General features: G+C 46.8%; 3 protein-coding genes across 4 annotated transcripts; 1 reads left to right on the top strand and 2 right to left on the bottom strand.

The window, feature by feature from the left end:
• Positions 1 to 3,015: 3,015 nt before the first annotated feature.
• TXNDC16 (thioredoxin domain containing 16) lies at positions 3,016 to 65,020 on the bottom strand. Of its 2 annotated transcripts, none has more exons than XM_054971062.1 (20): positions 64,932 to 65,020; positions 58,101 to 58,304; positions 55,515 to 55,594; positions 53,939 to 54,012; positions 52,134 to 52,208; positions 50,506 to 50,627; positions 49,659 to 49,749; positions 47,502 to 47,658; positions 45,350 to 45,516; positions 41,136 to 41,196; positions 36,133 to 36,274; positions 30,857 to 31,003; positions 29,419 to 29,478; positions 21,677 to 21,845; positions 17,904 to 18,031; positions 15,254 to 15,338; positions 13,276 to 13,414; positions 12,048 to 12,208; positions 10,452 to 10,645; positions 3,016 to 4,715 (listed from the first exon to the last, which is right to left on the bottom strand). In XM_054971062.1, exons 2-20 carry the CDS (start codon positions 58,264 to 58,266, stop codon positions 4,426 to 4,428), a joined length of 2,508 nt encoding a protein of 835 aa, XP_054827037.1. In that variant the 5' UTR covers positions 58,267 to 58,304; positions 64,932 to 65,020; the 3' UTR covers positions 3,016 to 4,425. The 2 variants fall into 2 exon arrangements, with proteins under 2 accessions (XP_054827037.1, XP_054827038.1); XM_054971063.1 differs by lacking the exon at positions 64,932 to 65,020 and adding an exon at positions 64,292 to 64,440.
• Positions 65,021 to 65,864: 844 nt separating this feature from the next.
• GPR137C (G protein-coupled receptor 137C) lies at positions 65,865 to 85,595 on the top strand. Its single transcript, XM_054971940.1, has 7 exons — positions 65,865 to 66,212; positions 76,023 to 76,066; positions 78,782 to 79,010; positions 80,075 to 80,224; positions 81,269 to 81,394; positions 83,365 to 83,489; positions 85,117 to 85,595. Exons 1-7 carry the CDS (start codon positions 65,865 to 65,867, stop codon positions 85,286 to 85,288), a joined length of 1,194 nt encoding a protein of 397 aa, XP_054827915.1. The 3' UTR covers positions 85,289 to 85,595.
• A 7,212-nt stretch (positions 85,596 to 92,807) lies between these two features.
• On the bottom strand, positions 92,808 to 119,213 carry ERO1A (endoplasmic reticulum oxidoreductase 1 alpha). Its single transcript, XM_054972797.1, has 16 exons — positions 119,088 to 119,213; positions 113,348 to 113,467; positions 112,151 to 112,234; positions 110,966 to 111,004; positions 109,998 to 110,074; positions 108,844 to 108,917; positions 105,404 to 105,524; positions 103,447 to 103,493; positions 102,612 to 102,623; positions 102,337 to 102,363; positions 101,763 to 101,855; positions 100,815 to 101,061; positions 99,513 to 99,582; positions 97,361 to 97,447; positions 95,168 to 95,301; positions 92,808 to 93,343 (listed from the first exon to the last, which is right to left on the bottom strand). The coding sequence occupies exons 1-16, from the start codon at positions 119,202 to 119,204 to the stop codon at positions 93,283 to 93,285; spliced, it is 1,410 nt and encodes a 469-aa protein (XP_054828772.1). The 5' UTR covers positions 119,205 to 119,213; the 3' UTR covers positions 92,808 to 93,282.
• Between the last annotated feature and the right edge of the window lie 1,740 nt (positions 119,214 to 120,953).

Below are 120,953 nucleotides of genomic sequence, written 5' to 3' on the forward strand. Positions count from 1 at the left end.
TGAATGCAGGTATACGCATGAGAGACACATGGACTCTTGTCACGGCTGGCACCAGAGGAGGGCAAAGGTGAGCAAGATTCCTTCAGCGTCCCACTGACTGAGGCACAAACTGAGGATATGAGATCACACTTCTGTCCAGAATCTAGTCACAGAAATTTGCTTTTTTGTGTGTGAGAGGCTCATAACGACAACATTCGATTTATATACCGCCCTTCAGGACAACTTAACACCCAGTTAGAGTGCTTTACAAAGTATGCCATTATTATCCCCACAACAAACACCCTGTGAGGTGGGTGGGGCTGAGAGAGCTCTGAGAGAGCTGAGACTGACCCAAGGTCACCCAGCTGGCTTCAAGCAGAGGAGTGGGGAATCAAACCTGGCTCTCCAGATTAGAGTCCTGCTGCTCTTAACTACTACACCAAACTGCCTGTCAGACATGGATTGGGGTTGCAGTGTGTGTAGGAGGGCAAGTCTTCCACCCTGCATCATTTTTCTCACTGAAATCCCCCCCAGCTGTTTTTAGTAGGGTTAAGTGTGTGTGTTGTGTGCCGTCAAGTCTCCTCTGACCTATGGCGCGCCTTTGAATGACCTCCAAAATGTCCTATGATTAACAGACGTGCTGAGATCCTGCAAACTGGAGGACGTGGCTTCCTTTATTGAGTCCAGCCATCTCGTTTTAGGTCTTCCTCTTTTCCTACTGCCTTCCACTTTTCCTAGCATTATTGACCTTTCCAGATAATTTTGACATCTCAAGATGGGACCAGAGTCATCCCAATATGCTACTAAGGCTAAATTTAGCCAGGGAGGCATTTGCAATGAGGGAAATGGCATGGAAGGGAAGAGTAAAATCCCTCCTCCTCCAGTGCCATGGTTCCAACCCGTACCATGACCGCCCCCCCCCCAGCTGCTTCCTGGGGGCAAAGCACACATTCCATCAAGGATTGCCATGACTTCCATCATGGAGTGTCATGACTTCCATCATGGATTGCCATGACTTCCATCAAGGAGTGTCATGACTTCCATCAAGGAGTGTCATGACTTCCATCATGGATTGCCATGACTTCCATCAAGGAGTGTCATGACTTCCATCAAGGAGTGTCCTGACTTCCATCATGGATTGCCATGACTTCCATCAAGGAGTGTCATGACTTCCATCAAGGAGTGTCATGACTTCCATCAAGGAGTGTCATGACTTCCATCATGGATTGCCATGACTTCCATCATGGAGTGTCATGACTTCCATCATGGACTGCCATGACTTCCATCAAGGAGTGTCATGACTTCCATCATGGATTGCCATGACTTCCATCAAGGAGTGTCATGACTTCCATCATGGACTGCCATGACTTCCATCAAGGAGTGTGGTCTTCACAGCTGCCAAGAGTACAGGAAGGGTGGCCCGGGGGGAGGGGTCATCCATTTCCAAACATTCCAGTATCATGGGTTCAACATCTGTGAGGATGCACAGAGTTCCTTTTGAGGCGAAGCCAACTGTTCCTTGTAGAGCATCTTTTGTTTTAGAGAATAACTCCCTTGTCGTTCCTGAGACAGTGAATGGAAGGGCCACAGCTTATAGGAGAAGCACTCGCTTCGCTCAGGTTGTAAGAAGACAAGAGCAGCTGGGCTGGAACCAACCAACGGTCCGTCTATTCTAGCATCGTTTCCACCAATAGTGCATCACATGCCCCAGGGAAGCCCACCAACAGGGCTTGCCAATGACATTTCTCCTGCTGCTTGCCAGCATTGGACAGTCAGATGTCCTATTCGGCTTTCATGGCTAATCACCAACAACAGACCTCTCCTCCATAAACCTGCCCAATTCCTTTTAAAATCATCTGGTCATCACATCTTACGGCAGTGCGTTCCACAAAGCTGCTCATTGTGTCAAGTAGTGCTTCTTTGCATTTGTCTTGAATCTGCTGTCATTCCATTTCATAGAATACCAGACCTGAAGAGCTAAGGTGCAAGTGACGCCAGATGCATGTTTTTTAATGTGTCAGGGATGCAATTTTACCTGGGAACTGTAATTGAAAACAGTGTTATGTCCCTACCGCAGGGAGGTAAAGGAAGGGAAGAGCTTTTCAAAGACAGTATTCAAAGACAGAGCCGTGTGACATGGCAGGGGAAGAGGAACTTTGTGATTGTTTTCTTGCAGTCTCAACAGAGAGATGAACTGCCAGCAATTCCCCTCTCCTGCCTCTTCGCCCTAGGAACAGGGCCCTGTATTTCTCTCTCCACTGAGACTGCAAGAAAACAGTTTTAAAGTTTCTCTCCCACAGCTCTGTCTTTGAAAAGCTCTTCCCCTCCCCTCTCTCCCCGCGCTAGGGATATAACGTTGTTTTCAACTACAGTTCCCAGGTAACAATGCATCTTCAACACATTAAAAAAACATGTATCTGGAGTCACCTGAGGCTTAGCTTTAAGTTCAAGTATTACGGGAAAGCGGAAAATTTCTATCCGCTTCCTCTGTACCACGCATAATTTTATAAATCTCAGTGACGTCCAGGCTTTTCCCCCTAAGCTAAAAAGCCGGAGATACTTTAGCCTTACCTCTTAGAGCAGGTGCTCCATCCCGCAACAATTTGGGTTGACCTTTTCTACTCTTCAGCACTGAGGGACAGCCGCAGGTGAGAGGGCGGACAGTCAACTGACTAAAGGGAAAATGGACCGTCCCTGCTGTGGACCACGTCGCAGCTGCTGTGGCTAGGGAGGCCATCTACCCCCTAGCCCAGCATCAGTCACCTCCACACACCTCTCGGGAAGGGGCAGGTTCCCACCGCATGCTTCGTTCATATGTACATACAAGGACTACAGGTCAGGATTTCTGTTGTCATCAAATTCTGTCAACAGCAAGACAGTAACACGCTGGTCAGCTCTGCAGTGTCCCAGTGAGCTCACTACCCTGACCTCTCTTCTCAAGACTGCAAAGCAGCGATGCCTCAAAATGTGGACCAATTATGCCATGAGTTCCGGAACACATCGAGAAACGTACCCGTTTCCTTTTTCAGTCTTTTTTTAATGAAGTGCTTCGAGACAAAAAAGAAATTACACCTGGAATAACAGAGTTGCACCTACCTGTAACTGTTGTTCATCAAGTGTGCTTCTGTGGAGGCACACATGGGAACTGTGCATGCGCCGGCCGGCCTGTGCATGCGCAGTTCCCATGTGGGACTGCAAAGAAAACACGACGATGAAGTGAAGGTGCCAGGTTGTGCACCACTGCCGAATCATTACTCAATACATAACTGGAGCTACTTACAAGTTAAGAACATAAGAACTTAAGAAGAGCCCTGGAGGATCAGACTGGTGGACCCTATAGTCCTGAATCCTGTCTGACACTGAAGTCAACCAGTGGTCCTGGAAGATCAACAAACAGGGACCAGGGCCAAGCCTTTCCTTTCATGTTGCTTCCTGGCACTAGGTTTCAGAGGTTTACTGCACTTGTTTTCAGTTGGCCTACTCAAGTGCAGTGTGAGACCCCTGCACAGACCGTCATCTTTGCCAACTGGAAGTGGACATAATCTGCTTTGCACGCGCCAAATCTCTATGCGTGACAATCTCCCTGTAGGATCTGTTCTTTTTACTAGGTGTAAGTGCATTCCCTGTAGGAAAAGCGCAAACATCATGCAAAGTCTCTATGGTTCTGTAAAATTATAAAAAGCTTCATTTGCTTTCATTAATTGTCCACAGAAGCTAAAACTGAAACAAGGCCCAATTCAAACAGTACATTATTATTATTATTTCAGTTTATAAACTGCCCATCCTCAGGGGCTCTGGGCTGTGAACGACTGCTATAATCAATAAAAACAAGAAAACAGTAATTCTAAAATCAACACCCAATAAACAATAATAAAATAAATTAACTAAATACATTAAGTTGCAATGGTGGGGAGAACCCCCATCCCACCCCAAAGGTGGGAGGCCGACATGGCACCGCCCCATTCAACCACTGAACGCCTGGCGGAACAGCTCTGTCTTACAGGCCCGGCGGAACAATAATATGTCCTGCTGGACCCGGGTCTCCATTGACAGAGCGTTCCACCAGGCTGGGGCCAGGACTGAAAAGGCCCTGGCCCTGGTTGAAGCGAGGCAGGCTTCCTTAGGGCCGGGGGCCACCAGTAAACATTTATCCGCTGATCGAAGCGGTCTCCGTGGAACATACTCCGAGATTCTCCTGCACAGGGTTGTTCCCAGAAAATGTCTTCCGAAACATCTCCAGGATCATTTCCCTCAAATCAGCCCTCCCATCCCTGGTGGCTGACCTGCATGAAGCGGAGTTCCCACTTGTTGACCGGCATCAGTGCAAGCACACCCTTGGGTCCAGAAGAGGCAGCCAGGAAGGGAAGCGCTTACAACTCCCTCCTAGGGAGTGACAGCCACCTCCTGCCTCCAGACCCACCCACTGCCCTGGGGTTATCAGCCCAATCACAACTCTGTGTGGCGCTTCGCCTGCTTCTCCCTCGCTGCCAGGCGTGGAGCCGTCCCTCGCAGGTCCCCTCCTGTCGGCAGCTCCTTTTCCAGGTCGGCCACTTTGGAGTCCTCCACTGGGTCCTCTCTCACCTCTGATGCCGCCTTTTCTCCAGAGAGGGCCACCTCCTCTTCCCGATTGCTGCTCTGCCAGCTGTAAATGGTAAATTCTGGCAGCGGGGGCGCCATCCGGCTCAGAAAGTCGTAGGCAGGAAGGCGAGGCTTCCAGTCTTCATTGGACAAGGTCGCTGGGGGAAAAAAAAAGGATATGTTGGCATGTTAGGGGTCGGTTCGCAGCTGGGGCTATACCATCTCGTTAGGATCAACTGCTCTGAACGGCTGGATAAGCAGGCGATAAATCTCTGGGATAAACAAACGGTAAGATTCCCCAGAAGTTTCTCTAGCCAGCTTTTTGGTCCGCAGTTCCAAAGCAGAAGTCAATGGTTCAGAAGCATTTCCATAGACAGGGGCTGATTCCACAGACGTTGGATAATGCACTTTCACTGCACTTTATCAATCGTTTGAGCTGGATTTTTTGTTCCGCACACACAAAAATCCATTCCAAATGATCTGTAAAGAGGACTGGAAGTGCATTATCCAACGTGTGCGGAATCAGCCCTGGTTTTTCTCTGCGCAGTGTGACCTTCATGCTTCCTCCTCTCCCACTGCATGAGAGGGCAGGCGAGAGTGTCAGGCTCCACAGGAGGCAATCCTTCCGTCGGTGGAAACACTTGGGTGGATCCAAGCCTATGCTATTAAGCTAAATCTGCAATATATTTATGTATTGCATTTGCACCACCCCTCGAAAAACCCCTTCCCCTTTACACGTAACCACAAATCTTTAGGATCGACCAAGAATGCTCTCTTCAGTATAGCGTCTCTACTTTGCAAAGACTCAGGTGGCAAAGGGAGAGACTTTCTTAGCAGTTTGTTCCCCGTTCAGCTTTGGAATTCTCTTCCCCTGGAAACTCGGCAAAGACAGAGCATATTCCAAAAGCTCTACAAGGCCTTTTGAGTCAAATTGGCCATCTGCAGCTACAGATAAGGAGGGTAAATGCAGAAGGGTAAAGACAGTGGAAGGCTCCTTTACAGGAAGAAAGCACTGCCTTTCATTATACAGACCTACGCAATCCAACTGATCAGGGCTTTTTTCCAGGGGGAACGCAGTGGAACAGAGTTCCGGCACCTCTTAAAAATGGTCACATGGCTGGTGGCCCCGCCCCCTGATCTCCAGACAGAGGGAAGTTGAGATTGCCCTCTGCGCTGCCGAGCAGCGTGGAGTGCAATCTAAACTCCCCTCTGTCCGGAGATCAGGGGGCGGGGCCACTGGCCATGTGACCATTTTCACTGAGGGCAATTTAAACTTTAAAAAACTCCCCCCTTGTTCCAACTGACCCAAAGTGAAGTTATTGTGCAGTCCTGAGTTTCCACCACCTCTTTTCCCAGAAAAAAAGCCCTGCCACTGATTATATTACTTCTGTATTTACTGCCTATCAATCTAATACATAATCATAACCTGGAGAGCCTAGGTGAGCCTGATCTTGTCAGATCTCAGAAGCTAAGCAGGGTCGGCCTTGGTTAGGAATTGGATGGGAGGCCTCCAACCAAGACCAGGGCTGCAGAGGCAGGCAATGGCAAAACCACCTCTGTTAGTCTCTGGCCTTGAAAACCACACCAGGAGTTGCCATAAGTCAGCTATGACTTGATGGCAATCTCCACCAGGGGCAATCTATATATCCCACCCAAAAGCATGCAATGAAGCTCTTGTCAGAGTGTCAGTTTGCTAGTCAGTTCTCAAGACAGAGCTACGCCATGTTCTTGTGTTATAATCTGTAGTTCGATGTATTGTCGAAGGCTTTCACGGCCGGAGAACGATGGTTGTTGTGGGTTTTCCAGGCTGTATTGCCGTGGTCTTGGCATTGTAGTTCCTGACGTTTCGCCAGCAGCTGAGGCTGCTGACCTACACCTACATCTTTTCCACACTGTGACACTGAGAGATCTCTGTCTTTTGGTGCTACACCTCTGAAGATGCTTCCACAGCTGCTGGCTAAATGTCAGGAACTACAATGCCAAGACCACGGCAATACAGCCCGGAAAACCCACAACAACCAATCTGTAGTTGTTTAGTTCTCTCCCTCCAGGCCCAGGTGCTGCCCATGGGAGCAAAGAATTCTTATAACCCCGTTCCGGCCGACCTTGATGTCCTCGCCTTCCCAGGCCTTCTAGACAGGACTAAGGGGGGAGGCTGGGAAGGGGTGTTTGAAGTGTTTCTTTCATGTTGTGTGTCATTCTCAACAAAGCTTTCGTTCAGCCAAGGCCTTTCTAATCCCTGGAATATGGACTCTTGTATCCTGAGCATTGTCTTTCAATAAACCTTTTGGAATCAAGACACTTTGTGCTTCTTGCAGAAGGGGGGAGACGAACTCTAGATAACTGGGATTCCACAGTCTGACAGCTCTTGACTTTTTTTAAAAAAGCAAAAAGCCTCCTGAGGTGAGCAGTGTGCGCGTGAGGTGGGGTGGGGTTCATAAGTCAGCCGCTCTTAACCACTACACCAAACTGGCTCCCACTCTAGCCTCTATGCCACGCTAGCTCTCATATTTATTGTCATCAGCATGATGGGAACATATCCCAGAATGCAACGGTACCCGTGTTATCACACTGCCGGGAAGGGTCAACTGGACTCAATTTGCGGCAGGATGGAGGAGTGGACAGAAAGCCCTGAGAGGGCTCTGCGGTTAGAACATTATTTCTCTGAAGGTCTCCTGCTGGCTCCAGTTTCACAACAAAATGCTATTTGGTACTCCATTTGTGAACCCTGAGAACACAGGCATCTTATGGCATTAGTGGGTCAAAGAAAGCTTTAAGGAAAATGTTCGCATTTAGGAAGAGAAAGTGGATGATGGTCTGGCTCCCTCTGTCGGCCGCATCACGCAGAGATCGTTTCTGCACCTTTCCCTTTAGCTTTTGCTCCGAAGCAAACACTGTGCTATGCCTAGGCGTAGTGGGCAAATTCCAGATGGAGGGACACATGTGGGTCTCTACCCACTTTCACGGGTTCTGGGTTCGACCAGCCCAGGAAACAGGAAGCCATGCCAAAATAGAATAACCAACAAAAAAGGAGGGGCCACCCCCGTTGTTGGGATCGAGACAATAAGAACTGTATGCCCAAGTAAGTGACAAACTGCTTTATAGTGAGTTTGATGATTTTTAGAAGACAGTTTGGTGGTTTATGGGTATCTTTATTTTCAGACGCACACAGCTGGGAGTAAAATAATATTGAGACTGACGCCCCTGATGAGGCGTTATCGAAATCTGAGCTTCAGCCGGCCCCAGATTGGGCGTGTCTCTTGCTTCCGAGTGAGCGACTTGCAGTGAAGTGGAATATACATGGACACTTTAACCCCTTGCTGCTTCGCGTTCAGAGAAGACATCATTTATGTTGGTGCAGTTTGTGATATTTAAGAAGACACGAGTTGGACACTGGTTAACTTATATTTACTTTGCAGGTTCATTCTATGTATACTCTTATTGAATATGTACAAATTAATTTTCATGTTATGAATTTTGCATGTTGAGTTACAAGTAAACAATTACTGTATAAAGTAAGCTTTTGCATTCTGTGCTAGTAGTCTTAACAACCCCCGTGGGTTTCCCTTTATATTGTCAGGAAACAGGAAGGGCTGCATGTCCAACCAGAAGCCCTCAAAGCAGGTGGAGAGGGAGAGGAGTTCCCAGATCTCATTGGGTGGGTCACAATGTTTCTTAATGGCACTTCAGCAGTTTTAAGTTGGGGGGGCATCAACCCACCATTTGGGTGGGCCGTAATGCTCCTCACAAGTTGTTAAGCACCTTGAGGACCAGAGAGAAAGCTCTGGCAGCCCGACGGGACTCCCAGGGCACTCATTTGCCGACCTCTCTTCCGTACTAACTTGAAGAGACTAACATTATTCCCAGGGCTCATTTTGAGGGGGAACGCGCAGGAACGCAGTTCCGGCAGTTCCTCAAAGAGGTCACATGTCAGGTGGCCCCGCCTACCTGACTCTCAGCCATTTTGGGCCCGTTTCAGCCTGGATTGGGGCCGAAACGGCCCAGATCAGGCCTCTGACGGGGCGGTGGCTCACTCTCCCACTCAGCAGCGGCCCGATCCTGACCATTTTGGGCCCCTTTTTGGCCATTTTCAGACCCTTTTTGTCATTTTGGGCCAAATTTCGGCCCTGAATGGCCAGGATTGGGTTCAAAACAGCCAGGATAGGGGATGTCAGGGGGTGTGGCATATGCAAATCAGTTATGCTAATGACACACTCCTGATGATGTCAAGGGGCATGGTATATGCTAATGAGTTCCTCCAGCACTTTTTCTACAAAATGACCCCTGATTATTCCTTCCACTGGGCAGCGTTCTGTTAATTGGTGATCAATCATTTTAAAAAGACATCAAAAGGGCCTTTTTGCCCAAAGTACTTGATGTCAAAACATGTAAAATTCTTAGCTGGCCATTTTTTGGGACAAATTTCAGCTGCAACAGTCTGTTTCAGCAACTCCTCCCCCAAAGTCTCCTGGTAACACAAAGACTTACAGATTTGTTGTGGCTGAAGGTTTTGTGGACACTTAATGTGCTCTGTTAGTCTCTTGCCATGAAAACCCCACCAGGGGTCGCCATAAGTCAGCTATGACTTAGGGGTACTCTCAGCTGCCAATCTCAAACAGCCAAGTGGTTAACTATTGGGGAAACAGTGACGGAGGCATGAACCGGAGACCAGCTACATATCCTGCAGCCAACAAATGTTCAGCCCCCACCCGCCCAGGCATTGCAAAGCATCTATAATCAGCCACAGAGAAGGACTACTATTCCTTTTGTCTTGGAAGAATCCCCTTATCTGCTTTGCAATAAGTAAAATGAAGCTGTGACTATTAAATAATCATCATTTGTAATGATGAAATGATATTTCATCACTAAGTTTTCCCCATCCATTACCCCACCCTCTTTAAAGTCACTCTTTAGGGTCTTGAGGACTAGAAATTTGCTTTTTTAATGAGAAAGAGGCTACTGTACACAAGCTTTCTACTTCATACAGTACACAAGCTTCAAGACCAACTTCATACAGTACCTTGGACTGCTTTTCTTCATTTAGGGGCATTGCCCCGTTTCTGTAAGCAATAATACCTTTGTAATACCTTGATTTTTTCTCCTGAGCAATTTTTTTATTATAGGATCTTTCAGCTGCATATCTGTGCCTAGATCCAAAGAACTGTGATATGAATTACATGAGCAGCTTGTGGGGTGGCGGGGAGAGATGTTTTCCTAGGAATAGCAAACCCTCCCTCTTCTGTGGCCTAAAAGCAGCTGCTTCGGAAATTGCAAGAGGACTCAAAAGCACTTTGTGCCATGGTATGCACCTGCTATTTAGAGGGAGGGAGTCAAAAACTCTACAGGGCAAACGCACAAGAGCCAAGAGGAAAGGCAAACAAACAAACAAATGAGCTGCCTGGATTCTGGCCATGGAGTGAAAACGCTCAACTTGAATGTGATTTCTTGTAAAAGGAACCACGTTCTCAGTAAACTGCCCACATAAGAAGTCTGGGTGAAGGACCAGATGCAATTTAGAAAAACTTTGTACTCCAATACAAACCAAGCATCCTGCTAAAAGTAAGAACGTAGCCTGCAAAAGCCAAAGTTCTGAGACTCCATGGTACGGTTGCTCTTGAGGAGGCTCTCTGTGCCTGGCCAGGTCGACTTTGAGCCAAGCTACAAGTGACGAATGACACTTGAACAGCAAGTGAACAGACACGTGTGAACGGCAAGTGAACAGACTACGTGATCAAGTGGAGCGCAAGTGAACAGGGAGGAATACACGCGGGTCTGTTCACTTGCCATTCAAGTGTCATTCCTCACTTGTAGTTTGGCTCTTTGAACTATCCTGAATTGGAGGACACGCAGAACAAGAGAACGCCTTGGCTTGCAGTCCGCACAGGCATACTCACTGCTCGGAACTTCCAGGCCGGATTCCAGCTTCTCAATCCAAGCAAGGACGTTTGTTTCGGTGATGGACTGGCCCGAAGGAAACGCAAACACCTGGCCCCCCGAATGGGGGTCGACCCAGACGAGGAGAGGCAAGGGAGGGAGAGGCGTTCCGAAATAGGCCTTCAGGATCCCTCTGCCCACAGGGGTGTTCTTGCTGCGTAAAGAAGATCGGCAGAGCCAGAAGCAATTTCTAACCCATAGGGGCACTTAGTGGCATTAAACATACACAGATTTAGTTCCCCTTCCCCATGTCAAATGCACCCTGATTCTCAGCAGGAAAAATTTTGTTTCATTTGAGGCAGCAGCAGTTTAAAAAATTAAAAACAGGTACAGTGTTTGTGCTGGGTTCCCAAAATACTGTGTTCTAAGGGGAGCTAAAATTAGGGTGGCGACATCTTTACAGCTTTCATCTGGGATGTTTATTATTCATGAAAAGGGTTACCTGTAGTGTATGACAGCAAGAGACGAGAGATTGCAAGAGACAGCGAGAGGCAGGGTGTCATGGGCCAGTCTGGGCTCACTGAGAGTGAGGACTCCTCAGGAGGAGAGGAGCTCCGTGTAGCCAGCCCAGCCAGTGATCAGGAAGAACAACTGCTGGCTAATCAGAGTCCGCAGCCAGCAGCTGAGCCCGCTCCAACACCACCGACACCCTCCAGCTCCAACACCACCAGTGAAGCCCAGCCACCAGTTGCCCAAAGTCCTCAGTCAGCAGCTGAGTCAGGGGCACCACTGCCCTCCAGCTCCAACAACACTGGTGAAGCACAGCCAAGGATGCCCAAACCTCCAGCCTCACCCAGAGAACGCCGCAGACAAAAGCAGCGGGTGGAGCTGCAGGAGAGGCGGCAAAGTGCACACCTCCTGGCCAGACACCAGCTGCTTGTTGAAAGCAATGAGGCGTGAGCACAGGATAGTTCCCAAGCAGCTGGCTGACAGCCCAGCCTGTCTATAAAGCCCAGCCACAGAAGACCAGGAGGCATGGAAGCAACATGTCAAAGTCCTGCTCTGACCCTGACCACTCTGCTGAATCTTGCCTTGCTGTGTGACCCCTGGACTGCGCCTTGACCTTGCTTCTGGATCGCCCTGGCTCTGACTGGTAACTGATCTATGGATGGACCTCCTGACTTGGCTTTTGTATTCTGGACTTTGGACTCACTCTTGACTTTGGACTTGTGCTCTGACCACAGACCGGACTTGGACAACTCTGCTTGGGCTGTCCTAGCCCACAACACAGAGACTCCTCCAGTACAGCATTAATATGAAGGTACACTGCATGTGTCCTGTCCTACATAGCCCAAGCAAGTCCAATCTCATCAGATCTAAGAAGCCCAGCAGGGCCAGCCTTGATTGGAAATTGGATGGGAGACCTTCAAGGAAGTCCAAGGTCACTATGCAGAGGCAGGCAATGGCAAACCACCTCTGTTAGTCCCTTGTTTTGAAAGCCACACCATAAGCTGGCTACAACCTGAGGACACTTCCCACCACCACCACCACGCTGCCTGGATAAGTTTGGCATTGTTCCTCAATCCGAAGGCTGTCGGGGCCCACCGCATGCTTACAGGTTCAGCCAACAGGCAAGGAAGGCTTCGTGGTTCTCCTCTCTGGCCAAAAGCCTCATTTCTCCTTCCTCCGTTTGGCTCAGAGCACCCCTGCTGAACAAGATGAGCAGCGGCTTCCGCAACTGGAAGTACTCCGGGAGATTCCCCACCGTGATTTCCGGCTGCAACGGGAGAATGTAAAAACACAGAAGTGGGGACATCAGCTCTTAATCCAGAGGAAGTGTCACGTTTTTAATGTATCTCATGTCTGATCCCGTGTGGCTTTTTTCAGGCTGCAGTGACAGAAGACAGACCCATGCAATTTCTATCAACCACTGAAAGGGTCACAAGCTCTTTCCAAAGCTATACAACATGTGGCACAGAGTGGTAAGCGGCAGTACTGCAGCGCAAGCTCTGCTCACGACCTGAGTTCGATCCCGGCGGAAGCTGGGTTCAGGTAGCCGGCTCAAGGTTGACTCAGAGCCAAGCTACAAGTGACATTTTTCACGTGAAGAACACTTGATCGTTTTTGCAAGTTTTCCTGGGAACTGAAGTCCCAGGAATTAGAATTGCTGCTTGAAGAGCCAGAGAAAGCCAGCGGCAGCAGCAGCTTTTGCAAATCGTTCCTCCAGTCACAGGCCTGCTCTCAACGATCAATGGGGGCGGGCAGCTGCAACTTTCTCCCTGGGTGTCCTGCTCTGCTTCACTGACATGTCGGCTTTCTCCAGAGCAGCTCCCCGGGAGCAAGAAGCCCAGGGAGAAAGTTGCAGCTGCCCGCCCCCAAAGATCGTTGAGAGCAGGCCTGTGACCGGAGGAACGATTTGCAAAAGCTGCTGCTGCCGCCGGCTTTCTCTGGCTCTTCAGGCAGCGATTCTAACAGAGAGGGGAAGGACATATGGACTTCAGTTCCCAGGAAAACTTGTGAAAACAATCAAGTGTTCTTCACGTGAAAAAAGTCACTTGTAGTTTGGCTCTCAGCCTTCCATCCTTCTGAGGTCAGTAAAATGAGTACCCAATTTCTTGGGAGTAAAGTGTAGATGACTGGGGAAGGCAATGGGAAACCACCCCATAAAAAGTCTGCCAAGAAAACATCGTGATGCGACGTCCCCACCATGGGACAGTAATGACTCGGTGCTTGCACAGGGGACTGCCTTTACCTTTTTACCTACAACATGTGACACCCCAGCTGAAAGAAATGCAACTGGCAAACTTTTAGAGCAGAAAGAGCAGAAGCAGAAATTGCACTCACAAACGGGTCAAGTAATGCATGCTGGATGAGCTCAGCCATATCCTGTGCACTTTGTTTTGAGATTTGGATGAAGCTCCTTTTTGTGTTTTCTGGTCCAGCTAGCAGCAGCGCTGGAAGAGGCACCTTGTATTTACGGGCACTGGGGAAAAAAAGGGGAGATGCATTTCAAAAACCCATTAAAATACAGAAATGGCACACAGAACCCCTTGAAATCAGAGATAGACGGGGTCTGGTGACTTAATCAGACCAGCGCTGTTCCACGAAGTCACAAAACTTAAACTACCCCAAGGCCGAATTCACGCAGGCCAGTTAAAGCGATTTCAGACCCTTTTCTGCTCTTGATGTAGGTGTGTGAAAAGCGGATCTAAACGCTGGTTCTGGTTTTCTGAACTGACTGATGTGGCCACACTGGATCAATGATTTATGAAGACTGGGATGTGATTGCATTTTAACCTTCCGGCACTTCACAACGCAGGTGTGATTTCCGTCCAAATGTCTTGTGTTGCAGCAGCCCAAGACGCTCTGCCTCCCCCTTGTGATGGCTGCAAAGCGCTCTGTTTTCTCCTTCCACCCCATCTCCAGGCGCAATCATGCTCTGCTCTAACATGCTCGCATCTTTTCGCACGATTAACGCCGAAGCTGGCGGGGCCCTGGAAGCTAACCATTTGAAGACCAGAAAGTGCGGGGTGCAAATGAGCTTGGTATCACGGCAGGACATCTCCTCACTTGGAGACAAGCAAAGCTGGTTTGGTGCAGCGGGTGAGGTGGTGGGGGCCTGGGTCACAGGTTCGAATCCTGGATCAGATGTGTAAAGCGCATAGCCTGGCTAGAAAGAAGTGGCTTCTCTCTTTAGGGCATGCTTCCAGGCAAGGAAGGGGAAAGGTACAGTTTTTGAATTTAGTGCTAAAATAGGGCTAGAAGAAACCACTGGCTGTACAGCAAGGGAGCGTCTCTAAGCTGGAAGGGATTGTGAGACGAGAATTCAAGTTTTGGGAGAAAGTTCCTCTGGATTCTCCAGAATAAATGCGTGAGCTCAGAGAGTCAATGCAGAAGGAAAACCATCTTGTGGAAAAATCTCAGGTTGTTGTGAGACGAGGGGAGGATGGGGGGAGAGAGAGAGAGAGACCGGGAAGAGAGAGAGACATGGGGAAGAGAGCAAGAGCCAAACTACAAGTGACAAATGACACAGGTTGGACACTTGTCAGCTTCCCTCAAGTTTTGATGGGAAATGTAGGCATCCTGGTCTTGCAGCTTGGCTCTCCAACGGCTGTCCAACGGACTTTTCAACTGTCACTTGTCCAACATTCCGCCAAGCTGCCTACATTTCCCATCAAAACTTGAGGGAAGCTGACAAGTGTCCAACGTGTGTCAGGCGTCACTTGTAGTTTGGGCCCAAGAGAGATAGGGGAAGAGTGGAGCAGGAAGTGTTAGGCTTGGACTGGCACAATTCAACTTCCAATCTCTGCTTAGCCATGAAGCCTATCAGGCAACCAGCGCCCACCTCAAAGGGTTGTTTTGAGGGTAAAATGAGACATCTCTGCACACTGCTCTGAGCTCCTTAGAAGGGTGGAGGTCTGTGTTCCTGTGAGGGTCTCACCACACGAGACAAAAGACACTCGAATTACACGGGTAATTCAAGTGCATTTTATAATTCAAGTGTATTTGAATGTAATCTGAGTGTAACTCAAGCGTATTTCATCTGGTGTGGTTTGACCCCGAGACTGAACTCACGTGGGGCCGCCCTTCAGAAAAGGGCTGTCAAGCAGACACCTCCTTGAGAGTAAAGGTGAAACTGAATGTAGGCACTGTTGGCACGTGATCCCAATGGGTAATTTCAGACAGGTGGATCCTGTTGGGGAATCTGCCTTCAAATCCCAAGCTTCCTGGTCAGGCACAGCTGTCCACGGCCACGTCCCACAAACCAGCCCAAGCAAGATTCCCAACCACCACGCTCAACACAAGGACGCAGCCGACTTACAGAACTGCGGCATCTTCTCCGCTGTAGATTGCTGTCGTCACATATCCGTTCAGGGCCGCTCCGGCTTCAAGGAAAGCTTCTTTGGCTGTCAAAACACGTGATCCACCTCAGAAAGTTACCCAATAAATACGCCAAATAACAGCAACGTGCTCTGCCAGAAGCAGAGAGCGTGTACAAGCTACAAGACCTGGTGAAGGGAGTCAAAGCCCTTCAAGGCTTCGAACTGTTCTATGGCGTAGTGGCTGGATTGTTGAACGAGGAGTAGGGAACCCCGGGTTCAAATTCCCCACTCAACGATGATGCTCACATGTTGACTTTGTGCCAGTTGCTTTCTCTCAGCCTGACCTACCTTGCAGGGTTGTGAGGATAACATGGGGAAGGAGTCAGCTAGGCATCGATAGTTTTAATTGTTGGCTGCAGGGAGGGAGGCGTCGTATTTTTTAATCCCCCACACTTAAAAAAAACCTCCCAATGTTTTTAAAGCATCTCAGAAAGATTTCGTTCTCCACGATGTAATACCCTGCAGGCAGACAGGGTTTTTTTACAGAAGGGGGAGCATTCAGAAACATACTGTCTGGCGCGGCCCAGGCTTCTTCCAAGTTTGGTCTAGTGGTCAAGAGCGGCAGGACTCTAATCCGGAGAGCCAGGTTTTATTCCCCACTCCTCCACTTGAAGCCAGCTGGGCGACCTTGGGCCAGTCACAGCTCTCTCAGAGCTCTCTCAGCCCCACCTACCTCACAGGGTGATTATCACGAGGATAATAACAACACACTTTGTAAACCACTCTGAGTCTGGCATTAAGTTGTCCAGAACGGCGGTATATAAACTGAATGTCGTTGTCATCACCGTTATTATCTGCAATTTTTTTCTGAGGGGCTTATGCCTTACAAAGGATTAGGAAAAAATGCCTCCTAATTTATTCAATTTCTCACAATGAACAGCAGGATTTGAGTCCAACGGCACCTTAGAGACCACCAGGATTTTCAGAGTGCAAGCTTTCAAGAGGCAGAGCTCCCTTCTTCAGACACGAGCAGGAATGGAGATTCCTGGATCTCCTCATCACACCCCACCCACCTTTGGCTGGGATAAAAAGGCTCAGGGATCTCCACGATCCATTCACAGTTTGCCAGAGTGTCTGATGCATGGCGGGCATTGACAAGGGAGGCTTCTACCCGGGCAAAGCGCCTACGTGCTTTGGGGCAGGAAAGTGCTTTTGCCTCACCAGCCTCACATTTAAATTAGGCCACACCCAATCAGTTCTACAGAAATTGCTTCATCTGTGATTTGTCCAATCTCATATTTTCAGAGCAAAAAATAAAATAAAAGGCCATCCATTTATCAATTTCGGAGTCTCAGATCAGTGTAATTGCATTCCCCTTCCCTCTCCCCCCCCAGCCTTTTGCAGCCCTTCTCCCCACCTCTATGACAGCAGCCAGCCCCCTCCAGCAAAAGGGTCCAAGGCCCAGCCTTCCAAATGGATCTGTAATGGAGTTCTGCAGTTCATTATCGAACAAGACGAGATTGGCTTCTTCCTGGCAGAAGCTAATCTGATATTGCTTCTCTCTGTAGCAGAAAGACAACCAGGCCTGGAACTATAGCCACACCCCTCCTCACAGGCATGTTAAAAGCCAATAGCAAAAAAGCTGGGCATCAACCTCTACTGTGCAGGGCTTGGACTGCAGTTCTCTTTACCCTGGTTGTGCCTAGCTAGCCTTTCTGGGCTAGATCAATGTCTTTCTGGCCTCTGGAAAGTTTACAATCAATGCACGAAAGACATGGCCAGACTAGTGCCCAGAAACAGCCTGCTCCAGGACAAACCAAAAAGAACCAACAACAGAACACTGCTGGTTGTCACCTATAGTTCCCAGCTCAAACCTATTCAATGTAACATCAACGATTTAAAGCCCATCCTGGAAAACGATGCCTCCCTCTCACAAGCCCTGGGTGGAAGACCTCTCCTTGCCTACAGACTGCCCCCCAACCTCAAACCACTTATCACCACCAACCATGAACCGGCTCACCAACACAGGGACCAGACCCTGCAACAGACCCAGATGCCAGCTCTGCCCCTATATCTACCCAGAAAATACGATTACAGGACCCAATGGCATCAACTACACAATCTCTGGCTCTTCCAGCTGCTCATCCTCCAATGTGATATATGCCCTCGTGGGCCAACAATGCCCCTCTGCTCTGCACACAGGACAAACCAGCCAACCTCTGTGCAAAAGAATAAATGGACACAAATCTGACATCAAAAATGGCAATATCCAGAAACCAGGAGAACACTTCAATCTACTAGGACACTCCATCAAGGCCTTAAAAGTCACCATAGTTCAACAGAAATGTTTCAAAAGCAGAATCCAACAGCAAGCTACTGAATTGCAATTCATATGTAAATTTGACTCAGTCAGACTTGGATTGAATAGAAACATCTGCCATTCAGAGGTACACTGCAACTGAACATGGGCGTTCCGTTTAGTTATCATAAGCTGGTTTCCAGGAATCTGTCTAATTCTCTTTCAAAACCCTCTCCAAAATGGAAATAACTGATCAGGGCTGTTGTGAAAGCAAAGAGTTTATACACTGCTACCTGCAGTTAACCCATCTTTGTGAAGCCTGTCAAAGCCGAACCAAACATAGGCCTTACCATCGTGCCTGCTGGAGTCGAATAATCCCAGAATGGAGACACCAGGAGACGGAGATGGGGCTTTGCCAGTTAAATATTCTTCCACTTCTCCAGGGGTTGTCAGTCTCACCGGGCCGGGGGTCCTGCTTCTGAAGACACAAACAGAACCAGAGGCTGGACGCTTTGGGTCTAATAACCAGGCATCCTTTGAACAGGCAGTCCAGTCCTCAGCATTAAAGGACTTTTAGGCCCCATTTCATAAAATCTGACCGCACACAAAACAAGTAAACACGTAAGACAGACCTTGCTCCAGTGTCGAATTCCTTCCTCTGAGATATCCTGCAGGGCAGATAGGTCTCTGGTAGGTGACGAAGGGTCACCGGGCAAAGTATAAACCTTTTCTTGTTTTGGTTATTCCAATTAGATAATTCCATTCCTTTTGTCAGGCTATGGATGACAGGATATGGCAGACAGATCTCTGGGCCATTGCGGCAAGACACAGCTTCTTGGTTAAATGGGTTTTGTATTGTCGAAGGCTTTCACGGCCGGAGAACGATGGTTGTTGTGGGTTTTCCGGGCTGTATTGCCGTGGTCTTGGGTAATGGGTTAATGGGTAAATGGGTTTTATTCAGAAATCAGATCATTTCCATATACATGTCCCTAGGACTACTCAGAAGCAAGGTAAGCATCTAAGCAGCAAGAGTGAAAGTTGACAGGAATGACATCATGTGAGAGAGACTTCTCTTTTAACGTTCAAGTCTGCTCTCCCCGCCCCCCCTCCCAATCATAAACAAGGTTTTGGCGCTCTCCTTGTGTGAGAACGTTCCACATATTTGTAATATCAAGTTGAGTCACTAGGAAGCAAGACATAGCAAAGTTGGAGAGGGAGTAGCATACAAGGTCAAAAACACTGGAAACCGTTGCAGTTCATTAGATAAACACCTGTGAGAGAAATAGTTATGACATTGGTAAAATGACATCGAGTTACAGCAGGATACATTTGTTCAGAACAGCAGGATCATTAAAATTGGCATGGGAGGGGCTCAGACATGACACCTTTCCCCAAGAGGGTATCAGATAAATGGCTCCAGCTTCTCAAATGTTTGTATAATTCATTTTGTCACTCAAGTTTGTCAGATGTCACGTTCTCTGGAAAATGCGTCATTCTGACAGGGTTTTATCCTAACCTTTGATCTTTTATTCTGTAAACCGTTAGCCATTATCCTGTAAACAAACAGCATTGAGAGTATATAACATTCTCTGATCCGACTGGTCTTCACACGTATGTGCCTAAAGAGAGGTGATACGTGTCATGGGTTTATGGCGGTAATCAATAAACCCGTATTTCTTATAAGAACACTGCTTTGGTATCTTGATTCTGTGTTAAATGATTGGCTGAAAGAGGGGTATGAATTGAAACGCCGAGTACTTTAAATTAAATCCCCTTTCACTCAGCACAGCTGTACGTTTCCAAACCTGAAGACTTCAACGGATTTAGAAAGGTGTAGCTCTACTTAAGTTGGCACTGTTCAAATACACACTACGCCATGCTGGGCAGCGTGCTGGGTGAACATGGGCACACCCCCTCCCTGGCAAAACACAACTTGTCCGAATCCCAGACTGTGGTTTGTTCTCATTCTTCCAAAGGCAAAGTTAAAACTAAGTTTGGAATTCGGTCTTGGAGGGGAAAGCGCAAACCATAGTTTAGGATTCGAACATCGCAAGGAGCTACGATTGGATTTTCACTGGTTTTAAATCTTTGCAAATTTGCATTTATGTACCCTATTACATTGTTGTTTGAAATCTCTCTAAAATCAACTGTACGGACTCATGCCGTGTAATCTGCCTTGAGTCTCCAGGAGAAAGGGGGACGATAAATAATGTAAATATATAACAGTGAAATCTTGAACAGAGTTACTCTAGTCTAAGCCCATGGGCTTAGACTGGAGTAACTCTGCTTAGAATTTCACTGTAAAATATGATTTGCCAGAAAACGGAACATTTTAAAAGGGAAAATGGAACGGAAGGGAGTGTGCGCTCGCTCTAGAATGTGTCCAGATGTGTTCCTCTCTGAATCATGCCTGTGTGTTAGCCACAAGTGTAACAAGAGCAAATGCATTTGGCCGTATGAAACACAGCAATGCTCTTAAAGTCAACTTTTCCGTCTTGTGCTTTAAGTTAGAAGCTGCCCCGTGTGGCAAATGAAGGGGAGGAAAGGGCAAAGAGCAAGGCAACCAGAGATAGTCTGATGTAGTGGTTAGACTGTTTGACTAGGATCTGGGAGACCTGGGTTCGAATCCCCACTCTGCTAGGGAAGCTTGCTGGGTCCCAGATAGGGAAAAGGGGAAAATCCCCTTTCAGTGAACTTCATAGAATCATAGAGTTGGAAGGGGCCATACAGACCATCTAGTCCAACCCCCTGCCCAGTGCACGATCAGCCGAAAGCATCCCTGACAAGTATTCATCCAGCCTCTTCTTGAAAACTGCCAGTGAAGGGGAGCTCACCACCTCCCTAGGCAGCTGATTCCACTTTTGAACTACTCTGACCGTGAAAAAGTTTTTCCTAAGATCCAGCCGGTACCTTTGTGCCTGTAGTTTTAGCCCATTGCTTCGGGTCCTACCCTCTGCTGCCAACTGGAACAGCTCCTTGCCCTCCTCCAAATGACAGCCTTTCAAATATTTAAAGAGAGCAATCATGTCCCCCCTCAACCTCCTCTTCTCCAAACTAAACATTCCCAAGGCCCTCAGCCTTTCCTCGTAGGCCAGTCACACACACTCAGCCTAACCTACCCCACAGGGCTGTTGTGAGGATAAAATGAAGGAATGATGCAACTTGCATTGGGACTGGTGGATTATGAATTAAGTAATTGATTAAATAATCAATTAATTAATTAATTAAGTAATGAAATGAATTTCAGTGGGATGAAACATCCAGCTGACTTCTGCATGCAATTCTGCATGAACATAACATGGTATTGGAAGAAAACCGAATCAGTTTCCATTTCTCAAAAGCATGCTACTAGTTCTTATGACTGTGGTGATAGGCTTAAAAACGTGTGGGCAACACCTAATAAAGTCAGAAGTGAAAATGAAGCGAGGCGGGGGATGGGGCGGCAGAGCCCTGCATGACCCCCCCTCCCCCGAACAGGAAAAGCAAGGCTCAAGATTGCACGATAGCCAAAGTTTTCTTAACTCAAAAGATTCTTGATTTTTACTTCGGGGTGCCATGATGCACACTGCTGAGTTTTAACATTTTTATCCAGCACAGATTTATTTATTTATATCATTGATAGTCCGCTTTTCTCACTGAGACTCAAGGCAGATTACACAGGGTGAGATTAGCACAGTCAATATCAAGGACCTGCCACAGGGTAAACAAACACAAATTTACACAGATGTAGCATTAGCAAGAACCCAATACAGATCTGGCTTCTCTCTGGAGTCATGAGAACTAAATGTGACAGGTGACGTTCTGGTTTCCATGGGTCCACTGTTGCCATTTTAAACTATTTTTTAAATGCTGAGAGGGTGAACTTGTGGCTACTATGAGTTTACTGACACATTTAGTTTGCCTCCTAGAAACTTGGGCTAGCTTGTAATTTTAAATGAAAGCCAAGATTCTGAGGGAGGCAAATTCTGATATGAAACAATTCGCACATGAAACATACCCTGTGTATGCCCACAGGCTCATGCGTTCACATGTACAGCGTCGCACAGAATGGCCACCCAGGACTTCATTCCCTCCATCCCTCGCTCCGTATTCATGGCCGCAGTACATCATCTCAGACACTTACAGCTTAATGAACCTCACCACCTCTTCTGTCCCCCACATCCCAGAGTAGGTCAGCGATCTGCCTCCCTTTTCATACGTCTTGATGGTGGGAAATTGGGTGACATTTTGTCGGCTGCAGAGGTGCGGCCAATCCCAGCAGTCGACCCTTGCCAGCGAAATCCCAGGAGTCCCTGTAAAAACAAAACGCCTCCGTAAGAAGTAGTCCAGAAGTGGAAGCCGTGCCTCTCTGCATATGCGGGAGATTTTTGAGCAACGTCTTTATATTTTTAATTATGCATGCTCAAGTTCACGCGTGCTGCTTTCCAGAAGTCAAGTCATCATGTCCACACAGTTCAGGGACGCATGCGCCAACATGGGAAAGGCAAAGCCTTTAGCTTTGCAGTTATTTATTCTAAAAATCTTAACCCACCACTATGCCAAAAGTCCCCCAGTAGTTAGCATATCAGATTAGGGTCTGTCCTTGTCTTGGGCCCGTCATGCTTGCTTAGCCTAATCTACTTCACGGGTTTGTTGTAAGGATAAAATGCAGGGTAAGATATATGCAGCTCTGGGCTCCTTGGAGGAAGGAAAAGATAAAAACAGGATGGAGAGACAGACAAATCAGCCAGGATTCAGGCGTGTGACTGAAAGTACAAGCGCTGCTTTCCAGGTTGCAAGAACGAGTTCTTAATGAAATAATAACTGATACTGTGGACTAGACCCATGCCACCGAGGAAGTCTGTTGTTGGACAAAATCTGTGAGATCTAATAGCCGGCCCCCGTTTGGGCTTGGAAGATTTTGCCGCCGTCCACTGGAACATCTTTGAACAGTATTAAAGAGATAGCATTTAAGAATTGGATACAGGACTTTCTACTTTTATAAAGGACTTACCTGCTGGATAACTTTTGGACACTCTTGGAATTGTCACACATTGGGGTGAACTGTGTGTTGTTCATTCCTTGTTGAATGTACTGATATTGTATGCTTGTACTATGATATACTGTATATGAACGGTTCTAGAAAATTAGCACTTGGGCACTGTAACTTTGATAAACGATTCTCTTTGTTAACATTGTTGGGTAGTGCAATTACATTCCTCCTGGTAAGGTTTTCCTTTCTTGTTGCACAGGAGCCAAAAAACTAGCAAGCCCGGTGAGACGTATGATTCCCTCTCCTTGACTTTATACCAACAGCTTCCCTCCCACCCCCTGCAAACTCCAATTATTTCAACCATCAGCATTCAGATTTTACCATTCAGAGAGGTTTCATCAAATCGTGCTTCCTGGTGATATCTGAACACAGTTTGAGTTTTTGCCCTGTGCTTCATCAGTGTTTGACCAGGGACTTCACTATAATCTTAAAACTCCCTTCATCATTGGTTACTCTTAGTGCTTTAACATATTTGTATTTTTGTTTCACGTTTTAACTGTGAACTTTGAATACAAGATCAAAATAAATGAATTGGGGTCAAATCCGGTATTAGGATTCCATTAACCTCTACTGGAAATGCCGAGTCTACTGAAATGCTGACTTGGTTCTGGTCTTCACCATTTGGAGCCAGAAGTCCATTGTTTGAGTAAAGTGCTAGATTCTAGCCAGGATTATTGCAAGGCAGAGAAAAATCTAAAGAAACACAGATTTCTTAAATGCTGTAAGAAAACTCATTTAAAAAGTGTCAGGGGCGCTTACCAATCACCCCAAAGCCCTTCCGTTCGCTGAACAGAACACCAGAAGGTGGGAGCTGGTTCACTCGTTTTACTGATGGACTTAACACCGAAGTTCATCTTTTTTGTTTCTTTATTAAAGAAAAGCTGAAAGTCTAGGGCTTATCCCAGGAGGGATCAAGACCCTCCAAACCACCCAGTGGCTAGTTCCAGAAGCATTTTTGTCACACATTGCTACGTAAATTACTTATGCTTTGTTTCAGAAAGGCTTCGTCTCTGTGTTTGGCTTTATACTTGTTTTTCAAAATTTCTGCTACCCTACTCTATTTTATCTCTTTCACTGAACATCCAAACTATGGTTCATTATTGCACTTTGCTCAGTGAATGTCCCAGCTGTTGATTATACTTTACTTTCACTTGCATTGTGTAATTCACATGTTAGTCAAGTGTAGGGAGATGCAATGTTAGCTGGGAAGCGTAGTTTAAAAAAGAGCTGGCAGAGATTGTTTCTCTGAGGGTTTGTTAATTTCATCTTCACTTCCCCAAAGGCTCTGTCAATTTCACCTCTCCAATCTAAAACTGTGTGGGATCGCAAACAGAGGGCAGCGAGGAATGGAAATGGGCTGGTGCTGCCTTCCAGAGCCAGGCTCGGACCTGGAGAGGTTCTAACGTGCTGAAGTTTCCCCTTCTGGCATTTCGCAGCCCCTTCACACAGCTCCAGTGTATAGCAAAGCCTTTGCCCTGCCGCCACCTCTGTCTTTTTAAACTACCCTTCCTGGCTAACATGGTGTCTCCCGATACGTGTTCTTCATGTGTCAGGTGTATCCTGTAAAGAGCCTCTCATTGAGAAAGGCGGACTATAAACAACAACAACAACAACAACAACAACAACAACAACAACAACAACAACAACAACAACAACAACAACAACAACAACAACAACAACAACAACAAGGGAATTCCATACAGCCTGCTCTGGGCATCCAAGGACCATGGCTTCTGTTCACTGTTTTCTGTTCTAAAATACAAGAAGCTACTCCCTCCCGTGATGGGCTGCTAGCCTGCAGGGTTTCTGCCTTCTGTCAAACTAACAAAATGCTTGGGGAGAAAGTAAACTTCCACACAGTGGTGTCAGAGTGTGCCAGGAAAGCAGGGGCTGAAGAGGGAGTTCCCAGAACCACCAGCATGAAAACACCAATAGGAATATGTTTAGGCTATCATTTAACAAAGAGCAGCCTTCATGTAATCCAAGTGTTCTGTAGTGCTTCAAACAGCAGGCCTTCAGTGCCGTTCCAACCCGACGGTATTTGAGTCAGAGATGCAGCCGGCTGGCATTGAGATTTCTCCAAGGCACCAGTGATGTCTGGAAACCGGCGCAGCAGAATCCTTAAGGTGGTCCCCAGATCAAATCCCTATTCTAGTTGGGCTTAGGCCTCAGTCTCTTCCCATCTGTGAAATGGGTACAACAGCAGCAGTGTATCTTATGGCCAAACCAGATGTTTAGTCTTCAAGAGGTTTTTTTTTTTTAAAAAAATTCAACTATGCAAAGGTCTAATCTACACTGGGGAGTGTAAGGGGAGGCTTACAATCTCACTCCCCGCCCTCTCAATCCAGACTAGGCCCCCAAACACAACACAGAATTCCCATCACACAACTGGTTTGGCCCTTACAAAGGCGACTGAAATGACGTTTGAACACTTAACACATGACGGAATCAAGGGTGTAGTGGAAAATTTCAGTGGGCTCGCATACAGGACGGGATGTTGGTGGAAAGAATAGAAGTGGATTGGGTCTGGGCCAAGCAGCCAGATCAGAATTCAGTAACAGAAACTGGAGAGTCCTGACAGAGCAAGTTAAGATCAGAATTCAGGGCAGGGCTGGAGTGTAGTTTCCAGCTCACATGACTTGTCAGGAAAGGGGTGGAGCCTGGTAGGATGAGGCGGAGCCTAGTGTATGCATGTGCGGCACCGTATGATTCAGGTGAAGAGCCTATGATTATTAGGGCCTTAATAAATGAACTAATTAGAGGTAATAGGGCTGTATTGTAGGGAAGTAATTAAAGAAATGCATCAATAAAGATATAAGGACTGTAGACTATCGTTTGGGGCACTGTCTGCTACTGTTGCTTATGATGTTGTGTTCAATTGCTTATGTTTTGTTTCAACATTGTTTCAGCTCTGTATCAGATCTCTGTTTCTTTTCAAATTGTTCTGTGATCTGTACCCTGGTGGTGGTGGAAAGTGCCATCAAGTCACAGTTGATTGGTAGTGACCCCTGCTGCAGTTTTCATGGCAAGAGACTAACAGAAGTGGTTTGCCTCTGGCATAGCAACCCTGGTCTTCTTTGGAGGTCTCCCGTCCAATTACTAACCAAGGCCGACCCTGCTTAGCTTCTGAGATCTGATGAGATCAGGCTCACCGGGTCTGCTGCAGGTCAGGATAATCTATACCCTACTGTATTGTTTATTGAATGTCACAGCTGATTTGTATCAAAAATAATATATATTAAAAGTGCTTATGAAATATATATATAATAATTTATATTAAATGTGCTTATGAAAGACTCGAGTGGTAAGAAGCGCCTTCAAGGAGGCATTTCTCTCTCATCCCCTCCTTGTAGGAAAGCCTCTTCTAAGAGTCTCTCTACATGAGACATCTTACGCGGGATGCTCAAGTGTAGGGAGTTGCAATGTTAGCCAGGAAGCATAGTTTAAAAAGATAGAGCTGGCGGAGATCGCTCCTGAGAGGGTTTATTAATTTCATCTTTGCCTCCCCCAAAGGAGAGGTAAAACTAAGAGTCTTCTGGGAGGTGAAGACGAAATTAACATGTGTGGGGCGGAGGAAACTGATGAAAAAATGGCTTGAGTACAGCAAGCCAAAAAGCGGAGGCCAAATTTGAACGAGAACACTTAAATCTCAAGGATATTATGCTGGAAGCTACACCAAAGTGGCTCTCTTGCAGCCTGACACCACACCGTGCCAAGCCTTCCTAAGCTCACCGAGATCAATGTAGGATTATTAGTGAAATCCTAAGTAGAGTTACTCCAGTCTAAGCTCAATGATTTCAATGGATTTAGATTGGATTAACTCTGTTTAGGATTTCACGGTTAGACAGGCAGACTGCAAATAACGTAAATAAATGAATAGGATTGGGCAGTTTGTTTTAGGAGGAAAGTGCTACGGTCCTTTGCAAGAGAAGTGCAGAAACGTGGGGACAGAAGCTGGAGGGGGGTCATGTATTTCCAGTTAGCGGGAACGATCCCTTAAGGCGGGGTGGGTGAACGTTTCAGCCCGAGGGCCAAAAGTGAATCTCTGCCTGCTTCTGAGAGCTGCATCCAGTCCAGGCACGTGGCCCTTCTCCGACTGCTGACGCTCTTAATGGCACTTGAGTTTCTGGACAATTTATCAGGGGCATCAGCTATTAGCAGGCCAATGCTCCCAGAGCCTTATCAAGCAACTGGAAGGTTGGACGACTTGTCCAGCTCTGCCTTAAGGGCTCGTGGATCATTTTCAACAACCCAGACGGAGGAAGCAGAAAGAGCTAAGCGCTGAGCGGCTGCCATCTGGTGGCCAAAGGCTTTCCTCCACCCCCACCCCCAACAGAACAGAGAGCCTGCAACCCTGCGAGGGAGTACCGGGACGCTGAGTGGAAAATACAGCCCTTTGAGACCCCACCCATCATTAAATACAGCATCTCTAATTGATTTGCACTTCCCATTGGGACTCCAGCAGGAAACATGCATCTGACAAAGAGAGCTGTGGTTCTCAAAAGCTTATGCTACAATAAATTTGGTTAGTCTTAAAGGTGCGACTGGACTCTTTACTCTTTTGCAACATGAAACAGGCGATGCAGGCTTGTTTCCCCACCATCTTCTCTTCATTCATCCCTTAGCCTGTTTCCCCGCCACTGCCTGAGCTTCCTTCTTTGCCATCCTGACTGTACCCTATTAAAATTCCAGACCTCTTTCCCTATCACCACTTCTCACCCCCTGGCGCACCTCGCTAATGACAACACGCAAGCCCCTCTGGGCAGACAATGGGTCATTTCTATGTTCTGTACAGCACCTAGCACTTGGTTGATGGAGTTCAATAGCTGCCCTTTCACCTGGGGCCTTTCAAAGGACTCTGTCATCTATGCAAGGAGGGCCAGTAATAATGGTGGTTGCATTGTCCATCGGGAAGGCATAGAGAAGCCTGCCTCAAGCTATCCAGTGAGCTCATGTTTGGGGAGAGACTTGAACCTAGGGCTTCCCGGCTCAGCTGTGAGTTTAATTTAGTGCACTTTCTAATCTAGCCCTTCTTCCACAGAGCTCAGAGCAGAGTCAATGGTCCCCCCTTCCTCATTCTATCCCCACAACCATATGAGGTAGGCAAGGTTGAAAGAGAGGGACTGACCTAAAGTCATCAAGCGAATTTCTATGACAGTGGGAGATTTGAACCTAGATTTCCCAGATCCTAGCCTGGCACTCTAACCACTATACCATACTGGTCTATTGGGCTACTGCATTACACCAGATCTCGCTATAAATGCTGTAGCGGGCTTGCATCACAAGCAAACAGCTCAGATTGAGGCAGAGCGAAATGCACAAAACATGCGCCGGTCCCTCCAGGCTGCTCCTAGGTCAATTCTCCCCTTGCATGGTGGAGGGGCACATCTCTCTTGCACCACGTGCAGAATGTAGTGCCTGTCTGGTGGACACTCCATGCACAAACCCACCTCTGTGGAAACCCAGTTCATCACATTACTCTTCCTCTTAAAAATGGGGAAAGGGGAGAGATCACACAGTTCTGTGCACATTGGTGCTTTTTCCCCTGCGCTGCGGGTCTGGTAGTAGGAAGAGAAGTGTCCCCATTTCTCCACTACACAACTCGAAGGCCAGTGTGAAAACAGGGCCATTGTATGAGAAAGAGGAGGGATGGAGGCAGATGGGTGGGTGTGCAATTCCCAGCAAGGCATCTGCCACTGATCCATTAAAAGGATGCCTGCTTATCAAAGCCTGCTTGCCTCTCCATCTAATAACCCCAACTTTCTCTTTCCCCTCCAGCTATTCATTATTTATGTCATGCTCAAGGAAGCCAGAAGGTGAACAAGGCAGGGTCTGCGCCCAAAGGCCCCGTCATTTCGAAAGGACAGATCTTTTACGCTCCAAAGGACGGATCCATTAAGCCTCATCCTGATCACCCCCTGTGCTCTTGTGCTGCTGCCCCAAGGGGACAGCTGAGATAGCCACAGAGGGTCAGAAGGCAGGAAAGGTGAGATAGCCTCCCGACAAAAACATCACAAGGTTGAAAGGGCAAGCAAAAAAAGGCCGGTGTCAAGTACTTGGTCTGCAATTAGATCCAGAGGAGTTCGCCGTATCAGTCTGTAGTTGCAAAATGTGCTCTTCGTCAGATGCATCTGTAGCATAAGCTTTCAAGAACCACAGCTCTCTTCATCAGATGCATCTGTAGCATAAGCTTTCGGGAACCATAGCTCTCTTCATCAAATGCATCTGCAGCATAAGCTTTCAAGAACCACCACAGCTCTCTTTGTCGTGATGCATCTGTAGTATAAGCTTTTGAGAACCGCAGCTCTCTTCGTCGTGATGCATCTGTAGCATAAGCTTTCGAGAACCACAGCTCTCTTCGTCATGCATCTGACGAAGAGAGCTGTGGTTCTTGAAAGCTTATGCTACAATAAAGTTCGCTAGTCTTAAAGGTGCTACTCAGCTCTTTACTATTTTGGTCTGCAATTTTATCCGTGATGGCTTGCGGCCACTGATTACAGGGGGGGTCCAACAAGGCCATTTATTACGGAGGGGGGGCACTCTTTGCTCATTCAGGGCTTGAAACTAAGGAAGGCCTGCAGCCAGAATTGACTCCTTTATCCCCTCCGTTGTCCAATGAGCACGCAAGCAGTGGCTTACACTTGACAGGCTATGCGCCAATGAAATCTATCCCATTTTTGTCCCGCCTTTCCTGCAAGGATTGTATGCATTTTGCCGCTCCATTATATCTTCACAACAACCTTGTGAGGGAGGTCAAGCTGAGAGAACGACCGGCCCAAGCCTGCTCTGAAACCACCACACCACAGCAGTGTTCCCTTCATTCACAGCCATACCTTCCAAACGAGCAGCCACTTCTACATACGACTGCATCACGACCAAGGAGACGGCTTCCCCTAAAACAAGGGGGGGAAAAACCAGAGGATCAGCCATTACTATGGAGCAGTTTAGGCGTTGATCTGCAGTGCTGTAGCAGACTAAAATCCTGCTATTCTGGAGCTGCCTCCATCCCACAAGTCTCTGCAAACCAAAGCCAAATTTGCTAGCTGTATAAATTATTTAGATTTGAACGACTATGCGTGTTTTGCATAACCAATCCTGCTAGCCACAGAGAAGAGGAAAAGCGCCACCCTGTGGCACAAAAAGCACCCTTCTGCCCTTACCCAGATTCTTCAGAGCAAAAAGAGGAGGCAGACAAGTGCTTCTTTCGGTGATTGTATCGAATGTTAAAATACGGGTGCCCAGATTTCAAAGGAGCCATGAGTAGAACAGAAAGCAGTTTTAAAGACATTTTTTTCAGTACAGTAAAGTGCAGATTAATTTGCAATTGGTCATGACATACATCTGATCTCTGCAGTTCTTTCAATTGGCTACTTAGTTCTCTAACTAGTCTCGCGATCAATGTAACCTTTTCATTCTCCTTATTTGGTCACTACCTACTGCTGACTCTGAATTTCTCAGACTTATTGCTGACTTCCAAACTTTAAAAGAGTCCAGTAGCACCTTTAAGACTAACCAACTTTACTGTAGCATAAGCTTTTGAGAATCACAGTTCTCTTCGTCAGATGCGTGGATTGCTCCACGCATCTGACAAAGAGAACTGTGATTGTCGAAAGCTTATGCTACAGTAAGGTTGGTTAGTCTTAAAGGTGCTACTGGACTCTTCGATTTTGCTACTACAGACTAACACGGCTAACTCCTCTGGATCTATTTCCAAACTTTAGAACCCAGAGTTATAGATATAGGGAGTGACTGTGCTCTTCTTGTATCTATTTCTCCCTTCTCATGAGACAATAGCCTAAAGAATGTGTGGCCTTATCTAAGTTCCCTGGGCAACTGAGAAAAGAGAAACATTTTTGGCCTGTTATGTTGTTCTGAAGCAACTTTCAGCAAAGATGGAACAGAGAAAGAGAAAAAAAGGAGGCGGTTGTATGCACTATTAATTCATTCTAAGAATATGTATATGAAAGTATGAAAGATTATAAACCCTTATAATAAAAGGAATATTAAAAATCTTAACTCTACAACCCCATGGCTATTAGAAAGTCAACATAGCTGGCCCTCTCCATCTTCTGAGATGCATGCCCAAGCAACTTCGCTTTCTTATGGAATAGAAGCTTAAGGGTTTTTTTAAAAAAAAAGAAAACCAAGATTTTCAGGAACTCAACTTCCACACAATTCCATGCTTCGACAGGAAGCAACATACCACCGCTTGTATGCAGCCCTGAATTCTGAACAGCAGCCCTACAGGCAGACAGCTATTTATTCACTCACAGCTGGCATAGAACAGAACCACCACGGAGCCGGAGTTGGCCAGAGCGGGGCCGAAGGATTCTTCCGTCAGCGTCTGGATGTGTTGCAGGGGGAGCTCGTGCTTCCTGTCCCTGATGATGGATTCCACCACCTCGTCGTCTTGGATCTCTGCAAGGGAAGCAAATACATTGCGAATCCCAGCGGAGCAGTACATTTTGTGCAAGGGGAATGAGGGGGGGGCCAGGGACAGCAGACGGCACACGCGGCTCCCTCACCTATTGCAGATAGTTTCAGGCAGGCAGCCATGCTGGTCTGCAGCAGAGCAGCAGGAACTGAGTCCAGTGGCACCTTAAGAGACCAACCGGATTTTCAGGACATGAACTTTAAAGAACCAAAGCTCCCTTCTTTAGAGAGTTTCAGGCGGGTAGCCATGCCGGTCTGCAGCAGAACTGGAAGATTTGAGTCCAGTGGCACCTTAGAGACCAACAAGGTTTTCAGGGTAGAAGCTTTCATGAGTCAAATCTCCCTGCCCTAAAGTGCTACGGGACCCAAAACCTGCTATTGCAAGAAGGAACCCTGTTCCTTATTGCTAGGTGAGGCCCTCAGCCACAGAAGGAAGCTTCATTCTAGGGGATGAGACAGGCAAAGGGGATGAGGAGGGGGAGCTAAGCCCAGGGGCAATTCGTTCCCAGCATGCACACACTGATGAAACAAAAGCCAATTTTGCCCGAAAGCAGTAAGAGCACAAAGGCAGAAAGTGTGCTAAGGAGCCAAACGACGTGAATTAAACTGTATAATGTTGCACTCATTTCTGCAAGCCTGGATGTATCAGGAAGGGAAACTTTTCAGAAGTCAGGGGATATATTTTTTTTAACTTTCAGTCAAATTTTCAATGGCTAACATGGTGGTGGAAAGTGCTGTCAAGTCGCAGCCAACTTACGGCGACTAGGAAACTTATGGTCTCCAAGACAAAGGGACATTCAGAGGTGGTTTGCCATTGCCTGCCTCAATGTACCAACCGTGGACTTTCTTGATGTCTCCCGTACAAATACTAACCAAGGATGACCCTGCTTACTTCCCGAGAGCTGACAAGATCAGGCTAGTCTAACTAACATAGAAAAGTTAAAAAGGAGTTTGGGGAGGCTGGTAATTTCCATGAACGTAACATGCAAGGTTTATGTGAAAATGCTGAACTTAGGGCCAAACTACAAGTGACGAATGACACAGGTTGGACACTTGTCAGCTTCCCTCAAGTTTTGATGGGAAATGTAGGCAGCTTGGCGGAATGTTGGACAAGTGACAGTTGAAAAGTCCATTGGACTTATGGCAAGATGATAAAGTTCCACAGATTAGAAAAGAACTCATCAGTAGTCTACTTGTAGCAGCAAAAACAGTAATAACAATAAAATGGAATGCTGAGGCCATTATATAGACCAATGGCTTAGTAAGGTGTGGGACCCAATGATTATGGAAAAAATTACAGAAAGAATTCAACAATCATCAGGAAAAGAAAAGCCGACAGAATTTTACAGTAAGTAGAAGCCGTTTCTTGACTATATTACAACAAGCAGGGCTTTTTTCAGCTGGAACGTGGTGGAACGGAGTTCTGGAACCTTGTGAAAATGGTCACATGGCCGGTGGCCCCGCCCCCTGGTCTCCAGACAGAGGGGAGTTGAGATTGCCCTCCGTGCCACTGAGGGCAATCTAAACTCCCCTCTGTCTGGAGATCAGGGGGCGGGGCCAACGGCCATGTGACCATTTTCTCCGAGGGCAACCCACTGACTTCCACCACCTCTTTTCCCAGAAAAAACGCCCTGACAACAAGCAACATACAATCTACGAACACAATCTACCAGTCAGTAATAGAAATATAAGCAACTGAAGAACAACAAAACTTTCATGGATCTATATGGGAAAAACCATTTAAAGAAAAAGAAAATTTAAATTTTAATAGTAAACTAGTAAATAAGTTATTGTTACGTGAATGTAGAAGTAAGACTTGAACTGGACTATGTACTTGATAAACCTTTAATTTAAAAAAAGAAGTCCACTGGACAGCAGTCAGGGAGCCAAGCTGCAAGACCAGGACGCCTACATTTCCCATCAAAACTTGAGGGAAGCTGACAAGTGTCCAACCAGTGTCAGGCGTCACTTGTAGCTTGGCCCTCAGATAAAGTGACTGTCACAATGAGGATTCTAGGACAGCCCCATAACCGACGGGAAGACAACTGATGCAGGGCTGTCAATCTGGTAGGAACAGGAGCTCTATGTCAGTCCTTGGCCGGTAGATCCCCAAGTCCCTCACAGCAAGCAATCAGGAGCATTGGTCGAAGTAACTTTTATCAGTGATCTATACAGTCCATGTGATCCATACAGATGTACTGGCAGAAGTCGCAATACAAGCAAGTCGTGACCGCCTAACGAAAGAAAGACTTAGAAACAAGTATTACAGAAGTATTCCTCTTATTGCTATTGTGATAACAATTGCCACTCGATAAATATTATAATATACAGTCTTCCATTCAATGTATAATAATACTGCACACAGTCCTCCTCCACCAGTGTGCATAAACACAATGTTAGTATCACCCAAGAACACTTCCATATATCTTGCTCTGTAAAGCTAATTAAAGCATACACCGTTTCTTAACTTAGTTAATTGTCCACAGGGTCGTGAGAAGATTATAGGTCCAGTAACACGCAGGTTGGAAGGACCATCTGACGGGCTGACCGTTTATGCACTATTTATTGAGTGGCAACTGTTATCACAATAGCAATAAGAGGAAAACTTCTGTAATACTTGTTTCTAAGTCTTTATTTCGTTAGGCGGTCACGACTTGCTTGTACTGTTACTGTTTTTGTGGTTCTCCGTGTCTGTTACGTATTGGCAGAAGTGGGTATTCGAAAAAGGCAGTGCTAATTACAGGGAACTTTCCCGCCCTTGGGACCATTAACATTCTGGCGCAAAACCCCCAAAGAGTTACATGGGAACTGATTAGTTTAGACTAGACACATTACAGGATGAAATCATTCCAGTCTCTGAGAAAAGATACATTGCGAGTTGGTCGCAGCTTGCATTCAAGGACGCTTGCTGTGGAAGTTAAAGTAAATACCTTCAACAGATATGAGACAACCCCTCCACCCGGCTGAGTACATTTTAGTTCAGCATTTACACACACTCAGATGATCAGTATACCCAGGGCTCATTTTGAGGGGGAACGCGCAGGAACGCAGTTCCTCAAAGAGGTCACATGTCAGGTGGCCTCGCCTGACTCTTGGCCATTTTGGGCCCGTTTCAGCCTGGATTGGGGCCGAAACAGCCCGGATCGGGCCTCTGATGGGTGTGGTGGATCACTCTCCCACTCAGCAGTGGCCCGATCCTGACCATTTTGGGCCCTTTTCCGGCCCCTTTCAGCCCCCCTTTTGCCATTTTGGTCCCAATTTCGGCCCTGAATGGCCAAGATTGGGTCCAAAACAGCCAGGATAGGTGATGTCAGGGGGTGTGGCATATGCAAATCAGTTATGTTAATGACACACTGCTGGTGATGTCAAGGGGTGTGGCATATGCTAATAAGTTATGCTAATGAGTTCCTCCAGCTCTTTTTCTACAAAATGACCCCTGAGTATACCATACAATACAGAAGACACACACTAATGGTGGAAGGGGCGTTTAACTACCCTTTCCAGGAACGGGGCCAGGCTCCCAGGTGGTGGGATTTGTCCCTGCCTCCTTTCTACTGGCCTCCAAGGAAGGAGGCAGCTTCCTTGGCAAGACTCAGCAGTAAGAGGGGGCTGCTGAGGGAAGCAGGGAAGAACAAAAAAGGGGACAAAAAACAACAACCCTGCGGAGGAATGGTAACCAAAGAGGTTGGAAGAAAAAATACCCCGAAGAATTAAGTATAACTGAAGATGTAATATAAATAATTAAAACAGCAGTATATAATTTAATTCAAAAAATAAAAGTGTAGCAGTTTGATTAAACACATCAATAGTGCAGTTCAACATATAAGTATCATACCCTTGTATATCTACATAATAAAATCACACTTACACAGGTATATTATTACATTTCAACTCCATATGTACAGAACTAGACACGTTTCGGCCCAAGGTTCTTTGTCAGCAGTATATATATTTCTCATTACAGGGTTTGGAGGTTTTTCATTCATAGGATCACCATAGGTTAGCAGCAACTTGATGACACAACACACACACACACACCTCATACACAGCACTCCATCAATATAGCTAATAAATCAAAAATACATGAACCAGCACAAAATAGACACAAAGATGTAATATAAAAGCCAGTTTGGTGTAGTGGTTAAGAGCAGCAAGACTCTAATCTGGAGAGCCAGGTTTGATTCCCCACTCCTCCGCCTGAAGCCAGCTGGGTGGCCCTGGGTCAGTCACAGCTCTCTCAGAGCTCTCTCAGCCCCACCCACCTCACAGGGTGTTTTGTTGTGGGGATAATAATGACATACTTTGTAAACCGCTTTGAGTGGGCATTAAGTTGTCCTGAAGGCCAGTATATAAATCAAATGTTGTTGTTGTTGTTGTTATTAAATACATTAAATAAACATGTATTTTTCTATATAAAAGGGAAACCATGTTGTTGTTTTTATTATTAAAACAGCGCAGAGTAAATTCACTCAAATCCTCCCACAGAATAGCTTAAGAGGCAACACGGGCAATGTACCCAGATTAAAGTTGTTCTCTTTGCCCACAGATCTTAAGCCAGCTCAGAAGTACACAAATCAAAAACGGGAGTGCTGAGCTACGACCAGAAATTTCTCACTGGCTTAAAAAGATCTATGGGCAAAGGAAAAACTTTAATGTGTGATTTTACTATGCAGATATACATGAGTATGGTACTTAAAAGATGTTGAACTGATGCACTTTTATTTGTTGAATTAAATTCTATACCGGAAGCAGGGAAGAACCTGCCAGGGAAGAGCCCTGTTATGCTTGCACATGGCAGAGTTTCAGACCAGGACAGGAGGCATGGCCTTAGAGTGACTCCCACACAACCGGGGGCCCACATGGCCATCCTTAAAGGTCAGCTAGACTGACCTCATCAAAGGATGCAACACAACCATCTCCTGTTTCAAGCTACATCAGGGAATAAGGCCTGAAGTCCTCCCTCACAAATACCTAGCCCACTTTTTAAGACCCATAGGCCAGTGAGGGAATACTCCCTTTTCTATAGATCTTCAAAATCTGAAAGAGAAGCCATGAACAGTATGATATTTCATGGGCTGCACGAGTGCGTGTGTGAGCACACGTGCTAAGGTTACCTTGCTCGTAGCTTTCACCATCTTCCTTTTCCTCCTCCTCCTCCTCCTCCTCTTCTGGGATAGGTTCACCCTGTTTAACATTTTCCACCAGAGCTAGGATGTCATCTGTGTCTTTCAAGACCAGGTACTTCACGGGCACGCCCTGTAGAAATGAAGGAGGCCTGCCTGAGTTTCTGCAAACGTGGATTTCAGAGCGGGGTTCAGGTTTTTAACTGGTTAGCCCTTCAGCAGAGTCACAGACTAGAAAGGTTATCTTAGTATATAGTACATTTTTACTACACCCCTCCTCCAAGAAGCTGCAGAAAGCGCTCATCAGCAAACCCCAACACGAGGCCTATGGGTGCCAGGTTGCCTAGCGATATCTTTCCCGGTGCCCATTTTCCTCTCCCCCAAAGCCAAGAACCAATCCTGGCTTTCCACTGAGGGAGGGGCAGAAGAGCTCAGGGCTCACTTTGTGGCTTTAGGGAGCAGCCACACCAAAACAGCGGCTCCCATCAGAGGAGGATGCTTAACTTGGAACATTTGGAGTTTATTTTATGGGTACTGCGTAAGGAATCTATTGAGGGTACAAGAATCCAGATGCATATTTGCACATTTTTTTAGACATAGGAGTAGTACAACGAATAACGGATCGTGGAAAAAGACAATGTCAAAACATGGGGTGGTCTTGTTTTACACATTTATACAAGGAATATATTATACATTATATTTACTTTGTGATACTATGCTTATTAAAGCGTGTTTCTTAGCGATTTTAAAGAGTGGATATCCTTATGCTAATTTTTCCTCAACTTTTTTTAGGGGGGGGGGCGGCTTTTTTAGTTTGAGAGGATTACAGTTCATCCCCTTCTTTTTCGTCCCTTTCTTCCCCACACTGTTTCCCCCAAAAAACCAAAGGTACAACACGTTTGGGGACTCTTGGTGTGTACGTACACACACACATTCCCTCCCTCATTACTCTCACAGCAACCTTGTGAGGTAGCTTAAGTTAAGAGAAACAGTGACTGACTCAAAGTCTCCCAGTGAGTTTTATAGCAGTGAGGAGATTTGAACTCAGATCTCCAGCTGACACTCTCACCACTACACCGCAATGTCTCCCTGTAAAGTAAAGGAGGGGCAAGACTCCTGCTGTAATTTTTCTCCCCTCTCTGGCAAAGGGATACTGTAATGTCTACTAGACAGCCAAAGTTAAGCAAGAAGCCCTCCGTGAGCCACTTTTGCAGGATTATCTTAGTAACTTCCCAGTGATATCCAACCAAGAATTACTCCAGTGTAGGCCTATTGAAATCAATGGCCTTCAACTGTAGTACCTCTACATGGGATTGCACTTTTAGACTCCCAAGTTTCTCTCCTTTGATTCTCACAGTTGCTGGCATAAGCTCCTTTGCTATCTGATGGTAAAAATATCTGACAAACCGCCTAGGCAGATGGCCATTGCTCCCTGTGAGTAGAAGCCCCCAGCTGCTGGGGAACCCCAAGTTCTTCCCTAGCCCCTCTGGTTCTCCTGACTAGTTCCTGCAGTCCAAAGGAAGAAATGTGGATCACCTCCTGTCCTTGTGTAATGCTCAGCAATGCTCAAGTCATGGGAAAGTCCACTAGCTTGCGCCCATCCAGGGCTTTTTTTCTGGGAAAAGAGGTGGTGGAACTCAGTGGTGGAACTCAGGACCGCGCAATGACGTCACTTTGGGTCAGCTGGAACAAGGGGGCCTTAGAGCGACTCTGCAAATGAGCGACTCCGGCACCATTTTCAAGAGGTGCCGGAACTCCATTCCACCGTGTTCCCGCTGAAAAAAAGCCCTGGAAGCGGCCATGACAGATAATGACAATAGCCAGAAGGATCGATGGAGAAGGTGGTGGTTTCTGAGGGATTGCCTTTAGAAGGGAAATTACTTTACCTGCTGCCTCCTCAAAAGGAGTTCCCAAGATTTAAACCTGAATCATCCAAAAATCTAAAACTTCCACATACCTTTGCAAAATCTGCTTTGTTTATGGTGAGCACGGGGAACATTGTGCTGCACAAAGCTTACCCACACTGGGATTCCAGACGTGCTGGGATTTTAGCACGTGTCCTCCATCCAGTCATGAAAGAGTTAAATTGTTGTTCTGTCTGTTTAGTTAGTCAGCGAGTTTGCCTAGAACCACTTAGCTATCCAGTTAAAGTTCCCGCCACAGAAAGGGGAGTCTTTATATTTAATGAAGAGATCTAGGACAGGGGTGGGCAAATTGCGGCCCGCGGGCCACATGCGGCCCACTACAGAGTTTTTTGTGGCCCGCCAAGACAGTCAGAAAAATCCGCCTTGAACCGAGATTTCCTTCCCGTGCGCGATATGAAATTAGGACAATAAATAAATTGAATAAAACTACCACTATTTTATTTAATTTATATTTATTGATTTTTATGATACAATTTATACCTTTTCTGAAATGCAAAGTTAACTAATGAATGCAATCATTTTAAAAGGTGCAGCCCTCTGCTAACCTCCGCTCCCACAAAGTGGCCCCTGAGCCAAAACAATTGCCCACCCCTGATCTAGGATCACTGATCGGGCAACTAGCTTTATTAATTTCTAATGTAAACCAGAGGTTTTATTGCTCTTTGTTCAGTCTTAGTTTTTAGTACAGGTCTGAGAGCCAAGCTACAAGAGACGAATTACACAAGGAGGAGCACATGAAGGGAGTTGCAATGTTAGCTGGGAAGCTGAGTTTTAAAAGAGATTTGAAGGCTTTGTCAATTTCCCCTCTCTACAGAGCCAGGGAGGGTTTGTTAATTTCCTCTTTGCCTCTCTGAAGGCTCTGTCAGTTTCTCCTCCCCTTCTAATCGGTGAAGAGGAATGTATTGTGTTCTACCTTGACAATCAAGATGTAGGAGTCAGTCTTTATTTTCTCACCAAATGTACCCTTTTGTCCTAATAGGGCGCATATTACACCAACACTGTGCGAGCTGCATTGGTTGCCAGTGGAATACCGGATCAGGTTCAAGGTTCTGGTATTGACCTATAAGGCCTTGTGCGGACTGGGGCCAGCGTACTTGAGGGACCGTCTCTCCCCGTATATTCCCCGGAAGACCCTCCGATCAGGAGAAAAGAAATTGTTATCAGACCCTGGCTCCAAGGAGGCCCACCTGGCCTCGACTAGAGCCAGAGCTTTCTCAGTCCTGGCTCCAACCTGGTGGAACGCTCTGTCTACTGAGACCTGGGCCCAGCAGGATTTACTATCTTTCCACCGGGCCTGTAAGGCCGAGTTGTTCCGCCAGGCTCATGGCTGAGGTTGGGCATCCGCTGGCCGGAGGATGCACCATCTACCCCCCTCCCCGTGAAAGTTGCCCACCACTGTTTGTTTTTCAGCTGTTGTTACTGTGCTGCTATATCTAGTTGTATTACTGTATTGTTTGTTAACAGCTGTATTGCTGCCGCCAGGCAAAAGAGTGCTGCTATTTTTATATGATGTTTTAATGTTTTAATATGGAACGTTTTAAAATGATTTTAAGGTTGTTATCCACCCTGAGCCCGCTTGCGGGGAGGGCGGAATACAAATACGATATAAATAAATAAATAAACATGTAGTATTTTTCTAGAGCTAAAACACTGGAGTCTGTCTTCTTACAATCTACTGCGCATTAATTAACCCCTGCTAATCAAGTCCAACAAGATGCAACAGCCACTCCCATCCAAACATGATGGGTTCAGTGTATTGTCGAAGGCTTTCACGGCCGGAGAACGATGGCGGTTGTGGGTTTTCCGGGCTGTATCGCCGTGGTCTTGGCATTGTAGTTCCTGACGTTTCGCCAGCAGCTGTGACTGGCATCTTCAGAGGTGTAGCACCGAAAGACAGAGATCTCTCAGTGTCACAGTGTGGAAAAGATGTTGGCAGGTAATTTATATCTACTCAGGAAGGTGGGTTTGGGCTGAGTCATCCTGTAAGAGTTTCCCAGGGTGTGGAATGCTAGTGGCGGGAGGCTTCACTGTATCCTGAGGAGGTTCTTTTGCATATGGATTGGTACTTGATGTGCTAATCTTCTCTGCAGGGCTATTGTCGGGTGTGGAGTGTTTTGTTAGCCTGGTGTTTTTCAGAACTGGAAACCATGCTCTGTTCATCATCAGATGGGAAAGCTTATGAAAAAGCATAACCTCCAAGCAGTATTCAGACCCACCCGAAAAATACAACAGATGCTACGATCAGCAAAAGACAGTAGAGACCCCCTCACCTCTGCAGGAGTATACCGTATACCCTGCAGCTGTGGACAAGTTTACATCGGGACCACAAAGCGTAGCATCCAGACAAGAATAAAAGAACATGAAAGACACTGCAGACTTGGACAACCTGAAAAATCAGCAGTGGCTGAACATAGCCTAACTCAAACAGGGCACAGTATCTTATTCCAGGACACCAAAATACTGGACAACACTTCCAACTACTTTGTCAGACTGCACAGGGAAGCCATTGAAATTCACAAGCATAAGGAAAACTTCAACAGGAAAGAAGAAACCTTAAGAATGAACAGAGCATGGTTTCCAGTTCTGAAAAACACCAGGCTAACAAAACACTCCACACCCGACAATAGCCCTGCAGAGAAGATTAGCACATCAAGCACCAATCCATATGCAAAAGAACCTCCTCAGGATACAGTGAAGCCTCCCGCCATTAGCATTCCACACCCTGGGAAACTCTTACAGGATGACTCAGCTCAACCCCACCCCTCCTGAGTAGATACAAATGACCTGCCAACATCTTTTCCACACTGTGACACTGAGAGATCTCTGTCTTTTGGTGCTACACCTCTGAAGATGCCAGCCACAGCTGCTGGCGAAACGTCAGGAACTACAATGCCAAGACCACGGCAATACAGCCCGGAAAACCCCCAACAACCATTATGGGTTCAACTTGTTACTGAGGGGCAGTAGAATGACAAGTTTATCAGATGTGAATGAGGCACCAAGAAGCCCAGGACGCTGGAACGGTTAAATCAAAAGTTTTAACAGTCTTAAAGAGCAATACTCACTAACCTCAGCTGCTGTCTTGATAGCCACGTTATATCGGAGGAGGAAGTCCAGACCAGCAGTACCCCTTTCAAGATATAAATTGGATGTTAGACTGTGAAGCGCACGATGTGCACAACCACCCCTTGTCCCCAGTCACTGTGTCTGTGCTACACAGCTTCAAGAAGGGCCTTCACACAACCGAATGCTCCTGCTCTGAAAAAATTTAATTTGCTACCCGGAAAAAAAAAGGCATGCTGAGTGAAAAAGTGCTGTTTACTTATTTAGGTTTACAGGCCACCTCTCCAGAGACTTGCTTGAGGCAGCTAACAAAGTAAAGAAAAACAATAAAAGTGTAAGAAATAAAATCATAAAAACCAACAAAAAAATTAAAAACAAGGCATAAATTGTTGCCAACCCCCCCCAAGCGTCACAAACATCAAGCAGTAATCATAAACCAGCAGTTGTGTAATTTTTTTTAAAAAACAGCTATAAAAAGATAAGATAAAGCTCCAACTAAAAGCCTAGGTAAAAAGGTAAGGACAATAAGGTAAGGAGTCAGGCGAGCTTCAAAAGGATAGGAATGAAAGGCAGTGTTGTGTAGTGGTCAGTGTCAGATTAGGCTCTAGGAGCCTCAGATTTGAATCCCTGCTCTGCTACGGAAGCTCAACAGAGTGGCCTTAGGCCAGTCACACACTCTCAGCCTAACCCACCTCAAAGGGTTGTTGTGAGGATAAAATAGAGGAGAGAACAAGCACTTTGCGCCCCACTGGAGAGAAAGGCAGAGTATAAATGAAGTAAGTAATAATAATAAAATAATAGCTGCAAAGGCCAGGTGGGACTACTTAAAAAGCTCCATCTCTAGTTACCACCCAATTCACATCTGCAGGAGGGGACACTGAGAGCAGGGCTTGGGAGGGAGATCTTAACTGGTGAGCTGGACAATAGGGAAGGAGGCAGTCCTTTAAAGTACCCTGGCCCCAAGTGTTTTAGGGCCTTGAAAGTTTAGAGGACTGGCCAGAGCTGCCATATCAGCCAATGATAGAAGGTGGAGACCTAAATCTGCAACAATAGGCCATAATCCAGCTGTGCCCCCCTCCAAGCTACGAAGCTGCTCTTTCAGGGGGAGTGCAACCCCCTCCTCCAACCTCCAGAACAGACTTCTCAGTCCTTGAGTGGCTTTATCAATAACCCGCAGCACTTCAGTCTTGTCTAGATTGAGCTTCAGTTTATTGGTCCTCTTCCATCCCATCTCCTTTTATAGCCAACCTTTGCCACTTGAACCCCCCCCCCCACGTGCAGTCTGAAGTGGTATGCTCTAGATAGGACTATCACCCAGGACTATCTAATTCACAGCTGGGATTAAGCTAGTTATAAAGGTATAAAGTGGGGTTTTAGCATTGCTTTAATCAGGCCCAGTAACCGGACGGGAGAAGACCGTTGTTATGAAGACGAAGGCTCCTCTCTTGCCTAGAATGCACAGATGCGGTCCTGGCGAGTTGGTTTCAGCTTCATAGAACATTCTTCTTCTTAACCTGGTGAGCGGATGGTTGACAAGCCACAAACGAGGCACCCTGCTGAAAATAGGCAGATCTGAATTTGCTCAGTGCCTGGATAGGGGACCTTTAGGAAATCCCCCAGATAGACCACTGTGAAATTTCAAGATGGAAGCTGGGATATAAATGCAATTAGTAAATCAAAGAATAAGTGATGTTTCATTTGCCAATCCGAGCCTTCAGGTCTATGGCAAACTGCCCTACACTTCCACAGGCCTGAAATTGACCTCCTTTGACGTTCCTGATGACGCCAAGAAGCACTTCTATTTTATGCTCCCTGTCCCATCAGGTCTTGGAAGCTAAGCAGGGTCAGCCCTGATTAGTACCTGTATGGGAGACCACCAAGGAAGTCCAGGGATGCTACGCAGAGGAGAACAATGGCAAAGCACCTCTGAAGGTCTCTTGCTTTGAAAACCTCTTGAGGAGCCGCCATTCGTCTTGCCGTTAACTGGGCTGTGACACTTTAGACACTCACCTGGAAGATGGTATCAGAGCACCACCTGGTGGCACCTGTCATAATACACCAATCCTTCAGCTAAGATCCAAATTCACAGGGCCAAGCTATCCGATATACCCAGTATGTGTTGGGAGTGGGACACAGGTGTGCAACCAAACACAGTCAGGCATATATCAGGGAGGTAAAAGGTAAAGGTAGTCCCCTGTGCAAGCACCGAGTCATTACTGACCCATGGGGGGACGTCACATCACGATGTTTTCTTGGCAGACTTTTTACGGGGTGGTTTGCCATGGCCTTCCCCAGTCATCTACATTTTACCCCCAGGAAACTGGGGACTCATTTTACTGACCTCGGAAGGATGGAAGGTTGAGTCAACCTTGAGCTTCCGCCAGGATCGAACTCAGGTCGTGAGCAGAGCTTGGGCTGCAGTACTGCGGCTTACCACTCTGCGCCACCTTAAAAAGAGGTCATTTGCTTGCAGCTGCAAGGGAAGAGAAGGAACTTTGGATTTCCTTCTTCCCTGGATCTTGCTAGTGACCAAGTGCTTTTTAAAGCGAGTTTCCCCGATGCACGTTTTATAGCAAATCTAACTGCACACCCATGACCTGACACACGTTGTGCATATTGTGTAGTTATGCCCTAAGAAACAGCGTATTTTCTGCAGAAGTAGCAGTCAAGCACAGAAGTTAGTAATGGATCAAGGATCCGGCATTTTGCTTTGGATTTTAAAACAAATTTCCTCAGGCATAAAGGCAAGAGAGAGCCTTCTAGTTTTATTGTAGCATAAGCTTTCGAGAATCACAGTTCTCTTCGTCAGATGATTTTGCTACTACAGATTAACATGGCTAACTCCTCTCCTTCTAGTTTTGTGGCCAATGGCAGCAGGAGATTAAACAATATCCCCCAGCGCCTGTTTGTCGGTTCCCCAGGGTTAATAGGAAGCAGGCTAAGTTATAAAGCAAAAATATTAATATCTTTGCACAACTGAGATATTTTTCATAGAGCATATTTTCTCCCATGGGAAGGGGAGGGGGAAGAAATGACCACTTCTTATTGTTTCTCAAGAATGGGGTTGATGGAAATTTTGTTTTTAGATCAATTAACAAACCTTCTCACTAAGTATTGTCATAAGATATTCATTCCCTGTGTCCCTTCCCAATTTTAATTGATTCAATTTGCTGGCAGACAGCAGGTTTCCCAGATATGGTGAGATTAGGGGGACTGAAAATGTTAAGAAAAATGGTACAACGATCCCATTATCTATTCTATTTTTATCCATCCCCTTCCTCCAAGGAGCTCTGAGTGGCATACATGGGCCGTCGTCACACGGCCCCTTATTTCGTCAGTTTTGGGCTAGAAATCGTTTCCTCTGTTATCGTTATCAGAACTGATTCTCCCGTCTTTTGACAACAGCTTGCACTTCCAGTTGGTCACATTAACAGGGAAAAGCACAATTTGACGGGCAGTCAAAGTGCCTCTGGAAACGGGGCCAAAAAATCCCGCCCCCCCCCTTAAAAATTTTTTTCGCATATTTGCGCTACATTGCACTTCTGTTATATCAATGTTGTGCTGGGCCAACATATATATAAAAAAGGGAGGCAGCGAAGCAGAGAATCCACAGATACTTGGCACTAAAATTTTAGAGGAAATGTCAGTGTACTGAATCGGTGTAAACTGCTTCAGTTGTTCTTGCATGGCAGAATATCGCAATAGCGCTATAAGGCTTACCTTTAAAAAAAATTAATTTGAGGCTTAATTGTGGGTCACGCTTGGGCTTGTGGGAGTGTGGGGCGGGAGAATCAGCGTTAGGTGGGACAGGTGATCGGGGAAGTGAGCACTTTGGCGTTGCAAAGCGTTCAGAGTCAATCCAGGGCATTCACATGGAAGCGGATGAGGATGACATAAAGAGTCACAAAGCATGATTTGGGGAGAATGGCGAAATCGCAACAGAACCGGAATAAGGTGAGCATTCAGTGGGAGATAGTGCTAGTTTGGTGCGAAATTTATGGCCATGTGACGACGGCCATGTTCCCGTTCCCTATCTTAACAGGACAACAATCCTGTGAGGTAGGTTAGGTTGACAGCACATCTCTGCCATTCAACGAGCCTCATAGCTGCATGGGAATTCGAACCCAAGTCCCCCCACCCCGTTTCTCATCTGACACTATGACCACAGCACCGTATCACATTCCCTCCCTTCTCTGCCCATGGTTAATCATACCCCTTACCTTGACAAAAGGACCACCCCAGCTTTCCCCAACAACCTCCAGGCCACAAATTCAGCCGTTCTCCTATCTGCTTCGAGAGTTTCTTTCTGCGTGAGAATGAAGATCAGAGGAAGGCCGAGCTGGAGGTGAGCGGTCGAAACCTTCTCTGGATCCGCCATTATCTCCATCTGGACAAGAGAGAGAGTTTCAATGCACGCCCCCTTTACCTGGTTAAAACCAAAACACGATCACCAGCACATGGAATCGTGTTGGGTTTTATTGAGGCAACAAGCAACTGTGGACAAGGATATTTCTGGAAAGCCAGCCCTGGGCCTGTACGTGGTCACCATGTAGTTCCAGGCCCCTGAAAAGACGTGTTGTGGCTTGCAGTAAAGATTCACCACATGCCCACACCACCCTGAACTCCGTGGGATACACTCATAAGGCATCAAGGTCCCAATTTGTCCGGCTCATTTTACGGAAACGTGGCGAAATCTTTCAAGAGCGGCAATTGGACAGTTATGTCCAACCACAATAACATGTCCCATCAACATATGAAGCTGCCTTTTGCTGAATCAGATCTTTGGTCCAATAAATGCAGTACTGTCTACTCTGACCGGCAGCAGCTCCCCCGGGTCTCGGGGGGGGGGGTCTTTTCCCTCACCCACTACCTTTTATCTGGAGGTATCACGGACTGAACCTGGGACCTTCCACATACAAAACAGATGTTCTACCATCCAGCCATGGCCTCTTCTCCAGGGATTTGTGGAAACACCTTAAAAAGAAAGATTTAACTCCAAATTGAAATTAGTTACTATAGGGAGACAGGATTCCCAGTTCCCAGCTCAGCCCCCAACACTGACCAAGATCTCTCTCCTTTGTGGCAAGTGGCGGGGGGGGGGGGGGAGAGAATGAGGGGGTGGGAATCCAGCAGGGCAAGAGAGTCAGTATAATGTCACAGGTAGAATGTTCCAGAACTAGGTCTGAAAACCTGGCTTCAAATCCCCAAGATTTACCGGCCACTCAGTCTAATCTACCTCACTGGGTTGCTGTGAGGCTGGAATGGGGAGCCCAAAGATTCTTCCTTGTGCTCCTAAAATACAGGAGTTCTCCGGTTCAATCTCCAGTACCTGCAGTTAAAAAGATCTGGCAGTAGGTAATGGGAAAGGCCTCCCCTGAGATCCTGGAGAGCCGTTTACCAGTCTGTGTAGACAATTCTGACCTTGATGGACCAATGGCCTGATCCGTTACAAGGCAGCTTCCGCCAGGCGTATGGTTGACGCTGGTTGGGCCTCCCCGCCGGCCGACTAGAGGAAAACATTCCCCCCTACTAGAAGCATCTGCCACCCAGCCTGTTAAGTAACATTTAATAACAACATTCGATTTATATACCACCCTTCAGGATGACTTAACACCCACTCAGAGTGGTTTTCAAAGTATGTCATTATTATCCCCACAACAAAACACTCCGTGAAGTCGGTGGGGCTGAGAGAGCTCTGAGAGCTGTGACTGATCCAAGGTCACCCAGCTGGCTTCAAGCGGAGGAGTGGGGAATCAAACCCGGCTCTCCAGATTAGAGTCCTGCGCTCTTAACCACTACACCAAACTGACACCAAATACTTTTGGAGATGGTTGGGTGGTGGTTTTTTGGAGAAGTCTGCTGTTGTACGTTTTAAATATTTATGTGGTTTTATTGGTTTTAAAGCTGTATGTATTTTAAATTACTATAACGATTGTAATCCGCCCTGAGCCTGCTGATGCAGGGAGGGCGGAATATAAATTGAATTAAATAAATAAATAGATGAGGAAAGGTGGGACAAAAATGTAACATAAAGAAGAGATGGGGAACCTGATTCATTCGCAAACACAGGATTCCTTTACTGTAAAAAAAAAACCCTGGCATTGCAATCCTAAAGAGAGTTACTGCAGTCTGAGCCCATTGATTTCAATGGGCTCAGACTGGAGTAGCTCTTCCTAGGATTACACGGTCAGTTAACCAGACTTGGGGTGCCGTCATGTGATCCAGCCAGATTGGGGCAGGCCCTCCCCCCTTCCCAATCCTTCCTAAACCCGAACCGTTTTCTAATTCCTGCTCTGATATGCCACAAAGAGAACATGACAGTGTGAGTGAGGGATGGAGGAGGGGGGCAGTCGCTGCTGCCACCAGCCGTACCACAAGAGGCTCCCCCATAAGTTTCAGGAACTTGTGGACATTCAGCGTGGTCAGCGGCTGCTCCATCAGAGTCCTTCGGCACGGCTGGGCCGGATCTGCGGCCATCTTGCAGTGGCAGAAAAAGAGTTTTGAGGCCGGCACTTCGGACTCTTCATCCCTGCAGGAGGAAAATGCAACTTTGGATGCGGAATTTAAGTTGGCTGCTTCCCACCATCACGACGCAGGAAACCTCTACAGGAGGCAGAGAAATCCTCGACACATGCCCAGGAACGCAGGCCAGTCGCTGCACACAGCGTTCATTTCGGACTTGTGTGTGCTGTGATGCTTGCCCAGGGAAGCTCCTCCTACCAAAGGTTCGCTTCCTTACTTTGGCAGCTGAAAGGGTCTTGGCATGGGAGCCCAGGAGGCTCGCCGGCATTTCCTTCCTAGCTTGGCTGAAGGAACCTGAAGCAACAAGGGCTGGGATTTCTCCCAGCTGGCCGGCACAGCAAAATATTCTCTTCCTGTATCAGAATCCACCCCTGCCTCCTGATCACATGATGCTTCTTCAGGTCAGCTGACCGTGGGGCACCCAGGCTCTCGCTCTGGAGACAGGCAGGTGATTCCATTAAAAGCAGGGCTGGATCTAGGGTTGCTGGCACCCAGGGCAACCCAAGTTTGGCTCCCAGCACTGCGTGATGACATCACTTCTGTGACGCCATCATGCAGGGGCGGAGTGTGCTGCTAGCAGAGCGGCGACAGCACGGGCAGCTGGGAGGCCGCCCGTGCCACTCGCCTGCCCCGCCGAGGGGGCAGCTGGCTTGCCACACGCTCCCTGTCCTGCGGGGAAGGCGAATGGCGTGGGCGGCTGCTCAGCCGCCTGTGCTGCCGCCAGCGCGCTCCCAGTGACTGGCAGCTGCACCCGGCGCCCCGTCTTTGGCGCAGCCAGTGGCAGACTACCCCTCCTGCCCCCCCCCCATCAATCCGGCCCTGATTAAAAGGCAAATAATCAGTTTATGTCTGACAAACAACGTCAGACTAGGTTCTGAGACACCCAGGTTCAAATCCCCGCTCTGCTATGGAAGCTTACTGGGTGAACTCAGGCCAATCACACACTCTCGGTTTAACCTACCTCACAGGGATGTTGTGAGGATAAAATAGAAACAAGCAGAACAATATATGCTGCTGCTGGTCCCAACTGGAAAGAAAGGTGGGGTACAAATGATAAAAATCTGGGTTGAACCACTGACTGTATGAACACAGTTGTTCAAAGATCTATCTCCACTGCTAACACTCGTGAGTTTTAGAACCAAAAGCAGCTCAGAACTTTAAAGTTTTCTAGAAATAGTTCCACTTGAGATCAGCTGCTGCAGGCCAACTCCCTGGGCAGCTATCGCTACCATTCCAGTGGGGACGCCATGCTAAGCTACTGCAGCAAAAAGGAACAGGAATCTTGAGGCTAGCATGTTTTTATTCTAACCTAAACTTTCACAAACCAGCCGGTCCAGAAATACTCATGCTAGGATAAAAGCATGCTCATCTTTAAGACTCCTGTTTCTCTTTGCACGGTATTTCCTAGGTGCACCCAGGGCTTTTTTTTCAGCTGGAACGCGGTGGAATGGAGTTCCGGAACCTCTTGAAAATGGTCACATGGCTGGTGGCCCCGCCCCCCTGGTCTCCAGACAGAGGGGAGTTTAGATTGCCCTTTGTGCCACGGAGGGCAATTTAAACTCCCCTCTGTCTGGAGATCGGGAGGCAGGGCCACCAGCCATGTGACCATTTCCTCCGAGGGCAACCCACTGAGTTCCACCACCTCTTTTCCCAGAAAAAAAGCCCTGGGCGCACCACTGGTGTGGCAGCAGCCAATTCTCTTTCAGACACCGAATGGTGGGCACCAAGAGTGGAAATAAGAAAAAGGTGCAGACTCCCAAACATATGATTGCCTGATAAGACTCTGCCTGAGCCTCACATTTGAGAGCTGGAAGCGGGTGGTAGGAGACTACTCACCTGGTCTCCAGTTGGTACTCACCATGGGCGAACATGCGAGTGATCAGCTGCAAGCCGAAGACAGATACCTTGAGACATGGGAGCTGAAGGGCCATGTGCAATGGGATTGGAAACAAGCACACAGCAAGACTTGAAACACCCAAGGCCTCCTTCCCATTGTGGAATACCTACCGGATGCTCTTCAGAAGCTTCACTTCGGTTGTTAAGGCAAACCGGAGCAGCGAACCATAGACAAAGGCTGCCTCCATCAACACTCTGTGCTCTGGAGACAAGAGAGAGAAAACGGGTCATTCCGGAGCTCAATCCTTACCTCACAAAATCTGGTCAGGTGAACAACAATGGCCCAAATGTTCAGGAACGATTTAATATATGCTTGCATTGCATCGATCATATAATTGCTATTCCCATCTGGACTTCATTTCATGTTTTTACCCTCACAGCCTCCCCCTACAACCAAAACAAAGCGACTTTTCTCGATGTGTTCTCCAGCCCAAAGCAAATCCCAAAGAGAAAAGCTGAGGCCCTTGCAGGCAAACCAGGCCCTTTCCAAGCTGGGAGAAAGCTCTAAGACAGGAGTCTCCAATCTTTTTCACCATGCTGATGGTTCTGGAAGTCTGACAGACTGGTGGCTGTAGTCACAAAATGGCTGCCGCAGGAGGCAGAGCCAGGCACAAGATGGCTGCCGCAGGAGGCAGAGACAGGCACAAGATGGCTGCCCCAGCTTATCTTTAGTCACAAAGTGAAGATATTTGTACTGCGGTGACAGCCGCTGCCAAAGCAAAGCCAATCAGATCACCAATGGCCAATCAGAAGCCTTACTGGGCAAAAACCCCACCTGGCCACACCCTGGGGCTTCAAAAACATTTGAGAGTGCCAAGAAAGGTGTTGGCGGGCACCCCGGTGCCCACAAGCACCATGTTGGAGAACCCTGCTCTAAAACAGCCATATCTGAAAAATTCAGAGAGACGCTTAGCCGTGTTGCCCTCTGCTGCCTAGTTTAGAGGCTGAACGGATTTACCTGCAGTCCCAACAGCTTGGACGTAGGCGAACACGAGGTCCGACTGACCCCGAAGGCCATCTTCCAGATTCTGAAGGTCCTCCAACGTGGCGACGTATTTCACTTCATTAAAGAGGAGGGCACTGGGCAGGAGACAGGGAAAGAGTGGTGGATGAAGATTCTGCCAAGCAAAGCTGCATCTCCTGCCACAGGAAAAGGCCTGTTTGTGTTTTGGAGGGTGGGACACACATCTAACCACCCCCAGTCAGTGTCCAGCTGAAAATGAGCCAATGCCACTGTAGAGGTTGGCGTGTCAGTATGGGAGAGACCTGGGTTCAAGTCTCTCCCCAGCTGTTTTGTTCAATGGGCCTGCTGCTGCTCTCTGTCAGACTGACCTACCTCACAGGGTTGTTGTAAGGATGAAAGGGAGAAGGCGAAAGCAGTGTGTGCTGCCTTGTGCTCACAGGAGGAAGGGAGGGATAAAAATGTAATAAATAATCATGTGTGGCTCACTTTTGGCACTGAACAATCATTACAAAACATCTGCCAAAGGACATTTTTATCCCATCTTTCCTTCTAAAAGCTCAGAGAACACACAAGGCTCTCCCTCCTCATTTGATCCCCACAATAACACTGTGAGGTAGGTAAGGGTGACTGGTCCAAAGTAACTCCATGAATTCTGTGGCTGACTGGAGATTTGAACCCAGGGCCTCAGATCTGAGTCCAACACTTTAACCACTATACCTCACTGACTCTATGCAGGCTTGCAGTGGGCCTGTACTTTAATTCAAACTCACAATGGGCCAGATGTGCCCCACCGCTAAGAAACAGCGGACAGAAATCTGTCAAAAGACCAGCCGTGGATCCCTCTCCCACTTTTAACTTTAACGCCAGTTTGGTGTAGTGGTTAAGAGCGGCAGAACTCTAATCTAGAGAACTGGGTTTGATTCCCCGCTCCTCCGCGTGAAGCCAGCTGGGTGACCTTGGGTCAGTCACAGTTCTCTGGAGCTCTCTCAGCCCCACCCACCTCACAGGGTGTTTTGTTGCGGGGATAATAATGGCATACTTTGTAAACCGCTCTGAGTGGGCATTAAGTTGTCCTGAAGGGCGGTATATAAATCAAATGTTGTTGTTGTTGTTATAAACAAATTTTATTTCAGTTTATAAACTCAAAATACAGTAATATAATCACTATATCATACATTCACTTTCTTCTACTTTTACATTTATCTACATAAACTATACATATACATTTTAACATAAACCTAAACTAACATCAGTCAATTCATTCATTTATATGGACTGATTTTCCACTTCTATTTCAATATTTCTATTCTATCTTCTTCCCCAATAATGATTTTGTTATAGAACCAGCCACAGATCCCTGAGCATCGGCACGTCCCACTAGGACACATGAAAAGACCTGAGATGCATAAGGACTCATGCGCCAAGACTGCTGTGTCGGCCTGAGCATTAATGCGGGCCTCAGCTTTTTCTTCCTCCCGCCCCAGCCTGTGCCCCTCCAGCTTCTGCCACCTTCTCCCTTCTTGCCTCAGACCAGGCTGCTCCACAGAGGTCGCGTAGGACCGTCCCTGGCAGCCCACTGACCACAGCCACCATGCAAATCAAGAGATGTCAAGTTGACTCACAACAGGACATTTGCTACGATGGCATCCACGCTGAACAAGGCGTCTGTTGGGAGCTCACGAAGCAGCACGTGGCCCCTGGAGAAGGAGAGGAAAGCAAGGCAACAACTTCTGAAAGGACTCTGAACAGAGCAAAAGTTTATTTAAATAAATCCTCAACTATATTAACTAAAATACAAAGCTATAAAATTATACATAGGTGGTACCTAACACCCCAAAAAATCTCCTTAATTTATACTTCAGCATCGCCCTCTTGTTGGAAGAAATGCAATAATGAGGGTAATTTTGCTCACTGTTGGTGGGAATGTCCCTTGATATCTCGATTTTGGTCAGAAATACTAAATATTATTAAGGAAATAACAGGGTACAGCGTCCCTATGTCGCCAAAAGTAATCTTCTTGGGACTGTGGGCTCAGACATCAATCCCAAATGTTAGAAGAGACCTTATCAACTCTCTCCTGGTGGCAGCTAGGAGTGCAATAGCAACCCAATGGAAAGACCAATCTCCACCTACTACAGAACTTTGGTTTACAAAAATCTGGAACCATTTGATAATGGAAAAAATAACTGCCAATCTACATCAGACTGAATATCAATCTTCGGGATCAAACTTATGGGAAAAATGGATCCCATTTTACGAATTCATAGAAGCAAGAGATCTGCAACCTCCCTCTTCACACCACTCATTGTTAATGTATTAAAGTTGAAGCACTGTGTTAATATTTGTAAATGCAATGTATTATATTGGTTTGTTGTTTGATTATTGTTACAGTTCTAAAATTGAATAAAAATATTTTTTAAAAATGAAAAAAAAGTTTATTTTATTTTTCTTTATTTATACCCCTGCCTTTATCCCCAAAGGGGATCAAAAGCAGATTGGCAACGGCCCCTACATGTGTGTTCTCTGTTGCGGCTCCCACCTTGTAGAGCGGCCTGCCTGACGGGGTCAGGGAGGCCCCGATGCCTCCATCGTTTCACAAAACGGGCAAAACAGAAATGTTTAGTGCGGCATTTTTCTAAAGAATTGAGAGCAGCAACGTGGCTCAGGAGGTCGCTTCTATAAGGAAATAGAATTGTAGCCTATTGCAACGCTTATTTTACTGCACTGTCTTCTACCTTTGTAACCCACTGTCTGCATTGTGGTATGTCATGCCTTAGGGAGGATTTTCTTTTAGTTTATCGGCATTATATTCCAGTTCTGTAATTCTAGTCCTCCTACATTGTTTCCTGGATGTTATTCGCTGATTGCATTTTTAAAAATATGTCACCTTAACACTCTTAAAGGTTATGATAATTAGTTATATTAAGTAAAAAGCATTGTTATTGTTAAGAAAAGATAATGATAAGGTGGAGTAATAATGAAATAATGAGCTTTTTATTTTATTTTAAATAAGGAGTAGAAATAGGTTTGAACTTTGTATGTGTTTAATCGGAAAAATATACACTAAACAGGCTTAATTATTATTCTAATTATTATTCTAATATCTATAAAGGTTATGATTTTTGTGCTCTGTATTTTAATAATCCTTGTAGCACAGAGCTTTATATTTGTCTTGCTTGTCTTCTTTCCCTTTCTGTTTTCCCTTTTTGTTTTAATAAAACAAAATATATTTACAAAAAAAATATTTTCTAAGTTGCTTTGAGTCTTAAGGAGAAAAGAGAGCTCTCAATGAAGAAAATAAATGCAAAAAATTAAATAAAAATCCTTGTTCTCCTATGCTTATTGATTGTCCAGTCTCAAAACATTTCCTTCTAAATCCAATCAGACAACTGTAATTTAGGTATCCGCAATCAAATAATATACTTACTTGAACAGGTATGCTTTCCGCATTGAACCGTCCTCTCTACAGTATCCTAAAGTTTCTCCCTGATGACAAGTAACCTGTAAAGAAGAAAAAATATCCTAATGCTGTTTTGAGACAATGTATGTGAAACTCTCTGAACTTTTCAAAATACTATGAAAATGCTTTACATTATCATCCTCTCGAAGAACCAATGTGTGACAGCCAATTTAGGTGTGCCTAATAAACTGATGTCGTCCTTATGCAGTATCATCTTGAGTTTCAGCCATTTCAAATGTAGTTATAATGCTTGTAATACCAGACAGTTGTCACCAGATGTCACTATAGTTCATTCAGGGGCTGTCAGGTGAAGCCACACATGTTCTGCTGCCTGCAGGGCGTAATGTGCTGGATGAAGGCCCATAAACCTAAGCTCAATCCAGAAATGCTGATTGATGACAATAAAGCCTGTGCCGTATTAGTTACACCCAGGTAGGACTGCCACAGTGTATTCTGCATGGAGCTGCCTGCACTAGTTTTTAAAAAAATCTTCCCTGGCAGCTGGTTTACTTCTGGGCACCAAAGTCCTGGTTATTACTTATAAACCGTCCTTTTTTTCTGGGAAAAGAGGTGGTGGAACTCAGGACTGCACAATGACATCACTTTGGGTCAGATGGAACAAGGGGGGGGGTTTAAAGTTTAAATCGCCTTTGGTGAAAATGGTCACATGGCACCAGCAGTGCGGAGGGCAATCTAAACTCCCCTCTGTCTCGAGATCAGGGGGCGGGACCACCGGCCACGTGACCATTTTCAAGAGGAGATGGAACTCCGTTCCACCGCGTTCCAGCTGAAAAAAAGCCCCGCTTATAAAGCACTTCATGGTCTGGCTCCAAGGTGCAGCCTCATCCTGTACCAGTCTGCCCGCCATCTGTGACCGTAATCTGAGGCCCAAACTGCGTGCTCCGTCTAGCAAAGGCTAGGTGAGCAGGCACCAGAGTTTGTGCTGTAGAACTCCCTGCTCACCCAGCTCTAAATCTGGAGTCCTTTAGATGACAGGCAAACACAGTTTGATTCCCACAGACCTCTCCGATAACTTCCACTGTCACATAAAGTGTTTTTAGCTGTTGTACTTTTATGCCACTGATGCTGATTTAATTGCTATGAGCCACACATTTTGTGATCTTGTTTTCGCTACTGTCCTTATTTATGTGTGACACTATATTGCCTCGTAGATGGGGTATAAATGTTTTAAATAAATCGCTTGAAAATGCTTTCACTTAAAAACAAAATCACCATTATCATAGCAGAACAACAGTTGGGTCTAGCTCGCTCTCGGTGCTTTGCATTTTTCAACATCTAGCTCTCATTACTTCGACTGCAACCCTCCCACCCCACGTACTTCCCTCCAAAGCAAACACTGCTTACTTGAAGCAACAGAGACCTTTCATCCTATTTGCAGAAGTCCATGGTAAACTTTGGGCTAAACTGAAGTGTGTCAAGGCATACGGCTACTGTGCTGAGGGCTTTTTACTGGTTCAGATCAGTGGAAATGAAGAGACTTCCCGAGCTGTTTATAAGACAAGACAATGTCACTTTGAATTACCTTCAAGACTGAAATTCCATAATCTCGAAGGGCTTCTACAGAGTTTTCCAGCTGTTCGACGAACACATCCGCAGAAGAAGCTAGAATACAAAAAAGAACTTGTTTTGCTTTACGGTCACAATTTTAAATTATTGTTGTTATTGTTATTATTCAAATTACACACGAGACAATCAATAAAAAATAAAGCTTGTGTTTCCCTTTGCCTGCCCTGCAGGACAGGGGGTGCATGGCAAGCCGGCCGCCCCCTGTCCCGTGGGGCAGGTGAAAGGCAGTGTGGGGGGCTGCGAGGCTGCCTGCGCTGCTGCCCGCGCGCTCCGGCAGCTGGCAGCTGCTCCCGGCGCCCCCTCCCTGGCGGTGCCGGGGGCAGACTACCCCCCTGCCCCCCTCGATCCGGCCCTGGTTCCAAGGCAAGGTAAGTAGTGCAAAAACAGCCCCTATCTACTCAGAAAGGTAGGTTTGGGCTGAGTCATCCTGTAAGAGTTTCCCACGGTGTGGAATGCTAATGGGGGGAAGTGTCACTGTATCCTGAGGAGGTTCTTTTGCATATGGATTGGTGGTTGATATGCTAATCTCATCTGCAGGGCTATTGTAAGATGTAGAATATTTTGATAGTCTAGTGTTTTTCAGGACTGGAAACCATGCTCTGTTCATTCTTCTTTTTTTTTTAGCAACTTTTATTAATTACAGAACGGAAACAATAACAATAAACATTAAATAGCAAATACATGGAGTAATATAGTGGTTATACAAGATGGCAGGTTTCGAAGAAAAACATTTAAAACACTTGTTTACTGTAATTTGTAGTTCACACACCACAAAGAAAAATTCACAATATATTGGTATAGATAGTTTAGTGTGTAGTGCTAGACTTTCAATATATCTTGATAAAGATGGTTGGGAGGAAGTGTTTCGGTTTTGTCGATAAAATCTAAGAAAGACCACCATTTTTCATAATAGTTAGACGTAGAGGGATTAGCCGATAAATTGTCTGTTATTTTATCTATAATGAGCTGGTCCCACACTCTGGAGTACCAGTGATTCAAGGATGGTGGAGACTGCTTTTTCCAAAAATATGCTATTGATGATTTTGCTATAGCAAGTAGGTTATTAATTAAATCTCGATGAGCTGTTGGCACGTTTACCCCTTGCCATAGATTTTAAAAAATTAGTTGAGGCACTAAGGGTATGTCGTAGTTTGTTATCTCTATTCATTCTTAAACTCTCTTCTTTCCTGTTGAAATTGTGCCTATGCTTATGCATTTCAATGGCTTCCCTGTGCAATCTGACAAAGTAGTTGGATGTGTTGTCCAATCTAGCAACTGTTATATTTTTTTAAAGAAAAGAAAAAGCCTCCCTTCCTTCTCTGAAGGTGCAGGGGGAAATGCCTGTAAAGGAACAGAGCAAGAAAAGTACAGAAAAATCCACCGCTGGGAAGCCCCGTTGCTGCTATAATGAATTGGCGACTGCAGCAGCAAAGGGGAAAACTACAAGGAACCATAGCTATCCATAAGCCCTCTAAGTCTGAAACTAGAACTGGGATTAATTCCGTTTCAAATACAACAGAATTCCAGGGCAGTCAAACAGGACTCCTGTAATGGCCATCCTGCTTATCAAAGGCTGAAATCTCAATTCCGAATCCAAATCAAAGCACAATACGTGAAGTTCCTTTTATTAGGACCAACCCAAATGATGACACATGACCGCGTGCACACTGCAAATGAACTGAAAGCACAAACTTTTGAAATCCTAAGAACGCTTTCCTGAATCCTAAAATCCTAAGAACGCCCTACTGCTTACGTCTGAGTAAACCTGATTAGGACTACTTCTTCCAAAATCCCTTTCTCTGAATGTTGTGCCTCTGTGTAAAGTCAAAGCAAATGGCTTTCCCATCTGCCTCAGCTTTCCAACATGTTTTGTGACTATGGGCTAAAACGAGATGTGACAGCAGCCATGCATACATTCCATGGCTGCTGTCGCCATTTTAAAAGCATTTGTCGTTCTTGCCACAAGACCTCGATCCAGGCCACATGGGCGGCATGGTAGCCCCTGGAGCTCTTTCCCCCCTTCCCACGCCTTTTCAGATGCCAAAATAGCCACCATTTTGGGGAAGGGGAGAGAAGCAAGCTCATGGAGCCGCCACACACGCTCCAGATTGGACCTCATGGCAATTTTAAACAAACTATAAATCCTTATAAAATGATGACAGCAGACATGGGATGGATTTGTGGCCACTGTCACGTCTAGTCTGGCTCTGAGCGGGGATCGAAGCCCGTCTCTTCCATGTCCTAGTGCGACACGGCAACTGCGACACCCTTTTCCAGTAGGGGCTGTACCTTGTCGCTAATGCCTTCTAATTGAATTGCAAAGCTTCCTAGCCCCGCTGGAGTAAATGGACGAGCCTTTTGATTGGGGAATTCCAAGTCTAGGCCTAGCGGAAGCGGGTAGCCTTTGTGGCTCCTTCCTAATTTCCGACACACTGGTTTTTCCACTCTCCCACTGGATTCTCACATCCTTCCTTCCTCCTTCACTGCTTACTAATCCTGGTGAACCAAAGGCAATAAAACTTCCTGAAGTAACCATACTCACCGTCCCTCCTAAAATAAACCAAGGACGCTTTTGATGCTGCCGAGCTACGGAAATACTCCTGGAGCTTTGGCTCCAAAAAAGCATCTTCTTCGGTACTTGCTGGCGACATGCACCGGAGCAGAAGGGAGAAGAGGAGAACCCATCCTTCGGTTTGTGGCGATGACATGGCTTCAAACACTGAATATCCTTCCAGGGGGATTCGCTCTTAAAAAATAAATTATCGTAAGATATTTTTAATCATAGGTTTCCAGATGTAGTGCTGGCCACAATTACCAGTCAAATATTGCTCAGGTGTTTTTAAAGCTCACTTTATCAGAATGGCAAAGAAGCTATTTCATCAACACATTTGATATGCATGCCCCAGTATTTTTTCCTAGGTGTGTTATCAAAAAAAGAGGTGGTTGTCTCTCATTCCCGTACAAGTTACAGCTATGTCAAGTAATAAAAAATGTTTCCTGGACAACATTTTTAGGGGCCTTGTCTTACATTCTGGGTTGTCTTCCGTTTGATGAACAGTGCAATCCTAAACAAAGTTACTCCATTCTAACCCCATTGATTTCAATGAGCTTAGATTGGAGTAACTCTGCCTAGGATTGCACTGTAAATGTGGGCAATTTCAAAAATAAAGTACTGAACTGTTACTGCCAAAAGATAAAAATAACTTTTAAAAAACGCTCTGCAGTATTGCAGCTTTTATCCAAGTGAACTCAGGCTTCTATAAATACAACAAATAATGTTTGGCTTGGTCAGCGGTTTTTAAATGGAAAGAAAACATTGATAAAGCAAAAGTTAAGAGGAACAATCAAAAAAGAAAGTCCATTTGGAAATGTTTGCAGTTAGCCAGTAGGGGGATCTTTGCAGCATGGCTAGTTCTGTCCCTGGTGACGCTGCAACGCTGGGGGGGGGATCATAAGCCCCCTCCTACCTTTGTCAACAAAAGGGCACCATCATAAAATGAAAAAAAAAATGGCACCATCATAAAATGAAAAACAGACGCCTACATAATAACATTCTCAGCTTCCTAGAATATTTGGCAACGGTTGATTGTGGTCAAATAATAGGCAGTCAATATTTGACAAACCTTGTGCAGAGCTGTAACTGAACTCTAAAAAGAAAAGGGGAGAGAAATCAAATGAGGTCAAACTCCACAATTACGAAGATCACAATTTATCCCCTGGTTAACTTTAAATAGTGGATTGCTTACGAGTCTGAAGTTGGTTTCAAGTTCCTTATTCGCAGTTCCTTATTTGTGTAATCCAATCCTAAATATTGATCATACTAAAAATAACCCCGGTCTCCATTGTGTGATCTCGGCAGCCATGGCAATCCACTACCCGTGGCCGTTGGCCTCAATAAAAGCCACAAGGTGACCAAGAATGTGGTAAAGCCGCGCCACTGCCGCCACCATGGGGACCTGACCAAGCACACCAAATTTGTTCGGGACATGATCCGGGAAGTGTTCGGCTTTGCACCTTACGAGAGACGAGCAATGGAACTGCTGAAAGTTTCCAAAGATAAGTGAGCTCTGAAATCCACATCTTTGTGGTCGGATTTGCACATAAGGAACTAGAAACAGGGAATAACAATAAAGCAATTTCAGCCTGGGATGTCATTTTGTTCTATCCTCCAGCCAAGCAGTGGACAAAAGGAGGTCTGTCTTGGGTTATGTAGGGAAGGGACAAAAGAATTAAAGGGAACTGTATGCTAATATGTTGATTAAACAATGCCCAGTAAATGGCAGAACCAAAATACTGAGATGATTTGTAGTCTTGAGAGAACTTTTTCACTGACCCATGTTACTTGCCAGTTTGGAGTAGTGGTTAAGAGCGTGGGACTCTAATCTGGAGAGCCGGGTTTGATTCCCCACTCCTCCACCTGAAGCCAGCTGGGTGACCTTGGGCCAGTCACAGCTCTCTCAGAGCTCTCTCAGCCCCACCCACCTCACAGGGTGTTTTGTTGTGGGGATAATAATGACATACTTTGTAAACCGTGCTGAGTGGGCATTAAGTTGTCCTGAAGGGCAGTATATAAATCGGTTATTGTTGTTATTATTATTATTGTGGCTTTTCTGGGCTGTACAATACATCGAAAAGGAACTCATCCCTTGAAACAGTAAAATATACTACTCTTTCTCAACCTGATCCAGCTACTGGCATGTATTTCTTAGTAATGTCAAACGTGAAGAGCGTTCCCTGGCTATAGCGCTGTACCATCTCCAAATTCCTTCCACCAGCTCCTTGTCTCTGTCCCCTCCCAAAGACAGGTTCATACCGTGGAGATCCACTCCAGGGCATTTTCAGTGGTGGCCCCAGCAGTTTGGAATGGGCAGCCAGTGGAGGTGAGAACTGCCCTTTCCTCGTCTGCATTTAAGGGTGCACCGTAGAGACTAGTAAAATTTTCAAGGTATAAGCTTTCGAGAGCTTTTGACTCCCAAAAGCTTATACCCTGAACATTTTGTTGGTCTCTAAAGTGCCACTGGACTCCGATCCTGCAGTTCTACCTAGGGAAAAGAACTCTATAAATAATTTAACTAATTGATTCATTAAAGACCTGCAGGGGATGGGCCCAAGATATCTGAAAGCCTCTCTCCCCAGTCATGAACCTGTCCAAACTCTTAGATCAAGGTCAAAGCTTTTCTGCATCTACGGAGAGTGGATAAGGTTGCAAGGTGTCCAGTTTTTACCCAGACAGTCTGCTATTTTTTTGGACTGTCCAGGGGAAATGGACCCAAAATACTGGACACTTGGGAGGGAGGAGAAGAGGAGGAAGAAGAGGGAAAGGCAAGGAAGAGCAGCATGGTGGTCAGCAGCAGAACAGGCGGGACTTGGTTTGGGGGCTGGCACTGCTCGGAGACCGGGCCCATAACACCTGTCTCTCTGCTCCATCATGGGCGCTGGCCAGGTCAGCTCTCCACTGCCGAGCCCTGGCTTTGCAGCCCTGTCACCGAGAGACTCAAGCGCTGGGGCCTGGTGTAATGGCATTGCTTCTGGAAACGATGTCATCGCACCAGGGGCAGGAAGGCGTGCACGCCACAAACGTGTGATCGTTCCAGCCATTGGTTGATTTGGGGCTGCCAAATTCCATTTGACATGGCTGATCTGGCCACCTGGGTCCATGCCACAGTAATATCAAGACTAGACTACTGTAATTGCACTCTACTTAGGCCTCCCCTCAAGGTCAATGCAGACTCCAGTTGATTTAGAATGCCACACAGCCTGATTATTATCAGGAGCTAGACAGAGTGTATATATTAATCTCATTCTGCAGTCACTCCACTGGCTACCCATCAGTTACCGGGCTCCATTCACAATTTTGGCCATCACATACAAAGCCCTTCATGGCCACGAAGAGATCGCCCCTCTCCCTATGCTCTGCCATGGTAGCTTTGCTTATCTGAGCAGGGCCTTCTGCCGGGGCCACTCTACAAATGAGCAAAATCAACAAATGCCTGTACATGTACATTCTCTGTTGTGGCTCCCACCTTATGGAATGGCCTGCAAACCTGAATTATTCAGGTAGGAATGGTTCAAAGAGATGCACTGGTAAAGGCATAGGGACTATAGACTACATTACTGTATACAGTCTGTTGTTGTAAGTAGGACCCTGCTAAGTAGTCTAATAAATCACATTTAATTGCTTATGCTTTGTTTCAGCTTTGTATCGGATTCCTACTTGTTTTCAAACTTCTGAACATTTGCATTATTTATTGCATTATTAAATGCCCCCGGCTGTCGATCGTATCGACTTACTCTATGTAATCCACCTTGAGTCTCAATGAGAAAGGAGGACTATAAATAATGTAAATAAATAAACCAAGATTGATCAGCTAGTCTGGTTAAATCAGGTTTATTATATTTATTATATGATTTGACTGGGAGCCGCCTTGGCAGTCTTTTTGACAGCCTGGCACAATAAAAACATCTTAGATAAATATATGTTGATCTTAGCTTTTTCCAAAAAAATTGGCAACAGCCTCCATTTCCCACCCTTTAACAAGGGATTGATTCTGGGCACGGTTTCGGCACAAGAACAGCTGTCATTTTTATTTTTTTTAAAGGGAGCAAAAATGCTTCCACTTCCCATCAAGGGATTCTAGGGGAATTTCACCACACCTGCGGATTCCTTGCCAGAAAAACAGAATCAGCCGTAAGACCTTATCTGTAGATAAGATTGCAGGCTTGCTTGCAAACAGTCGGCCTGTTCATAAACGTGGCTTTCTTCATGCTTACGGGCTTGGTGGACTGTTTGCTTGGAAGAGGGGCTATCGGCTTTTCTTCTTCAGTGCCTCCCCCGTTCCCAGCAATTTTCAACCTCTGAAAGGTACCGAACAACTCTGATAAGTTCATCTGATATACAAAATTTTAAAACTGAACTTGCATTTCGCTGGACTGAGACAGCAAGATGCAGAAAACACCATATTCCTAGCTCTTGCGGCTTAAATAAACAGCCTTTTCCGTTGTACAGGCAACGCCAAGCTCTCAGAGGCTGGGAGGTTGCTGAGCAAACGGTTGTTGTTTCAGGACCGAACCCAGCTTTTTTGTTCTTCCCCCTCACTAGCAAATAATGTTGCCAACCTCCAGGTGATAGCTGGAGATCTCCCAGAATTACAACTGACCTCCAGGCAACAGAGATCAGCTGCCAAAAAAGGGGGGATATACCCCAACCGGGCAACAATATAAAGACTGTTAGAGCGAACTCTTCTAAATAGAATAATCATACATCCATGATAAATAGAATAATCATACATCCATGATAAATATTGTAGAAAATTTTAAAATATATTTACTATATAAATATGCTAAACTTCTTAAGTGCTTAATGTGCTGAGTAACTTGCTTATAATCACAAATATTATATTATTGTAAACATTACAGAGACAACATACAACACCTAGTTAACAATATTAACCAAAAAGTCCACTGTGGCTGTGCCAAACTTCTTAAAGGTACCATTCAACGAGGATGTATTTTAGATCCATTAGCATGCTCTCTATTGTCGGTATATCGGGTCAGATGAATCTTTGCAAAACTGTATCTATTGAAGGTTTGTATTCACAAGAAGCAATACAGGCCAATTCAGTAATGGTCTATTTTATCTTCCTGTTTGTATAGGCGTAACAGAAAAACACCAGAGGACTGGATGCCAGCCGTGGCCCCGCCCAATGAATTTGATGCCAGCCAGGGCTTTTCTTCAGCGGGAACGCGGTGGAACGGAGTTCCGGCACCTCTTGAAAATGGTCACATGGCCGGTGGCCCCGCCCCCTGATCTCCAGGCAGAGGGGAGTTTAGATTGCCCTCCGCGCCACTGCGGTCCTGAGTTCCACCACTGAGTTCCACCACCTCTTTTCCCAGAAAAAAAGCCCTGATGCCAGCAAATACTATTGTTTTGCGCACTGTTTTGTCAAGGGCTATCAATATTGTTGAAATTTTATCCTTTACTTTCTCATATACAAGCCTTCTCCAGGCTCCACCCCCCACCAAATCTCCAGGAATTTCCCAACCTGGAGCTGGCAACCCTACAAGAAGCAGCACAAATCACACAAGCCCACGAATCCGTATCCATCAATCCAATTTATCTATCACATTTTCTGCCTGCCCTTTTCTCAAGTAGCATGGGTGGCTCTCCCTTCCCCAGTACATACCACATTTCATCCTTTACCTTCCCAGATGAAATTCCGGGGTGAATCCTCCTTTGCTTATCTGTCAACAGTTGGGAGCTGTGAGTGGACTGATGATTCTTTTGATAAGAATTTGTTTTAAATTGACCTCTCTTTGTAATATCCCCCCCCCCAAAATCAGGCATAACAGTTGAACACTTCAGCATCTAATGAAGTCATTTCTGACTCACAAAAAAATTACACTGGAACACGTTACGTTGGCCTCTAAGATACTACTGGACGCTTGTTTTATTTGACCAGCTGTAGGTTAACTAGTAAACTCCATGACTGACTGAGGTTTGATCTCTGGTTTCCCTGCTCTAACCACTCTACTGCATTGTCATCAGCTCCCCAGCTATACCGTAGGGATAATACTGACTTTGTTTGCCCCTCTTCATGGGGCACTAGTCTGTCTAGAACAATTGTATAAAAGCACACTATTAACTGTTGTTGTTGCTGTTGTTATCCCAAATGACTTGGGATATCTTGGTGCTAATGTATTGTTCTATAGAGAGTACACAAAAAGCCAACTCACAGAACTGGACGTATTCCAAAGCTTGCTTCCATAAGAAGGAAGTTGTTGCTGTTTTGATTTTCAGCCCAATCATAACTGTGTTTATTTGGAAATTAAGTTCCCAAAGTGTCCATTATGAGGTTTCCTGCCTAGAGCCAGTGTGTTGTGCTGCTGAGAGTGTCAGGCTAGGATCTGAGGGCCAAACTACAAGTGACGAATGACACAGGCTGGACGCTTGCCAGCTTCCCTCAAGTTTTGATGGGAAATGTAGGCAGCTTGGTGGAATGCTGGATAAGCAACAGTTGAAAAGTCCATTGGACAGCCAAGCTGCAAGACCAGGCCGCCGACATTTCCCATCAAAACTTGAGGGAAGCTGACAAGTGTCCAACCTGTGTAAGGCGTCACTTGTAGTTTGGCCCTGACAGAGGCGAGTTCAAATCCTCAGCCCATTAGGTTTCCTTTATGCCAATCACACTCAACCTACCTTACAAGGTTGTTGCTATGAAGAAATGGGAAAAGAACCACCTTCGTTGCTCTGAAGCCCTTCAAGAAAGGGCAAGAGAAGTATGTACTCAACAGGTACATCTGCTTAGGACTCGGTCCTTAACCTCCCAACCCAATAGTAGATACAGGACGGAGTTGCAAAGAACTGGTTACTTACTTGGTGTCTCCCGCAGGTGACAGGTGGAGGATCTCTTCTGCACCAAGGATCACACACTAGAGGCCTGCAGCGCTACCGCGATATTTGGGGGCGTATGGTTGCCAACCTCCAGGTGGTGGCTGGAGATCTCCCGGAACTGCAAACAATCTCTAGGGAACAGCTCCGCCGGAGAAAAGGGATACTTGTGAGTAGAAAGGCACCGGCCCCCGGTTTTGCCGCTCGAGCACACCCCACAGCTTTGCAAGCCGAGGGAGGGAAGCTGAGAAGGAAGAGGGAGAGAAGGGCCTTTAAAGATGCCCGGGCACCGCGGAGCAAAAATCTACAGCTGCTGTTTGCAAGCGGGGCGGGAGGGGGTCGCTTTGCAACAATTAGTCGGGACGCCCCTTACCGCAAAATGCATTCACGGCAATGAAATATGCACTGCAGTTTGCAATGCAATTGGATCCAAACAGCCTGTCCGGGCCTTTGCAACGTGCAGCAGCAGAAACTGGGTGGAGGAGGGTGGGAGGCCACTGTAAGCAAGCAGTACTTTGTACGCAGGCCGGCCGGCCTCCGGGTCTACCCTGCGGGAAAGGGAGGCAGCTCAACACCCAGCTGCCGAAGAGAAAGGAGGCGGAGGGTGAGAAAGACCCGGGACTTTGCAAACCCGAGGCGGGCGGGCGCCGCGAACCTAAAAAACAAAATGCGGCGAGAGGCTGGGCGGAGAGGCGGGCGCTGTCCTGCTGATGGGCGGGCGGCGCGGCCAACGGGCGGCGCGCTCGGGGGCGGGGCGGCGCGCGGGCCAATGGGCGGAGGCGCGCGGCCCGGGGCTTGCTCCTCAAACGGGCCGGCGGCGGCGCTGATGGTTCCTCGCGCGGGGCTCGGCGGCGCAGCGAGGCGGGCGGGCGGCTGGCGTGCAGACTCGGGGGCGCGTCCGCGTCCGGCCCGCCGGCGATGGTGGCGCGGGAGGCCGGGGCCGGCGTGCCCGGGGCGGTGGAGCTGGGGCTGACGGCGGCGCACGCGGCGCTCTACGGCGGCCTCTTCGCCTTCGCCTACCTGCAGCTGTGGCTGCTCTTCTGCTCCGCCCGGGAGAAGCGGCTCAGCTACCGCTCCGTCTGCCTCTTCCTCTGCCTGGCCTGGGCGGCGCTGCGCACCGTCCTCTTCGCCTTCTTCCTGCAAGGCGCGCTGCAGGGCGGCCTGCCCCGCCGCCGCCTGCCGCCCTTCCCGCACTGGCTGCTCTTCTGCTGCCCGCTCTGCCTCCTCTTCGCCACCCTCTGCCTCCTCAACCTCTACTTCGCCGAGGTAAGGCGAGCCCACGGGGGGCGCTGGGCGGCCGGAGCAGCTGCCGAAACTTGCCTCCTTCCCTCCCGGGTCTGGCCACCCTGCCTTTGGGGCTGCTCCGGGGGTGGCGCGCTCCGTTGCAATTGCGCGTTGCAATAGCGGGGCTCGCTTGCTTCGTTGCAGTAGCGCGTTGAAATGGTGGAGGGGAGGCGTGCATGCTTCGTTACAGTAGCGGGGCTTGTTTGTTTCGTTGTCATAGCGCAGTTGCAATAACGTGTGGAAATGAGGGGTCTGCATGCTCCGCTACAATACCGGGACTTGCTTGCCCCGTTGCAATAGTGTGTTGAAAAGGGGAGCTTGCATGCCCCTCTGCAGTTGCACGTTGCGATAACTAATGGGGGGGGGGGGTTGCATGATGCATTGCAATAGCAGGGCTCGGCCCCGCTCCGCAGGCTCAACCACGGAGCTCCGGGTGCTGCTGCTGTTTCGGTCGGGCATTACGTCACCGCTCCGGAGCTGCGCCGCCTCCTCCCATTGTTGCCGCGGCCCCCTTTCCCCCGAGGAGCGCGTTGCCTTCTCTGCCGGCAACCGCGCACCGTTTGCTGGAAGGAGTTCCGCCTGCTCTGAGGGGGTCCGAATTGCAACTGGCGGGGAGGGGGCTTGCAAATCCTTTTAATAATAAGCATTACTGTGCTGTTCCCCTTTCCTCCCGGAGCCCCATGGAAAGCCTTCCCTGCCTTGCTCGTACGTTTTAGGCGCTTAGCTTGCTTATCAAACAGCATGATGCTTTTTCTTTATCCCCCCACTTGCATTGATTTGCACTCTTTAAAATTACTTTTTTCGCAGCTTTCGGTCTGGCAGTTTTGGAGATGCCCCCCCCCCCCGCCCTGTGCTGCAGAATTGCCCGCTTAGGATGCGGCGTCAACAATGATTTCATTCTCCCCCGGGGAGGGGGGGAGCCGTTCACATGATCGACGCGATAAGGAGGCTGTACTCACCACTAACAAATGAGCTCCCGTACATTCAGCTGGTGCTGAATCATCCAGGGGTGCAGCCCTTGGTCTGTAGCCCTCTGCACGCTTACTGGGGAGTAAGTCCCCTGGGAGCAGAGGGAATGTATGGATTTTGAGTCCAGTGGCACCTTGGAGACTGGCAAGATTATCAGGGGGTGAGCTTTGGAGAGCTCCCTTCTTTAGATACAAGGAGAAGCGATGTGGGAAGAAGGGAGTGCTGACTCTCAAAAGCTCATGCTCTGAAAATCTTGTTGGTCTCGAAGGTGCCACCGAACCCAAATCCTGCATCTTTGGCTTAAATGGGCGTAGAATTGGCTGCAGGGCATTTGGCCTGATTAAATGGGGGGGGGGGGAGAGAAGCACCAAGTTGGAGGGGCATCCACAATTGTTCTGAAGCCTTCCAAAAAGCAAGTTTTAAGATGTTTGCGGTCACATTGCTGAATTGCTAATGGATGTATCCACAGACAGGCCAAATCTTATCTCCACGTGCCTCAGTTTCCCTGTCGGTGAACTAGGTTGGGAAATTCCTGGAGATTTGGAGGGGGTGGAGCCTGAAGAGGGTGGGGTTTGGGGAGAGGAGGGGCCTCAGTGGAGTATAATTCCCTTAAAGGAGCCATTTTCTCCAGGGGCACTGATCTCTGTTGCCTGGAGATCAATTGTAATTCTGGGAGATCTCCAGCTATCACCTGGAGGCTGGAAAGCTTAATGTGAACTGTAGCTAAGATCTCAAAATCCAGTACTTCTCTGGTTAGCCTTGGCCAAATCTTACCTCCACGTGCCTCAGTTTCCCTGGTTGTGAACTGTGGCTAACAGTAACAGATATCTATCTCTGTACAAGGAAAAATCGGGTGAGCCCGTGGTGCCTTTTGAAAGACTGATAGATCATAACATCCCAAGCTTGGACAGCCTGTGTCTATTGTCAAAGGCATGAAGCTGTGCACTCAGGCTAAGGAGGCCGTTGGCGCTTCTTGTGTGTAAATTGCGGTTGTTGCATTGGGGATTTGGGCACCATGAAGGGCAGCGGCTGAGAAGGAAAGGGGAAGTGAGAATCCCCTACTAGTTCTCTTTCACAGGTCCCACTTGCAAGAAAACGAGCTTCAGGAAAACTGAAGTGAGGTTTGTGCGGGAGAATTTCCAGGGGATTTCTCACCACATTGGGTGGGTGGGTGGGTGGGTGGGTGAGTGACTGTTTTGCCTTGAGCACCTGCTTGCAAGCCCTTTAACTCCACCTGCCTTTGTCAGTTCCAGGTTAGATACGGATGCCTGAAATGCATAGGAAGTGACCAGTCAGCAAAAGCAGTAGAATCTCCCACAGCAAATTTAGAGAATTGTAAGCTCCCTGGGGCAGAGGACCTGTTACCTAGCACACTGTAAAACGCCTTGTACGTTGGCGGCTCCATAATGAATAGGCTGTGTGATGTACATCATTAACAGCAATGGCTGTGGTTTCAGGTTTTTTAGGACTGTGGTAATCTTGTATAGAGATTTTCACAACTGCAACAAAAGGCCCATGGTGTAAGCTCGTCTGGTTGTCCAGTATAAGGGCTGCTCCTTTTTGGCTTTTGAGTATTGTCTTCCTGCTTCCACTTGTATATTTCTTCATTTCTCTTTCCATAAGACATGAGTAGTTTGTATTAGCCTTCGCTGGAAACAGATCGCTTGGAGATCGAACATTTCTGTGGCTGGGGGATACGAGGGTTACAAGCTGAGTAGGCATTCACAGGGTGCAGCCGTTTGATCCCCCCAAAGCATTTTAGGACTGTTGAGTTTAGCCAAGGTCTCTTGACCAATACATTGATTAGACTTGTAATATTTCTGTGTAATATTGCTATTCTGCTCTTTTGACAGTCTGCGTATGTTTTAATGATTGAAAATAGGGGGAAGGCAGTTGCTGTTTTTATCAGTGGCTACACCCATTTTATTATTTCCTGACCAGGATACCCTGACCTGGTCAGGTCTCAGAAGCTAAGCAGGGTCGGCCTTGGTTAGTAATTGGATGGGAGACCTCCAAGGAAGACCCGGGTTGCAGAGGCAGGCAATGGCCAGACCGCCTCTTAGTCTCTTGCCATGAAAACCCCACCAGGGGTTGCCATAAGCCAGCTATGACTTGAAGGCAGGGTTTCATTTTTCATTATTTAAATTATTATTCAACGCTGTTTATGTAGCGGTTGGTGTCAGGCCCAGAATATCGGATCCGGGAGACCGAGGTTCGGTTGCCTCTGCCATGGAAGCTCGCTGGGTGATCCGGGGCGAGTCGCACCAACCTACCACAACGTTAGTGGTTGTTAGGATAAAATGGAGGAAGGGAGAATGAGGTTGTAAGCTGTATCTGGTCCCCTTTGGGGAGAAATGGGAATATCCGAGTAAAAATGGGGCGCTCTTAACAGCCAGGAGGTTTTAAAAAATCCTTTAAAGGGACATAACTCAAGAAAGCCGGTCCAGTGACCATCAAGTCAGTCAGTGAAACTGGAAAATGAGTCCCATTTTACAGATGGCAACACCAAGCCTGAGTGATGACTTTTCCTAATGATGCTGCTGATTTTCTGGCATGGATGCACTTAATATAAATTCCAAAACACCACAGGCCTGCCCAGGTATTCATTGTAGAGCTTTCCCTACTCCAAGCGTAACACCAAAATTGGGAACTATCGTGTATGCAGAGCTGATAACTTTCATAAGGCTCGAACTGTGTGCTTCCTCTTCTTGTTTTCTCTTTCCTCTTTCATTTTTGAGATGCTAAAATAGAAGTGGTAATGAGAGAAATTGTGAGGTGAGCATACGATGGCGGGGGGGGCGGGGATCAGGCAGGGTTTTAAGAGCATAGAGCAGGGTTTTAAGAGCATGTTATCCACCCTGAGCCTGCAAAAGCGGAGAGGGTGGAATAAAAATGAAATAAATTAATTTAATTAAATAGAGAAGTTGCCCACGTCTGGATCTTTGAATTTATTTTTTATTATTTTTTTTGTCATTTATAGTCCGCCTTTCTGACTGAGGCTCAAGGCGGATTACACAGTGTGAAATTAGTACAGTCAGTATCAGGGCGTTTCCATAAACAGTGCCGTAAGGTAAGTGAATGCAAGTTTACAAAGACATAGCATTAGTAAGGATCCAATATAGAGTTGAAGAAATGCTGAAACAGAACATAAGCAATACAACATAGAACTGCCCAGTAGGATCATACTTGAAGCACAGGTAGCACACGGGAGCGCATACTTAAACCAACACATAGGACCATAAGGCAGCATAATGGTGAAGTCTGTGCTCCCTAACTCATTAGCGAAGCATCTGAGACTCTTCCCCCCCGCCCCCAACAATAAAAAAGCCCTTTAGAATAATTCGGTTTTGCATCATTTACAGAAAACTAGGAGCGTGGGGGCTCTCCTGACCTCCTCAGGCAGGCCGTTCCACAGGATAGGGGCCACCACAGAGAAAGCCCTTTTATGGACTGCTGTGGATTTTGCTCATGCGCAGGGGAGCACCTGCAGGAGACCCTGTTTGGATGAGCGAAGCTGCCGTGGAGGAACTGTCCCAGGGACTTGGGGTTGCTGATGGCATTTTCCTTTTATCGGCTTAAATTTCTTTTGGAAGATAAAACTGCTTAATCAGAGATACTGGTGGGTCCTCCCCCCACCCCCATCGAGTTGAATCTTCTTTGAATGGGAATGGGCCAGCTGTGGGGTTTGCATATAAGGCACAGAGCAGAAAATTGAATACGTTGGTGATGAGGACATAAAGCCTGACGAGGAAGAAGAGGTGGGAAACTCAGAGACCTGCCCTGGTGAGCTGTCTCGCCTTTGCACGGGGTTTACTCCATGAATTTTCCTTAGCCACATTTGATCTGGGAGGGAAGGTGGCATGGTATAGCCTGATCTCAGGAGCTAAGTAGGGTCAGTACTTGGGTGGGATGCTGCCAAGGAAGACTCTGCAAAATAGTAAGTCTAACCAACTTTATTGTCACATAAGCTTTCAAGAACCACAGCTCTCTTCATCAGATGCATGCACCTGACGAAGAGAGCTGTGGTTCTCAAAAGCTTATGCGACAATAAAGTTGGTTAGTCTTAAAGGCGCTACTGGATTCTTTACTATTTTGCAACTACAGACTAACATAGCTAACTCCTCTGGATCTGCAGAGGAAGGCTCTGGCAAGCCACCTCTGCTTCTCACTTGCCTTGAAATCCCAGCAGGTGTCGCCATAAATCAGTTGTGACTTGATGGCACTTTGCTCAACACCACCATTTTACCTGAGCTCTCTGATGCAGATACAGCCTTGGCAGGCGGGTGGGTGGGAAGCTGTTGGCCTCAGTCCTTTAAGAGGAAAGACAGGCTTGGTCCAAACTCTCCCCGTCTTGTGCTTCCAGCGGCATTGGAGTTTCCACAGAGAGGGCTGTGGCTGAGCCCAGAGGTCCCTTGCAAGTCCCTGTTTGAAAAATCCAGCTGCTGTTTGTGTCGTCCCCATTAGAAGCTGTACCCAGAATGGGAGCCCACCCCCGTGGCCGTGCCAGGCCTTTGTATGGGAGCATCGTCTCACGTACAAACAAACCCTTTATTTACAGGGTGACCAAACAGGCTGTTTACTGCTCAAGGAGCATCGTGCGTAGGCTTTTCTTTCCAATTCTGGCCTAAGGGTGGAGTCTTGCTCCTGGCCATAATAAGAGGCTCTAGATTTAACCTCACAATGGTAAGATGGCAACATAAGTAAGGCCGCTTGTTGCCAGAAGCTGTGAGCTGAGCTCTTGGATTTCACCGCTGCGAAGGATAGCTCGTGTGTGCGTTCGCAGGAACGCTTGCACGATTTTGCGTGGGACTGTTCTGTGCTTAGTAAGGCTGTGCCCAGCAGGGCTTTGGACTGCAGCAGGTGTCAAACTGGCAACTGGAGTGATGTCCATAGGTAGGCATGCAACCTGTGCCAGCTGCGCAGGGTAGCCAGTTAAACTAGCAAAGCCATCTCTGCTACTGTGCTCTTTGGCCTGAGGAGGAGAGAGGACACTCCCTAGGCTTCGGAGCTGGTTTTCCATGGTGTCCTGATTAGACATGGGCACGAACGCGAAAAAAACCGAACACGCTGTTCGTGGTTCATTGCCATCCACGAACAACGAACGTGATGCTGTCCTGAACATGTTTGTTGTTCGTGGGGGCCTGCAGCCCATCCCCAAACCCCCTCCCACTTAGGCCCCCTCCCCTCTAATCCACTTACCTGGCCCCTTAAAGATCCCTTTAAACTATCAGCTGGCAGGCGGGGATTCCCCCCTGCTGCCTGCCAACTGATTGTTTAAAGGGCCCTGTCCTGCCACTTGCAAGCAGTCATTAAAATTCTGAATATGGGTGCAGCCAAGGGCTTGGAGATCCATTTGGGGAACAAAACTTGATGTGACTTAGATTTGACAGGCACTGCAGAGGGGAAAAAATGAGAGCATATTTAGTTCCTTGTGAATGATGTCCTGTAAACAACTGCTGAATGTGAAATTCCAGGCTCCTAGCAGAGTATGCCGAGGGCCCACTCTCTCTAGCATAGAAAACAAGAGCGCTTGACATAGTCACTCGTTCTGGGTGTTGACTAGTCAAATAGCAACTGAGCCACAAATTTACTTTTTCCCTCCTGTGTGTGAGCGTGAGAGCCAGCGGGTCGGCGTGACAGTGTTTTCAGGGTTATGCATCAGCCCAAAAACGGTGTGCCAAGGGACCAAAAAACAAGGCCTCTTTACAATTTTTTGTTTTGCATCCCGGCAACAAGGATCAAGGTCTTTTTGGGATGGCTAGTAGGCAGCTGTTGTGCAAGGCGCACACCTGGAACTGTCAAAACCATCAGTGGCTTCAGTCTACAGTTGCCTGCTTCAGTTTTGGAAATTTCTGGAGATTTGAGGGTTGAGTTTGGGGACCAGAGCCAGGTATAGAGTTGCCAGCTCCAAGTTGGGAAATTCCTGGAGATCTGGAGGGTGAAACCTGGAGAAAGTGGGGTTTGGGGAGGGAAAGGACCTCGGCATGGCATAATTCAATAGTGTCCACCCCCAAAAGTAGCCATTTTTTCCAGGTAAACTGATCTCTGTGGCCTGGAGACCAGTTGTAATTCCGGGAGATCGCCAGCCACTACCTGGAGGCTGGCAACCCTAGCCAGTATAATGTTATAGAGTCCACTCTTCAAAGCAGCCATTTTTTCCTGGGAAACCAAGCTTTGCAGCCTGGAGATCAGTTGTAATTCCAGGAGAACTTGAAACCCCGCCTGGAGGTGGGCAATCCTACTTCAGGCTTCCTTCTTCCTCCAAGGCCTGGCATTTGCGGTGCCCCCAACCAACAAGGCACTCCCCTCAGATTCTACAACTTTTTATGTCAAATGGTGGCAACCACAAGTTTGAGTTGTAGTTTTCAGTGTGTGTGTGTGTGTGTGTGTGTGTGTGTGAGAGAGAGAGAGAGAGAGAGAGAGAACCTCTTTAACATAAGGTCCAACGAAATTCCAGCCCCTCACCTAAGCAGAACTTCGTAGTAAGTAATTTTAACAATTGCGGACTTTAGAGGTGAATTTCTGTTCTAACATTTACAACTTGGAGGAAGTGAACTACATGAAGTTGGAAATCGCAAAATGTCAGAGACGTCCTTAGGGAAGGGATATTGGGGTTGGATCCAGACTAAACTGGTATTTCTCACCAGCTCCTCCTTCCTGGTGCAAACTCCTCTCATGTCGTTTCTCGGGGTCCCCCATTCCCCAGGAGCAGCATTTCACGACGATCTGTGAGAGGCAGGAAAGCTGCATTCTGCCACTGGAAAATACAGAGCCAAACTACAAGTGACGCCTGACACAGGTTGGACACTTGTCAGCTTCCCTCAAGTTTTGATGGGAAATGTAGCCTCCCTGGTTTTACCGCTTGGCTCTCCATTACAGCTGTAAGACCAGGATGTGCCTACATTTCCCATCAAAACTTGAGGGAAGCCGACTAGTGTCCAACCTGTGTAAGACGTCACTTGTAGTTTGGCTCTTAGTCTGGATTCAACACCTGGTTGGTAAAACGTCAATCTAGGGTGTGTGACTGCAGGGCTGTGGACTTAAAATTCCCCCCTCAGAGCGCTGGAGTACTGTGCCATGTGGATTTGTAAGGAAAGACGGGTGGAAGAAGTCTGTATAAAAGTGGTCACTGGTTCTTAAATTGTGATTGGAGGGGGGGGGGGGTCCTTTAAAGTTCAGGGAGATTGTGAGATCAGAGTGAGAAGAAAACGCCGAAGACCCAGTTTGTTTGAAGAGAGTTCTATATGCTGAAGAGGAAAGCCTTTTTTAGCTGAAAAAGAGCTGCTTGCCTTTTCGGCAGCATAAGCTGCTGCAGTAGAAAGGAGGGGAGTGCGCTTTTCTTTCCCTTATGTCCACGTACGCTTGGGTTGCTGCCGCAAAAGTCAAATGGTGGTTGTAGAGTTTGCAAGCGTCCTCCTGAAATTCTGCTAGGTGAGAAATAGTGGTCGTTTGCAAATAACTGGTAGACCAGAACAGCGGCTTTTGCAGGTAGCTGCTTAAACCACAGTTTTACATAAACTGCTTTGTTTGCATTTCAGGATCTTGTAGTGCAGTGGTCTCCAACCCATGGGGTGGGGCAGCAGAGCTGTGGTATTGCTGGCTGCTAGGGCAGTTGTGTAGAGAGTGTGAGGCCACACCATCTTACATTCTGTTGCATGGCTGATGTGTCATGTTCTGCCATGCACTTGCAGTCTCTTGGGTCCCATCATGCATGCTTCACATGGTTGCCTGGTCAGTCCAGTCTGGCGGAAACGGGTGTCCTCCTCCAAAATGGCAGTTGTGGCTTGATACAGTAGACCAAGGGTCCCCAACCCCCGGGCCGCGGACTGGTGCTAGTCTGTGGTCTGTTAGCAACTGGGCCGCACCAGTAGCGTAATGTGGTCTACTCTATGGCAGCGCCGGCGAAGGGGTGGGAAGGCGAGTGGCAAGGCAGCCCGCTTCCCCACCGCACTGCGGCATCATTATATAATGTAATGATAATAATAAATGTTGTGGTGATGATGATGATAAAAAATGTAATGATAGAAATAAAGTGTGCAGTTGTGTCACCCCCAAACCATCCCCCCTGGGGTCCGTGGAAAAATTGTCTTCTACAAAATCGTTCCCTGGTGCCAAAAAGGTTGGGGGCCACTGCAGTAGACTATGAGCGGGACCACAAGTGACGCCTGACACAGGTTGGACACTTGCCAGCTTCCCTCAAGTTTTGATGGGAAATGTAGGCAGCTTGGCGGAATGTTGGACAAGTGACAGTTGAAAAGTCCGTTGGGCAGCAGTCGGAGAGCCAAGCTGCAAGACCAGGATGCCTACATTTCCCATCAAAACTTGAGGGAAGCTGACAAGCGTCCAACCTGTGTCAGGCGTCACTTGTGGTCCCGCTCTATCAGGGTTCTCTTAACTGGCTTTTTAGGTTGGGAAGGGAGGAGAGGTGCCAGGGATTGAACCGATGGCCTTCTGCACGTGAAGGAGATGCTCTGCCACTGAGGCACAGGCAACAAATTTCCACAAGTGGTGCAGAATGATTTCAGAAAAAGGATTAGGCAAAAGCATGAAGGAAAGGTCTGTTGTTAGGGGCTCTTAACCCTGACAGCTGTATTTGGAGGCAGCAGATCTCTGAATATTAAACAAAGACAGGGATGGACTGCATCCTTCATGCCCTGTTTTGGAGTGCTCCCCAAGGGCAGCGACGAGAATGGGTTCTGCTTGCGCTGTAGGAAGTTAATGTTTCTGCGTTTGGTACTCCGTCCGTCATAATCCACCTTGTGTCCTCAGAATGTGGCAGGACTGAAAAATGCAATAAGGTGTTTCTCTTGTTTGCCTTGACAGGTCATCTTCAAAGTCAAGTGTGCCGCTGAATTCAACAAATACAAGTAAGAACAGCATCCGTGACGGAGGTTTAATAAGTCAACTGTCTGAATTGCCAGTTAAAGTTGGTGGGGCTACTACTGTCGACCAATGATAGGTTGCCATAGGGTAGTTACCTGGTTTTTAAAGGAATTCTGTGCAGCACATCAATTAGCCTGTTAGCTAATTTTTGAGCTTTTTTTTAAAAAAAGGGACTCTGCACTTTATTGACCCAGAGGTACGAGGCAAAATATGCAAGCAGTATTGTATTCCATCTAGAAACTAACCCGCTTTCACCTCCCGTGGTCCCAGCCAAGGAGGGAAACCATCGTTTTGGTTGACATGCTTGTTCAGTCTCTCCATGGCCACTTTAGAAGTTCTGAGCTAGTCCTGGCATGAGAGCAAGCAGGTTTTAAAAAGACCCTTTTGTCTGATCGAACTTCTTGGAATCGCCAGGAGTAGACGTATAGCATTTGTTAATCAGCACGACAGCCAATGGATTTAACTTGCACAATTAGTCAGAATTTGGCACAACATGGAAAATAGTATCTGGGTTTGGGGAACCAAGTCAGAACAGCCTTGGACAGAGTCTGCAGGACTTCGCAAGGCCCTTCATCAATAGAGGCTGCCTAACTTTAGTGGTCAAAGATAAGTAGTAACTAGACACCAGCTTATTCTTCTTCTTGAAAATGTAATTAAAGAACCATAAAGATGGCTTTTGCTTCCAGTGTGCTTTAAAAGGTAGCTGATAGGTTCACACTGAAAGATGCATTGGGCAGCTTTGTAATGGAAAGAGCCACTAGCCAGAGACAACCGAAGGATATAGATCACCACTGAAAGCGTTGTATACATCTTTTAAAGCTAGAACTTGAAGAATGCTGATAGGCCTTGAAATTGTTTTTTATAAAGCCGTTTTGGCTTGGGGGTGTTGCTGAATTAGGGAGAAGTCTGATATTTCTGATTGTGAGGCAGGGAAAATGTTTCAAGATAACCTTGCTAACGAGGAGTAGTGTAGATACGGGTTTTTAAAAAAATAAATAGGAAGTGAGATGAGAAATAAGCTGTTTCTTCAAGATTGTACAAGGTATGTTTTGAGTTTTTGTGCTTAAAATATTCCTGTTGGTTTGTTTCTATATAAAACAAACACAGCAAGCGTGCCTGCAGATTTATAATCTAAACACACATAAAGGAAAGGCTTAATATGTGTAAGAGAAGATGGACTGAGCTTGAAGTCTCTTAACTTGGAAAAGCCATGAAAACACGCACATCCTGAGGTTTTTAAGAGGAGAAGGGAGGGAATTATACAGCTAACAGTGCGCTATAAGTTCCAAAGATATGAGGCTGGGGAAGAAATCCAGCGGGCATGAGAATGATTGTAAATACTTGGTCTGATTTATTCAGCAAAGCTACCTTTAATTGCCTGTCACAGTGGCTGATGTCTGCGCCACATTTTCTTCAGTATTGGTAAATGCATAGTAAATAGTGCGATGGAACATGGCAATAGTGCGCAAAATACTGTTCGGAGGCGTTCGCGTATTTTGCACAGGCTTTTCAGAGAGCTAAGACAGAATGTGGGAATGGCTTTCCTAAGGAAGTGCCCAGGGGCCAAGATGGCACCCATTTCCCTCCTCTGTGCAGCGCCCCCCCCCCAAAAAAAACTTTGGGTTGTTCTGCCACCCACACAGCCTTTTTGTTGCGGAAGTCTTGAAAATTTAGGAGGTATAAGAACATAAGAAGAGCCATGCCAGATCAGAACCAAGGCCCATCCAGTCCAGCATTCCGTTCGTGAGTGGCCTACCAGCTGCCTCTAAATAGCGCACAAACAGGATAATGTTAACGGCTTCCTCCCAACTGTGTTCCCAGCAACTGATATAAAGAGCGAGACTGCCTCTGATACTGAAGATAGCCGTCGTGACCAGTAGCCAATGATAGCCCTGTCCGTCATGCATTTGTCAACGTCCCTTTTAAAGAGTCTCCAGTTGGCAGCCGTTAGCACATCCTGTGGCAGCGAGTTCCACAAGTTAACTATGCGCTTTGTGAAGAAGTGCTTGTGTTTTGTCTGTCCTGACTCTCCCACCCCTCAACTTCATTGGATGGCCCTGGGTCCTAGTATTTTAAGAAGGGGAAAAAAACTTCTCCACTCTCCCCACCCCATTTTATAGGAGAGAGGAGTGATCCTTTTTAATAAACTTTTATTCACATTGGTTGTTGTGGATTTTCCGGGCTGTATAGCCGTGGTCTTGGCATTGTAGTTCCTGACGTTTCACCAGCAGCTGTAAAGCTGGTATCTTCAGAGGTGTAGCACCAAAAGACAGAGATCTGTGTGTCACAGTATTATTCACATTTCCAACATATTTGTAAAACACAATCAAAAAGATAAAAAAAGAAAAAAGGGGAAAGAAGCAAATAAATTAAGAAAAACCTCAGAAGAGCAGATGAAAAACTAAACTAAAATTAAAAAAGAAAAAGAGCACCTGAATAGTAGGAATTATATACCAATTTTCCATTTGAAGCAATCAAAAGATGATACTTACTCTACGCTAACTTTTAACATTTAACACTCCCTTCTTCCTAATCTTCAAAATCACATGTCATTAATTCTTCTTGTTCTGTTTCAAGCAAAAAACTCGAGAGAGCCTGAAAGTGTTTCAGTAAAAAAATGAGCAGAAAAAATGAAACTGTTAACCCGGGACGCAGAGCCTCTGCATTGCCTTCCTTAATTGTTGCTTCTTTGTCTTCAGGGCTGCCTTGTACATGGGCTCCGTCTTCACCAGTCTCTTCTTCATGTTTGTGAACTTAACGTGTGCGTTATTGGTCCACGACGATGCCCCGGAAGCTCGGCTGAGATGGGCAGTCTTCACCCGGGCCCTGATCAACGACGGCCTCTTCATCCTCTGTGCCGTCTCGCTGGCGTATTGCATGTGCAGGCTGTCCAAAATGTCTTCAGCAAATGTCTACCTCGAGTCCAAGGTAAGAACAGACCACTGGATCAGACTAGTGGTTCATCTAGTCCAGCTGGTTACTCTGGAGGGCCACGGCTGTCCCCTAATGTTGCCTCTTGACTGTGGGTTCTCAGCCTCTTGACTGTGAAGGTTCCCTTTATTCACCATGGCTACTAGCCACTGATAGACTTCTCCTCTATGCAATAGATTAAGGGTCTAGGATTCAGTAAGCTAAGCACGAGTATCTGACCTTATGTGGCCTCCTTTCATCTAATTGTGTGTGTGTGAGATGTGCCTTCGAGTCACCTTCAACCTGTGGTGCAACCGTATGATTGAAAGACCTCCCAAAATCCTATCATTAGCACCCTTGCTCAGATCTTGCAAACTGGGGGATGTGGCTTCTTTTATGGAGTCAAGCCATCTCATTTTAGGTCTTCTTTTCCTAGTACTGAATTCCGCTTTTCCCAGCATTACTGACTTTTCCAGAGAATCTTGTCTTCTCATGATGTGACCAGTCATCCAGGGCAGAGGAAAATGAGCAGAGTCATTTAAGGGTAGGAAACTTGAGGCGGCTGTAGTTGGCAGAGCTGGAGGAGGGGAAGCTCACTGGTAGAAATATATCTCTGAGAAATCAGAATGAGAAAAAGCAGGCAAAGTCCATAGAAACCTTAAATGGCAGAGATGAAAAACCGTTCCTGGTCCCTGCTTGGCACTACCAGGATTTTGCTTAAGGCACATCTCCCTCTAGCTAGGCTTGGCTGCTTCACAGCAAATTAAAGCGAGAGCTATGTATATCCCTTGTAGGAGATCCAGTAGCAAACCGTCTTGCCGATTGCTCTTTTTGCAAGAGCCCTCTCTTTCCGTTCTTGAGGCTGTTGGTATAACCCCAGGTTCCTTAGTTGCATCCATTTCTCTGTGAACTTGGTGTGCTCAGATTATTTAAAAGCGATATTTCAATACATAGCTGTTCCGGATCCCTACCTCTTCATACACTATGCCCAGCATAAAACAGGCACTTAGGGGGAGAGAGCTGTGTGCCAAGCTTTTGTATTTTTAATGCTTCTCTCTTTTCTTGCATGTGTTTTCCACCAGGGTACATCTGTCTGCCAAGCTCTCCTTGTGGGTTCTGTAGTTATCCTCTTATGCTCGTCGAGAGCCTTCTATAACTTGGTGGCGGTGGTCATCTCCCCAGACCATGTGCCCAGTCCCTTCAACTATGGCTGGGACAACCTTTCGGATCAGGTAACAACGGCCTCTGAACCAGACCTCCTCAAAGGAAAAAAATGAGGTTCGGGAAGTTTGGAGGCGAGCCACAGCACCGCTATTTCAGGCCCTGTCCCTCCCCATGTGGGATTGGGGAGTCCCACTTCCTGTCTCCCCCTCGTCCCTATCACCCAGGGCTGCAGATCTCTTAGTGAATCTTTTTATGTAAAGCAGTTTCAGAAAACAAATAGAAAAATTGGCAGAGATTGAGTAGGAAAAAGACACAATTGCATGTCCCGTTATCTCCCCCCACTGGTGAAAATGTGGATCGTCAGATTGCCTCTCTCCCCAAATAACTACAGGATTTCCTTGAGTGTTAAGGAACTGCTTGACAGAACCATATTAATGGGTCCCTGAGATGAAAGACGTGAGGTCAACGGGAAGGGTCAAAATCCAACTCTTTCAACTGAGCCTAGAAACCACATGGAAGCCAGTGCACAAACTCTTGTAATAAATTACCAGTTCATTTGTAGTATTGGGGTTACTTTAGAAGCTGAAGAGTTGTCCTGTGTCAATTACTTGGTCATCTTATTGTTAACCCACATCTTTTATTCATTCATTTATTTATTGGAGTTACTATCCACTCTCCCCCTAAACGAGCTCGGAGTGGATTACAACATAAAATAGATAAATTACAATAAATACAGCTTTAAAATAATAAAATATGATGATACATTTGGGTGGTGAGCCAGATTGCTCAACCTCCCAACCAAAAACATTGCATGAGGTGGGAATGGGCAGAATATATTAATATTTCAGTGGAAATTAGGGTGTGGGGTTTTTCGATCCCGATTTAATGGAATCTGGCATGGGCACAAGGTAGAAGGGCAGCGTATCAAATTCTTAAAATAAAAGATCAGCTGCTAGGGCATGTGCCGCCTTTGATCAGTCTTCTAGGAAAGCTCCACGTAGAGTCCATAGTAGTAGTCTATCTTCAACCTTATGAAAGGATGTAACTGAATTGCACTTGCTTGTGCCTGGGTGCGTAACTTTTGAGTGTGGATGTTTGCTGTGTTTCTGCAGGCACGAGGGGAGGAAGCCACTAGCGAGGAGTACGTGGTCTTTGGGGTAGTGCTTTTCCTCTGGGAGCTTGTTCCAACCATGTTTGTGGTCCTGTTCTTCCGGGCACAGAGGCTGACGCAGAACTTGGTAAGGTGGATTTCCTTTGACCAGTTTTCTGTGTGTACATACATACGGCATGGGCGCAGCTAGGGTTGCCAGGTCCAGGTTGGGAACTTCCTGGAGATTTGGGGGGTGGAGCCAGGAGAGGGTGGGGTTTGGGGAGGGGCCTCAGTGGGGTATAATTCCATAGAGTTCGCCCTTCCAAGCAGCCATTTTCTCCAAGGGAACTGGTCTCTATTGCCTGGAGGTCAGTTGTAATTCCTGGAGATCTCCAGCTGTCACCTGGAGGTTGGCAACCCTAGGCACAGCAGTGAAAAATCTGGCTAAAAGTTTACATTGCACAAAAAAACAGGAACAGCCACTAGCCAAACGAAAAATAGCTAAGTTTAGTTAAGTTTGTGAATAAATATCTTGTATTGTATCCTGCCTCTCATCTAATAGTAGCTCCTTTTTCTGTTCTGGAAGACTTTTCTACTTGTGTAAGTAGTAGGCTGCAACAACCCCTTAATGCGCTGAAATTTGGACAGAGGTATTGCTCATTTGCTCCCTCCCAGAAGTCTTGTTTACATTCATGTGGTCTAATTCTGAACATGGTCCCAGAATGCACATCGAAAAAATCGACATGCTGGGGCTAGGTCCAGAAATGGGTATTGCTGCAAGTCTGTCAGGAAACCCCAATGTTGCAGAAAAAACTCTCATACCTGAAAAAGTTCTGAAATTCTGAGATCTTGGCAGCCATTTTGGGTTGCCCAGGTAACAGCAGACATAACCACCAATATAGTCTGTGGTTGCCTAGGCAATCCAAAATGGCTGCTGCACTTTCAGTTGGGGTGAATTTGTGGGGATGGGGGAGTTGGCAGATAGGAAGGACGAGGGAAACAGGAGTAAGGGCAGGGGAGACGTAGTAGGGAGTGAACCCGGGCAACAAGGAAGGAAACATGGAATGGGTCAAAGCTGTTACGATGAGGAGAAAAAAATAGTGTGTGGAGAAAGAACAGCTGGCAGGGGGCATGAGGTTCTCCCCATGCCCCTTGTGGGTCCCCTGCCTGTTAGTCATAGGAGGGGCAAAGGAGTACAGACTTGAGACTCCTGGGGGTCCAGGGGCACAGCCCCCCCCCCCCAAGTTTGTGATGGTCTGAAGAAGGGATTGCTATATCTTGTTTTACCCAGAAAGAGAAGTGGGTTTTCCTGGAATAATAATAATAATAATAGATTTATATACTGTTCTTTAGGACAACTTAACACATGCTCAGAGCAGTTTATAAAGTATGTTGTTATTATAAAGTATGTTGTTATTATCCCCACAATAATCACTCTGAGGGGGTGAGAGAGCCTTGAGAGAGCTGTGACTGATCCAAGGTCACCCAGCTGGCTTCAAGCAGAGGAGTGGGGAATCAAACCCGGCTCTCCAGATTAGAGTCCTGCCGCTCTTAACCACTACACCAAACTGGCTCTCCGGCTAAACTCGTACTCAAACTGTCTATACTCTGGAGATCCTCTACTTTTAAAAGCCATGGTGCAGTCCTAAATCGGAAGTGCTGCACAAGCTTCCCTTCCACCCCATCTCACACAAACACACAGGAGGCTGCCTTATACTGAATCTGACCTTTGGTCTGTCACAGTGTATGGCCAGCAGCGGCTGTCTGATCCTTTGAACTGGAAATGCTGGGGATTGAACCTGGGACCTTCTGCATACAAAGCAGAGGCTCTTCCACTGAGCTGCAGCCTCTCCCTTTCCAGGGTTTTCTTTGCATTTCCTTTTCTGTTGAAGGTAAAAAATCAGGGCCACGTGCAGACAAGGGAGTGCTTTCTGCCTACTTGGGTGATTAACCACAACTGCAGGACAGAAAGTGGTTTGGGGAATGCCGGACAGAACAGCTTGGCTGAGTGCGCTCTGGAATTTATAATATCCTGGAGGGGGGACATTGCAGAGTCCTATCTGCTCCCCGTAGCTCAAATTGTTTGAATAACAGCCTCTCTCTTTCTTAACCTTTCAGACGCCTGCTGGCATGGTCAATAGCCACAGTTTCAGCTCGCGGGCGTACTTCTTTGACAATCCCAGGAGGTACGACAGCGACGACGATTTGCCGAGGCTTGCAGGAGGAAGAGGCGAGGGAGGAAGGTAGGGTGGATTTGAGGTGGCGTTGCTGGTGTGATGTTTAACCTGCATTTTCCTCTGTGTGTCTTTCTAGTGGCTCATGTGTATTATTTTGGTACGTCTTACAGCTTTGGATAGTCTGGCCAAGCTTGATGTCAGATTGTGGAAGCTAAGCAGGGCAAGCCGTGGATAGTTATCGGAGGGGAGACCTGAGGAAGGCCAGGGTCGCTGTGCAGAGGCAGGCACTGGCAAACCACCTTGTTAGCCTTGAAAACCCCAGCAGGGGTCGCCATAAGTCAGCTATGACTTGTCAGCATTTTCTGCTGTCAACAAGAATTGCACTCGCCTTAAGGCAAGGAAATATGATTCAGGATAAGGCAGTTTTGTGTGTCACGTAGGTAAAGGTTGTCCCCTGTCCAAGCACCGAGTCATAAATGGCCCATGGGGGGACGTCGCATCACAACGTTTTCTTGGCAGACTTTTTACGGAGTGGTTTGCCGTTGCCTTCCCCAGTCACCTACACTTTCCATTAAACCGAAAGCCTTTCCTTGTCCAGCCACGCAATTCTACTGGAATGCAATCAAGATGTTCATGTGCTTAAAAACCATCAAAATTAGTCAATTGTGTTAATGGTTCTGCTCTGGTATATTTTTAAGTGGTAAATAGTAAACAATACATCTATCTATCTATATAAACACAAGTGTCCTGACTGACCCATCAACGCCCAGCCCAAACCCCTGGTCCTAGAAACATGAAATTTGGGGAGAACGTTCTTTTCATGATGTAAGCACCCACTAAGAAGGGATTTTAAGAAATTTTCCCAAGTGGGTAAACTGTATTTTCCCAAAGGGATACAGCTTCCTTGTGTGGCTGGCAGGCTAATGCCTGCTTGCACCCCTGCCCACTCAGCTACTCTTCCCTGATTGGGCCAGCTTTTCAAGGTCATTTGCATAAGTGGCCTGATTGGTCCTCACTCCCTGCATTCTAAACAGTATGCAGTTGCTATTGGGAGTCATTGAATGTGTCCTGAGGTAAAAAGCACCTCCCAGTCTTCCCCTCAAAGTTCACTCAGGTTGCCAATCTCCCTGTCGGGCCTGGCTTTCCTGTGAGGCTGGCAGGCTCCTGCCTGCTTGCACCTCCCTCTCTCTGTTTGGTCAGCTGTGTTCTGAGGTAAATATCAGGTCAAGGAAACTGCAGACAGTTGAAGAAAGGCAGTAACTGGATTTAAAGTAGTTAAATACCATAGTGACGCATGGGTATCAAGCTAGTAAGAAATAAAAAAAAAATCATCTGACAAACTAACAATACATATAAACATAAAAGAAAAAAGGAAAGGGAGAAAAAGAAGATGGGGGGGGGGCTAATTAAACCACAAGCAAGGTTTCAATTGCCTCCATGACAAATATGTATCATTTTCAAATGTTCACTTGCTCTAAAAGCTCTTTTTTTCTAAAGTTCATATTCCTTAATCCATAAATCCACATACCATCAAGTCATTGTTATCTATTTCATGTGAAAAGTCGATAAAAGGTTTCCATTCTACCAAAAAAGTAAGATGTTGTGTTAATGGTTCTGTGGGGTGGGGAGTTGTTTATCTGCTGGATGAAACTCCCGAGACATTCTGGTCTGTTTCTTTTTTCCCCCTCTGTAGTTTAGCTATTCCCCAGAACTCCGCCTGGTATGGTTCTCTGACAGGGAGCGATAATGGCATCGTGGTCACTCCCTCGAGCGCTCCTACTGCGGATGTGGCCCCCCTGCTCTTCGCTCACAGAGGCACAGAGTCGAGGAGTCCCCACAGCTTTCACCTGACACCCCAGAACTGATGTCTGAGTACCTCTTGGCAGGGACTCCAGCAAGCATGAAGAATGCAACTCCCTGCCGGGCCCCACTAGTTTTGCAATCTGGGACCAGAACTAGAGGGCTTTGTTCTTCGGGGTGTGTAGGCCAGTTGCTGCTGTGTGGTACTGAGAAGGATGGAAACCAGTGTCGGCGCAGAAGTTTCTAGCCCTACATGTTGGTGTGAAGCTCCCAGAGGAGGCTAGTTTGGCAGCTCACGGCAGCTTTGGAAGGACTTGCCTGGACAAAGAACATGGCTGGACATTTTGCACTTTTTAAGCGGAACTTTTTCAAGGAGCAAAACTTCTCTTCCTGGCCTTTTCCTTCTCCGATGTGATGGGATGTCTGTTCAGTGGAACGCTTTTAATTGCACATCCGTAGCTGGGGAAAGGCATCTTTGTCTTCCTGAAAGGACTGAAGCGTCTCTGCGTATTTAAAACGGTGGAACTTTTGTTGGAGGCGGGTCTCCACTTTTGGTTTGTTACTTTTAAGGGGGGGGGGCGGGTCATAGCAAAAAATGGTAATGTTGAGTGCCATATTCTCACCAGGGGGTCTTCACTTGCAGTTCAATCTCTTACTGTTGCGCTCTTGTTCCGGGACCATGGGGAAAAACAAAAAACTAATGTTGCGCGACTGCTTCGTTGGCCCTTTTCAGGCATCCAGTTTTCTGATTTATTAACAGTGTATCACCTGCAATCCATAGTATTTCACAGGTGCAGTGGATCCATGAGGGCTAGTAGCAGGCCTGCCACAGAGGCTGTGTTGATGCCGTTCTTCGCCCTTCTAGCCAGGGTGGAATGAAGCAGGCATTTGATTGGCTTGCTGGTCTCTGAGGCTGATGCAGTTCCGGAGCTAGGAGAACAGTGGGTTGGGAAGTAAAGCCAGAGGTACACCTGCTCTTCTGTTAAGATGCCAGGTGATATAAGTGTGTGGACAGGGTGGGTTAGTATTGCTGGAAGTGGGATCTCTTGACAGCCGCTGCAGTCCTAGGCCCTCCTTGCCGGAGGAGGAGGTATTCACCGGGGAGGCTCCTTGGAATATTTGCTTTCAACCAATAGCGTGTACAACAGTGACTACTGGGAATACGAACACCTGGGAATCGGTCCTGGGGAGCCAGTTCTCAAGCCTAGAACTGGTGGGGAAAGTGCCTTTGCGTGTGTTTCACAACCCAGAGAAGCCCTCCGAGAATTGCAAGGCCCCCTAAACAGCATTTCTGGGTCAGCTCGCACAGGGGGACACGCCGACTCAGCTGTGAGGCACGTGGAACTCGCCACGTGGCTCCTCTTCTGCAGTGTCGGGGCCTGGGGTGGGTTCAAAACGTGTTCCTCTCCGTAGCGACCAGGATACGGATGCCGTGGTTGAGCCGAACTGCTTTAAGTACACAGCAGAGCTTTTCTTAAAACGCTCTTGCGCTCGAGTAAATTTTCAAAATGCCATCCTCTTGGGATGGAGAGGGGCTGGTTAAAGTGATGAGCCGTTCCAGTCCCTTCCCCAATTCTAAAGAAGGGTTCGGTAACTTTGGGGGGGGGGGTATATTTATGGATTTTGGCTTCTGGGTGGGGTCTGCTTTTTAAAACTTGATGTCTCATGAGGGTGTGGAGGAGTTAGGGGCTTTGGGGCTGATCACTTCTGTTCTTTGTGTGTAGCATCATGTATGTATTATGTGTTTTTTGTGGGGGGGGGCATTAAGTTTGTGTATTTGGGAGCAACTGTGGGGTTGTCGGCTTGAGAACTGAAGTGCTGAGTTCCCTGGATGTCCTCCCCCTTATCCCCCATGCATGGCCAAAAAAAAGCCCCCGAACAGGCAACTTCCTGGCACACACATTTGGGGAGTTCCTACAATGTAGCGCTTTTTGGCTGGGCTTTTGCCACAGAGAGCATCCCCAGTCTTCGGGATTCTCATTAAGGAGACGCACAAAGTGTCCCAGTCTACGCACATTCCAGCTCCCACTGGCTAGAAGGGTTCCCCCCCCCGCCCCTCCTGGCTGTAGTTCATTTTGCCCTTCGATCAAAATGTGGGTGTACTGAAATAGGTGACTGAAGAGGCCAGCAGTGTCTGGTTTGTGAAGTTGCTTCCTTTTCGACTTGCACATTCTCTTTTTTCAACGATGGGGCCTCGTTGAGGCCTCTGCAGCCAAACTAGTAAGCCGGTCTCCCCAGACCTGCTGGGATACATGTGGCAGGGAAGCCACCCACATATATTAAATTATATATCTGTCTACAGTGAATATACAAATTGTGGAGAGGCACACCAGCACTTCGGTGTGAATGCCCACAAATGCCATTTATCCGCCTATTTGGACACTCGCAAGTTTGTCAGCGTTTTGTGTGGATACAGTCACCGGACCTTTGACGTGTGTACTGTAAAATACCGCCCGTTTCAGGTGGGGCTAGGGGATGGGATGGCTTATGTGGATTGGGCCCCCTCTGCCTTGATTGCTCCCGGATTCCTGGCAGATCTAACTGGCACCCGAACTTGATCCCTCGCCTTCCATTCGCCCGCAAGGCACCAAAGACAAGTTGAGCTATTTCCCCTTACTTGGTTTTTTGCACTTGCAGCACTTTAAGTTTTGTTTCTGAGGAGGGGAGGGTGCGTGTGTGTGTTTGTGTGTGTGAGAAAAGGGCTGCAGACTGCTGGTCCAGTTTTTTGCACTGACCTGCGTGGACGTGAGGTTCTTCTATCTGGAACTGCCTAAAGCAGATGAGCCACTGGCACGAGGTGTTCCCACGTTTCACGTGGACGGCCACTGAATTCTGACCTGCCAGCTGTGCAAAAGGCAGGCAGTCCTGTTTTACTGAAAATTTCTATCGGAATGGCTGACTTTTTTATCTGCATCGATTGCCTTGGGAGGGGGGGTGGTGCGGTGTCTTTCTATCGGCATGGCTTAGTCCCCCAGCCAGCACTCTTGTTGTCCAGTGGTGAGCTGGCCACAGAGGGAGGCTGCAGCTAACGAATGTACCCTGTCATTCTCCACTGAGATTGTACTGAAATACTTACAAAGCTTTGAAATAAAGAGGTCTGTTTTTATCTTGTGAGATGTAGTTTGTAGTGTGCCGGTTTTGATTCCTTGTTGTGAAAGAGACGCCTTTGCTGTATCTTTAAGTCAGGTTGGTGCCTGGCTGGAACTAAGAGTGCCAAGCATGGAGCGGGCAAGGGAGAACGTAGCCGGGTTGTATGTGCATGCGTACCCATTGGAGTGCCCTGACCTGGTTAGCCCAGGTGAGCCTGATCTCGTCAGAAGCTCAGCAGGGTCAGCCTTGGTCAGCAATTGGATGGGAGACCTCCGGTGAAGACCAGCGTCGCAGAGGCAGGCAACGGCAAACCGCCTCTGATAGTCTCTTGCCATGAAAACTCCACCGGGGGTTGCCATAAGTCAACTCTGACTTGAGGGTACCACAAACACAAGGCTGATTCCGCACACGTTGGATAATGCACTTCCTATCCTCTTTAGAGAGCATTTGGAACTGAATTTTTCGTGTGTGAAACCAAAAATCCACTTCCAAATATGATTGCTAAAGTGCATTGAAAGTGCATTATCCAACCTGTGCAGAATCAGCTACAGTCATCGGCGTGACTAGATGGGTGCTCAAGTATTGCTGGAGGTGGGTTTGGGCTCTGAAGTTCAGACTCGGGCACACTTTTCTCCTTTACTTCCTTTCCTGAAAAGCACTGCGGTCTCTAGCGTCTTAGCAAGCTGGTATGCTGGCAACTAAAGGTGCGTGTTCGGCGCTGATGATCAGATTTCTCAGGTATTCTCGAGTATTTTATCTTTGGGTTTCTTTACGTACCTCTCAGATGCATGGACGGTGGAGGCTGGTGCAGCTCACTGGCCGAGCCTTGGCTTCTCTCTGCCAGACACTGTACAGCCTGGGGCGCGTCATGAGGTCAGCCTGTGCTAAGGTTTACAACACTATGTCACTCAACATGTAAAAGCACTGGAGTATTGTTAGAAAACTTAGAAAGGACTGCACAGGGGAATGCCTGAAAGTAACCAGCAACCCAGTTTTAATGGGTTGGTAAGTTGGGAAATTAAAACCTCTTCCTTTTCCCACCCCTGCTTTAAAGGAAGCATTTATCTAGAAGCAGCCCACCAGTTACTAACGCACATATAGATCAAGATGGTTAGCCATGTTTGGCTGTAGCAGTGGAAAAGAGCAAGAGTTAACAAAATTTGTGGTAGGGTATGAGCTTTCATGCATCACAGCTCACATCTTCAGCTACCAGTAGAAAAGGGCAAGAGTTCAGTAGCACCTAACAAAATTTTTGGTAGGGTATGAGATTTTGTGATTTACAGTTCACTGCTTCAGATATCTGAAGAAGCGAGCTATGACTTTCAAAAGCTCCTACCTTACCACAAATTGTGTTAGTCTCATAGGTGCTACTGGACTCTTGCTCTTTTCCACTGTTAATGAGCATACAGTTCCTCCTGCTGCGGCAGAAGCCACCTTGTCTTGGTGCAGACAACTGACATGAACGCATGTGAAGCTGCCTGTATATTGAATCCGTCCATTGAGGTTAAAGTGGCAGCTGCCGTCCAGGGTCATGTGCAGAGGTCTTTTGTGTCACTTCTGCATGCCAAGCAGATTCTCGGCTATTTAGCCACAGCTTCTACCCACACAACATTGCTTTGTTACCCCTTAGCCCTTGTCAAGGTCCCGAATATGCAATACGTCAAATGCAAAGCCTGCACAGGAAGGGCATGTAGTGGAAGATGGTGGTAAGATATGCCAACTCCATGTAATATTGAAACCTGGTTGCCGTGGTTTGCAAGTGCTGGCTTCACATCCTGGGTTTGTGGCCAGTCCTTCAGCCAGCCTTAATTTGGCTGTAGCTCTTAAGAAGTAGAAAAAGATGTGTGGAGTGTGGGCTCAAAACAGGATTGGGGAACTCGCTTTGGAAGAAGGAAGGTTTCTTTCTATGCTCAAGTTCATGGTCTTTTCTGCACAGGGATTTTCAGTGGTTCTGGCTCCATACTGCATCAGTTTCTCTCCGGACTTCTGCACGCACGGTCAAAATACCCTGATTCAGTCCCCAAATTGCTTCCTGGATTTTTTTGCATTCTGCCTGGAAGAAGGGCTGCATCTGCCCCAGAACCATACTTTCCTTTGCTTTTTCTGCAGCTTTTCTCCCTGCACACACACCCTGATGTTATTTTCCAGTGTGGAGCTTTTTGGACATGTGAAGTCTGGCCCTGCCTTTCTCCTTTATTCCTCTGCATCCTGATAGGTTGAACCGCAACCTAATACAGTTTTCTCCTGAATTAAAAAAAAAAAATTAAATAGCAATGTTGCCATTAAAAAAAAGTTTCTGCAGCTGAAGAAAGTCACGAGTCCTCAACCAGTTGACTGACCGGTCCTCAAAGCCTGTAGAAGAATCAGGGCATTTTTCTAGTGCAGAAATAACAAAGAGACACCACTTCAGTTCAACTCCCTCAAAGTGTAGAATCAAAGAAGTAAGGGGCCAGAACCGATGAATAAAGCGGCTTCAGTCCTCATGGGCTGAATATGCAGAAAGCCCAAAGTTCACCATGCGGAAGAGGCCAGCGTTCCAAAGCACTGTTGCTAATAGAAGACATGCCATAAGTAGAGATGGGCACGAACCAGGAAAAACCCGAACCATGTGGTTCATCAAATTTCACAAACCACGAACTTTCACAAATCCCCTGGTTTGTGAACTGGTTTGCTTGGTTCATGAAAACGCCACATCCAGGTCAGCAGAAGTTCACTTCCGGGTCAGCAGGAAGTCCATGCCCTGTTGCCTAGGAAACTGATTGACTGGCACCAGGCTTTCTGCAGTGATGAACCAAAACGAATCAGCCTAAAGTTCGTGGCAGTTCGTCAGAAATGGGATCTGACGAACCGTACTTAATTTGGGTTTGTATTTCGGTTCGTGCCCATCTCTAGCCATAACCAGTCACCAGAACAAAAGTTAATCAGAGGCAGAGCTATCCAGCTAAGTCTCAGCACCCCACCCCTGCCCTTCCTTCCAAGGACTATGGGGGCAAGAGCAATGAGGAAGAGAGCTTACACAGTGGGGAACAGGATCCCCCACCCCCCGCAATGCATTCAGGTCTTTACACACTTAAGGGAGCTTTAAGTATGGTTAAAACAAGCACTAGTTGTGACGTTCTGCTGCATAAGATTGTGTGCAAAATCCCTGACTCTCATGAAATAATCCCAAAGTATGCCACTTACATTGGTCTTTCATACTCCTATCTATAACCTAGTTCAACTGTTTAACAAAGTTCTGGCAGAACTCTTTCCAGCCATCAGAACTTGCCCCTGCAGAATAGTTTGCTGAACGCCGGCTCCTCTTCGCTGGAATGGAATTCTTGATTCTGCTGCCAGAGATCCTTGCAAGTCTGCTTGGTTATTGAACTTGGGCCCTCCCGTGTGTGTTTTCCCAGTAAGCAACACTCCCCAAAAAATTATACAAAGCTGCAGGCTAACAGTTGGGATATGCAACAGATCTTGCCATAAGATGCTGCTCTGGCCAGTTTTTTGTGCAACGTCGGGGGGGTGGCTTCTGCTTGTTGCGTAAAATGCAACAGTTTGGTGTGAGAAAAGCATCAACCTTCACATGGGGCAGGGGAAAGTGGTAAACATGAGCACAAGCAAGAACAGCCCTACTGCCATACGGGCTAAAGAACTGCACTATGGAAGGAAACATACCTGCTGGTTTATAGCTGAAGAAGTATTAGGGCATCGTACTCTTCTTCCTCGCCTAAGGCTATTGCCAGCCATAGCGGGGTAGGGGGGAGAAAGAGGATATTGCAGACATAGCTTTAGGAAGATCAAGTTTAAATTAAATCAGTGTCTGGACAAAATAGTCTTTTCCCTTTCTGGTTACCTTACAGAAACCTGATTTTAGAGAGACATACATAAATTTTTTTTAACAGTTAATCGTTCTGTCCTCAGAGCTCTGCACTTTCGATTAAAAAAAAAGCCCCTGCACACTTCACAAGCAGGATAACAGCCTGGATCATTACAAACTTTTTACAGGGCTGCAAAACGGGCAGAAGTCGGCAGGGGGAGACATTTGCTCAACGAAGCTGACCTGCATAACCTGAGTTAAGGGCGGCGCTGACGCAAGTTGCAACTGTGGTTAAAGCCCATTTTGATTCCAAAGGGGCTGGTATAAGACAAGCGCCCAAGACAGCCCTGAAGGAGGCCCTGTAGCTTAAGAGTGATAGCTGGCTTCAAAGTTGGCAGTTCTTTACAAGGCTGCCTCAAAGCATCGGGTCAGCCCAAGCTAGGCGGGCCCTCCCTTCCTGGGCCTACACTGCTCCCCGCAACAAGGTGCAAGTCAAAGTGTTGTTCTGCATGCCCAGGAGGGGACGCCATTGGCCTCTTACGAGGCAGGAGTCCGCCAAGTTCCTGCAGTGTCTCAGAAGTCTCTGTATTGTGCCACAGAACTGCCCCTGCGCCTATGCTTGTCACTGTGACAGCAGCAATAGGGAAAAGGTGTTAAGTGCCAGCCAACATGCAAGCCGCTGTTCCTTCTGCAGCAGGTGCTACAAGATCCATATTTTAGACCTGTTCATGGTTTCTGGGCTTTCTTTGCCCTTAAAGATACATCCAAGCTGTATTTCCCAGTGAAGGATGAACGAAAAGCAAATTGGGCGTTTGACAGAAGGAGAAAGAAGCAATCGGAAGCCCCTCCAGGACAGCTATGCCCCCCCCAGCACCTCCTAGAACAGAGGGTGAGCAGAAGATGGAGCGTGGTCTGCCAGGGGGGCACCGGCAATCTCTGCTTTGATCCAGCCAAGACACCTCTTTAGTTTGTAAAACAGCAGTTCAACAAAGCCCTAAACTGGTAGGAGATCCTTTGCACTCTTGCTTTCTGCTAATGTTCCATGCGGCAGTCCCCTGCGAATCTTGCAGAGAATGGACGGAGGGTCCCTGTGGGTTGCATCAGCACAAACGGCTCCGAGGTTCCTCCCACAGAGAACAAAGCCGCCGGTCTTCCTCCGAAGCCGCCTCACGGCAGAGTTTGTAAGAAGTTGCGGAAGTTGTCTAGCTCTTTAATGCTTGTTGAAATCCTGCAGCAGTAAAGAAAGGAACCGTTAAGAGGATTTGGTGGGGCGTATCCTGCTCCAGGTGTCTCCCTCCAATGCTAGAGGGGAAGGGACTTCGTGCCACAGAAAAATTTTATACCCCATTTATACCCCACCTTTCTTCCCAATGAAGACTGGATTGATTGAGACTGTCACAATCTTCCAGCCTAACCCTACCACACGAGATTTGTTGTAAGGATAAAGTGGACGAGGGGAAACAACATAAAAAGCCACTTTAGGTACACAAGCAGTGAGAAAAGCAGGATCTAAATTTAAAAACGCATAGAAGCTCTGGGATAAATCTTGGCATCTCCCATTAAAGAGAGTCTCTGGCAGCTCACTTCCAGCTGTTTGATGTAATCTACCTTGCATCTCAGTCAGAAAGTCAGAGAGCCGGTTTGGTGTAGTGGTTAAGAGTGGCAGGACTCTAATCTGGAGAGCCAGGTTGGATTCCCCGCTCCTCCGCTTGAAGCCAGCTGGGTGATTCTGGGTCAGTCACAGCTCTCTTAGAGCTCTCTCAGCCCCACCCACCTCACAGGGTGTTTTGTTGTGGGGATAATAATGGCATACTTTGTAAACCACTCTGAGTTGGCATTAAGTTGTCCTGAAGGGCGGTATATAAATCGAATGTCATTCGAATGTTATTAGAAAGGTGGATTATAAATAACGTAAATAAATTCATTTATTTAAAATATATACAGCTTTTCTGACAAGAATTCAAAGCAGTTTCCAGATAAAGCCATAAGCATTACAGCCATCAAAAATGAAAGAATCCACTACTTAGCACAACACCAGGTCATAATCTAAAACCTCTTTTTAAATGTCAGGCTTTCTGCAGCTCACCAAAGATGACATCTTTCTCACTTCTCCAGACAGCCCATTGCAAAAGCCTGGGGCTGCCTCCAAAAAAGCCGAAGTATAGGCAGAAAGCATCCTCATTTCTCGTGGCGGTGAGACCATAAGCAGCCTCAGCGACTCTCTTGATGGGGGCAATGCTCTCCAAAGCTCACATCAAATATGTCAGACCCAGCCCATTGAGGGATTAAATGGTTATTAATAAGCAAAATATTTCTGTCAAAAAAACCCTGCAATCTTAAGAAAAAATCTGGCTGCAGTCTTCCAGAGGAGGCACAAAAGTGGCAACCTCAAAACAAATAGCAGGCAGTACAGACATTGTGCCAAACAGGAAAAAGATCTTAATTATGACTTGGTCTGCACTCTGAATTGATGCCATGGTTTCTGACCTGCTGGCAAACCATGGTTTAAAGTGGGTTTGCAAGCCCATGGCTTGTGCTAACCATGGTGTTCTGTGACATTGGAATGGAGTAACCACGGTTAATACTACTGGCCCGTCTTGAGTCTGCTGTGCAAAATATAGGAAGGAACAGTTTGGTGTAGTGGTTAAGAGCGTGGGACTCTAATCTGGAGAGGTGTTTGATTCCCCACTCCTCCACTTGAAGCCAGCTGGGTGACCTTGGGTCAGTCACAGCTCTCTCAGAGCTCTCTCAGTCCCACCCACCTCACAGGGTGCTTGTTGTGAGGGTAATAATAACACACTTTGTAAACTGCTGTGAGTGGGTGTTAAGTTGTTCTGAAGGATGGTGGTGGCTGTTATATGAAGAGGAAGGCAAACAAAAGTCGACATGCAGGGTTTGCTTGTGATACGTGTGGAACCTGCGTCCAGAGTTTGGGTTCCAAATTACAGTTCATACAAACCACAATTTTCTACGATGCCTGAATTGAGCCCATGTAGGGGTGAAAATACATTTGACTGGAGAAACTTTCCCAAGAGAAAAAGGTACAGCTCACCTTCCAAAGGCATTGAAGAGGGACACGATTTCCTGTCTCGTTAGATGGAACGTGGGTGAAGGGCCTCTCTCTGGCATGTTTTCTATTTGGCTTTCAGAAAACAGAATCTTCAGTGCCGTTCCCAATCCCTGAGTCTGCATGAAGCACAACATAAAATGCAGTTTTAAGTCTACCTGCACATACCGGAGCCCAAAATTAGTTGAGGTGCGTAGCCATGTTGGTCCACAGCAGGATTTGAGTTCAGTGGCACCTTAGCGACCAACAAGATTTTCAAGATGGTTGTTGTGGGTTTTCCGGGCTGTATTGCCGTGGTCTTGGCATTGTAGTTCCTGACATTTCACCAGCAGCTGTGGCTGGCATCTTCAGAGGTGTAGCACCAAAAGACAGAGATCTCTCAGTGTCACAGTGTGGAAAAGATGTTGGCAAGTGATTTATATCTACTCAGGAAGGTGGGGTTGGGCTGAGTCATCCTTTTCCACACTGTGACACTGAGAGATCTCTGTCTTTTGGTGCTACACCTCTGAAGATGCCAGCCACAGCTGCTGGCGAAACATCAGGAACTACAATTCCAAGACCATGGCAATACAGCCCGGAAAACCCACAACAGCCATCGTTCTCCGGCCGTGAATGCCTTCGACAATACATCAAGATTTTCAAGGTATGAACTTCTGGGAGTCAGAGCTCCCTTCTACAGACACCTCTAAGGTGGCACTGGACTCAAATCCTGCTGTCCCCAAATTATTTGGAATGCCTTCCCCTTGAGGCCGATCTGCTTCCCACCTTGTTGACATTTAGGTGCCAGGCTACAACTTTGATGTCTTAACCTACTTTTAAATCGTTTAACTATTTTTTAAAATTATCTAATGGTCTGTTTCTCCTATCTTTGATGTTTTTAGGACTTGCACTGTTGAATGTTTTTGCTACTTATTTTATTTGTAGCCTGCCTTTCTTGCTAAGACATAAAGCAGATTACAAAATTTAGCAACACAACAGGAACATTATAAAACATAGAATCAACACTGTAATAAGACTGTATTACAAAGTTAGAAAATAATCCGACAATAACCATGTAATGATTTCAAGAAATGGGTGCACGTGTCTTTAAATGCTTGGTTTGAGCTAGGTGAAGAGTGGGGGTGAGAGAGGGAAGAGTGATGGGTTGATGACTGAGATTGTGGGCAGAGTGAATGCAGTTTAGACTGAGTGAGACAGAGAAAAGTTTCAGTCAGAAGAAAGCAGGCTAGCTGTGTGCTGCCTGAGTATACTGAAATATTTATGACAGAAATATAACCTGTGTGGAACCTGAACTGAGCATGTTTGTGAAAGGACACTCAGTCAGGGAAAGAGAGGCTGGCTGTGAGCTGCCTGAGCAGGTTTCATATTTCTGTGAATGAGAGTCGGAGAAAGAGAGGCCAGCTGTGTGCTGCCTATATTTGAAGTATTTGTGAGAGAACTATTGAGTCTAGTGAAGGAGGCTAACTGTGTGTGAAGCCTTAGAAGAGATCTGTGTGAATGAGTTTATAGGAAGTAACTTTAAGAACTAAGAACTACTTTTATGAAACTGATACGCTTCTTGAAAAATAAACATTTATTTTGTTTTGTTATATCCCAGTGTAGCTGTCATTGCTATATCCCATTCATATCCTCAGGGCCACATAGAACCACGAAGGAGCCTGACGCTTAAACACGTTACCAAAGGGGAAATTTGAATAAAATATTTTGGAATAATATATTCCTGGTGGCAGCAAACTACCCAGAGGGTGTGAAGGGGAAGATTAAAGGCAAAAACTACCCCAAAGAAAGTAAAGATCGTAACAAACCATGTCAACCATGAACAAATAAATGCAAAAACCGGATTTCAGAAATTAGAAGACAGTGCAATAAAAACAAGAAATGCATACAATAAATAACAATACAGTGCTTGCCCCTTTGTTGAACTGTTAGACTGAGATTTTTTTTTTACTGTGTATGTTACTTTTGTCTTATTTTATCGATCTCTATCCTTTGAATGTTTAATTATTATACTCTATCACTAGTCACTTCAAGCAGGTCTTTAGAGAAGCAGCATATCTATTTTCTAAATATTAATTAGGGGGTTTTGCATTAGGGGTTAAAACTCTTGAAAACGAACTCATGAACAATCAGAACTACAAAAATTTTTGCAAGGAGCGGGGAGTCAAAGGGATTCCTTACTTGCAGTTTCCCCCAAAGGCGACATTTGATACATCCCACGCAGTCCATAATCCTTGAAATGTTCCTAAAATGGAGCCTGAACTCCTCCTGGGGGGCAAAAAATGAAGAAAGTTTATTTGAAAGAGGCCCACTGCTTTTCTTTCTGTTACCGAAAGCCCCAGAACGGGCTGGTGAGAAGTGTGAGAGGTTCCACAGGTTCCCACACAGCCTCTTGAGGTGTTCCCACACGGGTTGTTTTGGCCCAGGTTCAATGCTGCTGGGAAGCGCCTCTTTCTCTGCTTCCCCATACTTCATGGTGCATTTGTGCACCTCCCAGGGTTTCCCTGGCTTTTTGCCAATCTTTTCCAAACCTACTTTGCTCCAAAGTTTTTGAGGAAGATCTCAAAGGCCCAGAAAGAAGACAAGATTGTCTGGAAAGGTCAATAATGCTAGGAAAAGTGGAAGGCAGTAGGAAAAGAGGGAGATCTAAAACGAGGTGGCTTGACTCAATCAAAGAAGCCATGTCTTCCAGTTTGCAGGATCTGAGCAAGTCTGTTAACGATAGGATGTTTTGGAGGTCTTTCACTCATATGGTCAGCATAGGTTTGGGGCGACTTGACACCACATAACACACACACACACACACACAGGTGAGAAAGTTCAGATTTCCCCAGTCCCGTCTACACAGCAGCCATTTTCACCACAACAGCCATTTCCTCTCCTTGTTACAAGGATTTTTTTTAAAGAAAAAAAATTTAAGGAAAAAATAGCATCAAATAACATTACATGACACAACATTCAACCAATACGTGTATCAAGTCTCTAACCTGTTGCACTGCACTGACATAAGGAAAAAATCATCTCTCTGTAAAGAATGGCGCTAAAGACTTCATTTTTTAATTTCCTTACAGAGATATACCTGTTTTCCTTACCTTTGTGCAACAAAAGGGGCTAGAGGTGTACTTTTTAAAAATGAAAGCTCAGAGAAAACTGAGAAACTGTTGATATAACACTATATTGATATAATGCTACCCAGTTGCCAACTTTTTTTTATACTGACGGGAGAACCTGTTGTATGGGTGCCCCATCGCCGCTGCGCTGTGTTGTCAGCCACAACAGCAACCGGGAAAGTACACAAGCCTGTTCCTGTGTGGAAAACACCTTTCTCCTCATTCCTGCCAAGTCCTAAAGCGGGCAGTGATTTAAAAAGCTACAGGTAACAAAATTTTCTCTTCATTGTCATTCTGAAAAGCGCAGGGTAGAGATGCACCAATTCCCTGGTATTGGGAGGTCAAGATTTTTGGCAGCTGAGGCAGTGCCTATTTGTCACGGTCAACCCCCTCCTTTGCCTGCCCACCACCCAGGAGCAGATAATCCTGTTCTCTTTTAGACACAGTACAAGCAAGCCCCCAGTTGGCCTCCTGGACTCCCACAGGATTCTGTCCTCTAGCTGCTTCTTTCGCCCTGGAAAGAAGCAGCTAGATTGGATGAAGGAATTCTCATGCAAGTAATGAATTTCATGAGAGTGGGAACTAGCACAACACAGCTTGCTGTGATGAATTTTGAGGGCAGAGGTAAAGGGGGCAGTTTCTTCCAGCTGCCAGGCAAAAGTGGCAGGGGGCAGACGGCTGTTGATAGGTAAGTTGCGACATTGTTCCCCCCAAAATCTAATACCTGAGGCGACTACCTCAGGTTGCCTTAATAAACAACCAGTCCTTGCTCCTAGGATTCTTACATTTCCCTCCGGTCTTCCGTCCCTTTTGCTTGCCTTTCCTTCAAGTTACTGCATCGTATTCTACTGCTTACTTTGTCTCCTTCCCTCTGCCATAAATACATCTGTCCTTTAAGTTCCTACCTTCCTAGACAAATTTCCAGACCTTACACACTTGTTCCTTCACAGCTCTTCCTTCTGTAGAGCCTATGTGAGATTTTAAGCCCAGCCAGACTGACCATAATTCTTTCCTCACAGAAGATGGACTACAAACACGCTCCCAGCTTTGACCCCTGAACAGTTAGAATATTTGTGGACATTCGGTAACATCGCTTCAACTCAGCCAATCGCTGGTGAAGGTTTTATTGTCACAGGTGCAATACATACATTAAACACCTGTTCTACAAATGGGTGGAGGACACTTCTGGTTTGTCAGAAAGAATCCTCCAAATAAAATTTTACCTTTAACTTGGCTGCTTCTCTCTGTTTTCCAACAAAAAATGAATTTTCATCGAAGTGCAGAGGGAAAGATCTGAAGAAAAAGATAATTTAAAATTGGAGCCCTTCCATGAAAATGCCTTTCGCAGACACAAGGATTTTCGGTTTTTAAAAACGGGGTTAAAAGAACTGTATTCACATCTGATTTTGCAACTTGGAGAGAACTAGGTTGTGAGCCACTTTGGGCCTCCGCTGAGGAGAAAAGCAAGACATAACGATGGGAATAAATTAATTATTTTCTTTACTTGTAAGGGAACCGGTTTATTGGTTTTTCCTGAGATCCTGGGCTGCTGCTCTTTGGGCTTACAAATCTCTCTTGGATTTCACTATATTAAGCCTTGTCAGTAGCTGCTTCCAACAGACAAAAACAGGTTAACAAGTCTGTAGGCAAATAATTCACACTAAATAAATAATTTGTTGCCTGGGGATGGTACTGAAGGCTACAGGCCGAGATGACTTTGAAAGGGGACGCAGCACATGCATTCATGTTACAGCTTTTGCTCTTTGTGATTCTACACGTTTGTAATATCAGCCTGCTGATTCACAGGGAGTTGTTTTCCGCTGCCCCAGAAGGTCAGACCAGAACCAACGGGTTGGAATTAAATCGAAAGAGTTTTCGGCTAAACATTAGGAAGAACTTCCTGACAGTTAGAGCAGGTCCCTCAGTGGAACAGGCTTCCTCGGGAGGTGGTGGGATCTCCTTCCTTGGAGGTTTTTAAGCAGAGGCTAGATGGCCATCTGACGGCAATGCTGATTCTGTGAATCTGGGCAGGTCATGAGGGGGAGGGCAGGAAGGGCAGCATCAGGGCTTAGTTCTCGTGGCCCCAGCTTACACGCCCACGGTAATGCCAATCACCACTTTGGGGTCAGGTAGCAATTTTCCCCAGGCCAGTTCAGCTAGGGATCCTGATGGCGTTTTGCCATCTTCTGGGCATGGAGCAAGGGTCACTGGGGGTATGTTTGGGGGGAAGGTAGTTGTGAATTTCCCTGCATTGTGCAGGGGGTTGGACTAGATGATCCTGGAGGTCCCTTCCAATGCTATGATTCTATGACATGCTTCGAACTCTATCCTAAATTCTCTCACTCTTGTACAAACCTTGTACAAACACCAAGGGCATGCTTTTAAAAAGGAAAATGGAACTTTACACCAAGGGGGCAAGGGCAAGACATACTTAGGGGCCTGTTATACAGATTATGATGTAACTTCTGTGGCCTTCTCGTTGCCCCGCCAACAATTCCCCAAGACTTCAACTACGCAGCCCTTACTTGGTTAAATGGAGTATCTCCAACAGGAGACTCTTGATTTCGCCATCTCGTTCTTTGTTGCCAGTGAACAGCTGAAAATCCGGGCGCTCGAAGAAAGGCAAGACCTTGGACAGGGCCCTCAGCTCGATCAGGAAGATAAAATAGAGGTTCTTGAGTCTCCTGGGACCCTCCCCTTGCGTCAGGACTTCATCGAACCGCTGCTGAAACTCGGTCACGTTGTGACCCCACTGCTTCTTTGACCAAGTGTCTTCAAAAAGAAAAGAAAAAAGCATTATTTGCAAGGCTCAGAAAACAAAATGTCTTTTGTTTAAATCAAAAGGCGGAGGGGAGAAGCAGGGAGGTATTTAAGGCATCTTCAACCGTTTTGAGCACAAGAATGCAGAATAGAAACCTCTGATTGCAAATATAAAAACTAGGAGTTAACCAAATGTTTCTCTAACCCCATACGGCACAAATGGCTTCATTCAAAAATCCCTTACATGGTACCCTATCAAAGCTTCCACATCCGAGAGTCAGTTTGGTGTGGTGGTTAAGAGCATGGGATTCTAATCTGGAGAGCCGGGTTTGACTCCCCACTCCTCCACTTGAAGCCAGCTGGGTGACCTTGGGCTAGTCACAGCTTTTTCAGCGCTCTCTCAGCCCCACCCATCTCAGAGGGTGTTTTGTTGTGGGGATAATAATGGCATACTTTGTAAACTGCTCTGAGGGGCCATTAAGTTGTCCTAAAGGGTGGTATATAAATCGAATGTTGTTGTTGTTGTTATCTGGGGTATTTTGGTACCTTAGCGGCTGTATTGAATGAGAAACCGCTCTGTTGCGTTCTGGCCTAACCAAGAAGCAGAGCCTAGGATGGAGCTACGCAGATAGGAACAGGTTTAATTCCAAACTGGCTCTCTCCAAACTGGAGGATTTGCACACTCAACATTCTAAGGGGTAAGAGGTACCAACCTTGTAGCAGATACCTGGCGCTGAGATGGATGTTGATGCTTGAATGGAGACCGGAGATGAGCTTGTAGAAAGCCCGCTTCTCCACACAGAGGCCTGCAAGGAAGGTTGAAGGCTTTGTTTATTTTAAAAAGGGTGTGCGCTGTCACGGCAGGGGCAAAGGGTGACTCTTTGTGGCAGGGGCACCAGCAACGGCTGCACTGTGGCTAGAAAATCAAAATGTTTCTTAGGAGGAGATACATCCACTAACTTAGCCACCACCGGTAAGAGATGGCTTAGAGGTTTGGGCGCAGGGTTTGGAAACAGAAAAGGATTTCAAATCTCAGTTTCCACTTTGATTTGGAAAATCCAATTTTTCTGCCAGCTGAGCTGGCCCTTCTCCCAGCATCCAAAAGAGAAATAAGCGGCCCAGAGGGTGAGACCAGCCAAGATTGGCATCGTGTGCTGTAAACTTGGCATCGCCACTACACATTGTGGGCTAAGGACACAAAGCATCCCTTTCAGCCAAGGCCCTGTTTGACAATGCAGTAAAGCAGCCGCCAGTCACCCACAGCAAAATACACAGAAATCCCGTTACCTTCCAACCAGCTATAAAACAGGTTCCCTGAAAGTAAAGAGAGAAAGAGAAAAATTATGAGGATCCCTTGGTAAAGCTGTAATGTTGGCTGTCATTGATTGCTTCCAAAGCCAGCAGCCGGTAGTGGTTACCCTTTCTGTCGAGGGAGCTCCCGGAAGCATTTCCCAAGACGATGCCCCCTTCACCCCTCCCTAAGAAATCAGGGCTCATAGCTCTTGAGAGACCTCTCCCTTGACAGATTTATCCGTCCCTCTTCCAGCCAAGAATATACTCACCTTCATTTTCTCCTGATGCCAAGGGAAATTTTTTAAAAAGAGAGAAGAAGAAAATGTTACTAGTCATTTCAATCAATAACCACTCTTTTTGGAATGCATTACCTGAACATCTCTATTGCCCACCTAAGCCCAGGGCTGACTGCCTTCCACTCTAAACATTATGTGCAAAGGCAATCCAAATGGAATGAATAGATAAATTATGCCCCAAGGAAAAAAAGCTGGATGCTGCAGCCAGCGTGGATTTATGTAAACATTTCTCTCCTTTTTTTTCTTTTCAAAATTTAATTAGATTTTGAAAATCTGGGGGAAAGTAAAGAACTGTTCAAATGCTGAAGCCCATTTCTTCCGTACTGATAGTACCTCCCTTTCCAGCTTCCGAAATTTCATCAGTCATTGTCAAGCATAGCTTGGCAGTCATTAAGGACTAGAGCCTCACTGCTTCTGTTAAATGAAAGTTCAAGTTCTTAGGCAGCTGGCTCCAGCACCCAGGGCCACATTCTAAGTTTTTCCTTCGTGCTCCTGAAAAATCTCAGCTTGCACCTAGCCCTGTCCAAGATCAATCCCAACTCCCTTCTCCAAATCCCACCATCTCTGCTACCAAGTTCTTGCTCCATTCAAAAATGTCTTCTTTAAAAAATGCTTTTAGAAACACCGCAGCACAAACCATCCAGTGTAAAACTCAAGACACACAAATGGATTCCAGAGAATTTTAATTTCACCAGCCAGCCATTTTTGGTGCTGAGTAGAGCAGGCCCACCCCTGTCTAGCTACCACACAGAGCTCCCGGTCCATTCAGCATACCAAAAACCACCAGAATACCAAAAAGAAACCCTACCTCTGCCAGTAGCAAGGGGATTTAAAGGCCTCTGTACAGAGTGTGGTCTAGAAGATAAAGAAAAAACATACATTCAATAAGAATATACTTTCTTTTCTAATTTTTTAAAAGGGTTCTGATAGTTTCCTGGAAAAGAAGAGCCCAAACATGTATTGGATTTCCCTTGACACACATACGCACATACAGACACGTATTCCTATATGACATTTTTAGGATGGCAGGAATGTGCCAAGTGCTGAAATAACACATGTATTTTTCTCCCTCACAATCCAAGAGCTCGTGGGCACTCAATGAAATTGCTGAGCAGTCAGGTTAGAACGGATAAAAGGAAGTACTTCTTCACCCAAAGGGTGATTAACACATGGAATTCACTGCCTCAGGAGGTGGTGGCAGCTTCAAGCATAGACAGCTTCAAGAGGGGATCGGATAAACATATGGAGCAGAGGTCCATCAGTGGCTATTAGCCACAAGGTATAGATGGATCTCTCTGTCGAGGGCAGTGATGCTCTGTATTCTTGGTGTTTGGGGGGGCAATCAGTGGGAGGGCTTCTAGTGTCCCTTCCCCCACTGGCAGACCTCCTGAGGACACCTGGGTTTTGGCCACTGTGTGACACAGAGTGTTGGACGGGATGGGCCATTGGCCTGATCCAACATGGCTTCTTTTATGTTCTTAATAAACACAATACCTGAACCAGACAGCCCCTTCGGTATGTAGGAGAGCCTAGAGACAAGGTATGAGACTACACCTGTACATTGACAGTGCATAGGTGCACCTCACCTGTACATCCAACCAAGGTCCTGAAATCTCATCACCTACCCAGTCTCTGAACTGGATGCTCCAGGCTTTGAGAGGCCCTGGGGCAAGTGCGGCGCCTAAATGGAGAGGGAAGGGGGAGAGCAAGAGGCAGGCATCATCTAATGTGGGGCACAGTCACTTCGCAGGAGGCCTTGCCAAATCAGTGGCGGGATGCGCCGCCTCCAACTCGGCTCAGCTGAACAAAGCATTCTGGGTAAAATCGGCAAGAGTCCATTCACGTGCAGCCTCAGCGGTGGCTCCCACGTTATGGAACGGCCTGCCTGAGGAGGAGAGGAAGGCTCCCGCACTTCATTTGCAAAATGCGCAAAATGGAAATGTTCAGCAGGGCATTCTTAATAAAAGAATTAGAATTGCTGTAAACAGAACAGCAGGACGTTGCTTTTATACGGGAATAAGATTGCAATCTAGGACAATGCTTATTGTACGTATCACTTGGAAATGTAAAATTCCAGAAATCTGGAAGCCACAAAGGCTATCGAACAAAAAATCCTTCATTCATAACGTAGCAAATAAAATTGTACTGCATGGTATATTTATGGAATTTAAAAGTATGATCTTCATTCTTATACGAAAAATTGCAAATATACACAACTTTTCCATTAGCAAAATTTTAAAAGCCCCAAGGGGAAAAAAACAGTGGAAAAAGTTTTTCTTTCCAAATTCTTCATTTTTCCCCTTCATATCACTAGCATCAACTTAGTTTTTCTGCATTGTCTTCTACCCTGTAACCCGTTTGCTACATTATGGTCATACCTTTAACAGGTTTTTTTGCTTTCCAGGTCGGTCATCTTAATCCCATTGAATACCTTGCTGTTTGAATTGTTTTTCTGTATCGTAATTCATCCTGAGCCTCAGTGAGAAAGGCATTATTATAAAGCAAATAAATAAAATAAGAATTTTAGAAACTTGATGAAGTGCCACACGAAAGGTGCGGCGGCTGTCAGGGCTCTGGCAACGCTGCTGACCGAGGGCCGAAGCAGCTTCCAAAAGCTGTTGCAAAGAGCAGCCGCTTGAAGAAACCCGTGGAATTCATGGATATACATACTCGAGAGACAGGGCTAGACAAGCATGGGCAGAAGAAATCGTTTTCGCGGAGCGCCTGCAAGGGAGAGCAGAGAATGGCCAAATCGCAGCACATACTTGAAACAGTTTTCTTCGTAAATACTGTTCCAGATCTTCCAGGCATCGGGCCCTTTGTAGCCGGTGTAGCGCTCTGGGTTGAGAAGCAGGTCTACGTACTCAGCCTCGGGGGACTGGATATCTAAGAAGGAAAGTTATCCACGTTAAAAGATTAAGAGAACTCTCCAGGAAGCCCCGCTTGGCCGAGAAGCATCTGGCTTCTGAAACGGCCTGGCTGAGATCTGAACAGAAACCCTATAAAACGCACCTGGTGTTGAGCTTAACTTAAAGAGCACATGTACAGCAACCACTCTGCAATATTACCAAAAGATGACAGTGTGGTGCAATGGTTAGGATCTAGGAGATCCAAGTTCGAATCCCTACACTGCCACGGAAGCTCGCTGGGTGACCTTGGGCCAGCCGTGCACTCTCAGCCTAACCTACCTCACAGGGCTGTTGTGAGAATAAAACAGAAAGGAGTTCGATGTAAGCTGCCCCCTTGGTTGAGTCATGTTTATATGTTTTTATTCAATGGTAAAAATAAAATAAATGCATGTGGCAGCTGCTTGCATAGGTTCATCCCGGTAGCAGGAGGAAGAGAGTGCGGCTACTCAGGGTCCACTGTATTCCTTGTTCATGTGGCTGCCCATTCAGCTGAACGGGGGACAAGGGAACACATTTTAACTTCCTAAAGGTACACACATATGACATAAACTGCCTCCCTCCCCCTGCCTCCCCCTGCCCAGGGTCCATGAAAGCCGGGGTACATTTCTGCCAGCCCACTCTGGTACTGAACCAGGTTAGGGAGAAGAGGGCCAGAAGTAACTAAATGTAGAAAGGGGTATATGGTAACCAGACAAAAAGCAAAGCAGAGTGGAGCCCTATTACACAATTTTTTTAGCCATCTGACAAATCACAGTGTTGTATCCTAGCTCTCTGGTAAGGCAATGGTAGCACCCTCTTCTTGCCCAAAAAGCCTTCCTTTGATGCAAAGGCTCCAGGAAGAGGAAGTTATGCCAGAGGGTAAGTCAAACTAGCCGGGGAGGCAGCCCCTAGCACGGGAGTGTAATTTCCCTTCTCCTGCAAATTTTTGGGGGTCCTGCCTCATTTTTCCTCTTAGGCATTCCTTTCCCATTTATCACAGAGACTAGCCTTGTTATGAGGAAAGGAATTTCTTTTTCTGAAATGCACTTTTTAGATAGAGCCATTGCTTCCTCTTACTGTCTTTTTGCTCTTTTAAAAGAAAGATTCCTCTTCCTCTTTGTAGAGAAATTGATGCACCCTGTTCTGACTTTAGCCCTTGTTTTAGGTAGCACATGGCATGGTGATGCTCTAGCAGAAGGACAGGAAAGTCTGGGAAGACACTACCTGCCTCTGAGCATCTACAGAGTAAAATTCTGAAATTTCGCAGAACCCTCCTCTCTTCGAATTTCTCTTTTTTCCTTTAATTTTTTTTAAATAATAAAGGCTTTATTTTCAAGATGCAAAACAAAAACCTATTGTTAACTTTTCTTAATTACAATTATTAGTGCTAAACTATTTACATCAATATCTATTCATATTATAAAGCATTCCTTTCACGTCTTTGTTTATTATATACATTGGGACATTTAATACAGACCTATATCTTAACCATTGTGTTTTAACTTTAGTTTTATAAATTTAAAATTGCTTGATATGGTATACTTGGAGGTTGGATATTGTTGGATACTGTAATGAACTCAAAAAAGGGAAACAATTTTTCCATAAAGTTTGTTGATTTGGGATAGTTTTTTGCCTGACAGATTCTATCATTCATCTTTTCGAGTATAAAGTGGAGCCAGATTTTTAAGTACCAATTTGATATTGTTGGTGGAGTTTGTGTTTTCCATCTAGAAGCGATTGCAGCTTTAACTGCTACTAACGGGTTATTTATGAGATTGCGTCTAATTTCAGGAATTGGTAAGTTATGCCACTGATCGAGAAATATCAATTCCGGATCCAACTGTATTTTGTATCCAGTTATATCAAATATCTGGTTTAATACTTCTTTTCGAATTTCTCTTTGATCAAAACAGAACTGATTAGAAAGCGACTCCAAATTCCTTAAAAGAGGAGAAGAAATGGATTGTTGGGAGTTCAGGGAGAAACTGGATAGAGAGGAATTAAGTTGCTTCAAGATGACCTCTGAAGTTCCTTTGCTTCCCCATAGGGCAACTCCTGCTTGCTGCATGGAAAAAGCCACGCAGACAAACCATTATCACTCTCTCTAATGATTTTAAGTAAATGTGTGTATGTGACTTTAAATGCTTGGTGTGGTATAGATGAAGAATGGGGGTGAAAGAGAGGGATGAGTGAGAAAGCCAGTTTGGTGTGGTGGTTAAGAGCACGGGACTCTAATCTGGAGAGACGGGTTTGATTCCCCACTCCTCCGCTTGAAGCTAGCTGGGTGACCTTGGGTCAGTCACAGCTCTCACAGAGCTCTCTCAGCCCCACCCACCTCACAGGGTGTTTTGTTGTAGGGATAATAATGACATACTTTGTAAACCGCTCTGAGTGGGCATTAAGTTGTCCTGAAGGTCGGTATATAAATCGAATGTTGTTGTTGTTATTATTATATGATTGATGACAGAGTGTGGGCAGAGTGAATGCAGTTTTGGACTGAGAGAGGAGAAAAAAGATTCAGTCAGGGCAAGAGAGGCAAGCTGGGTGCAGCCTTAGCATGTTTAAGCATTTCTGTGAAAAATATTGAGTCTGGTTTTAGCAGGCAAGCTGTGTGCAGCCTGAGTATTTTTAAGCAGTTCTGAGAGAAATATTTAGTCAGGAGAAAGCAGGCAAGCTGTGTGCAGCCCGAGCTTGTGTATGTTGTCTGAGAGAAATATAACCTGTGTGGTAGCCTGAACTGTGTGTTTGTGAAAGAATATTCAGTCAGGAGAAAGCAGGCAAACTGTGTGCGAAGCCTGAGAAAAGGTCTTACTTGTAATTGAGAGAAAAATTACTATCAAAAGCAGGCAAACTGTGTGTGACGCCCGAGAGAAGATCTGTGTGACTGGGTTTAAGTAAAGTAACTAAGAACGGAGAACTACTATTTTGAAACCATCAAGTTTTAGAAATAATATGAAATTGATACATTTCTTACAAAAAACAACAGTTTACTTTGGGGTTTTTTATATCCCAGAGTATCTGTCATTCCTATATCCCATTCCTTTCCTCAGAGCCACATAGTACCACGAAGGAGCCTGACCCTTGGGAACGTTACTAAAAGGAGAAATTTAAGTTATTCTGGAATTTAATTCCTGGTGGCAGAAATCTACCAAGTGGGGGCAAGAATAAAAAGGCTTAAAGACCAAATCTACCCAAGAGAAAGAAAGGGGTCGTAACACTCTCTCACAGCCAAGCCTGGTGCTCCTGAAAGGTTTTCAGTCCCCAGCACTGCTTTAATCATTGCAATAAAAGCAAACACAACTGAACGCCAACAATACCATCGACTTCACAAAAGCTGTCCGCAGAATCGTCATGCCGCGTCCACTGCCGCACGGCCTCCACTGTTTCCTCACTGCAAGGCGAAGCAGAAAATATCGGTTGCTACAATAATCCTGAGACAGTTGCTCATCTTCACAGAGTCCTAGAGTTAGGAGGAGACCATAACGCCAGCTAGTCCCTGCTCAGTGCAGGAAATCCAAAGCAAAACAGATGGCGGTCCAAACTTTGCTTGAAATCCTCCAGCGAGGGAGACCTCACCCCACTCCCAGACCATAGCTTTCGTAATTTATTTATCTGCTTCATTTACACCCTGCCTTTTTGCCCCGATAAGAATCCAAAGCGGCTTACATCGTTCCCCTCTCCTCTGTTTTATCCTCACAACAACCCTGTGAGGTAGGTTAGGCTAAGAGTATGTGATTGGCCCGAGGTCATCCAGCGAGCTTCCGTGGAGATTTGAACCCAGGACTCCCACATCCTAGTCTAACTCTCTAATCACTACACCACACCGGTTCTCTCACACAGTTCAGCTGCTAGATTTCTCCTACCATTAGCTGGTTTTTCTCATATCCAACTAAAATCTACCGTTCTGTAACTTAAGCCCTTTAAAGCGAGTCTTGCCTGCTGGAGTTGTAGAGAACAAAGCTGTACCCCATTCGAGTGTTTGGGGATGTGAAGAGTGCTATCGTTCTCCCACTCCGCCCCCGGTCTCCTCTTTTCTTGACATCAACGTTTCTCTGTAGACTTTATTCTCCAGCCCACACTCCAACCATCTTTGCCCATCCCACCAAGTCTGTTCCCATTTGCCTCTCTCTTTCTTAAAAGTGTGGCACCCAGAATTGTACAATGCACACTAAGGCCATTTCCACACGTCTTGCCGGCCTCCGGAACGTTGCGCAAAACACCCGGAAGATAGCCTCTTCTCGTGTGAAACCGTGGGAGTTTTGCATGACATCGCGTCTTCCTGGTGCGATTTCACATGAAAAGACGCTATCTTCCGGGTGTTTCGCACAATGTTCTGGAGGCCAGTAAGATGTGTGGAAACAGCCTAAATGAGGTCCGACCAGCACAGAATAGAGGGGAACTCTGCCTTCTCGTGAGCTGGAAACTATGCCCTCTCTGACTCGAGCCCCCCCAGTATATCCAGAAGGAGCACCTTAAAGATTCATCCACAGCTCCAAGTCTCTCCGCTTCCTCACAGTCCTTAGCAGAGGCGTTGGCTTCTTCTGAATACTAAAAAGAAAGACTAGAGGTTGTAGAATAGAAGAAAAACTAATTCCACAGAAAGCAGTGTTGCACAGGGCCAAGTGACAGAAAGGTGGGCATCTTGCCACTGCCATGGACAAGCTAGGTGACCGGAGGCACTCAGGTTCACCCTCCAGCCCATCTGCAATGCAAAGAAGAGAACGCTGGCCTATTCGCAAGGCCGTTGCTATCTCTTCCTAGAAATGCTACATCTATCAGCATTAGAGTGTTGGCAACCAGCAGCCCAGGGCCAAAGAATGCCTGAAGCACGCTGCCCGCTGCTTCTTAGATCATCTGCGTCTTCCTGCCCGCTTCTTGACAGTCAGCTGCACCCACCCACTCTAGGAGCGAAGAGGAAAGATTTGGGGAAATGGCCGTGGGATGCTGCAAAGCATCTTCCCACCACTCAAAGGATGCTTGGATGGTTGCTAGGCTACCGTGATGTCTCATGGCACAAGAGCTCATTCCTTTCTTTGTAGCGCAGGAGAAAGATGTGCTTGCAGTGCTCAGCTAAACAGGCAGGCACTCGATAATGGCCTTTTGAAAATAAATTGTGCTCTGCTTCTTAATCGGTTCTTACCCACTCGGGTATGTATACACCAGGAATAGGGTTTAGCTCTTTCTGGAAGAGTCCTGCCAGCGTCTGGGCTGTACCATTTCAGACTGCAATTGAAGGATGGGGCAATGCTTGCCTTTCCAAAAATCCCATCCATTTACAAAATGAGCACACCAGGAGAAGGCAAGGCTGCAAGGGCATTTAATCACGTGATACACACAAAATGGTTCGGTCCAGATACACCCTTCCTAGTTCTGCCAGTTCTGAGCTACAGACTGGTTACCTTGGGCTGGTTTCGCCCCACAGTGTCTGAGATCACTTACCTTGTAACTTGCTGATCTAATTCCATCAGGGACCTCGTCCTGAAAACAGAGATGACACCATCAAAGCCTGATTTGCTTTATTAAAATATGCAGTCCAGATAGTCCCCCGTCCCAAACAGCAACTCATTTTGCAGAGGGGGGTTGTGAGTTAGTTTGAGCAGGGAGTGGCGGGCGATGGGTCGCAGTCTCTCACCCCCTACCCCAATAGGTTCCGTTGCTGTCACTCACACATCCATTTTGCCCCTGGGGCAACAACTGGGCAAGAAGGCCAGTTGAAAGGGGCAGATTCTGCCCTGGGATGTCCAGTTGCTGACTGTGCTACACCAGATCGAGTTGTGAGAGGCGACGGGCAGCTCACCAGCTCTGAGTCCCCCGTTTGACCCCAGCTAACCCCCTCCTCTCCAAAGAAGCACAATTCTAATTATGTGCCACTGCTCCTTCTTAAAAAGTCTTGGGCAAAGGGCTCTTAATAAAGATGACCAGAGCCTCTGTTGCAGCCCATGGGGGACGACTCAAGAGCCCTTTGCCCATAGTGAAGCCAACAGAGCGCTTGGGACTAGAGTTTTAACCTCATTCAATTCAAAACATGGACCGCCCTCGCAAAACATTACTTGTTGACTAGAATTCCAGAAGTGAAGAAATTCAAGCACGTAGTACAATCCCCCCCACCCAAGAAGCGATTTCCTAAAGTTACAGAAAGGTAGTTATGGAATTGATAGGATCTGTTCTGCTTGTCGTGCCGACGTGGCAACAGAGACATCTGAAAGCGTAGGTGGGAAACTACCGAATCCACTGAACCCAAGAAAGAAAGAAAAAGCTGCTGGCCCCGGAGGTAAGGTTCCTATTATTCATTTCTGTAAAATAATTAGACTTTACGTACACAGCCTCAACATTCAAGCCCAATATCCATAAAAACCATTAGCCCAGCCGTAAGGTAAGCGATCCCAGAAGGGCACAACAGGTTCAAGAGGACACTTGGAATATCCGGAACCCCAACGGGGATATCGCCCGATTCTCTCAGCACTCAGGAAGGAATGAGTGTCTGACAGCGCAATCCTGCGCAGAGTTACTCCAGTCTAAGTTCATTGGCTTCAAAGGATTTAGGCTGGAGTAACTCTGCATAGGATTGGGGGTGGGAGGAGGTCAGAGAATTTCATTCCCCCCCCCCCACACACACACACTTACAGACTGGCATGGCTGAACCGCACAATCTCTGATTCCACAGTGACTGTTGACATTCCAAAAAGGGCAACTCTTCTTTAGGTTAACCTGGAGACAGACAGGAAAAATATCATCATCACCATCATCAAAGGCAAAAGAAAATGCAGAAGGTGAGATCAATGAAGACCAGAAGACTGCTCTGAGAGCCAGTTCGGTGTAGTGGTTAAGAGCGCAGGACTCTAATCTGGAGAGACGGGTTTGAGTCCCCGCTCCTCCCCTTGAAGCCAGCTGGGTGACCTTGAGTCAGTCAATTAAGAGCAGCAGGACTCTAATCTGGAGAGCCAGGATTTATTCCTCACTCCTCCACTTGAAGCCAGTTGGGTGACCTTGGGTCAGTCACAGCTCTCTCAGAGCTCTCTCAGCCCCACCCACCTCACATGGTGTTTGTTTGTTGCGGGGATAATAACGACATACTTTGTAAACCGCTCTGAGTGGGCATTAAGTTGTCCTGAAGGACGGTATATAAATCGAATGTTGTTGTTATTATTATTATTATTAAATGCTATTTGCTAATGTAACTATGTAATTTTGCTTAGCACTGGAAAGAAACTAACCAGCACCTTGGAAGAATGTGCAAAAACATAGGCTTTGTTTAAGAATTGTCGCTTTAAACTTCTTGATACTATAGCACACCACTGGGGTAAACCAACTGCAAGATCTCAGGTAGAGTAAAAGCCCTTCCCACCTCCCGCGGAGATCCTTTTTTGCTCAAGATGGAACCTTGCACCAAAACTGGCACTCTGCCATTGAGCCACAGGGGTCTGTCTTCTCAAGCACACAAGAAAAAGCTTCCAAGTTAACCAATAAACTCTACACGTTTGGCTCAGAAGGTGGGGGAAACGTTCCACGTGGAAAGCCAGCACCAGTTTTCAAGAATGGCTGCCCAGTGCATGCTGGCAACCGTTGAGAACCAGTGTGAAGTAGTGGTCAGCTAGCACCTGAGAGACCCAGGTTCAAATTCCCCGCCGGGTGACCTCGGGCCAGCAATTCACACTCAGCCTAACCTACCTTACAGGGTTGTTGTGATGATACAAGAGATGTAAGCAACTTTGGGTCCACATTGGGGAGAAAGGCACGGTATAAAGTAAATAAAATTAAATTAACATTAACTGTTTTGGAGAAACAAAATGCCGAAGAATGAACTGCCTGCATGAAAATTACCTTGTAATATCTGAAGTAATCACTTTCTAGAAGGGTTTGCAGCCTCGGGAAAACCTTGTAGTTGTTGAAGGCGTCAAGAGTCTCAACATCACACGTACAATCATCCAAATAACCCGTGACCTGGGGAATAAAAATGCAATTAGAATTTAGAAGCGAGCAAAACAATTAGGGGACGTTTAGCAACCGCAGTAAGAAATTAGCATTTCGATGGTGCTTTAGAAAGAGTCAAAGCACTCCGTGCATCCATTCTCAGGAATTTCCCCAACAATCTTTAGTCCAAGAAGGGGAGATTACATGTTGTGCACTGAAACATTTCGGAAAGTCCTGAAATGCTATTTTTTAAAAGCATCCTCTGGAGACTTCGATCTTCTTGAATGGAGAACACATATCATGTGAAGTTTCAGTTCTCAAATGACAGACCCTTGCGTGTGCATGAACACGCCCCATGCATAAGGTCAGAAGCGAGCATAGCACATTGACCCTTGTTCGAATTCCCCACTCTGCCCGGCAAACTCACTGGGTGGCCCATCACTCTCTCTCTCTCAGCTTAACCTGCTTCACAGAGTTGCTATTGTGAAGATAAAATGGAGGAAAGGAGAACAGCGTAAGCTGCTTTGGGTCCTGGGGAGAAAGTGAAATAAATAAATAAGACGGCAAGCTTCAAGCCACTTGATTTGACCGTTCACCAAGAAAGCCCCTAGTCTTTTTTGGCTGCTGCTGCACATTTATTTATACCCCACATTTATGTTCCAGAGGAATACCCAAAGTGGCTAACAAAATACAAACTATCCCAATAGAAGACAAAGAGCCAATCCGTACCCAGATCTTTATCAAGCTGTAGCTCCTCCTACCGTCCTGAGCAGCCAGGGGGCGGGGCTAAGCAGGTGGACAAGCTCCACCTTTGGTGCAAAGTCCTCCCAGGTGACGTCTCACTGGAAGTGGCCCAATCCTTCAGATGACATTTTCAGGCCTGTCATTCCTCAAGGCCCACCAGTCAAGTGACCCGACAAATGTCGCCAACTGTTCTACGAAGCCAAGAAGGCCATATTGGAGGTGACTTGCCAGTTTTTGTTTCGTGGGGGAGGCGTTTGTTGGCAAAGGTAGGTGTGAGGATTGCTCGCACCTGAGTCCGGAAGCAGTCAGGACTCCTAAATCCAGGTCATTTCATTTGTCTCAGATGTACTACTGAGCCTGGGGCTTGTTACCGGTTAAGCAACACCCAGTGGGGTGATCAGGGACCTAGATTTGCATGGGGTGTGTGTGCACATGCGCACATGTGTCTATGCTGCATGGAACATTCCTGCTAAAGAAAAGGGTGTTTGCCCACCCACCCACCCTCCAAGGATGCTCCTGGAGGATATGGTCTTGCTGTACCTGCTTGCAGCGGGAGACAGGAAAATGGGCAAGAATTGTTCCCCTGCTTCTATTCAGAAAACACCTCTGCAGAATCCAACTTAAAGCATTTTTGCTATTTTCATTCTTTTAAGAAACACTGAAAATGCAACCTTGACCCTGGCGTTCCAGGTTAGAACACAAAGAGAAGAATCATTCATATTTATAAAAAGGTGCTTACTTATCATTGTTAACAGTGTGTTTGTATACCGCTCTTTTAGACAGAGTAGTGCCTACTCAGATCAGTGAACATAGTGTTATTATTATCCCCACAATACAGTTGGGGAGCTGAGGCTGAGAGGAGCGACTTACCCAAGGCCACCTACTGAGCTCAGGGCGGAAGTGCGCTTCAAACCAGCACAGCACTGATTCACAGCCCAGCCACTTAACCACTATGCTACAGGGTTTTCAAGGCAAGAGATGAGCATAGGTGGTTTGCCACTGCCTTCCTCCACATGGGGGCGGGGGGGACGTCACATCATGACGTTTTCTTGGCAGACTTTTTATTACGGGGTGGTTTGCCATTGTCTTCCCCAGTCATCTACACTTTTACCTCCAGGACACTGGGTACTCACCCCCCATGGGTCAGTAATGACTCGGTGCTTGCACACGGGACTACCTTTACCTTTACCTTTCCTCCACATAGCACACTTGGTGGTCTCCCATCCAAATACTAACTACGGCCAACCCAGCCAAGCTTCCACACTCTTGACAAGCTCAGAGCTAATCTGGGCTATTCAGGCTGCATTACACATCATTTAGTTCCATCGTTTCACAAGAGCGGCGAACTCATCCGTTTCTGGAATTAGATTAAGTATCAAACCTGTTGATTCTCAAAAGTATTTTTTTTTCTTGTGCTGAGGAAGTTTCAAAATACTTGACCGCTGTTTGACCAGCCAACCTCACTGCTTGCTTCAGGCACCGAGTTCAAAAAGCCAGAACTTCGGAGAGCTTTCATTTCCAGCAACGTTAATGCACCTGGCCACCGGCACGTAGACAGAAGGAAGTTGCCAAACAACAAAGAAATGCAAATCCTGACTCGCCGCTTCCTCGTCAAATGTGTGTCATTCTTAACCTTTGCAGCTGACAGCCACCAGACCAGCTCTGGAGGAGAAGGGCGGACTTCAAACTCCTGCATTGACTGTTATGGTTGCCAAGGGATACTCCTTTCAGATACATACTCTCCAGGGTGCAGAGAAGCAGATATGCCTCTCCGCCACACACTATTAGTCTCCAAATAAAGCAGATTGGCAGCGCCAAGGTTCCTGGCACAGGTTAGTGTTTCTGCATGCAATGCACATTTAACATGCTGGAAAGAGTAGATGATGACTAGTTCAAAATCATATAATTAAAGGAACAAACGCCCAGGTCTGTGAACAGCTATGACTGCTGAATGGATCCTCCATGTTCAGAGGCAGTATACATTGGAGGGCCAACTGCTAAACACAAAGGAAAAGAATCGGATAACTTCATAGTGCCATACTTGTGAACTTCCCAAAGAGCATTTAACAGGCCATGCTGGGAAATAGAACACAAGACTGTGAAGACTTTTGGTCTCGCCAAGCAAGACAATTTGCATTCCGCACAGCCAATTAGAAAAAGTTTAATCATTTGCCTTCTCATCAAATAAATATGCAACCTTCAATTGCATTTTTGTTTACCTTTCCCCTAAGAAGCCCAGGAGCCCTGACTTGGATAGCCCAGGTGAGCCTGATCTCATCAGATCTCAGCAGCTAAGCAGGGTCAATCTTGGTTGGATGGGAGACCTCCAACAAAGATCAGGGTTGCAGAGGCAGGCAATGGCAAGCCACCTCTGTTAGTCTCTTACCTTGAAAACCCCACCAGGGGTCGCCGTAAGTCAACTATGACTTGAGGGCACTCTCCACCACCACCACCAAGAAGCCCAGAGCATTTTACATGCTGTCATCACCTTTTATTCAAAACAACCCTGTGAGGTAGGTCAGGCTGGCCAAGAATGTATAACCTCTCCCATGCTCACCCAGTGCACTTTACAGCCAAGTGGTCATTTGAACCTGGCTCTCCTCAAGACCCAGATTATTTTTTTGCAGCACTGAAACAACAGCATGTTTGACGACGGTTTTACTACTTAAAGATTCAACCCCCCCTCACAAGAACACCCCGAAGGCAAAACAGCTTCCGAAAGAAACAAGGACACCCTCAATACCCGAAATTCATTGCCCAAAGCTTGATTTGGTTTCTCTGCATGCAGGCGGAAATCCACAGATCTAATGTTCTATCTAGTGTTCATCGGTACACCACCCGTTTCCTCACTACATGCAAGAACTAGATAAGGGTTGAGTGGAAGCAAAGAACAAGAACAGAAAACAACCCCACATACAGAGCTGGAGTGCTGAAGAGGCAAACCACTTCTTTAGCTCCCTGTCGGCTTGCCTCTTTGGCAAGTCCAGCAGTGCTCTGGCAGAGCATTTTTTGCCGGGTGCATCAAGGGGGATTCTAGCACGGGCTTAGCCCAGGGGCATCATTTGCCTGCTTTGGGGACTGGCCTCCCAATCTGGCTTTCTATTGTGGCTTGTGCAAGAAGAGAGAATTTGGTTTCAAGCAGGAAAGGGGGGAGGGAGGGACTGCAGTACTTATGGCAGGAGGTTGTGGTGTTTTCTCAATATGCAGCCGACACCCTGTTGCATCAGCCAGAGCTGGTTGCCACACCCGAGGGGAGGAATTATAATGAGAGGCAGTGTTGTGCAGTGGCTAGAGCATAAAATTAGGACCTGAGAGACTTAGATTCAAACCTGCACTTCGCCAGGGAAGCTCACTGGGTGACCTGGGGCCAGTCACTTTCACTCTCAAATAAGCCCACTTCGCAGGGCTGTTGTGGGAACAAAATGGGAGTGAGAGAACCACGGAAAATCCAGAAAGACACATGCCAACGGGCACCTTGAGCCCCAATCCCATCTCGTCCAGAGACTAAACAGACAGGATGGGTGCAATCTCCTGGAAGTTCTCTTGCACAAGCCTAGCTGAAAGGAACCTGCAGCGCATTACAACACAGCAGTGTTTTTTTGCAAAGCTCTGTTTTGAAAAGGGGTATCTGGGGCTCAAGTTTCGGCCTGATTTGGGGAGGGGCGGGGGAGAGGACTCAGCAGAACTTGCGTCCAACCAGCGCCCAGAACAGTACGAAAGAAAATGCCTCTGAATGGGCCCAAAACACCATCACAGTTTGGGAGCTGGAGGGGTCAGACATGGGGCTTTAACAAAAACTGAGCCCTCTCTTTTTGCCCATCACCTCAAGGCTGTAACCCTAAACACTAGACTCATTCAGATGGTCTTCCGAGGGAACACGCTTAGGTTTGGGTTGCGATTTCATCGCAAAAGCCCGAGCCCTGCAAGTCCAAGCAGGGGATGTGCCATGATTAGCCCCAGTAAGGAATGCTTCGGAATTGTGGCCGGCAACACGTTTAAAGTCAAAGTGTGGCACCGTCATCTCCCTTTAACCCACTGATTCTTTATTTCTTGACTTCATTCATGCCCTGCCTTTCTCCCCAGTGAGGAACCGAAGAGTACCTCGAGGTCACCCAGCGAGTTGCCATGGCAGAGCCGGAAGTCCAAGCCAGGCCACCCAGAAACCAATCCATCACGCTAGCAACCACATCGCACTGGCTTTGTATGGCGCTGCATGGTGGTTGTGAATGTCTGAACATGTGTTCATCCCAAAGATGCTGGGTTCTGATCGCACACACGTACAGGCATCCAGTGTTGCAAAAAGCAGCCCATGCACCCTGAATGTGTGAAGAGGATCCCTGGACACACAGCCTAACCCATTACCAAGCCTCCTTAGGCAGAGGGGGGCATCAATCCCTCGCCCCGGTTGCCAGCTCCAGGTTGGGAAATTCCTGGATGGGGGGGGGCGGGTTTTGGAGCCTGGAGAAGGCTGTTTGAGGAGGGACCTCAACAAGGTATAATGCCATAAAGTCTACCCTCCAAAGCAGTGATAATTCCAGGAGATCTCCACCAGCAACCATAATCCCTCCAAAGTGTATCTTGGCCCCGTAGCAGCTATGGTTGCCATCCCCGGGTGGAGCAATTCCTGGAGATTAGGCTGGGGAGGGTGAGATTTGGGGAGAGGAGGGACCTTAGTAGAGTCCACCCTCCTAAGATGCCACTTCCTCCGGGGGAACTGCTCCCTGTCGCCTGGAGATCTGGTGGAATTCCGGGACATCTCCAGCCACCCCCCTTGAGGTTGGCAATGCCCGCAGCTGCCGCCCCCCCCCCCAAGCTCCCAAAGGGCTCCCTCCCGCCCCTTCCAGTGCAGCCTCCGGCCAACGCGGGGGTCGACGCGTGCCCACGAGGCAGGCGCGGGGGCTCTCACCTGGCAGAAGCAGCGGCTCTCCGCGGAGGCCGCCGGCGGGGGCTGCTGCGAGGCGGAGGCGGCGGCGCAGCGCCAGAGGAGCCCCAGGAGGAGCTGCAGGAGGAGCGGGCGAGGCATGGCGCGGCGCGGCTGGCCCGGAGGCGAATCCCTTCTGGGCAGGAAGGCGCCGGGAGCGGCCCCGGAAAGCCGGTAGGGCCCGCCCCGCTGCCTGCCTCCGCCCAGGGCGGCCGCCGACGGATTGCGAGCGGGGAGGACGTGCAGGCGGGCAGGCAGGCAGGCGGCTTCCCCGGCACGGAGGGAGGGAGAGGCGGGCGCCCTCGCCCAGCCGCCCCTTGAGAAGCGGTTTGCAGGGGGTCTTGGGGCATGTGCAGAGCGCCCCGCCGGCCGAGGCAGGCGCAGCGCAGCCTGAGCGCAGCCAGGACCGGCAGTTGAGGCGTGGTGCGCCAAGCACCGCGTTGCATTCAGAGTTGCCAGCCTCCAGGTGATGCCTGGACGTCTCCTGGAATTACAACTAATCTCCAGGCCGTAGAGATCAGCTCCCCCTGGAGAAAACGAATGGTGGCCTCTATGGCATTATACTCTGTTGAGGTTTCTCTGCACTCTGCTACCCTCAAAATCTCCAGGGATTTCCCAATGGGAAACTGGCGCACACGCACACACCGGAAATCTTGGCTACAGGGTAGAATGGTTGTTGTGGGTTTTCCGGGCTACAGGGTAGAAATTGGCAAGCGAGCACAGGGCTGGGCTCCTTATAGGCAGGGGCCCGACCTCGGCTCTGAGCTGGCTGGGGCCGTCAACCAGCTGGGCCTTGGGGAGCCAGCCGCACTCAACCATTGCTGCCCCAATAAACGGGGGTGGGGTGGGTTTATTGCAAAAGCTTTCATGCAGCCCAGCCTGGAGATGAGATTGGGGGGGGGGGGGGAAGAGAAGCTGTCTTCTTCATTCCAGTGAAGTTTGCAGAAAGTTGCCTAAACTCTTCCTGATGCCTTTTAATAATAATATTTGATTTATATACCACCCTTCAGGATACCTTAACACCCACTCAGAGTGGTTTACAAAGTATGTTACTATTATCCCCACAACAATAATCACCCTGTGAGGTGGGTGGGATTGAGAGAGCTGTGACTGACCCAAGGCCACCCAGCTGGCTTCAAGCGGAGGAGCGGGGAATCAAACCCGGTTCTCCAGATTAGAGTCCTGTGCTCTTAACCATTACACCAAACTGGCTTTTATGATCTTTAAATCACCCCACGCCCCCCCCCCCCTCCATCCATATCAGCATCATCTTCAGCATTGGCACCAGGGCACGAGTATAATTTAAAAGTCCTTTAAAGCCCTACCTGGCTTGGGACCATAAAAAAATGCCTACTTCCTTATGAAGGAACCTGGCCTCTATGGTCAAATGAGCAAGTGTCTTCACCTTCTGAAATCAGGAAGGTGGCAACCCAGGAGCGGGGCCTTCTCTGTCTTGGTACCAAAGCTGGAATTCTCTCCCCAGAGAGGCAGGCCTGTCCCCTTCCGATGCTGTCTTCCACCACCTACTTTGTTTCAAAGACTTTTTTGTTTCCTTTGACATTCTCTCCGTGACCATTCCCCGTTTTTAATTGGTGTATTTCAACTTGATTTTGTTTCAGTGGTGTTTTTTAATTATAAAGAGTCCAGCAGCACCTTTAAGACTAACGAATTTTATTGTAGCATAAGCTTTCGAGAATCAAGTTCTCTTTGTCAGATGCCTGGTACAGAAACTGGTGATCGATCCCTTTAAGGGTATAAAACAGGAGGGGATCTGTACCAGGCATCTGACGAAGAGAACTGTGATTCTCGAAGGCTTATGCTACAATAAAATTGGTTAGTCTTAAAGGTGCT

The sequence above is a fragment of the Eublepharis macularius genome, chromosome 2 (assembly GCF_028583425.1).
Source record: "Eublepharis macularius isolate TG4126 chromosome 2, MPM_Emac_v1.0, whole genome shotgun sequence".
NCBI lineage: Eukaryota > Metazoa > Chordata > Lepidosauria > Squamata > Eublepharidae > Eublepharis > Eublepharis macularius.

Coding starts and splice junctions, on each gene's coding strand:
- GPR137C (XM_054971940.1), top strand. CDS start 65,865: ATGGTGGCGCGGGAGGCCGGGGCCGGCGTGCCCGGGGCGGTGGAGCTG. Junction 79,011..80,074: donor ATGTCTACCTCGAGTCCAAG/GTAAGAACAGAC, acceptor GTTTTCCACCAG/GGTACATCTGTCTGCCAAGC. Junction 81,395..83,364: donor AGAGGCTGACGCAGAACTTG/GTAAGGTGGATT, acceptor TTAACCTTTCAG/ACGCCTGCTGGCATGGTCAA.
- TXNDC16 (XM_054971062.1), bottom strand. CDS start 58,266: ATGTCATCGCCACAAACCGAAGGATGGGTTCTCCTCTTCTCCCTTCTG. Junction 13,415..15,253: donor GGAGAAGATGCCGCAGTTCT/GTAAGTCGGCTG, acceptor TTTTTTCCCCAG/TGCCCGTAAATACAAGGTGC. Junction 4,716..10,451: donor CGGCCTGGAAGTTCCGAGCA/GTGAGTATGCCT, acceptor TTTTTCCCCCAG/CGACCTTGTCCAATGAAGAC.
- ERO1A (XM_054972797.1), bottom strand. CDS start 119,204: ATGCCTCGCCCGCTCCTCCTGCAGCTCCTCCTGGGGCTCCTCTGGCGC. Junction 113,468..119,087: donor AGAGCCGCTGCTTCTGCCAG/GTGAGAGCCCCC, acceptor TTTATTCCCCAG/GTCACGGGTTATTTGGATGA. Junction 101,062..101,762: donor CGCCAGGTATCTGCTACAAG/GTTGGTACCTCT, acceptor TTCTTTTTGAAG/ACACTTGGTCAAAGAAGCAG.